This window comes from Syngnathoides biaculeatus, chromosome 2 (genome assembly GCF_019802595.1).
Source record: "Syngnathoides biaculeatus isolate LvHL_M chromosome 2, ASM1980259v1, whole genome shotgun sequence".
In the NCBI taxonomy this organism is placed as follows: Eukaryota; Metazoa; Chordata; class Actinopteri; order Syngnathiformes; family Syngnathidae; genus Syngnathoides; species Syngnathoides biaculeatus.
The window spans coordinates 8,390,031-8,504,844 of NC_084641.1; the positions used below are offsets into that span (position 1 = coordinate 8,390,031).

Genomic DNA, 114,814 nt, shown 5'->3' on the forward strand with positions numbered 1-114,814 from the left:
TGATTTATCTTGACTGAGGGACTGAAATCACTTTCAGGTTCCTAGTCTTCTCTCACGTGCGGGTTTTATCTTTGCTACATGTCCATTTCCAATACATCCATTTTCTACACCGCTTATTCTCACTAGGGTCAGGACAGGGATGGAACCTATCCCACCTAACCGAGGGCTGGAGGCGGGGTGCACCCTGAATTAGGTTGTCAGCTCATCACAGGGCACAGGCAAACCATTTGCACTGCGTACCATTAAAAGGCTTCAACGGACCTGCTGCCCAGGTTTTTGGAATGTGGGAGAAAACCCACACAAACTTAGTGAGAACATTCAAAATCCACACAGGGTCTTCTGAACTCTAAGGCGGAGGTGCTTATCAGTCATTCACTGTATAAACCCACTTCCAGTCCTTTGTTAGCCATTCATTTCCAATGGTATTGTAAAACGAGTTTGAAATGATACTTATCAATATTTTTGGGATAATAGTTTGTGGTATGTGTAAGGTTCAAACTATTAACAGGCAATTGTAAACATTTTAGGGGGAAATCAATGACTTTTTTTTTTTTTTTTTAACAGGGCTCAGCCCCCTATTCCCTGCCAATAGCAGGTGTTTATTGTCACCATGAATAAAACCAATTAAGTGCATTTCTTTGAACTCATTTATACACATATTTTGCAAACATTTTTGCTCTCAGAGAAGAAAAAAAGACAATGGCAAAGTAATAAATTATTACGTAAACACTCACAGCTGCAGGATGTTGGGACTCAAATTACCCATTACAGAGTCGGTTACCACATGCAGTGTGCGTGATGACAGCTTCACATGCGCATAAAGTCACTCTAATGCTGAGAATTCCTCATCTTAATAAGGAATAAAAAAAACTTAATCCACATTTTCTCTTGCTAACATCAACAGTTTGCCATAAGGGTGAGAAAGGCTGCTTCAGTTTACCAGCAACACAACCAGCCTTTTTGCCCCATTTAAAGAGGCACGTATCAAGAAAAAGATGACATTTAGCATAGTTTGTCATATTTCTTTTCAGTCCACAGTTGTGCTTAGCCTGACGCCAAACATGGCCTCCCACTGTGTTCGGACCCATACCAGTAGAGCCTGTAGAAGCTCTGAGCTCTCCGAGCGCAGATTCCACGTCTTCTCCTCTTTCTGCGTCTGGAAGATGAAATCAAGTCGTTGCCCAAAAATATTACAGCTAAACACTAAGAATTGGGTGCAGAGCTGTGTGATATAATATATATATAATCGTACATGCATTATAAAACATTGAAAGTGTACTACACTATATAATCCTTGGCTCTATTGATAGATTCACATTGTCATTACAGAGGGAATCCTGTAATGTATATTCCTTCACTTGGTTATACTGTGCTTTTAATGGATGAATGGTGTTTGAAGCGCAGTTTTGTATTTTTATTCTATTCTTTGGACTTTCCTGCATTTCTAGGAAAGTGGTTGTACTGATATATTGAATAATATTTATTTATCAAACTGATGCAGTGCCTTGTGAAAGTATTTGGCTGCCTTGAACTTTTCAACCTTTCGCCACATTTCAGGCTTCAAACAAAGACATACAGTTATTCTTTTTTTGTCAAGAATCAACAACAAGTGGGACACAATCGTGAAGTGGAAGGAAATTTATTGAATATTTTAAACTTTTTTTAACAAATAAAAAAAATGAAAAATGGGGTGTGCAATATTATTCTGTGTAGCGATCACTTCATTACAGGGATCTCAATCTCAAATTCCCAAGAAGTATTTACTATGCCAAGTTGGCTCAATTGAGAACAATGCATTTTAAAAAAATCGACAACGTACATGGAAGCGTGTTGCGGCCACACGTTAATCTTCGGTAAACCTCTCCCCGATAGATTTTTTTTTTTTTCAATATGCATTTTTCTATAATGAGTTCAATGCGTATTTAAAAAAAGAAAATAAACAGTCTGTAGCAGAGAGGTTTACGTAGGTTAATTGTGGCCGCAACACGCTTCCGTGTAAGGGGGCTGAAGCCTATACAAGCAGTTTATTTTCTTTTTTTAAATATGTATTGAACTCATTTGAGAACAATCCATATTTAAAAAAACCCAAAAACATCTGTCACGGAGAGGTTTACTGAAGTTTAACGTGTGGTCACAACACGCTTTGTGTATGGAGGAAGCGACTCGTTGTCTTTTTTTTCCCCAGTAACAGTTAATGAATGCGAGTTTGTGTAAAACCAGGGGACATTTATTTAAATATTGGTATTTGCATTGAAAAAAATCTGAGTGGCTCCATTACTATGCGGGATTTATTCTTCAATGAGAAAAGATCCAGCAACGAAGTATTTGTATGCGTCCAGATATTTAACGCTTTCAAACTCTTCCGTGTAAATCTCAACGACTTACTCACCAGATACATGTGTAGATCCAGGTGTCCAAGACAAGCGGAAGTGGGTTAACAGTCCCTTTTCTTATCGGCGAACACATCGACTTCAGCATTAAATATGGGTCCTCTATGCCAAGTGTCTCTCATTTTTTCTACGTACCTTCGTTTATTATCACAATCTAAATGTTTAATGGTATCAGACAAACCTCTGGGCGTCGTGCTGTAAAACATTTTCGTTTCGTCTCAACGGACTTAGCATTGAACAATGCTTTGTTTGACCGGTCACGTGACTTCGGTGACGTAGGTGCACGAGTTCTATACGGAGACTTGATTAAGCACAGGAGGATTCTATTTATCATCATCAGTCAACATTGGATCATTCAGAGATCCTCACTGAACTTCTGGAGTGAATTTGCTGCACTGAAAGCAAAGGGACCAAATAATATTGCGCCCCGCACTTTTCGGGTTTGTATTTGTTTAAAAAAGTATAAAATATCCAACAAATTTCATTCCACTTCACAATTGTGTCCCACTTGTTGTTAATTCTTCACAAAAAAAATTAATTTGATATCTTTATGTTTGAAGTCTGAAATGTGGCGAAAGGTTGAAGAGTTCAAGGCAGCCAAATACTTTCACAAGGCACTGCATCAGTTTGATAAATAAATATTATTCAATATATCCGAACAACCACTTTCCTAGAAATGCAGGAGAGTCCAAAGAATAGAATAAAAATACAACACAGCGCTTCAAACACCATTCATCCATTAAAAGCACAGTTTAACCAAGTGAAGGAAAATAAATTACAGGATTCCCTCTGTAATGACAATGTGAATCTATCAATAGAGCCGAGGATTATATTGTGTAGTATTTGTATTAATCAATCATTTAATTCTCTCTCTCTCTCTCTCTCTCTCTCTCACTCTCTCAATATATATATATATATATATATTAGTATAAAGATGACAAACGTGTAATATTACATAAAAATAAAACATAGGATGTACACGTATCATGAAATAAATTTTGTATATCAGGATTTAAAATTTTGTCCAGAATGCACAGCTCTAATTGGGAGAGTGTCTAACCTCGTCATAGAGCTTGACATCCATCTGGCATTGCTCATTGGACCACAAGTGGACCGAGCTCACACAGCTGATTGGAAGCGTCTCGAGAACAGTGAAGGTCCCGCTGCTGGGCTCTGCGGTGCTGTTGACTGTTGTCAGATGGTTTGTGCTCTTCCCCCATTGGTGATCCTCACGCAACAGGTACAGAGTCTCTCGGGTTGCCAGCACAGTCATCGGCGTCCACATGTTGTCTGCAATAATGTACAGACAACCTCTTTACTTTAATATGACATCATTTAATTTATGTGGACACCCAGAAGATGAAGATCAAAGCGCACCAATACTTTCTGCCCAACAAATGCTTCCTTTCGCCTTTTTGGCTGCAAATTACAGAGCTCCATGTGTGAAATTGTGAACATTCTTTCAATGGTGGCCAAATGCGCTGAAAATGCTAACGTGTGGCCACAATATCCCAAATTGTCATGAAAGAGGTATCTGTGGACACATTTTTTTTGGGGGGTATGTAAATTGTTCCCATTAACAACTTGGACCTCTGTGTGAGAGAATGGAGCGTTTAGGCTATACTTGCAATGGGTGATGTCCTTAATATAATAATGTTAATGCAAAGTTTTTGTAGTGTATCCCCAGCCTTCGATCATCTGTTTAATGGCTTCAGCTCAGCCTCTACCTTACCATTTCTAGAGAAAGTGATCTCGATTTCCTTATGAATCTTTTCTGTACAAAGCCACAGGCACACAAATTAGTATTTTGGGCATAGGTTATAGGTATACTATGGCCACAATTTAAGTTTTTCTTCCCCATAGCGTGTCTGGGGCTATCATGTACAGATGTGTGTTGCCATTGAGGGACTGAAAAGTTTAATATGAGCCTAACGAGGCAGATCTAGACACGCTCAAACAGCAGAACCACAAATTCCAGTGATTTAGGTAGCTGTGCGGAGAATTGCCTGAGGAAGATGTTTGACAGGGCGGGGTGCCACATCTCTAGCACACATCAATTTCACTCCACTCACATGTAATCCCCATATCTTGACACAACCCAAAAAAGACCTCCAATCGATGTAGCATACTTTGCATTTGTAATGATGAATGAAGTTAAGTGGCAAACCTTGCAGGAAAAAGGCTAGAATGTAGCAAAACTGCAGATGTCCATCCTCCACATCAGTCTGGATGTCTTCGCACACAAGAGGCCTGGCAAAAGAAAACACAACATGAATGGAACATAAAAGAACATGACGCAAGTGGTATGCCTTCTGCTGCTTAGTTAATAGAACCAGCGATGTCTATTCAAGTCTATCATACCTTACTTTTGAACATGTGACAATTTGGTGCATTTTGCATTCTTTGCGATACAGTACAGAATGGGGGCCATTTGTGGGGAACAGTGACCTTGAATCGTGAAAAACGGAATAAATGCCACACCCCTAACAACAGCGGTTCCCAAACTTATTTTGCAGCCCCCCAGAAACATGACTCCTTGGGGATCAACAAAAACATGAACAACAACTGGGTCTAACTTAATAATGATAAGTGTTCACGGTAGCCCCACGCCACCCCCGTCATGAAGTTGCGCCCCTTAGCCCAGTTTGAAAACTACTCCCCAAGATGTTACAATAATTGTCTATACAGTGAACCCCTGTTTATTGAGGGGGATGTGTTACAGACATAAACACAAGTGGTGAAAAGCCGCAATATAGAGACCATTTAAAAGAGCTTAAAGTTTTCCCCACACCTTTTAAAAATACTTTGAAACTTTTTAAACAGTGCATTTGCACTCTAAAGAACAATCTGCGTGTGTGTGTGTACATGTACAATACAATTTCAATAGTCACTCAGTGTGTTTGTGCACAGTAGTGATGCCGTGTATTTCTTATTGGAACTCAAACTTTCATGTTAGCGGCATTGTTCCACCCCAGAGGAGAGAAAAGAGCTAATGAGTGGAAGAAAATATATATATAAAGGGGGGATAACAACAAACTGCACAACAACATTGCAGGTCTTGCTGTGTAACACATGGTTTAAATTCAGGTGCGGTTCACCAGCTAATTTAACAGGGATCGAGTCCAAATAAAAATCTAATCTTAATGGATTGAAGATGTGCATCCAGATTGAAATGACATTTGTCTTGCTGCATGAGTTAAAGTTAGTACCAGAGATGATGGTGAGGATTGAGTCTGGCGGTTGAGATTGACCTCAGTTTGCTGTCGGACCGGTGTGCCATTTCACGCACAATTCCTACAGAGACGTGAAAAGGGGGTGGGGGGAATTCAACACATTTGGAGCAAGTGTGTAACAACATACATACAAAAACAGCTTCTGGACTAAATGTGAAAATGACCTGAAGAACTTCACTTTATCAGGACGTATTATATTATTCTCCTCACACCATAAATCTCTGTGAAGCTCACATAATTAAAGCAAAAGACTGACTGAAAAAAAAAGAGATAATCAAATAAGTCTGTAAAAATGTCACTACCAAACCTTCATGGAAAAGAGCTTAGAAGTCATTCTGAGACCACTGTTGCAACAGTGTGTCTCTGCTTTTGAGTGTACTATTGCAGCACCATAGAGGCAATGAAAAAATGTCAGGAGCACAATACAGCAGTCACGGCAGCTTTCAAGACAGCCCCATAATGTCGTTTTTGACAGCTATACGGTGCAAGGTAGATTTCAACAGCACAGCTCCACGGTCAAGTTTGAATTGTCTCATCTCACAGAGAGACTTAAACTGATACTATGCTGGAGGAGGAAGAATACAGTATTCCAGTGCTTTTTGGTCAAAATAACTACTGTAGTAGAACACAACTTTCCCTGTGTAGGTGAGGTGCGTCATGGAGATGAGTGTTTCCATGTATACATATTTTCCCCCTCGATGTGGTCAACTGTGTGGGCTGTAATTAACTGCAGAGTTATGTGGCGTTTATATTAGTCAATCAAAATGAGATGTTTTCCATCAAACTCAGAGAGGTTTTGAATAATCCGGTTTCATTATATCCCAGACATTCCTGGGCAGACTAGGAGCTTAATCAAAGGTTTTCCTTTCGGCTGGTCTTCACTTACAAGCAGATGAGTCTGGCTGGGACAGATCTTTGCTTCATATGGTGTAATTTTAATATGATGTTAGTGGGTTTCTGTGGCCAGAAGATCATACTGTTCTGATACCTTCACCAACAACTTTCATATTTGCCTTAGCTGTAAGCAGCCTAACCAACAAAAAGGGTTAGTCAGTTCCTTTCTCACACAATACAAGTTTTCCTTTTATGTGTTTTTCCACATGTTCAACAGGAAGTGTTTTTCTGCCAGTGTTTGGCCTGAGCTCCTCCTTACCTGTCAACAGGCCAAAGAAGTGTTTGCAGCGTTTACTGTCCCGCACCAGGAGGGTGTAGGCCATGCCTGTAACTTCCCCATCGTCAAACGCCATGTGGATGCTCTGAGAGCCAAGCCCCACCTCCAGGTAGCTGAGCTCTAAGATTGGGTGGCGGTCACGCTTTTGAAGCCAATCAGAAAGCTGCCCTTTGCTGAGAGGGAACCCACACCAAATTGAGACTTAGCAGTGGCAGTAACTCCAAAAGAACAGTCGGGGTGCTACACAGCTGCAATGTCAAGAACTTAGAACTCAAGAAATCAAGCATTTCTGACACAATGTTTCAATAGCATATTAAACATACAACACATTCCCTATATGCGACCTAGAAACTCAAACAATGTTCCTCTGTCACTCACCTAGCTCCGGGAGACACTTCAAGGATGTAGACCCGCTTGTCTGACACTACCACCAGAGATGGAAACTCTTCTACCTCTCCAAATTTCACAATTGATGTCTGACAGCAAAATGGATATTCACACACACACACACACACACACACACACACACACACGTTTATACATCAATGGGCAACTGCCAGGCCCACTGGGAGAAAATTAGGGTTATGTGTCTTGCCAAAGGACACTTTGACATGGAGACAAGTGGAGCCACGATTCAAACCAGCTACCCTTTGGTCACTGGAAAAGTCGCTCTACCATGACCGCCCCCGCCACAGTAACTCACCTTGAGGAAACAACTGAGCTCCTCTTCCTCTTCGAAGATATCCACATCTAAGAAAAGCTTCAGCCGATGGTCGACCACCTCAAATGCCTCACTCAGTGCGTCCAAATCATCTGAGGGGAGATGCTCAACTTATATATCAGGAACGTAAAATCCATCACTTCCTGTGTAGTTTAATGACCTTTTTCACAGCAATCAGAAGCGCGGCTACACACATTAGACACAATCCCAACTTTGGCTTGGGCCATGACCTCTGCCCTGCAGGCTTCTCTTCATGTACTTGTCTTGTCTGTCCCTCACAGTATGGAGCACTACTGTCCCATACAACATTCCATTTTGTCTCATTGTACTAGATATGTAATGATTTCCTTTCCTCATCTAGATGGACGTTCATCTGTCCTCCTTGAAATATACTTGTACATTCATCAAGTTAAAGTTCAATTTTAATGATGCTCTAAGAGTCTTGCAGCATATAGTAAGCTAAAATACAATTGATTTCATTCTGAAATGAAACAAGAACACACCAGTCAAGTTGGCTCGTCCTAAAAGTTGAATACCAGGTGGTGTGGCACAAATGGTGGTGTAGCTGTAGCTGCCGGCCAGCTCCTCCTTACTTTGACAGTCAGCATTGCAAGTCAAGGAGAATTTCTCAGTCCCACCCTCCTCAATGTATAATGAGCTCCCCTGTGTGCTGAAAAAGGTGGGCTCCTCTGTGGCGACAGTAGCGGCAGGTTCTTCCAGACTACTGCTCATACTGGAGTTCACCTGTTGGCGAGAGCGACACTGCAATCAATTACTTTTGAAAGTATATTACTTTAAATCTTCCACTAATTAATGACACCTTTTTTTCTACGCTGCTTGGCCTGGACGGACGTTGGATTGGTGTACTGCTGTAAGGAAATGACTGGGCAGCTACCTGGATCAAGTGGTCACTTCCACATTCTGGACAGTTGTCACAGTTTCCTAGAAGAAAAATGCACAGAAATGTGGTAAAAAATACAAATCTGTCAGTCTATTTTATACTACTTACGAGGTCACAGGTAGGCTAGAACCAAACCCAAGTACATTCAAGTGAGAAATGGGAAGACACATATGCCTCGGCAGATCACCATTCAATATCAGGACTGACAAAGAGACAGGGAACCAATCACACATGTACGTACAGCTACACCTTTGGACAATTTCACCTTGACTTTAGCAAGAAGCCAGAACAACTGTAGAAAATCGGCACAAGCACAGGGAGAACACATACCATGGAAAGACTGGATTTTTTTGCTGTAGTTTTCAGCACTAATAATCACTCAACTACTGTCCAACATGTTGTATTGATGTGCTTAAAAATAAAATAAATTGTCAGTACACAAGATAGTATATCCATCCATCCATCCTCTATACCAGTGATTTCTAACCTTTATAAAGCCAAGGCACATATTTTACAATTGAAAAATCCCACGGCACACCAACAAAAGTAAATGGGGGGAAAAAAATGCCAAAATGGATCGATTAATTACAGTATGTACTTCCTGCAATCTAATAGAAGAGGATTATTTTTTTTTTGGCTGTCATTGTGGCTCACTTGCATAAATAGATGAATAAAGATACATTTTTTTTTAGCAATTACATAAAATTGGATAACTTCCCACGGCACACCTGAAGAGCGTTCATGGCACACTAATGTACCCCGGCACACTGTATGGGAATCACTACTCTATCCTGCTTATTCCCATTAAGGTCATAGATGAGCTGGAGACTATCCCAGCTGACATTGGAGAAGACATTTTACACCCTAGATTGGTCGCCAGCTATTTGAAGGACACATAATGTCAAACCACCATTTACATAACTGCAGGGAACTAATCCCACCTGGTGCTGAACAAGCTTCAAAATATCTAAAAAAGAAACTGGCATGTGCATGCCAGTGCAGGTCTTTTACGTCACTTTTGGTCAAATCAAAATCTGGTTCCTCATTGAATTTTATCTGCTCTTGATCATAAAGGTAGGACATCAACAAAGCAAGATCGAGGGGGGGAGATAATTCCCAAAATGTTCACTCGTATTCTTATACAAGGGAAATCATATCCTTCACGATAACACAAGCTTCTCTTTCACAAACATTCCAAGCAGTCTTTCCATTTTCCCCTTCAAGCACATTGCAAGAACCATCCACTCATTTTAAAAGAAAAGTTTTTTTTAAGAACTGACTCACTGCCTCTGCATGACCTAGCTTGTTCACCTTTGTCGCCCACATCGCATTCCATCAACGCCTTGCCGTCCTGCTCATCTACGCCCTCTGGCAGCATCATAGGCCTTAAACTCCTGCCACGACCTCCAGGCTCCATGAACTCTGACCCACAACGAAGGCACTGCAAATGAACACAGTCTGGGAGGAGCCTTGTGTCACGCCCGCGGTTGGCCTCTGCCACAGGTGACAGCACATCAACAAGATCCTGGTGGAGAAGGTTTTGATAAGACATATCAAAGAAGCTTCTGGTCAAGTCAAGGGTCTGGAGCCAATACTTTTGCTCTTCTTTGTTTACAACACAGTCAAGGGGTTACCAACCTTAAGTGCCTGCTGCGGGTTATCATCCAAAAGCACATAAAGTCGTCGCCTCTTTTCCTTCATAATGTAGTCAAATTGGATCTCCACAGCAGGATATATTTCGTTATTCTTCTGAAGCAAATATTTATTTTTCAATCAATTTATACAATTTATGATTATAAGGCCCAAAAAAGTGACTTTACCCTGTGGGTCCAAGCCGCCTCCGTGGCATCCACCTTTGCAAGACAGTCCAGCCCTAGGCGACATCTCTCCTGGCCGGACTGCACATCCACTTCAAGCAAATGGTCCTGTTTGACACGCAGAAACACCTCCTTCCTCCCCTTATCCTGACTCTTTTCATCTTCTTCTTCTTTGTCAGACAACACGCCCACCAGAAGCGGCAAACACTGGTCCACTGCACTCGAAAATACTCCATAAAGTGGTGTTTGATAACAACATAAAACACGTTTTTCAAAAACTATTTTGTTTTTTCACAACTACCTCCAAGGTCCTTCTCGTCTTCTGCCTCCTTGAAATCACCACTCTCCTCTCCTGCTGACTTGTGAGAGTCCAAACTGGGTCGGCGGGAATGGACCAGGCCTTCCACCTGACCATCCACTGCAGTCTCTTCCAAAGTGGATTCTGTATGCTGAGGGCTCTGACTGGGCCACTGCAAAGTGGAGTCCGTCTCATGCTCTGCCTCCACATCAGGTTTTGGCACCCTTGGCTCAGATGAGATAAGTGAAGGAGGAAGAACCTCCGGTGACAGACACAGAGAGGTGACAAGGCTATTGGAGAGGGTTTCTGGGCCATGAACTGAAGTGGTAGTTGGCGGTGCTACGTCTGCGTCTAGATGGTGCTGGTAACGGAGCCAGTCCTCACCCAACTGCTCTCTGAAGCTGGACATGCGCTCAATCTCCTCTTGGTGTGGAAGGACAATGTCTAGAGAGGAAGCATACTGTCACTCATTACAATGCGGCTCTCCACCACAACTTAATTAAAAACAAATCCATATGATTCCTTTGACTGATTGTAGCCAGACAAGTCAGATAAAATAAAACTAGAATTACAACAGTGCACAGTGAAAGAAATAATGAAAAGTGAAGAGGCTCTAAATAACACGAGAAAAAAAAAAAGTTTTGAACCTGGACTTGGGGCCGACGTTGCTTCCGTTAGCAAGGTATTCAATTTCTGCAGCATAAAAGCTAATGCTGCTTCACTATGTTTGTTTTGTAATATTCTATTTGACCAGAGTCTGTAAATCTCAGAGCCCGACTGGGTTTATATTCAATTCACATTTCTGGCATATATTCAGGACCTAAACCATTAGCCGAACTTTAAAATCTATTCTAAAGCTGAATGGGATCCAGTGTAGTGACTGACCGCAGTGTTCTGGTCAGAATCCGAACTGCAGCCTTCTGAATAGGCTGCAGCTGTTAAATGGACTTTTGGGGGATCCAGTGAAAAGACCGTGACAATATTGAAATCTACTTGAGACAGAAGCACGGCTGACGGTCTGTTTGGCACACATAAGCCATCACTCTGGATATGTTCTTCAGATAGTAAAAGGCAGTTTTAGTAATTGATCTTGATTTGACTGTTAAAAATCAGGTCAGAATCTTATCAGTACAGAGTTTCAAACGTGGTATTTGTTTTTAAAGAGTGTGACTCCAGCTATTTCCTAACAGCAACCCTCTGTTCTTTGTTGCCAAATCCAATTATCTCAATTTTGTTGTGGTTTAACTGAAGAACGTTTTGGCTCATCCCGTTATTTATCACTTTATAGACAGTGACACAACATCTCAATTGATCTGTAGTAACTGTTATTTGCAAAGCTATGAACATTAATAATCAGAAGAATTTGATCCAAGGGTACCATAAACAGGCTGAACAGGAGTGGTCCAAGAATTGACCCGTAGGTCATTACCATTTGATAAGGTTGAACACTTCCAGTGGTTACAAAATAAATGCTTCCCTCCAGATAGGACCTGAACCATTCAAAGACTGTTCCATTTAATCCTACCCACATTTACAACTTGTTCAGCAGAATATTATGATCTACCATAACAAGAGCCAAGCTAGTCAATAAGAGCAAATAGAGCCCGAGTATTGTTGAGGTTCTTACGGATAATTTCAGAAAACTGTTGTTGTCTAGCCCCCACTAACTCTTGGTTATAATTACAAAGACTTTGTCTGGACGTCTTAACCATCACTGTGTTCCTCCGCAGTGTTCTAAGTCGCCTCAAGATTGTCTTAGCTTTAATAGTAGCGATAGCGGTTATGACATTTGAGATTTTCCAGGTGAATGCATCCAAAAGATCATTAACTGTTTCAGCATTCACTGTTTGCGGCACAGCTTAGGTCTCTATAAACATAGCGACGGTACTCTCATTTATGTACTTTTTCTTAATAGACATAGAGGTTGTATGAAGTTCTGTGAGAATCTGCAATTCAAAGAACACACAACTCTGGCCAGAAATAGCCATATCCATAATGTCAACTGATTGGATTTCAGCATCCTTCGAGAGGACCAGGTCTAAGATGAATGAGTGTGGGTTGGACTCTTCAATATGGTGACAGAGGTCACATAACATACTGTACAGTAAACTTCAACTGGGAAAGGCAATAAAGTGCTTAAAGTCTTTTTTTGTAGAATTATTCAGGAATTGTATCTGCCAAACAGGAGCATGTTGTGAAGAGAGTTTAGCCCCTGTAACTGTCACACAGGTAATGATAACCTACCTTGTGAGGAGACTGCCTGGTAGTCTGTGTCACTGGGCTCAGAGATACTAGCTCTCCGCACTTTCACTTTGGTCTGCAACATAGAACAATATCAAGTAAATATTTCACAGCTCCAAACTACACCACACTGGATCAGCATCCTCCATCATACCTTGGATTTTTTCTTGCGACCACGTGAGACTCGCATCTCCCCCACTGACAAACTATCGCTGAGGTCCCCAGCTCCGCTTGACACATCTCCATGACTTTGTTCTAACACTGCTGGAGGAGATGACTGTACCTGGATAATTAGTTGTCCAGGTTTTGGCAGGACCTATGGGTACAAGTGGTCTCCTTTTAGACTCAACTGCTGTAGATCTTCACAAACATTTGACAATGGAGGAAACTTACAGATAACTCGGAAGATGAGAGCAGGACACCATCGAGTTTAAACTGTTAGAAACCAGAAAATGTGTATTGAATTTAAATGCCCCAGTCTCAGTTACGTCATGATTATTTTTTCTTTTTTACCCACCCTGAGGCCAACAGCCTTCGGTGATAGATGTCGAACAGTACACGTGCGGTGGGTCTTCTGGAAGTAGAGCGGGTTCCCATCCAGGTTCAACTTCATGACAGGAAGTTGGCTTGTTTAAATAACTCTCTCCAGCATGTATGGACAAACAAATGTGTGTATCCTCACCATTTTAAGAGAGTGAAGCAAGGAGAGAGGAGCCAGTTGGGAATGCTCCAGCATAAGATTATAGGCCAGGTCCAAGTGCTGGAGTGATGCCAACTGCTCTACACCTGTTAATTCACAAAATGTGGTCAACAGAAACAAACCTAAAGGTCACATACAAGTAAATAAGTGTTTTGGTCATTGTGTTGTGTACCATTTATAGTCTCCAGTTCATTGTTTCTGAGTATGAGTGTAAGCAGTTTAACTCTGGCGCTCAAGCTAAGTGTTGGCGCCCTCTGCAGGCAGTTGTAGCCCAGATTCAAATGTTCCAATTCACTCAAAGGCTGAGAGACCAGAATGAGGAGAAATTAAAAATGCAGAACTACTGCTGTTCAAAAGAAAGAGGCAAATACAATTAGTCTGACCTTTAGAAATTCTGCACACTCCTGAATCTTGTTGTGGCTTAAATCCAGAGACTTGAGGACATTTAAGAGACTCTAAGACATGAGAAGTTGCGTTAGTCAAAAGAAAGGTAACAGGTTAAATTATTCCTTGGGTTGTTTGTCTCACTAAAGACTGGTCAAGGCAGATGATAAAGTTGTAGCTGAAGTTGAGGGTGTGCAGCTCCAGCCATGGCAGTGCAGAGCTGAGGTCACCGCCGCACAGGGAGAGTAGCTCCTGCAGGAACAAGTTTCACACATGCTGTCAACAGGTGCTTGCACCGTCAAATACAGTTACAACCACGTTGAGAGGACCTCCAGGGAGCTAAGGCTCTTTGAGCAGATGAAGACCTCCAACTGGGAATAAACTCCTCTGAGACCCTCTAGACAGTGTGGGGGGATATTCTTCAGCTGCCAAGGAAAATACAAAAGAAAGACAGATGTTTTATTCAACTCAAAAAACAACTTAATTTGTTCCGGAAGGGCAATGCATGTTAGCCTCATTGAGTAAGAAAGCAAGGAGTCGGCATGAATAAGAATAAAAAACAAAAACAGAGTAAGACCGATTTTAAACTACCAGGGTAAATAAGAAAGTTCCCAACAAGGTTAAAATCCTATGGGTGGAACATGTTATTGCTATTTTTGCTTATATTTACTCATGTGGGTTCAAACTGGCTTTGGCACAGGTGGATACAATTCCAATACAGCACCAATTAGGAATTGTGTACCAACGTCCATCAAAACAAGTGAGAAATAAAGGGAACTAAAAATAGTAATTACCTCCAAACACTTTAAAGACTTGAAAGGGAAAATTTTCACCCCAAACTGTAGCCTTAAGCTTGACGGGTTGAAGAGCTGCAAAAAATTAAACACGCACACGCAAACTTAAAAACCGTATCCCAACAACATTATTACTTGGCCACTTCATATTACCTTCAGGGAGAATGTCTTCTGGAGGATGTCGAAGAGGAACTGCAGCTGCAGCAAAGATGCAGTGTCGGCTGGGTGGGATGGCAGTGCCAGGAAGCCATGCTGCTGATTTCTGGACAGCAAATGCTGCTCGAACAGTCGGTTGAGCTGCTGCAAGCTTGTAACTGGCAGAGTCAGCGTGCTGCTGCCTCCAAGCACTTGCTCGCCTGGATATGGGGATGGGGGAACGACTGAAGTGCCAATGCTATATACAAGTGCTTTTTAATCAATGTTAATATTGTGGTTAACTTTATTTTTGTTTGATTTCTTCAGCTAAAATCTTTATTTAAAACATCCTTCAACAGGCTTGCTCATTATAATTGGTTTAATTAAAAAATATTTTATTTATGTTATGTTTGATAATTTGGATTTGTTTAGTTTCATACTATTTTGCTTTTAATTCTACATCAACGCATTTCCTAGTTCTATTTTGTTCTTAGAATCCTGTGCGGGTGGAACAGTGGATGAGTGCGTAGCACTTAATGCTCTCAATCAAGAGGTTGGGTGTTGAACTCCATGAGGAAGTTGGGAATACCTGAATATAAACTATGCACGTGATGGCCGCAACCTGTATTCAAGCTGCTATCATTATTATTACACCTACTAGTATTTTTATTATTTACTATAAAGTGAAACGCACACTTTTCATAGACTCAATACACCCGGATTGAGATACAGTATTTCAATTTCTATATTTTGTTTAGTTATACTTTGTTTTATATAATTCGACTAATCATAGCTTCATTTACTTTTTAAAAAAGTTAACATATTCAACGATTAAGACGCATTTGTTTTCCTTCTGAATTTATTTGCAGTAATTTCTGAAATGTATCTCCTGAGTCAGTACGAGCTTTTGATTTAACTACTGAAATAAAGGAATTTATCTAGGATTATCTAATTAATTTAGATACACCTCTACAGCTATATATTTATACTACGGGGGAAAATGAGGACTGAGATAGAAAATAATTTGGGTTAAAGACTCACCATTATTTCGGAGAAGTGTTGCCAACCCAATGACAAGCGAGGACTGGCCACCGTCAGTACGAGACATCGTTACTTGACGTTGAAGAAACGAGGTGCTGTCAAAGATGACAAGCCTCGTTTTTCAAATTCGCTAACCATAACATAACAATATCGATAAACCAAGAGTCGTGTCAACAGGAACTATATGTCAGAAAAGAATACTGACGTTCCAAATTCAGATGCACTTAGCCAGCCAGCCAGCTACCTATTTAGCGAACACGCTTCCTGGTAGCAGGGTAACACGTCGCCCGCATAATTATAGTCAGGCAAGTAGACGTACAACAACAATGCGTTATTTAAAATATTTTCGTAGCACAGAAGAATGTCTGACCATGTCACTTTCGAGACAGAACAGTTAACTGTTGTTGGCGTTATCACTCTATGGCGCTATTGACAACATACGAGCCACGTGACGAGGAAGCGTTTACGGAAGCCATGACGGACCAAAATTATGTGCACGTGTATAGATAGTGTAAACAACTCAAACTCACGTTCACACTCATGGGCAATTTATAGTCTTCAGTTAACAAACCATGCTTGTTTTTAGATTTGGGAGATATTTAGAGTGCCTGCAGAAAACTCCACACAAATGGGGCCAGGATTTGAACCCCAGTTCTCAGAACGTTAAGGCAGATGCTTAAAACATTCATCAATACGGCGACGCCACTTCCTGAGAATGCTCAGGAAGAACAACTTGGAAGCCGAGCTGCTGCAGGCTTTCTACAGAACCACCGTGGAGAGCATCTTCACATACTGTATCACAGTGTGGTATGCTGGATGCACAGCAGCGCACAGGAAAGCTCTCCAAAGAGTGGTCAACAGTGTCCAGAAGATCCCTGGCTGCTCTCTGCCCCCCCCTACAGGACATTGCCAACTCCCGTTGTGACAGCAGAACAACTAATATTGTAAAGGACTCTTCACATACTGGTCACCTGTTGAACCTGCTGCCCTCTGGCAGGCGGTACAGGTCCTACAAAACACGGACAAACAGATTCAAGGACAGCTTTTTCCCAGAGCCATCAACTCCTTGAACTCAAACCACTGAACATAACAACAATGTAATGTAATATTGTGCATCGGCACTTTTGTGCATTTATTTTTACAATAACTGTGCCTTGATGTTTTATCTATTGTTTTTAATCCAAGATGTTCTTCGATTTTTATTGTATTTTATTGCTCCTTGTAGAGAAGCACTCATCATTTCGTCATATGCGGAGCATATAATGACATTAAAGGCTCTTCATTTGATTTTGATTGGTTTGACCATACTGCCATATATAGTCTCAGTGTTGTAAATGGTGTTTGTGTTTAATTCATGGATTCTGTTGCATACCATTAACCATACTTTGAGAATCACTTCTAAAAAGTAGACCAGTATTCTTAAAAATAAAAGCTTTTTTGAAAGGACTTGATTCCAGCACGAATACATTTTCCTCTATACTAACAATAACAATAATAATAATAACAAATGATGAATGGAGGGATGTCAGATTTGTGTTGTGATACATTACTATGGTATCATAGGTTTCAATCAGCCCAAAGTTGAGTTTAGATGTGTACTTGGGTTATGTTTGTTTTGTTTATCCAAGCTACAACTCACTGACCCCCAGGTGTTTCATTTAAGAACCACTGCTTAAAGTGGTGAGTGAAAGGTTAGTGCATATAATGGGCCTGGGATCCTTGAAAATACATTTGTATTCCATTTTGAAATTTTAGAATGGTCCCCTCTATCTTCCCAAAACACATTACTCCACCTGCAAGTGACTTAAACATCCTCCTTCAGCTATTACGTACAATGAAATGACAGCATGCACCTATGCAGGAGATTTTCCTTGAAAAAAAAAAACCTTAACATCCATATGTCCCAAGTCTATAATATACATTTAATACACAGTAGTTACAAACCTGCTTAGGTGCATACAGTATTTTCTGAGCTGTTTATTCCCAGGAGGCCATCGTAGCCATCTTCAGGCAGGAAGCGGTACACCCTGACCTGGTTGCCAGCCAATCACTAGACACATGAAAACAGATAACCAATCACACTCACAATTACATCCATCCATCCATCTATCTATTTTTAAGCCGCTTATTCTCACAAAGGTCGCAGGAGTGCTGGAGTCTATCCCAGCTATCAGGCAATTAATGCATATTTTTGGGATGTTGGAGGAAACTGGAGTGCCTGAAAAAAACATGCAGGCATGCCAATTCTACACAGGCTGGGGCAGGATTTGAACCCCAGTCATCAGAACTGTGAGGCTTACCCTCTAGCCAGTTGACCACCGAGAAGAAATAAAATCAAATTTTCAATAGTGGAGCAGGTGGAAAGCGTTGGCCTCAGTTCTGAGGACCCAGGTTCAATCCTGCCCCTGCCTGTGTGGAGTTTGCGTGTTCTCCCCATGCCTGCATGGATTTTCTCTGGGCATTCCCGTTTCCTCCCACATTTCAAAACATGCAACATTAATTGGACACTCTAACTTGCCCCTAGGTATGATTGTGAGTGCAACCGTTGTCTGTCTTCGTGTGCCCTGCGATTGGCTGGCAACCAGTTCAGGGTGTACCCTGTCTCCTGCGACCCTCGTGAGGATAAGCGGCCAAGAAAATGGATGAATGGATATTTCTGAAAATATAGAAGACAACTAAAGAGGGCAATGATAGGCTGACAGAGGCTCCATTAAGAGCACAAGTTCTCCCATTCCCAAGAATCCATAAATCAATAAACAATGAGTTATGCGGGATATGGAATCCTGAACCCAAGGAGAGAGGCCAAAAATCCATAAAAATAGGTATGAGTTCTAGCCCTCTTAGACCCATGCGCCTGAAGTCAATAAAGGACTTTAATCAGTTCCTGAGATCATTGAATATTTTTTCAACAACCCAAGTACTTATGGATCTGGCCTCCAAACCCTAAATGGTTTGCTCACAGTCGTGCCCCAAGCACCTTTTCCAGCCACGTTGAACTGGTTGAACTGAGGGCTCTGTAATTCAATTTCCTTCAAGAGTATTGAAATACACACATGGCCCGAGGGAGGCTTTAAATCCACCTGACCCAAGTCCAAGGGTCACTGGCACTTCTTTGTTTCTACCCATGCATGAAAAGTACTTCCTTCAATATGTGAAGGAGTTGAAAGGAAATACTACAGTAACAGAACCAGTGATGGAGTGAGGCCATGCGCTGCAGAAGTCATGTCATATGTCGTACGCAGAAGAAGGCTACGTAATCTTCTGGATACATTTGTGTTTGTAGCATTGAATACATTGTTTCAGAAATGTTTGTTTTTAAACATAGGTGCAATTATCGCACCTAATGTACAGTGTTAATTTTAGAATTGTCCATAATATTGCAGTGGCTTTCAAGTTTAAATATACTTTTTAGGAATAAAACTCATGTGTCCTTCTTTGATGAACACTTGCGCCTTTTACACAACTGTAGTTTAATGTTGGTCTTTATCGTGGTATTTGGAGCACTAAGAACCAGTATTTTTTGAGGACCACTGTCTTTAAAAATTAATGCATCTTTTTCCAAATAAAAGGCTTCATATTGAATAAATATGACTTCATTCTCCTAATGTTACAACTTTTTCTCTCTCATAATATGAATTTCTTATTGCAACTTTAGGACGTCCGAAAATAACTTTTTATTTCCCAAGGTATTTAGGGGTACACACAAAAAAAAAAAAAAAATCCCACTCTTGCAAAAACTTGGAGAAATCCGAGAGCAAATTTGAGAATTGTAGGACCCAGCAGTACCCCTTGCTTCACCTGTTCGCGTTCGCTCCGCTCAGCCCCCGAATTCCCCCTCCCACGCTGCATCTCCTCCTCCCCCCCCCCCCGTGCCTTTTTTTTTTTTTTTTAAACTTGGTAATGCCTTCCACCAGCCCGCGATAATGCCACAAAATCCAAGGCAGATAACAATGTTCAAGCTCCACAGCCTTCTGGTCATCACAGCGTCCCTCGCCAGTGCCTCGCTGGCCGACATGGTCTTCCGCTGTCCGGCGTGCACCGAAGAGCGCCAGGATCTCTGTCCGCGGCTCAGCGAGCCTTGCGCCGAGATGGTGCGCGAGCCGGGCTGCGGGTGCTGCCCTGTGTGCGCCCGGCTTGAGGGCGAGACGTGCGGCGTGTACACCCCGAGGTGTGCTGCTGGCTTGCGATGCTACCCGGCGCCCGACTCGGAGCTTCCCCTGGAGCAACTCATGCTTGGCCAGGGCCTGTGCCGGCACACGGTCGACACCGAAACCACGAGCCAGGAGAACCGGGAGCAGACAAGCGGTCAGTCCGTCTTTTGTCAGTCATTGAATCAATTAGTAGGAAAGATAAACAAAATCATGATAGAAAATGTGAGAGCCGAGCGGAGCCCCCAAAATGAGTAATGATCAACATTGACGGGCAATGTATCATAGTCCATGTGAAAATAAGCCACTTCTGCTTATTTAAAATACGCTGTCTTGCAATAGGACAAGGCACACAGGATACAGATGCGTGTTGCTAATTTAAAGCGTTAATCAGTCGTGTCTCTTTCATTTAATGTTTTTTACTTTTTCAAAAAACTGATCACATGCAAGCTCTTGTTGCACAAACCTGGGTGAAGAGCACATGAGCTTGCAGAAGACAAAAGGAAAAGTCGCCTTCAGGGCCTCCACTTTTTCAACATCTTTAGAAATTTGTCTTTAAACCTGCGAGCCAAGGTATTGGTCGGAATTCTCACAAACTACACTCCTTGGTACTAGAAGAAAATCCTAATGTTGATGTTGACAATTCCTTGAGGGAGTGGAGAGAGCCAGGAGACAGCAGGAGGAATGTTGCATTGTTTGGAAAAGCTGGACTTTAGGCTTTGACCTGGAGTAAGCATACACTGCGGTCTACCTTGAAAACGGGCCGACTGTGTGTGCAGGAGGACTCCAGTGAGGCTCATGTGCTTTGTGTTTGTACAAGGACGGGTCACTGTGAAGAGGAAAAGTAAACAGGCTCATTATTCTGCTGATTCTGAGGCCGTCATTGAAGCCTGTCGGGTTGCCGTTTTTTTTTTTTTTTTTTAATGCTTTGCCAGAATGATAAACTGATTTTGGAGCTCGTCTCATAATATTCTTTTAGTAATCATCAGTCATCATGATTTAGTTACTCCTTGATGCAACCTTGCACAACAGCGATTTTAAGTGCTGTCAAAGGCCATGAATCAGAAGGCGCATAAGGCCTTCCAACAGCCTCACTTGGTTGTTCTTCAAGGATGCAGCATCTTCTCCTTGTTGAATGAATGACTCCCGCTAAAAAGGTTATGTCATTATTATGATAACAATAATATTTCAGAATAATTCAGCATTTCCTTCCACATTCCAAAAACATGCATTATCGGACTCTAAATTGCTCGTAGGTATGATAGTGAGTGCAAATGGTTATTTGTTTCTATGTGCCCTACAGTTGCCTGGCAACAAGTTCACGGTGTACCCCGCCTTCTGTCCGAAGATAGCTGTGATAAGTTCCTGGACCCCTGTTACGCTTTTGAGAATACGCAACTCAGAAAATGGATGGATAATGATTGATTAGGGTTTATTAGTTTATTCATTTCGGTTGGTTGAGTCATTTCTGTAAAGTGTTTGAAAGCATCATCTTTTCCGTGTTCACATGCAAATTGGTGACGTGTGGGTTAAATGTTCATTGTCAAAATCCATTTTCCAGACCGCTTATCCTCACAAGGGTCACGGGAGTACTGGAGCCAATGCCACCTACCTTCAAACAAAAGGTAGACTACACCCTGAACTGTTCGGCAGTCAGTCAAAGGGCACATCAGTGTAAAAAAATGCAGCCAATAATTGCACATACTGTCTCTTTGACTGCATTGTATTCTGCTATAATTGACGGCTCAGGCCTTCCCATGTGGGGTTTGCCTCCGTTTTCTCTGGGTACTGTGGTATCTGCTCAAATCATATTAAAAAACAGGCAAGTGGGTTCTCTAATTGTCTTTGGGTATGATTGTGCGTGTCAATAGTTGTTTGTTTATCTGTGCCTTGTGTTTGTGGCTCGTGTTTGTCTGGGCGTACCTTGCCCCTGACCCAAAGTCAACTCGGATTGGCTGCAGCTCACCTGCGACCTGATTGTGAAGAAGCACCATATAAAATGGATAGATGGATGTTAATGAAAGTACAGTGGAACCTTGAGAGAGTGGAGTAATAGGGTCAGGGGGGGGGGGGTATAGCCGGTTGTCCGTTACATTGAAGCACTTTTTTTTCTGTCATATGCAGCCATTTGACTGTACAGTACAAAATATATATTTTTTCATGGCCTAAAGCGCCCAAAGTTATTGTAAATAGATAATGTACTCATCCTAGGTGAGTTGTTTTCATGAGACGCGAGGAATTACTGTCCATCCTTGTTCCAAATCAGTTGCCAAAGCCAACGGCTTGACACAAAAGTATTACTGTACAAAAAATTACATGTTCAGGACTCCAAAGACTTGTTTTAAACTCCTCATAGTTATGCTGCAGCCTCTGTCTCTGCTCTTTATACAAGAAACAATAGATACAGTGGCGTGAAAAAGTGCGCCCCATCTCAAATTGTCATATTTTTGCTTAGTTTCATCATTATAACGTCTAAGATAATCAAACAAGAAATACTAGAGAAATACAACCCAAGTGAACTTATAATGGTGTTTTTAAGTGCTGATTACATTTATTAAGGCGGAAAAAATGTATTTCATTTCCTGGCCCTGTATGAAAAAACAAATTACCCGCCTTCATAAATCATGGATTAATTGTGGCTAATCACAATTTTTGGTAAATTTTCATTGATCACACCCATGACTGATTACCCACCTTGTTCAATCAAGAAATCAGTCAAATCTATTGCAATAAAATGAAGTCGAATAAAAGATCTGAAAAAGCTGCAATTAAAGGACACAATCCAAAGAAATTCCAGAACAGTCGAGACATAAAGTAGTCAGTCTGGAAAGCATTATACAAGCCATTTCTGGAGGTTTAGGATTCCAAGGAACCATAAGGACAGCCATTATCCTCACGTCGAGACAACAAGGAACAGCGGTGAGCCTTCCCAGGAGTGGACGGCCCACAAAGATTACCCCAAGAGAACAGCAGTGCCTCATACAGATGGCCACAAAGGAACTCAGGACAACCTTGAAAGTATTGCCTCAGTAAAGGTCAGTCAGTGTTCATGACACAACAATAAAGAAGAGACTAGGCAAAAATGGCATCCACGGCAAAAGTCACTGCTGACCAAAATGTACATGTCTTCGGTGATCTTCAACATTGATGCCTGAAAACTATGCAAAAATCCAAGAATTTGAGAATGGTTCACTATTGTCTCACCGTTGTCACTTGGCCGACACAGGCGCAAAGTCTTGGAATTCGATCTAATAATATTGTTTACTGGTGACCTGGAAATATGTCAGTCCTATTCTCTTCCTGGATTACACCACAGGGCGAGTGAACAACAGCGGCCAATTCTGGAACTAAGAGACTTTGTTAACAGAATTTTAAGTGACAATAGAAACCATTTATGGACACATTGTTCAATCTCAACGGTTTGTTTTAGTCGATATCGGTTTTATCGGAGTCCGATTTATCAAGATTCCTTCCACCTTATATGAATCTGAACCATACGGAAAAAAAATAGTTAGAATACAATGAGACAAAAACGTTTGTATCCATACAATATACATACAACATAGTAATAAGACACAATGCAACCTCTGTCTGTAGCCGAGATCAATATGCTTCATTCAACAAACATACATCCAACAAACACTAACCCCAAAACTCCACATTTGTCTGTGAGGAGAGGAAACAATGTCAATTACATCAGTGCTCCTGGAAGTGAGAGCCAGAGTGGAAAGAAACAGCAGTGCCATCTGAAATAACATGGTTAGCCAACAAGAGGCATTCCTGTTCAGTCAAAGCCTGCAGGACTGAAATAGCCCAGAGATAATCCTTCCCCAAAAAATTCTCCACCCCACCGCCGCAGACCTCTCCAAAAACAGTACCATAGACCCCTGCTACCTCCTCTACTCCCAATCAAGCAAGGAACTTAACAAGTAGCCGTGCCTCAACTTTTTGTGATTGCACTGTGAAGCAGAATAACTTTTCACCCTCCTCTGTGCTGAAAACTGATTTAAAACTGGACAAACAGTGTTTGCTGTTGCTGCACCATTGCCACAGGGCTCATTTTATTCACCCATCCATACTGCACATCCATTATCTACAGTGCTTGTCCTCAGTAGAGTCACCCAACTGACTTTGAGTGAGAGAGGGAATACACACTGGACTGGTTGCCTGGCAAATCCTGGGCAAATGAAATGAACCTAGTTTGCCTTTTTGGGAATGTGCGAGGAAGGCAGCGCACCCAAACTTGGCAAATTTTAGAACTGTGTGGCAGACACCACCATTCCAGTGCAGGGATCATTCAAGGTTTCTTAAATAGATCCATCCATCCATTTTCAATACCACTTAGACTCACTACGGTCACAGGCATGCTCAAGCCTATCCCAGCTATCTTTGGGCGAGAGGGAGGACACAACCTGAAATGATCGCCATCTACTCTTAGGGTTTCATAAATGTTTAGTGTTTATGTCGTCATCTCCCAACCTTAATGTAATGTAATCCACAAACAGAGCCAACCAAGCATGCATGAGCAATACGCTTCACCTTATTGCTGCACTGTAAATCTTTAAATGAGCATATAACTTTTCTTTCATGGTATCAATAGTAATTGTGTAGATGTGGGAATGAAGTAAACCTAAAAATTTCATTGATTTTTTTTTTTTTTAAGGACAGCCCATACAGTACATGAAATACTTTCCTGATTTGTTGGCAAGCAAGACGCATGTAAATGTACTGTGTGTGTGTGTGTATAAATATGTATATATCATCAAGTTTACAATTATTTAACGTGTGTATACATTTTTTGGGACACTTTGTATATATAATGTTCATGAGTGTATGCGTGACTATGTACACGAAAGCATGCCAGAACGTGTCCAAACTGTGCTTTGAGATGAAAGGTAAGCACATCTGTCTTCTGCAGTTTTTAGAAAACCAGTTCCACAGAATGCTTTGAATGGTTGATTGATGGTTGTGCTTCTATGTACATTATTGGCAGCAGACTTTATGACAAATGCAACTTGAAAATTGTTTGTGTTTCTGCTGAGTTATGACCCAATCTAAATCTCATTTTGGAATCACAGACTCTCATGTTCACATTAATTCGGGTCTCTTTTTTTAATTTTTTTAGAAATTCAGATTTACACTTGGGATTTTTGTGCAGCACGTTAACCAACCAATTGGGCCTGGGCAGACACATTAACAGCTTTCTGAGTGTGGCTGAAGACTATTTCTTTCCATAAACAAAAGTGAATGAGCCACTATTCGCTCTGCTGACCTGAATCTTGACGTGACACCTCTGGCCTTTGTGCATTCTGGGAATCTGTCATGGATCAGATATAGAAAGGAACTCATTGTCTAGGGATTAATTAAAGCAGTAGACTGGACAGTTGGCCTGCACCTCTGTTCATCCTGCTGATCCGAGCCCACTGAGGTCCAACTCCCCAAAAAAGAAGGAGGGGTCTGGTGGGGTGGTCCTCTGTGGTTGGGTGCATGTACATACAGTTCAAGAGATTGTGGCCTTTGCCCTTTACAAATTGTGCATTCATGTGTGGGGCGGCCTAGACTTTAGACTGATGGGCTTCGGTCATGGACAGTTGTAAGAATTAGGCAAGAGGCCAAAGGCTGTGTACACTAGACTGCTATTTTGGAGCCTAAAACACTAACATTTGATCATGGGTCACAAATTGTGTTACACACACTAAACCTGTTATTATTATTCAATTCATAAACAGTCTAAATGTAAAAATGGTGGACACGTATCTGTATGTGATATTACAGCGTATCTAGTACAACATTTTCAGTCATTTAAGCAAATACATAAATTGGACTTCACGTTTTTGTGGAACATAGTTTTGAAGAACAAAAGAGGTCCATATTCATTAGTGCTGCATTTATCGGCGATGCTACCTAACTATGAGTCATCTCCCCTCCTACAGGTGAGACTTTGGAACTGTTGTCCGAATCAGGCCTGACTGACGTCCACATACCCAGCAAGGAAGCCACCTGGATGGGACCCAAGGAGAGCGCTGTGAGACAACATCGTCAAGAGATGATGACCAAGATGAAGACCAATAAGGTGGAAGAGTTTAAACCTACACGACCCAAACAGGTGAGGCTAAGCCAGGAATTCATGTACTGGTGCTGGAGTCTGCTTTGTGTACCATTTATAGAGCTCATGCACCTACGTCATAAAATCACATGAATTTTGTTTACCTCGCCATATTGCCGGTCAAGCTAAGCATTGCTCAATGCTATGTCGGTTGGAGACGACACGCAAATATGTCTTGTAGCATGACGCCCAGAGTCTTGCCTGATACCGTCAGACATTTGGAAGGTGAAAATAAACGACGGCACGTGGAAAAATTAGATAAGCCATGCCGAAATCAATGTTTTCATCGATAAGAAATTGGACTGTTAATTACCTTCTGCTTTTCTTGGATAACTGGATATACACATGGATCTGGTGAGTAAGTCATTGAGATTTATACGGAAAAGATTGAAACCGTATAAAAGTCTGGACGCACATGAATAATTTGTTGCTGGATCACTTCTCATCAGGAATAAATCCCACATAGTCACAGTTTTGACAGCTTGTGAACGCGGAAGTGCGTTCAACAGCACGTTAACCTTTCCATCCATCAGCTAGTATTAAATACAAATACTAATATTTAAATAAATGACCCCTGGTTTTACACAAACATTCATTAACTTTGATTGAAAAAAAGACGACGGGTTGACGGCTCGTGAACGCGGAAGTGTGTTCGGCGACACGTTAACCTTTGCTGGAATCCATCGATCTTTTCAGCTAGTATTCAATTCAAAAACCAATATTTCAAAAAAATGACCCCTGGTTTTACACAAACTTGCATTCATTAACTATGATTGAAAAAAAAGAGGACGGAGTTGTCTCCATGAACGTACATGGAAGCGATTGCGGTCACACTTAACCTCCGTAAACCCTCTGTGACAGACTTTTTTTTTTTTTTTTAAACATTCATTGTTCTCAAATGAGCCAATTTGGCAATATTAATAATTTTTGGTAATTTGAGATTGTGAAGATTAATTCCTACCTGAAATGAAGCAATCACTACACAGGCGTGTGTGTATTTTAGTTGGGCACCATCCATCATGTTTAATTGCCGAAATCCATCAATATTTTCTGGTCTTTTCAGATGGTATTCCATAGAATGATCTCTTTGAATATCTGTCTCATCTGTTGTGACAACCAACAGCACATCAGGTCTCGGGTATTGTAAATATTTTCCTCCGGTTCATTATCTCCCACAATGTCGAGCAGCTCTGTTTGACCGGGTACATGGCGCCGTGAAAACGGTGACGTCACGTGCACGAGCTCTATTAAGGCAGGTCCCTCTTTAGGAATAAGATTCGATTTACGATACAGGTCTAAATGCCCAATTCAGAACTTGTGCCTCTGTCAGATTTTCTGACTTTTTATTCATACATTTCAAGTGAGAGCTCTTCATCATCCGTGTGTTTACATTTCAATGAACAGAAGAAACGACCCACATCCACAGATGCACAAACTGTGACATTACTGTCAACACAACAACAACAATAAAATCACCTTTGCCGAGCACTGTCGGCTATTATTTTCCTTATTTCACCATCTGTATGCCACTAAATATGATATTTACACCATATTTGATGTAAATTAATACATGTAAAAAAATCACAACCAAAACATTTATAGAAGGGCTTACAACAGAAGAAGTTTTAACTACCATTTTTTGTTGGACTACATTATACTACACGCTTGTTTCTACACAGCTTTGAACTCCGATTTCACAACATCAAATAATTAACACTGATTCATATGTGAAATATGCATATCGAGCAAGCAGTGGAATAATTTGCAATTAAGTTATTAGAATTTTTTTAAACAGTTCAGAAATGTTTTAACCAATTGGATGTCTAGTTCAGAATGAGTACCATCAGTACGTTTCTCTGAAGCAGCTGCAAAGCTGCACCCTACCCGTGGTGACTCTGTGCTTTGTTTTTGGTAGAAGACTCCGTGTCAGCAAGAGTTGGACCAAGTGCTTGAGAGGATATCCAAGATGCCTTTCAGAGATAACCGCGGTCCCCTGGAAGACCTTTATGCCCTACACATTCCGAATTGCGACAGGAGGGGGCAGTATAACCTAAAACAGGTGAATAAACCATTTCTTGTTTTTAATAGGTGCTGTGCTACTTCAGGTGCAAGAAAAGTGATCTACAGTACTTTACATTTTTTGTTGTGTTTTGGGGCTGCACTGCACTAACCCAAAGTTTTTTTTAAGAATTGTAAAAAATATACAGATGGATAGATATAGATAGATGTAGATACACCAAAACCTGTATGTCAGTAGGATAAATCAAGTTGATGTCATTACTATTTATGCAGAAAAGGATTGGTAATTGCCAATTTTAGAAGCATAAACTCATAACCAAACCCCCATCACTGGCAGGGGTGCAGAAGATGGCAATTTGGAACTGGGGGGGGGGGGGGGGAGTACGCCCCTACATATTACAACAATGACATAATATTACAGTTTGTGATGAGAGCCCGTGTGCAGTGGGGGCACGATTAAAAATGAGAAAAGACAAGGATGCAGAACTATATTTTTTGGCAATGAAAATGTTAGGAGCAGATTCGTCAATATTGGAATATTGTCGAAGTATACATTTTTTCATCTTACAGCTGTCATCCAAGCCATCCAACATTCCTGTGAGCTCTGAAACTTGGCTTCCCTCTTTCTTTCACTAAGCTGGAAAGTGGTGAGGAAGTGCTGCACCCTGTAACACATCAGTGTTTCACCAGACTTAAATTTGACTGACAAAATATAAAGTTAACAGGCACAGAGCCAAAGGTAAAACCAACAGTTCACTGATCGAGTTGTAAATGATAAAAATGGCTGAAAGATCCACGATGTGACATTGCCCAAGCTTTGAAGCTTTGTTTCTGCCTCTTAGTTACGATTGAATAGTAAACAGACTTTGGGTTGTTGACAATGTGCCACACATGTACTCCTTAATCATGTTGCGCAACCCTAAGGGCCACAGAAAGGAAGAGAAGAATTGATACGCCAGTGCACCCTTGTTCCCATCAAAGGCATTGCATGGAAGTTAAATAAGTCCTAATTTGATCATTTTTCAACCAATTTTCACGAGGTTTGATTTTTTTTGGTTCCAAAATATGGTAGGTCGGGGAGTTGAGCGGCAGTGGAATGCTTGGTTGAGAGGGAGCGAGTTGGTAGGAATGACGAGCATGTGGAGAAAAACTGAAGAATAAACTTTTACACAAAAAATAGTTTTGAGTTCTTGGAACAAAATGAGTTTCGTGCAAAGACGTTGATGAGGGAAATCTCTTCATGCCAAACAGCGTTGTGTGAAGAATTTTTATTGTTAATGTGAAATGTTAATTACACATTAACAATAAAATGTGTGTAATTTTTAATGTGAAATGTTAATTGAGGCCCCGTAGCTCAGTGGTTAGAGCACTGGTTTGGTAAACCAGGGGTTGTGGGTTTATATCCCACTAGGGCCTCCACTCCCTGAGAAGGGTTGCGTCAGGAAGGGCATCCGGCATAAAAATTATGCCAAACATATATATGCGTTCATCTGAGATGATATGCTGTGGCGACCCCGAAAGGGACAAGCCGAAAGGAAAACAACAACAATGTGAAATGTTAATTATTATCTTAATAATAGACAATATGTGTGTTGATCTATCCCTTTTATTTTATTGCTGTTTATTCACTATTGGTATATTTAATCAAGGACTGCGAATGGCATGCTATCGCTCTGTTGCATCAATTAGGTACCACACACTGCCATTGCTACCTTTGAAATAAGACACCTCTTTGGCACACATGCTTTTTTTGTGTTCAAAACTTGCCTTTGAATGCTTGTACTTGCGGAACAAGTTTAACATACTATTTAACTGGAGATTTATGAATCTGGGGTATGTGTCGTCGCATGCCCAGTACTATCGGCGTCCATGCTCATCAAGTTTGTGGGAACCTTTTGTTCACAGGTTTGTATTAAATGTTTGGTTGAGTTATTATTGAGTAATTTGCAGCAAACACAAGCCTGAGAGTTGTTTTTTTTTTTTTAACTAATGCAGTTGAACTTGTGATACAGTTCTACTTATGTAAGAAAAATGCCCCTGACTGCAAAAAACAAATTTGTTTCAGTGCAAGATGTCTTTTTATGGTCAGAGGGGCGAGTGCTGGTGTGTAAGCCCCCACACCGGCCGACCCATCCCAGCAGCCCCGACCGTGCGAGGCAACCCCAACTGCAGCCAGTACCTTCCAGAACTGGAGCTGGAGCTGGCCAACATGGAGCAGATATAATGATAATAATAAAACAAAAAGGAACTATAAAGCGTAGGGGTACAAACAAGAACAAAAATGTGTATGTACCCGTGGTTAGCTTGCAGTTGCTTACCCTCAGAGAGAGCATTATGTTAAACTTAACGTGTAATAAAAATATATGTAGTTACAGTGGGCTGCTTTGGATTTATTTTGTCTTTAAAGCAGGCAGTGATGCATAGCGATAAGAGCTTCATTTGTTCCGTTACTATCCTGGTATCTCCACACTCCTATCGCAAATTGCCTTTCCTCATTGAAATGAATGGAAATGCCATTAATTAATCCGTTCCAGCTCCCCCTTCCCCCTCCCAAAAAAGAATGACACATTTCTTTGTGTGTGGGGTGGAATAAGGCAAAATCCACACTATAATATTATACAGTACTTGATGAAAAAATATGGCAATGACAAAATACAATCAAATGTAAAGAATTTATCTTTTTTTTCCCACATTTCAGTGTAATATAAATTTTGCTGCTCATTTGATCTGCAGACTTTGGCCAACTGATGGCAGTATAATAGACTTACGGATATGTATGGAACAAATCAAAACTCTTCGATAAGCTGCAGTAATCTTAGTTGTTCTTGAGTCAGTACAAGGATAAAGAATACTGTATACACATATAGCTGTTAGCCAGACAACTTTCTGCCAAACTGCTGCTTGATATGAAGTGAGTTGAGTCCACTGTCACCATACAGCACTCGTATCTCAAATTTGATGTCAGTGGTGATAGTTACATGCAGTCTGCGGACATATTAGCGTCGTCGACACTGACCACCAACACATACTTATTATTCGTGTTGCCACAGAGACCGAGAGCAGTTACTATGCTCCAGTCATGCACTGATCACTGCTTCGTCTTTCGCAAATGGAGCCGTCTCTACGAAGACTGTTGTGATATGTTTAAAGGGAATGAAAGTACCTACTTGAACAGGCTTGAAATCGGCTGAAAACACCCCCAGATGAGCACACATGTCCCTCTTTTAATTGCATGAAATTCCCAAAATGGGGTCTAGTGTCTTCCTCGCAGAGTTATGGCAACCGCAACACTGGATTTGTGCTATTCACAAAAATAGAGTACTATATGAAAATACAGTATGACCTTCTTGGTGAAAGTAACAAGGCTTGAAAAGGATCGAAAATGTCTTCCTAGTTTAAAATTTAGAACCAAGAGGACAAACCTACCCCAGCCCCCAAAAAATGCTTTTCCAGAGAACAGGATATTTATTTAAATAGTGATTTCTCTTAGAAAAAAAGGAGTATATCAATGAGATACATGATGAATATTACATGTGTTCACATCATAATCATTTCTCAATCTTTTTACTTGCCATGTGTTGTCCATACGTCCCTGAATCGATGGGATGTATTCTAGAGGAGGAACAGGTAATCAGTCAGTTGACTTTTTTCCACCCCAGTCGTTAACTGAACAGGAGGATGGTCAAAATGGAAGACAGTCTAATTAAATTGTTTGCATTCTGTCATCCCACCACCAGCGTCCCACAACCGCATGCAAATTACAATTCAAACAGGGTATGTGGCCAAAGGCACTCGAATTTTCATACAAACTCAGCGGCTGTACACATGCACCCATTTGCTCTCATCCAGGTGGAATTGTCTGCGTCTGGACTCTGACAGGCAGGCCAGGCCTTTACATATCATTTGCAAGCAAGTCGCAAAATATTTGAGTGAGCTCCTTCGAGATGGACATGGCACATGCACACACACGCACACACATACACTAGTATCATCAGGAACATGAAGATATACTATACAACCATTTATTGAAATTTGTTCTCAAAATGACTGAGAACCTTTCACTTGCGCACTTTAGCAGGGGTGTCAAACTTGTTTTTTTTCACAGGCGACATGTTAGTCATGGTTTTCCTTAGAGGACCTTTATGGCTGTAAAACCATACAAATGGATAATTCTCATACAGAGATGCTGTGCTTTGTTTGACATCTGTGGTCCAGTGCTTCTCCCATTTGTTTTTTCACACAATTGCATTGCCGTGACTGTTGTAGAGAAAGCAAGAGACAGACAGTAAATAGGAAGCCATTTTGCTAGAACACACCTTTTATGTGCACATGCAGAGTAACATATCAAAAGAGGCCAGGATTGGTCAAACCGAATGTCAGTCAATCGACGCGCGCAATCGACATATTAGCTATACCTGAATCAAGCCACGAGATGGATGACAGGCTGACATCTTTTTTTTTTTTTTTGGCACACGGTCACACTATCGACCAAAACTGCCTTGGAGATCGAATGGTAGATCGCGATTGATGCAATGGGCACCCCTGGTCTAATCTATTGCAGAAGTCATGTATAGATGGCTGGATGGATACTTCATTCAACCCTTGAGGGAAATTATATTACTAATTTCATAACCAGGTTTTAATGCTGTTTCACCTCAGCTGGTGTTTTTTATGAAGAGCAAAATGGAAAAAAGATCGAACTTTACAGTTGTGAGCACATGAACACCCACTTAATTTTGAAACGATATGTGTATGCGCTGTCCATTCTCTTGACTTTGCTTTTAAACTGGATGCCAACAAAAGACTTTCGATGAGTTCCATTGAGGTCCATTGTTTGAATTCACCCATTTGTTAAGCTGCTAAACTCCTGAAAAGGTTGCTCAGCCAGCTAGTTTGAAAACGAGTTTATTTTGTTCGCGAGTCAAGTCACTGAATCATGTCAGCTGATTTGACGTTCTTCCCGTCTTTCCTCCTATATGCTGTCCGTGCACACGTTTGAATTTTTTTTTCCAGAGACAGTTTGAATATTCAATAACGTCAAATTGCACATTGTTAAAGCAATGTTCACGATTATATTGAAAGCGATCTATATCACTCAGCACTAGGTGTTGGGCTGCTGTGTTTTCTCAAGTTCAAAGTCAACACAGCTGTTTACCAGCAACTTTTAGAATACTTTATGCTTCCTTCTGGTGAGAAGCTTTTTGGGGATGCGGATTTCACAAACTAGGATAGTGACTTGGCGGTTGGCATTTTTTCTCTCTGCTAAAACTTCCAAAAGCTGGTTAAAAATGTGTGATGTCACTGTGCCTGATTGCCCACCAAACTCACCAGGTGTAAATCCCATAGACGAGTAGCTACAGAATATCGCCAAGAGGAATAACAGAGACACCAAGGCCATTAATGTATTCTAGATTAACTGAAGCCTGTTATCAAAGTATTTACCAGTGTCACAGACTGATCAGACTTCATAACACCCTGCTTTAATGCACCGACTAATGCAACTAAGTGTTGACTACATATGAATGAAGATGCTTTTCAGAAGGCCAACACTTTTCACACAATTTGTACTGACTCAACAGTAACAATAAAAATCATAATAATGGGTTTTATTTTTTAAATGAACTAGTTGAATAAATAAAGACATTTTTTATGAACATATTTTAATATATCATAATATACTATACTGTACTGTGTAAGAGCTCTGGGAAAAAAAAGGGGTACCACTAATAAATCATCAGTTTTTATGGCGTTGCTATTTAGTTTGTTTGTGTAAAATGAACATTTTTATTTCATTCTATAAACTATAGACACTGTAACTCCCAAATTGCAAATACAAATATTGTCATTTTGAGTATTTATTTGCAAAAAATGCAAACTTGTCAAAATATCTAAAAAGGTCCAGTGTTATTTTGGTCTCATATATATATATATATATATATATTATATATATATATATATATATATATTTTTTTTTTTTTTTTCAGAGCTGTATATATATTGTGTATAATCTATGCAGATAGAGAGGATGAACACAGTCCGTTTTGAACCACAGTTACAAAATCTATGCGCAAGCCTTGCAGCTTCCTTTTTAAAACAAGTGAGACAAACAGTCCATCATGACCACACGGTGACAAATCAGACTGCTGGTCGGCACTCAGCACCTGTGGCAGCTGGACTCAACTTCACTCATTCCTATTGCTGCTGCTGTCCAAGTCTTTGCACTGCAAATCTCCACCGGCGTAGTTTATGCCAGGGATCTTGGCACCAAAGCGATCCACACACCAGCAGATCCCCCTCCTCCGGCCGCGGGACGGCTTGCACTGCGGGTGGAGAGGTGAGGGCTTAAGAGTATTATTCCCTACAGGACCTTTACAAGTAAACACAAGGACGAGATGGAAGACAAAGGTGTACCTGTTTGCGCTTGAAAAACCCTTTTTTGTCACAGTTGGGGATGTACAAAGACAGAGCCAAGACCCGGGATGTGTCCTTCATGCTCTGAATGAGGTGATCCAGACGTCTCCTGCAGGGCCCCTACTTGCACACAGAGTGGGAGACATGGTTGTTTGAATTTGCACTGAAGTTTCAATTCACAATCATAAGGCTCTTCTTGCAAGCAGATTAAAATATTTGCACAAGTCATGGTTTCAAACGTTACGCTTTCATCAATCATTTTGCCATTTTTATAAACATTTGAAATCATGACTGTACTCATGGGTGCATTAAGCATTGCTGTAGCCTCTTGTATTTATTTATCTATTTATTTATTTATCTATTTAACAACCCCAAGATTTTTTAATTCAACTCCATTTAGACCCTGTGAGAAAACTCGTGCTTCATAGACAAACCTCAGAATGTGTATCAAATTGTATAGAGAGTCAGAACACAACCCAGTTGGACATAGTACAGAATGAGATAAGGGCGCAGGTGCACATGAATCACCGGCACATGCAGGTGAAAAAGTATGAAAAAACTGACAAATCTGTCACCTGTGATTCCAGTAAATCCAAGTATTCCCGCAATAGCTGGACAAATAGTCTTACTTGTGACACAAATAGAAAATTACTCATTCACGATGGGCCAAGATCAAAAGGGGATGTTTCAAAATAAGATCATATAATGGATATAAACTCATGTTTGCTGCCTGTAATTTAATTGTCCTTCTGTTGGCAGCTCAGGTTTGGACTTTAGGAGCAGAGCTTTTCCTGTCTTTTCTTCTGGACTCAACCAGTTTTTCAACAACAAAAGACTGAAAACATTTTTGACAATGTAAAACTTCAATCTTTTATTTTGGTACTCCAAAACTTAGCCTATTGTTCCTCAAGCTTCAATTTGTCAGCACAGAAAAACCAAAGAGAAATTTTTTATAACAAAAATCATAGACATATTTTTGATAATTTTTCATGCCAAACAACTTAGACTGAAAATTTAATTCAAAGATAAGGGTGAGTCTGAACAGAACTCAGACTCAAGCTGGTCTCTCGCTGGATTTTGGGTTCTAATTTGTATTCACATTAAAGTCACTCAAAAAGACAACAAACTGCAATTAAAATTTGACCATGTTATCGTTTCGTGTGAAACTGGCCCTTTACTTTGTAGAGGCTACTTTCTCCAAACCAAGTGGAGTCAAACACAAACAAAGCCTGGAGCAGAGTGGTGAGTGTGTGCTGATAACATACAAACTCAGGCTCCAGTTTCTCCAGGCTGTGCAGAGGCAAGTCCAAGTTGCTGTTGGGTGCCACCCTGGCCAGCTGCTTTTTGCGGTCCTTAGCCTGCTTCATCGCCTGGGCCTTCCGACTGCTGATGTGGTCCCGTCCGTATATGGGCACCTTGGCTTGTGGCATCATGGACTCTGTGACAGAAAAAATGATCAGAAGTGGGTCCTTCTTTCACCTGCTGACAAACTACTGTACTCTGTAAATTGGAGTGTGGGGCTGAAGTAAGAGCACTCTGAGAAAATTCCGGGACTATTCCACACAGGAAAGCCTGGCCTGAGATTTGGGCCCAAAACCTTTCAACTGTCAGGCAAATGCACTAATCATGTGCTCCATCATGCCACGTTTCTATTGTTGTGAAAGGTAATAAAATATCACCGTTGGGCAGCAGCTCAGTTGGAAGGATTTTAAAGCATGTGTAGCCAATAACCATCCATCCATTTTCTATAGTGCGTTTGCTTCTTGGGAGATGCGAGCTGGAGCGTATTCCAACTTGAGCGAGAGGCGGGGTACACATCTACTGTAATGGGAGTGCTGAAACCTATCCCAGCTATCATTAGGGTACACCCTGAACTAGTTGCCAGCTAATTGGCACATGGAGACAGACAACAGTCGCACTCACAATCACACCTAGCGGCAATTTAGAATCTCCAATCACTGTTGCATGTTTTTGGATATGGGAGGAAAAACGGAGTGCCCGGAGAAAACCCAGTGAGGCACGCGGAGAACACGCAAACTCCACACAGGAGAGGGTGGGATTTGAACCCCCTTCAGAACTGTGAGCCCAAAGCTCTAACCAGTTGTTCCACCATGCCGCCCAACTCCGGTTGCTTAATTGGACACTATAATTGCTCCTGGGTGTGATTGTGAGTGCAGCTGTTTGTCTCTATGTGCCCTACGATTGGCTGGCAACCGGTTCAGGGTGTACCACGCCTCCTGCCTCCTCTGCAGTAAATACAGGTAAGCCTTTTCTTTATCCACTTGAGGTCGCCAACAACACACAACACCAACGTGCTTATTAGACATGCCTCGCTTGAAATGTGAGCAGGAGGCCATTCCCCGTTTGAACCGTTTGCCCTCCTGCACCACATTGCTAATGTAGTCAGTAAAAAGTACTGTATTTGTGGAAAATCAAGTTCAACTTTGCTCTGTACTTGCATTTGTTCCTCGCTATGAGTGTGTACATGAGCTATTCCTCAGGCCAAGGTTGGTGTTGTTGATTTTTTTACCCCCATAAAACTCTGACTGTTTTAAGCAGATAAGGTACTCAGTCACGGTGCTTTATCTGCGATAAACCTTTGCCAAATTGAACTTCTGGGAGTCACTGCCGCCGCATTTACATCAATTGGCCGACATAACTGACTGAAGCAGATATGTTCAGGTGAGTAAATTCTCTCCATTGACCTTAAAAAAAGAAGAAAAGATGCACTCAAACTGCAATAAATGAACTGTGATATAGCTAGGGATAACTGTATACCACATGAACCTATAGACCTAATCACATCTTGTTCTATTAAGCCCCCGCTGGCCCATTTCCATTGCTGGGTCACACATACAGTAGTATCTATTCCTCCATCTCATTGGTACGTAGCTTAGTGTGGGTGCTCGCTAAGCTACAAAGATAACAGGGTAGTGAAACAAGGTCACTGTGAGCATTCCCGCCCCTTTCCCCTCTAAAGCTCCCGCCCTTGCGATGACGACGCCATAGATCACAGTGATGTCATCCCTCCACATAATGACTTCTTGGAAACACAATTCTTTCGCTCACCCTCGGGGAAAAAAAAAAAAATAGAGGCACGATCCACACTTTATACGTCTATCAAGTCTTTGCTTGCTAATCCTCACCCAATCTGACCTTTGGTGGCTAATCACGTTGTTGCAAACTTTTACATGGCGCTACTTGTGTTTGTATCGTCATGGTCGGTTGCACACATCCATATGGAATCTCCTCAATGCATTTATTCAGCAGAGCAAAATCTTCAACTTAAATTCTGTTTGTGTGGTCATTTTACATTATTACAAACCCACGTTGATGGCACCTATTTCCATATTTTACTCCAGAATGTGACACCTCAAGACAACAGGAAAACTCGGGCCATAGTTAAAACATGGAAGATGGAAAAATTCCAGATACATGCTGGCAGTTCATGGCGTACAGATCCACTGAGAGACTGACATAATAATAAAATATTTTATGACATCATTTTGTTTGAACAAGAAATCAGTGTTTAGCGTTTGACAGGCAAGTTACGGAGCAAGTTGCAAGCAGCCCATGCTCAGCAAGAGCAGAGAGTGAGGAACAAATGCTGCCGGCAACCTGGTCTGCTTGGCGGTTGGATGGAATGCCAACAAGTGTAATCTTAGTTATGTGATATTAAACCCCTGGAATCTAATCTTGTTGAATTGAATGTCCGTCTTTATGTTTCTGGGCTTCAGGCAAATGTTACTTCACTCATATGTTGCAAGCTCATTTGTGTCAGACTGTGAAAATGGAGAAGAGACATAGAGATTGGAGAGAATGGAGAAGTATGAGACACAAATATGGCATCTGATAATAGATGTGCCACACCAAGTGTTAAAGAAAGGCAAGACATTGTAGAAGACGGATAAAATATGAGGGCCACACAAAGCTTGACATTGCCAGACAAAATGACTCCATGTCACATCTCTCAGCCAACCTCACAAGGCCCCTCCTGTAATTTTCAACCTTGTTTCATGTGGGTCAGCCCGCCCCCCAAGGGCCATTGGCCACACACGCACACGCACGAAACCTACTGATTTTTACCTGGTGCCTTTCAGGTTGAAGATGACAAGTTGATTGGCACCCATTGTTGAGTTCACTGGGGCTGGGTTGGGTGCAGTGGTAGAGAGAATTTGGTACAGGGGTTTTGGGGGAGGGGTGTGCTTGTGAGTCATATGCGCTATAATGTCAGATGTTAGGCTATCCTTTCAGGCTGGTGGAGACTCAATTAATCAGCCTTACTGGCTCCAAGAGGTCAATACCTCAAGTTATTGTCCTCTACTCCACTGAATAAACTGGCGGCAAGAGTGCTCTGATCATTCATTACTGCTTCTTCTTCTTTTCCTTTCTGCTTGTCCCGTTAGGGGTCGCCACCGCGTGTCATCTTGAATGAACGCATATTTGTTTGGCACAGTTTTATGCCGGATGCCCTTGCTGACACAATGCCATGGAGAGAAGCTGACAGCGCCTGGTATTCCCAGGCGGTCTCCCATCCAAGTACTAACCAGGGCCAAACCCGTTTAGCTTCCGAATTCTGACGAGATCTGGCGTTCTCTGATCATTCATTACTGTAACATATATTATACATAGACTATGGGAGGAAGCTCACATGTAATACTGTTATACTAATAATAAAAAGAACTAATTGAATCCACGAACCTCTTCCTGTTAAGAGGGACCTCAAACCTATTTTTCTGTAGCAGGCGACATTCTAGCTGTATGGAATCCTTCAGAGGGCCATTATGAAAATGAAAAAATACATCTGAAAATCATATAAATGTTTAAATCAAGTCTTCATATTATTACATGCACAATTGGCCCTGTATTTCATTGCTGTTATATATATTTTCCAATGACAAACTGAAGTTGAAATCACAAGTTCTGTTTAGAAGGACTTTGGTGAGAATAATAATTGTAATACTGCACTGTAAACAGTGAAGAGAATTTGTAATTTTATGAAATTGAAAAGAACCAAAGCATTTGACTAAAAACATGAAGTAGACAGTTTGCTTTAGTTGACCACACAAAACCATGTGGGGGGGTTCTCTATCTGAGCCCTGGTCCATGAGTTTGACACATGCTACTAGCCTTTGATTCCTCCCGCTCCCTGGTGGTCCCTGAGAGGTCATCAGGGGTGCGTCGGAAATTATCTAACCTCCTTCAAATTAATTTTTATTACAAATCCACATTTGTTTCATCTATATGGAAATTATGTATCATTACAGTCAGAAAGATGAAAAGTGTTTCTGCTGGACAGCAGAAGATACAATAGACCTGTGTATCAGTCATGGCTTCCTGCAAGTACTGTATTGTATACTGTATTAGCTACTAAACAACACCAGAATTCACATTAAGCATAGCGCTACCAGTATTTGTAAGCACATTGAGCCGAGATCGTCATTATTTCAGTCTTCATACTTTTACCAACGTTGTTCGCTGCTGTGACCTGAGATTTTTGTCATGTAATATGGTCACTGTAATTGGCGCTGAACGATTGGAAACTGTTATGAGACAACAGGGGGAGGAGCACCTCAATACAGATATTTGCTATTTATCCCCTAATTGGATTTATGGTGCTGAAATAATTTTAGGACTTATTGGAAGTGGCGCTTTAAAAAAAAAAAAAAACTCTAGCGCGACGACGCGCACGCGTGGGCCTACCTTTGGAAGGATGCAGTAGTTTGTACAACTTCTCGTTTCTGCACACACCCCGGCCGTGTAGGAGGGCGTGCAGAGGCTTCTCCTCGCCGTTTTTAGGAAGGCATCGAAGCCCGCGCGTGCACGGCCCCGTGTAAACGCCGCACGGCTGACCGTCCTCGAGCGCGCACGTCAGGCAGCAGCCGCAGCCGGGCTCCTTCACAACCTGGCAGCCCACTGGCACCGGCGGGCACATGGAACGGGCCTTTTCATCACAGGATTCGCACGGCACGTACGACGCATCGCAGCGGGTCACGCACAGAATGGGGAGTACCAGGAGGGACACGCTCAGCTGCATGGTCCGCGAGATGGTTATCAACTGAAGAATCCTATGTGTACCAAAGACTGGAGTCCGAGCATCAAGCGGGGGCTTGCCGCATCCACAGGTGTGCAAACTGCAAAGGTGTCAGCGCATCTACGCGTGACGCGATGGACAACCAAGAGAATCGAGCTGTCCTTCAACTTTGCGGTGGGAAAAAATGTGCAAGTATAGATCTACAAGTAGCGTTTGTCTCCCCTCCTACTCCTCCGTTTCTGACTGGCGCCGATTGCGCGCAAAAGCTGTCGTCTCCACGCGAGAAAGACCAGTTCTGTTTACCCCCACGTCGCTCCTTTCTGCCTCCCTGTCTGCGTGTGAGCAGAATGTGTAATCTGTGCCTTGCGTTGAGCTGGCCTTGGAAAAAAAAAAGCCAGAGGCGAAGCCTATAACGATGGGGATGTCAAACAAGGCGCGGAGGGGGAGGCGCACTTGTCAGGCGTGCACGCTGTGATGCTGATTCTGCAGGGCGGGTGCTGGCATGCCTTCAGATGGGAGACGGTGATGTGACTAGGCCTACTCAGCAGGACCACAACCCCCATCCATCTGACTCAAGTTTAAAGCAACGCAAGCGTGCAAGGAAGAATAAAAAGCAGATACAGTGTTATTATCATAATTATATTTATTTTTTTGGGGGGGAGGTAGTGTGATTGGAGTGGTGGGGTGAAAATAGATGGATAGATGTTTCTGGTTTAACGTTGACCTTGTTGATTTATATTCTCTCTCTCTCTCTCTCTCTCTCTCTCTCTCTCTCTCTCTCCCACTCTCTCACTAATCTGCAGATACAGTTATTTTCGGGTTAACTCGTCTGATGAATTCAGGGTTTTGCACCTACGTTGTTCTCATCTTGTGCCCTTGCCCATCATTAGGTTCTGGAATAGAAAATGACCTTTAAAAGCCTTTATCCTCAGCATAGGTTGACGATAGTCATTTTTGTGAACATATCAGTGTATTACATTATATTAATTACATAGCAGTGTAAAAACAAGTTCATTTTAAAGTTAAAGTTAATTTTAAAGCCCACATGCAACTGGCTGGTAACTTTCTATGATTTGACAATTGTATGTGGGGAAATTGTTTCATGCACTGTACATGCCTTTCTTTTATGATTGTCCACTTTGTACAGTGGTATCATGACAGTAAAACACATTCTTACTCACTCAGCAGAAATCACATGATATACGAGGATGCTTTATTGGTCCATCATTCAGCAGCGATATACAAATCTTTTTGTGTGTCTTTAAAGGCATGCTTTCCTGGACGATTTGGTAGAATTCCAAATTGTATGATCTAAGGGTTGTTTGATTTAGTTAACTTTTTCCTTGTTTGTAATATATAACTTGTCGGGGGTTTAAAATCTCCTTGTTTCTGCCAAAATAGTCCATCCATCCACCCATTTTCCATACCGGTAATCCTTACTCGGGCCAGGGCCGTGCTGGAGCCTATCCCAGCTATATCTGGGTGAGAGGAGGGTACACCCTGAACTGGTTGCCAGCCAATCGCAGGAGACATATACTGTAACTACCATTTTCACTCACATTCACACCTTTGGGCAATTTTAGAGTCATGCATGTTTTGGGGATGTGGGAGAAAACGAGAGTACCTGGAGAAAACCTGCGCATGCAGTCATGCAGAGAACACAGACTATAGCTCAGTGCATATCATCACATAATGAGTTTGAACAGTAAATTCTGGTTTGCTTTTGGAATGTACAGTGAAGTGTTGCAATAGCTGTCATTTCAGTGAATTGCATTGCAACTAAGCAATGTAACATTTGTCCACATGGTCACGAGCCTGTCACACTGGCTTTTGCGATCTGTTTTGGTCTTGCAGTCATTCAGAATAAAAAGAGGATTTCTCACAATCTCTTATATCCATGAACACGAGCACTCTTTGCCATGAAATTCCTCACATTGCAGACGTTAGAAGCAGTTTATCCATACCGCTCTGACCAAAGATTCTCTCCCATTGTCGCTTTGTTGATTTTTGCAGCTCTGCGTTCATATCATGACCTACTTAACTGTGGCACGTTGCAGCTGCAGATGGCAAGTGGTTGTGGATGAGCTTCTTAAGTAATCCTCAAAAATGAGTGGGAACTGTAAACATGGACGGTAAATGCTCTGAGCTATGTAATATGACGTGTGTGATTTGTTTCTTGAAAAATTGTTCGTGACAAAGACTCAGAGGACGAAAGACCCTCAATGTTGATGATGACCTTTGCCATTGTCGATCAGCACGCCACATGACCCAGCTTAACGCCAATGACGCAGCAGCCCTGCTGTCTGCTTGATGAGCGCTGAATCAATGTGAAATCCAAGTTTAGTGTGAAGTGCAATTAGAACTCGTGTCTGCTTCCCACCAATCATCTTAGTATGAAATTTACAAGGAAACGAGTGTTGCACCTGCTTAGCAAGACTAATTGTGGTTTAAGGAGATTTTTTTTTGCACAGACAAGTCTTTCTTTGAAAAAGAAATCTTTTAAGGAGACAAGCTTCATGTTTCTAACAATCGCAGACGCTGTGTTTGGTGGAAAAAAAGAATCCGCAGTGGTTTTGACTGGAGAGAACCCACAGTAATGCGTATGTAAAGCCATTGTTGACATCTAATGTTCGGGCTGCATCTGCAACAAAGCAACTAACTGCAGTCAATTACACTCTGGGAGTCACATACTGTATTGGGAATTTGTAACTTGAGAAGTCCAACAGCGTGCTATGACACTTCCCAGAACTACAGCAGGCACTACATACAATTCCTGCACATCTGCGTGGATACATGTGGTTCGTTGGGTCTAGATGTTGGATGTCTCGCGGTGCTATTCAAGGAAACCAAGCAGTCATTCAAAATGGCTGAGGAATCAGTACAGACCCATCGCCAGACGCCCATCTTTAGGGGGGCACATAAAATTTAATGGGGATGGGCGGGTGGGGGGAAGGGGTGCACATTTCCCATTACCATACTGAGAGTACATGTTTTCGACAATCCTATGCCGTCCAATATAAAACTTTATTCAGGAAGTGCTGACACACACGATCCTCATGTAAAATTTAATAGAAAGCAAGTGTGAGCAGCTAAAACACAAGTCCTCATAATTTAAGGTATGAACATCCACAAAACATCTCAAATCAACAACATCATCACAAAGCATCTCCCAAACTGAAAGCACCATGACGGGTTCAGTTTTAGGGCTCAACAGAGGCATGGGTTGCCAACCAGAGGTTGGTAGAATAGCCAAATATTTTACTCAAGTAAGAGTACTGTTACGTTAGAATGAAATGGCTCAAGTAAAAGTTAAAAAGCAGTCCTCCAAATAATTACTTGAGTAAGAGTAAGAAAGTACTAAGTATAGGAAGCTATCCAGGTACCGAGTAACTCTTGAGTAACTTTCATCCGGATGGCCCAAGTGCCTTGTTAGGTGCCCCACCTGTGTTCAAAACTGGGGTAAATGAGTGGAGGTTTCTAACATCTTACCATCAGCTGTCTTGCTGTCAGAAAGTTATGAAGCCACTTGCAAATGGATTTGGAGAGGTCAAGGTCCTTCAACTTAGATGCAAGTCTAGATGGAGGAATTGTGTTGAAGCAATGGTGTAATACACTAAACAACATTCTGACATTCGTGTTCTTACACTCAATACATTCAAGTCTGTCCTAATGTTATTGTTTGACAGATTTAATGGCTCTCATTGACTCAAACCTACAAATTCATATGCAACTGACCTCTTCATTAGCTTAGACTAAACCCACATTGCGTTAATGGTTGTGGTCAAAGGGGGTGTGGGCACAAAATGGCACCCGCCCTTCCATCAGACTGCCCCAGGTTAATTGTGGCTACACAAGTAGTTGACCAGTGTGACTGAATAGTGAATGAATAATGCATGAAATTATGAGCACAATATCATATATAAGATAGTCAAGCACAGAATACATGTTATGCATTATTATTAATATTCTAATAATACATCATTATTTTCCCACTTTCCAATTCCACCTGCAACCTCTTTGGCTTAGTATTTCCCTAACCCCAATGTCTCCCAATTGACCCCTCCGTACAAGGCACTTAACCACGCCTCCTGAAGTGACGTCACGCCACGTGCGCTAACGTCAGACAAACAATTACCAAAAAGGGCGGCGCAGCAAGAAAAGAATAGAGCGAAACTGTCCGATTTACCGGCTGATTTCTCACTCGCATTCTTAGCTAAAAGTGAAATATCGTTGAAAAGCAGACAGCAGGGCTTTAAGTATTTCAGCGAGGGGTATTTCAATGGTATTTACATCCATATCGACGGAGAAACCATTGATATTAGCGCGAGATCTTTCCAGAGTCAGAGGAAGACCGAGAAGCCACATAATATAATATATTATAACCCAAAGACGAATTTGTCATTGACAGTTTCCTATTTTCGTGTGACCTATCACACTTGTGTGCAGAATCTGTATATGTATCTGTATAGCCGTTTGTGAACTGCCGTATTAAGGAAAAGAAGGCGGGGCTTGATTTACGAGTTGTTTCTCTCGTTTTCTTTGTGTAACGTCACACGCTCCCCTCAATAATTATTCTTGAATTAGTGCCGAACCTACGTAAGTCCCGACCGAGTACGACAATCACTACTTTAGTGTCCTCAAACATCCTTCCTTCAGTCTTGGTGTCTCGGTGCACGTCGAAGGCTTTTAGGACTGCTAGTCGGGTTTAGCTTAGCTCATTAGCCACGAACAAAGGGACACGTTTGTGCAGTCAGATCATCGCAAAATATCGCTCAACACAGATCCAGTGTGTCAATCATTCACACTTAGCTATGTTATGCAAGCGAAGAACTGCTAATTCATTTATATGGGACATGTATTGAAAATCAAATATAGGGCTTACCTTCGTGCAAACATATCTGTTCCGGTTGATGGATTCAGTTGATCATGCGGTCTTCCACAAAGTTTGATCCATCGAAGACATTTGGGTCTTTGGTTTTGGAAAGGGTACGAATTGAACTCCACCAACTAGCCTTTCAGGATACCTGTCGTCACTATTATAAAGTCCGTGACTACACTTCTTAACCATATCTATTGTTAAAGAACCCAAATACGCGATAAAACGCTAACAAAAGCTATACTGGATCATGCAACGTTGTCTGAGGGAACTGCGGGTCCAAAAAGGGGTGTGGTTTATGCAGATCTCTGGCCTCTGATTGGTCAGCGACGCGGATGACGCAATTTCTACGGAGGGGTCAATTGAACATCAACAGGCAAAGTGGCATTAAACTTCCTTGTCTACTAGCTTTTGTTTATTTTGGATTTTTGAAGAAGACAACTCACCTGCGACTGGCTGGTAATCAATTCAGGGTATACCCCGCCTCCTGCCTCAAATTAGCTGGGAAAGGCTCCAGCGCTCCCAAAGCCTATGGGAGGATAAGCAGATCAGAAATTGGATGGATAGACGACTCACATTAGGGTGAACCAGAATAGTTTTTTGAAATGTGCTGATGAAGGAGTGTTGGAAGACTGCACTGCTGCAACCTCCAACCATCAGTAAATGTGTCAAATCTGATGCCTATAAAATCACAAGACCTTATTTAATCTTCTGGCACATGCGCCATATTTGACAACACTCAGCAGGAGAAAACGTGCCTGAAATGGAGAGATGCACTTTTTGCTCCGATATAATCTGCATGCACTCTTTCGCCCTTACTTGCTTGTGCTTTGTCATTGGAGATTCTAAGAAAAACACAGTGCAGCGTTTGAAAATTGTACAATCCCCTGTGGGTGTGGCCTCATCTAAATACAGATTCACTGTTCACTCTTTCACATTCAGCCTGAATGTGAGAACGAGAACACATCTTTCAGGTTTCAGAAGCCCGGAGGTCCTCTCCATGATCTGGAGGTTCTTCTGGCCTTTGTGTCCTTCAGGCTCTCACGTATCAACACAAAACAAGCAGCGAAAGAAACGGGGACATGAGTTTTTCGGGCTCAAGTGTTTTCCGTGAGCATTGCAGATCTTTATCAGATGTGCTGAGCTTGTCCGTTCCAGATCAGGCAGCGATGGTGAGATTTCACATGCATGAGAATGGTCATAATACGCATGATGAATAAGGGCTGTTTTCTTTCTCGGCACTGGGCCACGAGCTTCCCTGGTCCCTCAATTGGTCACATTTCAGATCCAATTCAGCTGGATGGAACCACTTGTTCCCATACTTGGTTTTCTGGGAGTGTCTTCCCCACACTGAAACAAGAGCATATTGATGGCCAGAGGCTGCTCCAGACAATCAAAAGAAGACATGAAGAAAAGGGACAAGTGGCACTCTTGGTCTGAATAGACCAACAAAGCAGGGGTCAGGTTGCAATTGGACTGGATTTGAGCTCCAGGCACTTGGAGCAACACATCCCCAGAGCACGAGAAGTTGCCCCAACATGACCCGAATTTCACACAAAGTGCTCAATTTAGTTTTTACATAGCACAGTCTCCCCGTTCCCGCTCCTGTATCTCGCTCACCCCAAAAGAATAACAAAGCAAAACAAAGCGTTCACTGAGCTGTCACTGACACGTCTTAACACCCGCTCTGTCTTGATTTAAGGGCTGCCTGACTCACTAGCATGTCTTCGCTGCAGGCTCGAGAGAGACGACGCACGTCTGTCAGAAGGATTCACCTTTTTGTGCACCATGCACAACAGAGACGCTCTTGTTTTCTGCCGTGAGTGGAGGGGAACGGTGTAACACAATAACAGTACTCAGAGGCAGAGGTGGCAAAAGTACTGACCTATACTTAACTAGGAGGACAGATACTCGTGCAAAAAAGTTGAGAAGGAGAGGTACTTATTCAACTCTTGAAGCTTAAACAGTACAGCTTGAATCAAAATGAAGTATGTATAAAATGGAAAATTGCAAATGCTGTATTTTTGCTGTCATTTATATACAGTACCTGTTTTGATGACTTGGCTCGCACCAAAAAAATAATCCTATGCTCAGTTTTATTAACTTTTGGAATACTCATACTGGAAAGAAAAATGCTAACTAGTGTTGGCTCTGGCTTTTATGACATTACAACGACATGTTCGCACAACTTTGGTAGCATATTTAACTAAAAGTAAGTTTCTTTCGGCGTTGCCACAGCGTGTCATCTCAGATGAACGCACATATGTTTGGCACAATTTTTACGCCGGATGCCCTTCCTGACGCAACCCTTCTCAGGGAGTGGAGGCCCCACTGGGATACGAACCCACAACCCCTGGTTTATCAAACCAGTGCTCTAACCACTGAGCTACAGGGCCTCCTTGGTAGCATATTTAACTGACTAATAAAAAACAAAAAGCATGCTGAATTTCATCTACCAGCTTTTTAAAATTATCATTCCATTTCGTGAACCACTTATCCTCACAAGGGTTGCGGGACTTTTTCAAATTATATTTTTTTTAATTTTTGAATGTAGCGGCTCAGCCGATTACTGGTTAACGCATCATCCGAGAAATTACCACTGATTTCACCCATCCATCCATCCATCTTCGTATCTCCAGTTGTCATCGGGCAGGAGGCAGGGTACACCCTGAACTAGTTGCCAGGCACTCGCAGGGCACATCGAGACAAACAGCCACACTCACAGTCACACGTCGGGGCAATTCAGACTGTCCAATTAAAGTTGCATGTTTTTGAGATGTGGGATGAAACTGGAGTGCCCGGAGAAAACCCACGCAGGCATGGGGAGAACATGCAAACTCCTTGCAGGCAGGGGTGGGATTTGTACCCTGGTCCTCAGAACTGTGAGGCCAACGCTCAACAGCTGCGCCACCGTGCCTGCGTAAGCACATTTGACACAAATAGGGGGAGCAGTCAATGGAGATTACAGGACACTGGCAAGAGCTTGTCATTTAGAATGAATTATGATTCATTAACATACGTACGGTGGTTTGAAGAAAATTGGCCTGTACGTACCTGTCATGAATATTATGTTTAATCTCAATTTGTGCGCAGAGTGAGAACATTTCTATGCATTTAATATGAATGAGTCCTATTGACCCCAGGTTTGGGAAATGATCTTAGGTGCACATGATAGCTTGCAATTATTCAGGATCCTGACAAGATATTTACTTTAAGGCTGCAGAATCCTATATCACACTTTAAATCAACTTCTTGAAGAGAAAACATTTATTTAAAAAAAAAATGGCATTAGTATTAGCATCAAATCTAGAGCTCTGGAAATTTTGTGGACCAACTTGCAATGTGATTTAATCAAGAATTCACAGCAGATGGTTGTGTGGGAGGCCGGGATTTCTGAAACACGCACAAGGACCCTGCTTAAGATTGGAGATTTAGCTAGAGTAGGAACGTGAATGTGATGACGTTGACTGAAGGGATTTAGATGCACTAAAGCAAAAGAAAACTATCAAACTTTTTGCACAACGGGTCCACTGGAAAATATACTCGAAGATCAGCATGAGCCCTTTGAGGCTGCCTGCAAGACAGCCATCATTGTCAGGAGGATGGAAAAGGGCCAAACTTTATTGTTGGGATGGAATGATGCAGCCAGCGCCGCCTGTGGGGAAGAGTGAGGGTGATACTGCTTGATCTGTGCCCCACAGCTGGTTTTATGTCCTTGACTTCATTTATGAGACCCATGGGGTCTATAAATATTTACTAACAAACAGATTTGCATGCAATCGATTACTCCAGCTTCCACAAATCGTGTTCATGTTTTGAGATTAATATATTTTTTGCTTTTGTTTTTTAGGTTTTTGATTTTATTTTGGTCTTGAATATAATTTTGTACACACAAAATAAGACCTCACCAAGAACTGTGGATTGGCATGATGTAGGTCAAAGAAGAACCCATTCAATTTAAACATGGATTCCTTCTACTTTTTGTTAATAGTACCTATTATTGACTTGCAGCTGTATATACACATAGTTTGGTTCTCTCGTCCAAAACAAAGCAGTAATACAGTGAAGAAAAACAAGTATTTGAACACCCTGCTATATTGCAAGTTCTCCCACTTAGAAATCATGGAGGGGTCGGAAATTTTCATTGTAGGTGCATGTCCACTTAGAAAGAGATAATCTAAAAAGAAAAATCCAGAAATCACAATGTATGATTTTTTAATGATTTATTTGTTTGATACAGCTGCAATTAAGTATTTGAACACCTGATAAAACCAATGTTAATATTTGGTACAGTATCCTTTGTTTGCCATTACAGAAGTCAAACGTTTCCTGTAGTTGTTCACCAGGTTTGCACACACTGCAGGAGGGATTTTGGCCCACTCCTCCACACAGATCTCTATATCAGAAAGGTTTCTGGGCTGTCACTGAGAAACACAAAAGTTTCAGCTCCCTCCAAAGATTTTCTACTTGGCTTAGGTCTGGAGACTTGCTAGGCCACGCCAGAATCTTGATATGCTTCTTACGGAGCCACTCCTTGGTTTTCCTGGCTGTGTACTTTGGGTCATTGTCATGTTGAAAGACCCAGCCACGACCCATCTTCAATGCTCTGACTGAGGGGAAGAGGTTGTTCCCCAAAATCTTACAATACATGGCTGCGGTCACCCTCTCCTTAATACAGTGCAGTCGTCCTGTCCCATGTGCAGAAAAACACCCCCAAAGCATGATGCTACCCCCCCCCCATGTTTCACAGTAGGGATGGAGTTCTTGGGATGTAACTCATTCGTTTTCCTCCAAACACAGTTAGTGGAATTATGACTGAATGGAATTAGTTCCATTTTGGTCTCATCTGACCACAAAACTTTCTCCCATGACTCCTCTGTATCGTCCAAATTGTCATTGGCAAACTTAAGACGGGCCTTGACATGTGCTGGTTGAAGCAGGGGAACCTTCCGTGCCATGCATGACTTCAAACCATGTCGTCTTTAGTGTATTACCAACAGTCACCTTGGAAACAGTAGTCCCAGCGCTTTTCATGTCACTGACTGGGTCCTGTCGTGTAGTCCTGGGCTGATTCCTCACCTTTTTGAAGATCATTTAAACGCCACGACATGATATCTTGCATGGGCCTCCACTCCAATTGAGACCGTCATGTTTAGCTTCTTCCATTTTCTAATGATTGCTCCAACAGTGGACCTTTTTTCACCAAGCTGCTTGTGAATTTCTCCGTAGCCCTTTCAAGCCATACGGAGTTGTACAATTTTGCCTCTGGTGTCTTTGGACAGTTCTTTGGTCTTGGCCATGTTACAAGTTTGAGTCTCACTGATTGTATGGGGTGGACAGGTGTCTTTGTACAGATAACGTCCTCACACAGGTGCATCTGATTCAGGATAATACATGGAGTGGAGGTGGACTTTTAAAGGCGGACTAAGAGGTCTTTGTCAGAATTGTAGCTGATAGGCAGGTGTTCCAATACTTATTTGCAGCTGTATCACACAAATAAATCGTTTAAAAAATCATGCATTGTGATTTCTGGATTTTTTTTTTTAGATTATCTCTCTCACAGTGGACATGCACCCACGATAAAAATTTCAGATCCCTCCATGATTTCTAAGTGGGAGAACCTACTTATTTTCTTCACCGTATGTGTGTGATGTAGAATTCATCACACACATTTGGTTCTATCACAAATTTATTAGACCAACATCTTGGATTAATGACATTACTTCTTCTTATTTTTCTATCGGCTTGTCCTGTTATGGGTCCCCGCAGTGTGCCATCTTTTTCCATTTAAGCCTATCTCGTGCATCCTCCTCTCTAACACCCACGGTCCTCATGTCCTCTCTCACAACATCCATCAACCTTTTAATTTGGTCTTCCTCTCGCTCTTTTGCCTGGCAGCTCCATCCTCAGGACCCTTTTCCCAATATACTCACTCTCTTGCCTCTGGACATGTCCAAACCATCGAAGTCTGCTCTTCTCTCTCACCTTGTCTCCAAAACATCCAACTTTGGCTGTCCCACTAATGAGCTCATTTCTAATCCTATCCAACCTATTCACACCAAGCGAGACCCTCAGTATCTTCATTTCTGCTACCTCTTGTTCTGTATCCTGTTGTTTCTTCAGGGACACCATCTCTAATCCATACATCATGGCTGGCCTCACCACTGTTTTATAAATTTTGCTCTTCGTCCTGGTGAATACCTTTCTGTCACATAGAACACCAGACACCTTCCGCCAACTGCCACACTCATACACGCCCTGTACTATCCGAACATGTTTCTCCGCCACACTAGACTTGCGCATACAGTACCATAATTCCTCTCTTGGTACTTTGTCATAGGCTTTCTCTAGGTGTACAAAGACCCAATGTAGCTCCTTCTGACCTTCTCTGTACTTTTCCATGAGCATCCTCAGGCAAATAGTGCATCTGTGGTACTCTTTCTAGGCATGAAACCATACTGTTGCTTGCAGATACTTTTGTCCTGACTCTAGCCTCCACTACTCTTTCCCATAACTTCATTGTGTGGCTCATCATCTTTATTCCTTATTTGTAGTTTCCACAGTTCTGAACATCGCCTTTGTTCTTAAAAATGGGGCATCTTCTCTCCCGCTAGTATTCTATTGAATAAGTTGGTCAAAAACTCCACAGCCACCTCACCAAATTGCTTCCATACCTCTACTGGTATGTCATCGGGACGAAGTGTCTTTCCATTTTTCAGTGTTCAGTACCTTCCTAACTTCTCCCTTATGCCAAAATTATGGCCGTTAAATGTATATTGAATTTGGAAACACCCCAGAAAAATTATTTTTCATGCTAAGTTATGGTTGTAATAAGGGCAGGTGGGCCAATAACATTGTTCAGGACTGTATGTGACATATAGTATATTTCGATAAAAGCCATGGGTGTGGGCCTCTGTGTGTCATCACAAGGCCCATCAACAGTGTCTTTCAGCGAGGGGATCAGGGGAAGACATAACAAGTACATACAACGCACGGACACTTTTTGTGTCGAGGCTTGTGATATTCTGCCTGGCTTCAATCCACGTGATGCTTGGAGGACAATGAGTGCGTTCACAGAATTCTTCTGAAATTTTAAACCAGGACATGCCAAGAATCACCACATCGACACAATGATCACAGTGGCCTTATTGTTCGATTCTCGAGTCGGATTGTAAACCTGCAACGCTACACCCCAAAGATGACAAAACTCTAAGGCTTTTCTATTTATGACAGTTTGTAATTCATTTAAAATAGGTGGCTTCACTACTGGGTGCCACTGCAGCCAGTCTTTACATTCTTGTGCTCCTCAACAATGGTAAGTCGCTACGCTGCAGGCAAAGACCAAGTCTGTGCTCGTACGACTCAAAGCTCATGTACAAATCTCTATGTTGACGCTGAAGCCACTTTATTAACGTGTCATGCAACGGCGTTGTTTGGTCTACATTAGGCCTGCCTCAACCCCTCAAAAATATTCTTCAGCCCAACCTAAATGATTTGGTTATTTAAAATAAAAAAACTCTTTTTACAACCAACAAAATTCTTGAATAAGGAGGAATAAACAATCGAAAATAATAATACAGATTGGAGCCCCCCTAAAAAAGAAAGACAAAGAACAAAAAAGAAAAACTAAAAAAAAAACTGGAAGAAAGGAAAACAGTGAAAATACATCCATGGTTAGATGAATCTCTGGGCGCCAAACTGCAACATGTGTGTGGGGTGGGGGGTAGTGGTCCACTGTAATTCACAAGCTAATCAATTGTTTCTACCAGCACTGACCAAGATCTACTTTCTTGTCCATCCTTGCATTAATTGGAGACTCTAAATTGCCCCTAGGTGTGATTGTGAGTGTGGCTGTTTGTCTCCATGTGTCCTGCGATTGGCTGGCAATCAGTTCAGGGTGCACCCCGCCTCCTGTCCGTTGACAGCTGGGATAGGCTCCAGCATCCCCACAACCCTTGTGAGGATAAGCGGCTCAGAAAATGGATGGATGGATTGATATTAATAATTATAACAACCACACCCCTCCTGGAAGCCATCACCTTATTGTGATGGAGGTTTTTGTGGTGAGGTAAACAAAAGTCACCTGATTTCATGACGTAGGTGCACGAACTCTATACATAAAACCTAGTGATGCCCCTGGTGGCATGTAATACATTTTTGGTCTTGCTAACAGTTGACAGGGCAAAATCCCTGAAAAAATGTACATTGTAGCAGTTCTCAAGTCAAACCTCACAAAAAAGAAGAAGCCAGAAGTACCTTACAAACTAATCTAGGTGAAATAAAGTATGTATCTTTCGAGAGAAGTCTTACTTTTGAAGATGTTTCCTCATCATTACAATTGTCTCATAACTCTTATTTGAATTAGCGGCAGTCTTTACTGTATATTCCAACTGAAGAATATCATTGTCTTGGAGAGAGCTCACAAGGGCAGGAGGAGGCTATTGAAGTGGTTTTAGTGGGAGAACAGCTGGAGTGTTTAAGAGGTTTGTGGAGATCGTCCTCTTCCTCGCCAAACTGTGTATGTGAGGAAAAGCTAAGTGTAGCATTTCCAGCACCTGATTAGCCCAACTTTCACCACAAGGAGCTCAAATGGCAGTTAAGGAGATTTTTTTTTTCCTGGAAAGCTCATCACTAATAAACTGTAAACGCTTTTGCAATGCTGCCTTCTTGCCAGCAGCCTTTTGACAGTATTAGCGTGTCACTTTTGGCTTTGGTTTGTTTCTTTCTTTCAGCTAATACAGCTGCAGTAGATTTAACCTAAGAAAAATGGAGGAAGAAGGTTGCGTGCAAACCAAAACAAACAGGTTGATTTTTCCATTTGATATGAGCCGAGTGGGAACTTACCCTTGTTTGAATATTTACAGTCCAGCAGCATGTTCAAGTGCAGGGGTCAGCTTTTTCCAACATGTGGGAAGGTCAGACGTCTCCACCTTGTGTGTGTCATGTTTGTGTCTTATTTGATTTGTGTTCACAACAACATTGAAAAAAGACATGAAGAGGAAACAGCTTTTTTAAGCTTTCATTTGAACTATTTGATGACATTAGTTCCTTGCTTACAACTCTTGTGTCTTCAGAGCTGTCGTGTCCTCAGGGCCGGTGCAAATGAAACCATAGTGGCTGTGATGTGAAGTGGAATGAGCCGTTCTATGTATTTGCTGTATTTGCTCTTTTACTGCCATCTCACGTGTTTTCCCGTCATGCAAGGTGGAACTCAAGCGTGGAGCCCGAACTGGAAACTGAGTGAGCCAAACAGATGGGCTGCCATTCGAAGATTGCAACTTTTTAGTCTTTCTAAACATCACGTGGCCTGGTGTTGGAAATGTTTGACTCGAATCAACCAAGCAAATGAAAATCCTGTCACAGTATGTTTTGAGTATTAAATATTGTTTGGAAGCATCAGTTGAAACAAATGTCTTATCTAAGATGTAGAAGTGTATGATGGTGGGTCATTAATCCTCGAAGCATGTGCTACTCGCTGTATTGGCAACCCATGCTGTAACAGCCTAATGTTCATCATGGAAACATATTTTAATTTGTTAGAAAAAACGAAGTCTGTATTTACCTATAGTAAGTGGCACTTTCAGGCCGGATGACTTTTGTCAGCTCAAAAAAAAAAAAAAAAAACAAAGACCATGTTATGCTTATACAATATGAATTATCCCAAAACCTACAACAATGTGGAGTCAAAAGGGAAATCTGCATATCTTTTAAAATTTTCTCTGATAATTAAGACTGTTTGAGATTTTGTCACCGTGGATACAAATCTTTTATCTTTGTGAGTGTCACAAAGGCACAGGTCACATAAGTGTGATGTCACATAGCTATTTCTTTGCTGCTGGTTTTTGCCTTATATGACTATTTATTGTATCACTTTGTAGTTTCTTGTGTATTTTCATTTTTAATTAATATATTCCTGAAAAATAATTTTACATGAAAAATATCTTGTTTGATGATCAAATGTCCAAGTGACTGGAAGGTAAGTGTTTTTTTTCCCCCATCTATAACTGCATGCAAATAAAAAGTTTGGTTTCATTTGAGCTTTCTTCGACCTTCAAGTCTGCAGAACCGTGTGAATGCTTGAAGATGAAGATGAAGCATTTCACTTAATCTGGTGTCACTGGTGGATGCTGTAGTCTAGATTATGTGAAACATCTGTGGTCTCATGCCTGTAAAGACATGGACTGCGCATGGTCTGGCCTCTCCGTGTGAGAAACCAGAGGATGGAGCCTTCTAACTTTCCAGTGACCGTGGAGAGTCAGATCTCCTCTCCCACCTGCAGCTACATGATGGAAGAACTTTTAGGGGCCGGGTCATTCGGCGAAGTGGTCCAGTGTAGGAAGATGTCATCGGGCGAGACTGTGGCTTTGAAGGTGATCAAGGACAGCAGTAAAATGGAGGACGCCAAGGATGAGGTGCGTATGTCACAACTTTAGTTGCACTTCACAAAGACACGCTGCATGTGACTTGGATACTGTACATTACAGGAGCGTGTTCTGATTGAGCTGAAAGAACATGGCTCGGACCGCTTCAATATTGTCTGCTGGAATGACTCGTTCACCTTCCAGGGGCAGTTTTGCCTGGAGTTTGAGAAGCTTGACATGAGTCTCCATCAGCTGCTCGAGTGGCGCCTTCCGCTGTCAGTGATGGAGATCCGACCCGTTCTACAGCAGGTTTGACAGTACTCATATCATCATCAATACATCCAAATAAAGCTAAAAAATAATAATAATTCAATATCCACGTTGGAAGAATTTTCTTTTAGAATGTTAGATGTAATGTAGGTTTTTACAAAATAAAGGTGCCGATATCTCTTATCGTATCATGACTCAGGGCATTTAGTGCCATAAGTATTCAGACCCCTTTAAATTTTTTTACTCTTATATTGCAGCCATTTGAAAAAAATCATCGTTATTTCTTTCCCCTCACTGTACACACACCACCCCATAGTGATAGGGGGAAAAAAAACAATTGTTGAATTTTTTGCAGATTAATTAAAAAAAACAATGAAATATTACACATACATAAATATTCAGACCCCTTTCCCGTAGCACTCATCTATTTAACTCAGGTGCTGTCCATTTCTTCTGATCATCCTTGACATGGTTCTACACCTTCATTGGAGTCCAGCTGTGTTTGAGTATACTGACTGGACTTGATTAGGGAAAGCCACACACCTGTTGATATAAGACCTGAGAGCTCACGGTGCATGTCAGACCAAATGAGAATCATGCGGCCAAAGGAACTGCCTGAAGAGCTCAGAGACTGATTTATGGCAACGCACAGATCTGGCCGAGGTTCCAAAAAAAAAAAAAAAAAAAACATCCTGCTGTACCTAAGGTCCCTCAGAGCACATAATCCTCTATAATCCTTAAATGGAAGACATTTGGAATGACGTGAACGCTTCCTTGAGCTAGTCGTCCGGCCAAACTAAGCAACCGGGGGAGAAGAGCAATGGCAAGGGACATAAAGAAGACCCCAAAAAACACAGTGCCTGAGCTCTAGAGTTCTAGAAAGTCAACCATCACTGCAGCCCTCCAGGAGTTGGAGCTTTAAAGTGCAAGACACATGAAAGCCCAAATGGAGCAGCTCCAGGGACAGAATGACTGGTTGCAATAGAAGGAAAGATAAATGCAGCCAAGTACGGGGATAGTTTGGATTATAACCTTCTCCAGAATGCCCAGGACCTCAGAATGACCCTAATCACGTAGCTAAAATAACAAAGGAGTGGCTGCAGAACAACTCAGTGATTGTTCTTAAATAGCCCAGCCAAAGCCTTGACTTAAAGGCAATTGAGCATCTCTGGAGAAACCTGAAAAATGCTGTCCACCAACCTTCACCATCAAACGTGACAAACTGGAGAAGGTCTCCAAGGAGGAATGGCAGAGGATCCCAAAATACAGGTGTGGAAAAACTCGCTGCATCATTCTCCAAATGTCTCATGGTTGTATAAGCTCAAAAAGTTGCTTCTAGTAAATACTGAGCAAAGGGTCTAAATATTTATGACTGTGTGATATTTTAGTAGCTTTTTTCACAATTGTGCAAAGATTATAGTATTTTGTTCATTCTGTCCACATGGGGTGCTGTGTGTACATTAATGAGGAAAATAAGAAAAATGATTTTAGCAAAGGGCGACATGGTGGATCAGCTGGAAAGCGTTGGTCCAGCCCTGCCTGTGTGGAGTTTGCATGTTCTTCCCATGCCTGCGTGGGTTTTCTCCAGGCATTACGGTTTCCTCCCACATCCCAAAAAACATGCAACATTAATTGAACACTGTAAATTGCCCCTAGGTGTGATTGTGAGTGCAGCTGTTTGTTTCGATGTGCCCTGTGATTGGCTGGCAACCAGTTAAGGGTATACACCGCCTTCTGCCCGTTGACAGCTGGGATAGGATCCAGCACTCCCCGTAACCCTCGTGAGGATAAGTGGTGAAGAAAATGGATGGATTTTAGCAAACGGCTGCCATATAAAAAAAGAGTGAAATATTTAAGGGTGTATGAATACTTTTCCACATTTAACAACAGGCCAGTAGGAGCTCATTCAGGCTTTTTATGACGTGACTATTGTAATGGTCTTCTGAGTGATCTCCCCCAAAAGAGCATTAAACAGCTTCAGCTCATTCAGAATGCTGCAGCTCAAATTCTGACCAGAACTCAAAGGTCAGCACATTAAATCTAAAGTCTCTACACTGGATACCAGTCAGGTTCAGAATAGATTTTAAAGTTCTGCTATTTGTCTATAAATCACAAAATGGTTTTGGTTCTGAATACATGAAAAAAAAATTGCTTGGAATATAAACCCAATACGGCTCTGAGATGTACAGGATCAGGGCAAATAATGGAACACAGATTCCAAAGCATACATTCTGGAGCAGCATTTAGCTATTGTTTTTGAAAACATATGGAATAAGTTCCCAATAGAAGTGATATCAGTACCAAGTGTGATTGATGTTAAAAACTCTAGTTTTTCTCTTGCTTTTTGGAGCAATTCCACTTATATTTCTTCCACTGTATGCTGTTCTAAATGCACTTTTATTGTTATTTTTTTATTTCAATTCTTTTAATGATGAAAAGCATATTGAGTTATTTTGTGTATGAAATCTGGTATCTAAACCTGCTTTTTTTCCTTTTTTTTCCTTTTGTTCTCAGACAGTCAAGTGTCAACTTTGCCCAACGTTATGTTGGCCATAAATGGGAGTATGACTGTGAATGGTTAACTATCTCTGTGTCAAATATGTGATTGACTTGATGATTGGTCCAGAGATCCATCATGATGTACACTTCCAGCCCCTATATGGCAGATTCATATAGCTTAGCATCACCTTTGGAAACAAGCATCTAATATTTCATGCCTACATGTACATACTGTATTATCTAATATCTTACACATTATTTTAGTTGACAACTGCTCTGCAGTTCCTAAAGAGTGTGGGGATTGTTCACTGCGATTTGAAGCCAGACAACATCATGGTGGTGGACCACCTGCAATTGCCGCTGAAGGTGAAGGTCATCGACTTTGGCTTGGCCCTGCATGCCTCAGAGCTGTCACGGGGAATGACTGTGCAAAGTATGTGGTACCGGTAAGTCGACTTGCATACACGGCCACCTGCCTCCAGAGTAAGGCTGTGCATCTCCATGCATAGCCATGATTTTTGGCATTTCATCCATACAGATCCTAAATCTTTTGGAAAATAACAGGCAGGGTGAAGTATCCAAAACCCGTCATCCAGTGTTTAGAAAATGGAAGGGGGAGGAATGATTTCAATGATAATTTCAATACGGTGTGCATGCATTTTCCTGCCTTTTTATTATAAAAAGGCACATTGTATTAGCCTGCTTTACAGCTAGCTTTCTTTGGGTACAGGTTGTGGTGGTACAGTTCACTTCTGTAGACTTTGAGTTCAATATATTGCTCTCTGTCGATTAGTTGACTTACAATAGAATTGGGACTGGCACACAAATAAAAGAAAAAGCACATGGAGTGCCTCAAAGAAACCAATTCATGTCATTTCATCTGTCTTTTTACCTTTGTTGAATTCATTGGCAAGTCCAAGTATTTAAAAGGTTAATGCATCTTTTACCAACCTGCCTATGTTGTATAGTCTATGGTCCAATGCTGGGAACACAAGCCTGATCTGTATTTACAAATCTGAACTGTACTGTTCTGAACTGCACTGACGAGTGGAAAAGTGGCTCAGTTTCAGTTCCTCAGTCAAATTACTCCAGCATTTTTCTGATTGCCTAAAGGTGCCCTGTGGTTGGGGGCTATAGGATCACATGTTGCTCGTGAATGCCCTTCATTGATGTGGAGACATTTACTGAAAACACAAATTCATGTTTTGGCCGAGCGTGGTGGGAAAAGTCACCGTGTTCGTGTCGACGTGGTGCAAAGTTTGATGTCTCCCCTCCCAAGATGTCCCGAGGTGCTATTGGGACACGAGTGCACAGAGGCCATCGATGTGTGGTCTCTGGGCTGCGTCGCCGTGGAGCTTCTGCTTGGCCGAGCTCTGTTTGATGGCTCTGACGAGTACAGCATGGTCAGTGTGACACGACCTTGCGAAGAGCTTCACTTCACCAATTGTAACGTCATTGCTACGTCCACAGCTGTCTCAGATTAGCACCACACTTGGAAAGCTGCCGGCGAGCCTCCTTGACGCTGGCATTTTCACATCATGCTTCTTCCGCAAGAAAGCTAAGAAATGGAGGTTGAAGGTAACTGAATATTTTTGCACTCACCTTTTGTGCGTTTGTGACCTGGTATTGACACTAGAATTTCCTCTTCTCAGAACCGAGCAGAAATGGTAACGACTTATGATGGCACTCAACCATTAAACAAGCTTTCAGATCTGCTGGAGGTTTGTTAATGCAACTTGCATATTTATGACTTCCAAGTTAGAATAACAACAGTTCTTTTTGCCTTCACTTAGGTTCATTTTGTGCGACCCATCAACTGTAGTGATGAGGACTGGCGTGCTATGCAGTGTGACCTGGAAAGCTTTGTCAACTTGATTGCTACAATGCTGCAGATGGACCCAAGCAAAAGGTCAAGGCCCTACCAAATTCTGGAGCATCCCTTTGTTACCATGAGCCACTTTGAAGGAAGATTCCCAAACAGTGCTTAGTAAGTGTGTGGACGTGCTCTTTCTTTTCCAGACATTGCCTGACACCCTGGTTGCTTTTCTTACAGCGTCAAACTCTGTCACGACTGCATGGAGGTTGGTCAAACGTGTCAGAACAAGGAGACATCTGTGAGGCCCATTTGGAACATGTCTAGCTTCACATGTGGGGATCACACGGCCGGGCCCAGGATGTTGGACCGGTCAGTCATCACAATCAACAGCGTCAATTCCTTGCCTACAAGCAATAATGGTGTCAGGAAAAGGAAACGAGATGATGATGATGATAATGAAGAGATCGTGAACTGGTAGGTGTCGACATGATGGCATAAAGTCTCATCTGTTTTACTCAAGACATAAAAATGAGGATTTGGGTCTGCACAGTGCTTCAGCTGCTTGTAAAAGGAGCAGCAGGGATGCGGAAGTCATCTACATGTCCTCAATTGACAGCTCCAGGAAGGGCGGGGGCGACATGAAACATCAGCCACCCAAAAGTATGCTTGCTTGAGTGTGACACACAATGAAATGAGGGTAAAGAATCAGATATCAAATCAAACATTCTGTTTTACTCAGAACTCCTCCACTTAGAATGTGGTGATGCCACAATCCATTGGAACAAGAACCAGGCAGCGACACATGTGCACACTGTAAAAGAAGCCGAGGGGGAGATCTGCCAATTGTAAACCAAATTTTCTTAATTATTTTGATTTTTATTGGTTGTGAAGTTTAGCCATCACGATATTTAAAATAGCTTTCCACCATCCATTCATTTTTTTCTCTTGGGGTTTTTCTGATCTTTTTTTTAATCAAATTCAAGAACGTTTATGCTAAGACTGGGGAGCATATTTTCATTGTTGATAGTTTTATTTATTTTTTTTTTTTTTAACCCTGTAATTCAACCACGTTTGTTTGGTCTTGTACAGGAATTTATAAGATTTCTATTTTTATATCAAGCTACAATACAAACGTTTTGGGAATCCTGTAGAAGTATAGCAGGTAAAATAGATGATCCATTGTTTGGATTAGTCAGTATTTTTAAATAAACCTTTTTAATAAAGCATGTTGTCCAGGTGCCTTTAGTATGTGAAGTTAAAGGATCCGGAGATTGGAAATAAATGTCATGTGCTCAAAATCTCTGACATACTGTTCATTTGCAATGCATAATTAATATGTTCGGGTCAGTTCTGACCACGGGCAAAAATATCCAATATCATAAATACTATATTAATGAACCACATATTTTATTCAAAATTCTTAGCCTATCTGACATGAATAAATGGATCATTAATACTTATTGTTCCAGATAAAAGAATAATTTTTTAACAACTCATTTTAGGATTAAAAAAAATTACAATGCAATGTCCTTTTTTTTTTAAATTACGATAGCTTTCTCCACACATACCGCTTATAATTAAGGCCAAAAAATTCCATCTTAGTCTCATCAGACCAGAGAATATTATTTCTCACCATCACCAATAATCCTATATGATGTTTTTCTTTGTGTTCGCTCAACATTGCAGATTTTATATTTGTATTGTGTGCAATATTTTTGCGTTTTCCATTGTGCCTGCTCTCCCTCATTATCTTTCAGCCTGAGTGATAGGAATGGTTGTAGGATGATCTATCTAGCCCAAATCTATCATGATATACAATAGTATTGTTCGTTTAAAGAACACTGAACATTGGCATTTTAATGTACCGTAGATGATGAATGATGAAAAATTAGACTCAGGCTTCGTCCACAAAAAATGCACTTAATATTAAACATTTGGTACATAGGTACACAGTCATTACCCAACTAGAGGCCCCCAAAAATTATGCAAAATTTTCGTGAATTAAAAAAAAAAGCAAAATGTACTTGAAAGCATTTGAGCTTCGTCAGTTTTTAAACATAGATTTTAATATTTGTTTGTTTTTTGTAGTCTTTATTTGTATTTATTGTACATATGTTGTCATTTTATGTACCCTGTAACTTCTGGTGCTTAACTTCTTCTGCCTTCTAGCATACAGTGGCGGTTTCCGCGGTTAGCTAGGATGTTCATCAGGTCCGAACTGTTTGGAAGGACATCAGGGTTGCTTTAAGTCGGCCTACAGAGAGAAATCAGCAGCTGGCGGATCTATCAGTCATCTATTAATCTCCTACTCCGGAATACAAGGTGGGTCAAATGATTTGGCTCTCCTCCCATGACGCCCCAATCCAAACGGAATCCAGTAAGCTTGCTCCTTGCAACATTGGTGAATTTCCTATCACAAAACTCATTAATGCCACTTGTTTAATTAAAACTCCCCAATCCCTCAAGATCCATTCAAGAGTCCACGTGTGTCTGCTTAGTTTTGTCAGACTGTGGGACATCTCAAAAAAAGGTCTTTGTCCTTGTGTACATTTGCAAAATGAAATCTGCCTTTTTTTGTTGTAGTGATAGCTCTTTCCTGGCAGTGTGGCCTTTCAGACAATGTGTGTGTAGTACTTGTACTTTTTTAGCTGCCATCTTCACATGGACTTATGCATTTGTTTTTGGGTTTATATACACATCATGGACCAAACCACGCTCATCTCTGGAACACAGAACTTGTTTCCTTTCTAAGCGATATGACGGCTCCAAAATTAGACAACAATTAGTATATCATTCTATGAACGGATGAACATGGGACTTTCAGGCATTTGGAAATTACCCCCAAGGATGTCTAAGACTGGGGCAGGTCCTGAATTCCCTTGATATCTTGTCTAATTTCTTTTACCTTTCCCATGTTACACAAAACTGAGTGTTCAAGAAAAAAAAAAAAATCCAGTGTTATTTCTAATCATGTTACATGTTGCCAGTTAACCAATAGAAACTTCAAAAGAAATTAGATCATTTGGGTTTTCCCAAATTGTTTGAAGGCATAGTAATCTCTCTATAAACCTGACTTTGAAGAAAGTAATTTTAAATTGCCTTAAAAAATCTCATTATTCTGAAATTTAGCAAAGAGTAAATCTGTAATTTTGTTAAAACTGACTGAGACAACTGTTTTTATCTCTTATCTTGTTTCTATTTCCCAAGTCTTGACTTATTATGCTGAGCTGGGACCTTGGGTATCAAATTCTGTGCCATGTGTAAATGTTTGTTGGTATGACAGTCTTTTGACTCCTTGACCCAAAAACTGGAAAGATTTCATCTGATTTCACGTCAAAAAAGGTGTACGTTAAGACGGGCAATGTGAACTTGAGCAAACAGAAGTAGTAACAGATCAGCTGCAACCCTTTACAGTACAGTAAAATCCTTTGTGGCAGGTAACCTCTCATCAAGTCGACAGACCAGACAGCACCAACGTTTAGAGCCAAGAACAAAATAAGGACACGTGCATACACAGACATACTTGGATGTAACAGACTTGTATTGCTTTAATGTATTTTTTCCCCTCCTTAGGTAAGCCATAATGTTTGAATGTAGATGATAAGCACAAACACAGTGTCTTTTTTTCACATTAATACAGTTCGGACTATGGACACTTTTTTGAGTTTTTATAAAAACACTTTCTTGGACAGAAGCATTCTGCGCTGCTCTGCTTCCATACAACAGAATGGAACAAGATGTATGACAGGAAAAAAAAAAAAAATCATTGGCATTCGGGAGGTCTGATGAAGCTTTGGAAGAGCTTTTTGCACGTGGAATTCCTGTCATTCTCTGCTGCTCTGTTGTTTAAGTGTTTCGTGTACACAGCAGGCTTCCTATTTCTCTGGACACATGTTTAAAAAAAGACACCAGTCATGTTTCAGTGCATAAATGTAGACCTCCCTGTATAACATTTTTGCATGTAAAATGGAAGCAAGACATAAAAAGCAGCTCGTGGCTCTTTGGCAAAAATCATAACTGTTATGGGCACATTGTTTTGTATTGCATTTGAGCTTGGCCTCTTTTCCCTATATATATATATTTTTTTTTTAAATCTCCAAAATTCTATCAACTATAATCTGTTCTAAATGTTTGCAACCAACAAAGTCTTGTTCACAAACCTTTGTGTCCATGCAACTCCGCTACACAGCTTTTGCCAAGATGACAAGACGAGCCAAAACAGATACACGTACAAAGTAATGTACACCAGATATTCACACAGACGGTATTTCAAAATCCTCAGACTTTAAAATCATTAGCCAAAATAATACTTTTTTTTCCCCGAACCCATTTCTTTATCTAGACTGTACAATATATGCATAATGAGTACTCATGAGGGACCAAAGCAACAAAAATAAATACTTTTCGCTAAGTCACCTTTCAAAGTAGTTCATCTATGTACATATATAGCTATACTCTTCTTATAGATGTTTGCATGTGTGCAACTCTCCACAGTGTGAATGCTCATATTGTATTTTCACTGCTAAAAGTATCTAAATGTGTTTTGTGACAACACAGTGGAAACAACAGAGACAAAATAAATACATCATATCACCATCATTTGACTACTTGAAAAATGGGTTGTCTACATCTTGTAGAATACTGTGGAATATTAAAAAAAAAAAAAAAAGTCTACTTCATGCGGGCTTTGACAAGTCAAACGGCCTCAGTGTCTTAAGAGGGCGCACAGCATAGAATGTTTTCAGTGAACGCACAATGAAGGAGTAACAGCATGCAGAAAGAACAGTGCATAAGTCCAGGTTGAGCTTCCTGGAGGTGCTTTCCAGTATCATTCTGTGACAAGCGGCCTGGTGCGAGCCTGACTGGGTGGCTCAATCTGTCAGTCACCAGTTGCTTACGATAAAGCGTCTTGCAAGAAAGGAGGGGGTTGATGAAAATACACGTGTACGGAGCTTAGTGTTTGTGTGTGTGTGTGCTGTTTTTTTTTTTTTGGGTGGGGGGGTCTGGTCTGCACTGTGCAGTTTAGTTCAGTTGCTGTTTTACTGCAGAGCCCTTTCTAACACAGCAGAACCAGAAAATCTCAAGCCAAGAGCTCCAGATGTACAAGTGGAAGGTTCTTAAAGTTCAAGCTAACATGCATAAGGTCTTCAGACAATGTTTTGCCAAAAGCCATTAAGGCCAACTTTTTTTTTTTCTTGAAGACAATGTTGAGAAGATAGTACTTTTCTATTTTTATGTGTGTGTGTTGGTAGGTACATATTTTAAAGGAGGAAATAATAAGAATGGCTTAATCACTACATCATTCTTGCACTTGTATTGCATCTACCTTTGGTAAATCAATCAAGAGAAACAAGAAAACACCCTGAAACATCCGAGCCGCATGTCCTCACACGTAACTTCCTCATGTTCCACTTGCTGTTTAAGTCCTGCGACATTTTCACATTTTCAGCCCCACATTGGCACATCCTCTTGCAAGTCCACAATGCCCTTTGCAAAAAGACGCCTGCAAAACACCAAACCAAAAGGCAGAAAAAATAATAATAATAATATATATATATATATATATATATATAAATAAAAAAATTAGAGGAGATCTGCGAATCCCAGAGAGAAAGACACCAAAAAGATGGATTAGAAAACAAAAAAAGCTGCCATCCAGGCACAGGTTTCACCGCCTCATCATTTTGGAGACAAAGCTGACTATGGTTGAGGCCGGCTGGTCTGGGTCCAGCTCGGCAAACAGGTGACTGACATTGTCTGTTGTGCTTCCTTGTTTCCTTGCCACAAAGCCAAAAAGTCTGAAAGAAAACAGATGTGTGTTTTGTTGTGCATATGCATAAAATGTGTCACAAGAAATGTTGTAACTCCTATGTACTAACCGAAGAGAACCACCACTCTCTTGGCCCCATCTGTGAAAAGAAATCATTTAATTACTGTTCGACACAAAAGCCAAATGAAATTTAATTTTTAACTTTTAAAAAAAACTAAATATTTTGAAATGATTTTTGAACACCTGTATTGAATCAGGCAATAATCAGTGAGAAAAGTAATACTAATTGAGTACAGGTCACACTGTAATGGCTAATCATCCATCCATCCATCCATCCATCCATCCATGCATCCATCCATTTTCTGAGCCGCTTAAGCTGGTCTGAAGCCTCAACCAACTGTCAACGGGAAGGAGGCAGGGTACACCCTGAACTGGTTGCCAGCCAATTGCAGTACACATAGAGACAGTTAACAGCCACACTCACAATCACATGTAGGGGCAATTTAGAGTGTCCAATTAATGTTGCATGCTTTTGGGATGTGGGAGGAAACCGGAGTGCCCGGAGAAAACCCACCCAGGCATGGGGAGAACATGCAAACTACACACAGGCGGGGCCGGGATCGAACCCGGGTCCTCAGAACTGTGAGGCCAATGCTTTACCAGCTGGCCCACCGTGCCACAAGCTAATAATCAAAATTCTCAAAATGTTTAAAAAATTGTAAATGTATCAATGACCGTTTTTAAATTGAAATGTATATTATTGATCATATCGCAATTGTTTAAAAAAATTAGATTTGTACTTGTTTTGAAAATCATGAGTTAATGATTTATTTATGATCATTATCAAGAATCAATTACATAATATTTGACAATTGCTTTTTTTTCATCATAAGCTGTCTTTTCTGTCACTCATACTCTTCTACTGACAGTTTCCTTTTCTTCATCTTATTTTATTTCTCTTTTTAATGTCCCAAAATAAAAAAAAAAGCTGTCTGTTGTTGTGACAGAAGTAGCTTAACTGGGTCATTGTAACAAATGAAATATTAAAAAGAAATATCTGAATGGACAGATTAAACCATCTGGCCATTTTTAAAGCACTTTTCTTGATCATTCAAATGCAAGTATATATATATATATTTTTTTTTTTGATGGCACGAAAGGTTTCTTCATGTTGATGTTGTCATACCTTCTGTCCTGGGGATCAGTGTCACAGTAAGTTATGGTGCTTAGTGGATAATGTCGCCTGAAGAAGATCCTGTAGAAGCCATACCAGTTCAAAAAATTAATTCCTTATTACTATTACTACCATAACAACATAGTATGCGCATGATATTGTCTATAGACCTTTTCACACAGGATGGCAATACCTCTGGTAGCACCACCACTGTTAAAACACACCCTTCTGTCGTTTAACCACAGCTGAGCCATGGAAAAACGTCTGAAATTTTTTGAGTGATGATTTTTCTGACATGTTCCAACATACTTGTGTGAAGTGTCATTCCAAAAGAAAGTCTTATGTGAGATAAATTGAATCCAATGGGGATAGAATGCTGGTTGTCATTGATATTTCAACAGGTAAGTTCAGGCCTTGATATTAACACCCACCAACCATCCAAATGCAGGGAAATTTCATCAGAGACAGGTGAAATCGACACTCCCGCTAGTCACTTACGTGGGTCAAATTGTGTCTGAATGTGGCAGAACCTGGAAGTTATTCAAAGACCCGCAAAGAAACAGAAGAAGAAAGGGACAAGAGATGGAAAAGAAAATACATTTTAATGAAGTGTGAAAGGCAGGTTGAAAAAGACTCGTACATGATCCAGAAGAGAATTTCATGTTGTGTACTGACTGTACAGTATACTGCACAGTATGTTTGTCCATCCATAAATTTTCCATACTGCTTATCTTCACTTGGATCGCGGGCATGCTGCACCCTATGCCAGCTGACTCCAGGCGATAGGAAGAGTAAACCCTAAACTGGATGCCAGCCATTCGTAGGGCAAATCCAACAACCATTCGCACAAACATTTACACCTACGGGCAATTTAGAGGCTTCAGTCAGTCTGCCATGCATGTTTTTCGAAGAAAACCGGAGTACCCAGTGAAAACCCATGCAGGCACAAGGAGAACATGCAAACAACACAGGCGAGGCCAGATTTGAACCAGAGTCCTCAGAACTGTGAGGCAGATCTGCTAATCAGTCATACACCATGCATCTGACTGCAAATGTGTGTGGGAAAATAGTGTTAGAAAGAAGTGACCAGCAGAGTCTCATAAATCACCAATATCTGCCATCAAGCCATGGCAAAGTTGATGAAAAACAGATGTGGTGGAAATGTAGTCATTAACATGATCATTGAGGGACTGGCTGTTGCGCGGCAGTTTTGAGATGTTCTCTCTACAATTATTCAAAACATCCAATGGATTTGCATCTGTTCATAAGTTTCTTTTAGGTTCAACTAAACCAAAATATCAAACCCAACCACATTCTTGTCATCCTCTCCAGTTCAAGTTGGCGGTATTCACTCGCATTGTGACACCCGAAAGTACATTGGTCTGTATTGGTTACAGATATTATGAATAAGTCTTATTACCTTGTAAATAATAATTATATGCACTTACTTCCTGTGACTGTCTGTAAGCATGATACCCTGTGGGGACACTTTACAGTGGACCACGGTAGCAGTAGGCAGGGGATTGGTCGCCAGTGTTTGAGTGATGGCCTTGCCAATGGCTTGAGGGCCAGTCAAGGACTCCATGTCCACAGAGTTGATGTAGAGCACGTTGGATGCTGGAGGACACAAGGGAGAACATGTTGTAAGTCATCTGACACGGGAAAATGGCACATGCGCTTTAGCAAAAATCGAATCTTTGATTTATGTGAGAAAAAGCGCCAGTCCAGTATTTACCATGAGACTCCTCCGGAACCTTCTGAACTGTAAAGTAGAAGTGACACTGTGAGGCAAATTGGACAACCATATATAGGACTCACTTCCTTCCCTAATTTTGCAAACACCAGTGATGTTACCTGTTCCTTGCTTCAGAAGCTCCACAACTGGGTCAGTGGGTGTGGCCAGCTCCAGTGCCTCTTCGTTCGGGTCTGTATGATACAAGCGTATTTGAAACACGATACGAAAAAATGGGAATGTTTAGTGGCTCCTGGCTGCCTGGCCTTTTACCTTTGGTGGGGATCATGAGCTTGCAGGGTAGTGCCAAAGGAGTCATGGAGTGTTGATAAACCAATGCAGAGAGACAACCTGCCGTGAAACAATTTGTGAGTCCAGTGGATGGCGAAATATTAAGCAGCGTCTAATGCACTCACCAAAGTAAGGTTCATTGGGACAACCCTTCAGGCGGACACCTTTGGGGCTAGTTTCAATCAGGAAGTGTCTCACCAACTCGCTGGTCATATCAGCAACTAGTAACATTGTAACACCATGTTAAAACAATGCTACACACACAAACACAAATACATATAAATATATAAATCACCTTTTTTGCTTTGCTGCACTGTTGGTGGTGGACAGGCCACCTTCAAGGCAAGACCGTAAGCCCCACGGAAGGAGTGGCTGTCCCTGATGATAAAGGCGCCGGGCTCCCTGTCCTTCAGAACGTTAATGGCTGAAAAGAAAAATGAGAGTCCAGATTGCGATACAGCACTTGTTGAAAAGAATGCAGAGCTCGTGGCATCACCTTGTTCTCGGGAGATGTCGGGCTTGTACCAGAACTTTGACGTGTCTTGGACAAACTTAACATTCATCTTGATGTCTGGATAACCATCTGCTGATGAGACAATAAAATTATGACTGTGGGGGGGACAAAAAAGAATAAAACCCTCAACACTCACAGCTTGTCTTTTAGTCCCTCACCATAGATGGACTTGCAGGTGTCCGGGTAAGTCCCAGTCAAGTTTGACCCTCCAGCCTCAGCTGTTGGGTTCTTGCTGTCCATCCTCTCTGTGTCCCCACTGCTCGCGTGCCTCTTCACTGGCAGCTGGGGGGAAACGGGGAAGGCGGGTGTGGTAGGCGGCTGTGCCTGACGAGACGTGGCACCCATCTCATCAGGGGTACTGTGGCCGCCCGCTATAGCTCGCCGCCCCATCAGAGGGCTGGCGGGGGGCAAACTTGCACCACTTGTTTTGGGGTTTCGGGCAGTTAAGGGGCTGGAGGGGATGCTATCCCTCCTGCCGCCCACTGGAGGGGTGTGTCTGACCGGTGAGGGACTGGCTTGGCCCAAGCGCCTTTGGAGGGCAGGGCTTGGGGGGGTGTTGGTGGCCACTGTGCGGTGGAGGGTGTTGGGGCTACCAGGGACAGTGTGGACGCCCATGATGTTCACCTGGGAGCCATCTGGAGAGGCGTGGGCTTGTGGGTAAAACGGTGCTGGGCTGTGGTCAGACGAACCATGTCTCCTTTGGAGAAACAAAACAAAAAAAATGAAAAACCATAACATTATTTCTCCATCTACATTAAAGGTACAAGGTTGAGGGTTTATCATCACTTGTCTCCCTGTGGAAAAATCTGTCTTAGAGGAAGGGACAGTTACATACATGAATGTAAACAAACATATACGACCATCAATCGACATAAGTCTTAGTCATCCCCTTCCATCCACACCTGATGCGGTCTGAAATTCATGCCAATGACCTTAACTGGCTGAGGTATTTCTTTGGGATTACAAGACTTTTTTTCTCTTGTTCAAATCAGCGCTGTATTGCAAAGTATGTACATACTGACGATCTTTGCCAATATTTTCTCAACATGCGAGCTTAAAAGTGTCAGTCCTGCACAGATACGCACCCTTCCGGGCTGTGTACAGGACTGCTGGAGGAGAGAGGTCCGCTGAACTGTTGTGCTCTAAATTCCACGAAACCTCGATTATCTGCAAAAAACAAAAAAAAAAAAAAAAAAGAAATCAACTCAGGTAAGAAACTATATGATCATAAAGTCTTGCATATGTAGGCACTTTAAGTAATAAAGCTGGGATAAAAAAAAAAAAGCAACAACATAAAACGTATGCGTTGTGTTAGGCTATGTTACCTTCTTCTCCATGATTAGAAACAGAGTCTGATCGTGGGAAAGTAACAGAAAGGGGCAGTTTGAAGAGGGGAGGAGACGCACAAATGCAAGGAATAATACAAAATAAAACTCATTAGGTCGGGTGAAGCAGTAACTGTTTGAAGTAACAGAGGGTAGCAGAGATTCAGAATGCCTGGAAAATACAGTTTTCCAACTTCACTGACCGGATGCAAACTTTTGGTTAGGCTTCATTCCTGCTGTTGACATGCAGCCCAGCGGGAAGAAAACTGCAGACAGAAAATAAGAGTGTGAAGCTCACTACAAATCAATAACAACTTTGCAATGTGATACTTAGTTACTGTCCGTAAGTAAGATGTTCACCTAAATACTTTACCATTATTTCTGACAATTTCAACTTTTACTCCACAGTATCTCTTAAATAAAATGCATTTTCCACCGATACATTTCCCCTAACCAAATTTGTTGAAAATAAGATTTCAGATCACATTTCCAAGACAAAGCGAGGGATACCATAAGGTTGCTGCTGACCTTGCTGCTCTCACAACATCTCCAGAAGTAGATAATGACCAAAACAACTACAAAGATGACCAATCATAATATTACAAAAACGCGGAACATGTTTATAAATATTGTTTTTCATACACTGGAGTGAAAGATGTTTCCTTGAGGACGAAATGACTCTTATGACTACCTAACAGAATTATTGGTATTCCAAAAATGAATTCATATTGTATAAAATATAAATGTAATTTATTTTAGCTATAATCTACATTTTTAGACATTTACTGAGCTCAATGTGATGACATCCTTTAAGACTTTTACTCAAGATAACCAACATTATTTTCTGTTTGAATTTAACTCGAGTAATGCTTTCAGGACTTTTTACATATATTTGCACACAGCTGCGGTGTGTTTTTTTCTGTGAGGTCACGCTTTTTTCCTTTTAAATAATCACAAGCCCAACCTATGCAAAACCACCCAGCATTTTTCAAGCCCATCTAAAGCGTAATGGAGGACTGGCAAGATGACTACGGCAGTGCAAGCATGTGCCTTCCTCCTGGTCCTCCAAGGCTTGCTCACCACTTTGGGAAAGTACGTCTACGTGAGGGAGAAAATGCCATGGGACGACGCTCAGAGTTACTGCCGTGAGTTTCACACAGATCTGGCACCGGTTGTTAATGAGGAGGAAATGAGGAAACTACGTAAAATCAGCGGCTATGTGGTTAGCTTTTGGACCGGACTGGTTAGAAATGACACAGACACTGAAAGATGGATTTGGTCAGGTGGTGGCACAGCATCCACAACTCTCTGGGGAAGAGGGCAGCCAGTTGATGTGCCAAACAAAGACGTCGGCATGATGATCGACTATATGATTTACAATACAGACAGAGGGTATCACAATCCCTTTTTTTGCTTCAATTCAGTTGTTGTGCGGGACCTTGCGAACTGGGAAGAAGCTTTGGAACACTGCAGAAAGAGACATAGCAACTTGGCCAGCGTGACATCACAGACAGAGATGCTCTTAATCCACAACCAGCTGGACAAGAACCTCTTTACTGAGCATGTCTGGCTGGGTCTGCGTTTCTTCCCAGTGGGCTGGCGCTGGATAGACAAAGAGCACCTGACCTACGAGGCGTGGGTTGGTGACGAGAGGCCTTCATGTCCGGCACTAAGGCAGAAGTGTGGTGCCTTAAAGGTGATAGGATGGTTGCCGAATGAAGACGCAGACAAAAGTGTCATTTGGGGAACCAATAACACGCTAGTTGGGGTTAGTTTGGGGAAAATTGACTTTTGGGAAGATTCGGTGTGGGAGGCCTACAACTGTGAGCAGAGGCTTTATTTCGTATGTTATTGAAGAATTGCTCAATCAGTAGCTGAAGCCACTTTAGTCCATTTTTTATTTTATTTAATTGTATTTAACTTATTTGGTCCAGTATTTACAATTGGGATATTTGTTTATTTAATTTTGGGGCGTTTTACTGTTATTTTCCATCATTGAGTCCATCGTAATTTCATCCCATATACTTTGAATAAAAGTGTTGAAATAAAAATAATTACATGGTCTTGGCTTCTCGTCTTGTTTTTCAACAAACAAGAAAGACAAAAAAATTGAGAAAAAGATGAAAGAGATGCAGAAATTCTCAGACGAAAGTAGAAATTTCAATGTCTGAGGCTAATTCTCACCAGAGTCTCCCGTGGCAGGACTGTTGTTTGCAAACCTATCATTGTTCTCAAATGCCTCCCTGTGGCTGCTCACTGTACCCTGCCCAAAAAGAGTCAAGCAAACAGAATAAGCAGAAAAAGATACAGTGCTACATACAGGGAAGAAAATCAGTAATTGTATTATACTACAAGTTCACCAAGCTGCTTGTCAATTTCTCCATAGCCCTTACAAGCCATGCGGAGTTGTACAATTTTGCCTCTGGTGTCTTTGGACAGCTCTTTGGTCTTGGCCATGTTACGAGTTTGAGTCTTACTGATTGTATGGGGTGGACAGGTGTCTTTGTACAGATAACGTCCTCACACAGGTGCATCTGATTCAGGATAATACATGGAGTGGAGGTGGACTTTTAAAGGCAGACTAACAGGTCTTTGTCAGAATTCTAGCTGATAGGCAGGTGTTCAAATACTTATTTGCAGCTGTATCACACAAATAAATCGTTTAAAAAATCATGCATTGTGATTTCAGGATTTTTCTTTTTAGATTATGTCTCTCACAGTTGACATGCACCCACAATGAAAATTTCAGACCCCTCCAGGATTTCTAAGTGTCAGAACTTGCAATACAGCAGAGTGTTCAAATACTTATTTTCTTCACTGTATAGTATAATACTTTTATTTCTTTTTTTTCTGCCGAATTCTGGGGGGTGCTATAGAGGAGGAGGAAATTGATGAATGTACCTCTCTGGCTCTTTCTCCAGGTTTGTGGGGCAGACATTTGCTGAAATCTGGTGAATGGCCATCTGGCCTGTTGTCATGACCACTCTGGTACTGACCCTCACTGGTGGTCCGCCGCCGACCCATCTCCTGGCTCACCTCCGGGGTCATTCCCCTGGAGCGTACCCCTGAACCCCCACAAACACATTAAGTCATGTGGCTAAGAACAACTACTTATGATCAATACAATATGTAAGCAATGTCAGAAATGTTCTACAAATAATGTGTAAGAAATGAAAAAGGAAGCAACTGAAAGTGAGTGGCGATGGACAAACCCGAGAAAGAATAGGAGCGATGGCGGTCAGATTGTTGCGGTGTTATGCTTTCACTGATGCCCCGGATACGAGCGTTGTACTCTGATGCCGGGGCAGGAGGTCAGGGTGGCGGATAGTGGACAGGAGGAAGGTAGAGGAGGTGAAAGGTGGGAAGACGTACAGAGGAAGATGCAATGGCGGAAAGGGGTTGTCCGACCAGTGATGGATTGAAAGAAAAAGAGAACAAAACAAACAACAACTGACTTAAAAGAAAACAATATTCAAACATATTTAACACAACTAATGAAGTGGAGTGTTAAAGACACACACAAAAAAAGAAGGGACTGTATATGCAACCTAAATCCACTGGGAGGCAGCCTTCGCTTCCACTAGGTTTAGCTAAATGTGAACTCAATGAAGCTGGGATCTCAAAACACTTCTTGCTATTATTACCCTGCACTCTCAGGTTTGACTTTTAGTTTCATTTTAACTGCAGGGCTAATTATATGCGCACATCTCATTCCTCTGGTGAATGTGTAACAGGAACTGCCATAATCTGCTCAACCATGTGCACCTCAGTGGCCCAGATGGGGAGTTGAGTTGAAACTTTACAGATTAAACTCTTGACTCCAGCGAGGCGTTTAATGCACTGAGCATTGTCATACATATCAATTATTCAATTTCTATACAGTTAGGAACAGACCAGCCTTACCAGCAATGCGGTGAGCCACCAGGCCCTCTAAGTTCAACGCCTCATCCTCAGCATCCTGCTCTCGGGCCAAAGAGGAAGAGGAAGTGTCCTTAGGTTGAGGGGTGAGAGCAGGAAGTGGAGAGGAGGACTCGCTGCAGCCTGGATAGGGAGATGAGCCCTGTAGGTCCGGAGAGTTGGACACCGTGCCTACCATGTACGAGTTCACAGCCTTCAACGTGGGATGGACATTTGTGGATGGATCCGAAGGGAGCTGGTGCAGTGCTTGACATGGGTGAACATAGGGCTCGGGTGTGTGCGTTGGGGTGGTGCTTTGGTGTTGGAAAGTGGGGCTGGGCCTTTGAGGAGAATGTACTGGAGACTCCAAAAGTGGGCTCTGGTTGGGAAAAGTTCTTCCAGTCCTGCATGCTGGTTGATGGAAAGTATTGTTGAATGAACCAGCGCTGTTGTGGATGGCTGAGTCTGCCTGGTACGATGGCCTTGTAAGTGTCTGGGAGAACGGCACCGGTGATGAATTAAAGGTATTTTTCCCAGAGGGAGCACTGTGAGACTTGGACATGTGGGGGTTGCTCGGGTCCAGATCGAGCATGAGCATGTTGAGGGCTTCAATAGATTGTTCAATGTCCCTTTGAGAAGCTGAAGATGGAAAATGTGGCAAGCTATGGGTGGACTGTAACGGTGGGCCAAAAGGATCATCTGGGAGGCTGTGCTGGTGCCATGCACTGAGACCTCTTTGAACAGCTTCCCGGCTACTGGTGCTCCTCTCAGGGGCCCTCGGCATTAGTTTAGGATTGGATTCAGGAGTGCTTGTTGGTGGGTTACCAAAGGACTGTGAGCGATATATTCCGCTTCCATTTTGGAAGTTATTATGTCCTCCTGATGGCGACACAGAGGCACTGCACTCCTGCATTGCAGTGGGTTTCTGTATTCCTTGCACAGGAATCTCACTCAACTTATCGCTGAGAGCACCTCTTTCAAGGTAGGGGCTGTCGTTCTGATTGTTGATAGGAGCTTGTGATTGGTAGTAGAGGTCAGCTGGTGTGGCTTGCCCCTCTAAGGATGAGAGTGTGCCCAAACTGTCCACACTGTTGCCCTCTTGGCTATTGGGGAGCTCATCATCAAGAATATCTGTCTCACGCTCTTCTGCAGAAGGGGCAACAATTAGCCTGGTGTGGCCCCCGTTGACATGCACCTGTGCGGGAACGAGGTGCCGGACACCCGCTCCCGGACTGGTTGAAGTAGATAGATAAACTTGTCGCTGATGTACAGGCACCTCAAGTCCACACAGAAGCTGATCTATTTCTCTCTTCTCCTGGGGGCTAAGGGTCGGGTGGCTTGCTGCTGGGTTGTCGTGGCTTGTGCCCCCATGCAGAGACTGACTGTGTTCCTCTGTACGGTCGGTCTTGATGGAGGCTGTGGAGTTTCCGGAGTCGCTGCTTACAGACAGAGTGTGGTCGACAGCAGGGAGAGAGGCGTGCCCTGTTACAGGAAGGGTATGCTCTGTTGGTTGTAGAGGGTGGTTTGGGTGCTGCAATAGGTTCTCTGTGGCACTCAAGGGGTCTCCATGCACTGGAAGGCCATTGATGGTGACCACTCCTTCCAGGGAGTCTTTCTTTCGGACCTGTGCATACAGGCTTCCGTCAAGTGGACCTTGACTGTGAACAACATCTGAAAAACAGATGAAAAGTGATGATACTTCAACATATTCGTTTTTTCTGTACACTGGGAACATTAATCCAAAAGGCAAGTTGGAAAAGACCTAATAGCCAACCCTACAAGCACAAGGAAGCTATGGAAGGCTTTTTTTAAACCCAGAGTTGTTAGCCCAGCAACGAGCCATGCTGGCCCCATGCACTATTAATAGACAGTTTACAAGGCTAAAGGCGCAGCTATCATTGCGTCACTGTGGACTGAACCAATCTGATGTGAATCAGTCTGGGTCCTGAACAGCACACAGACCAATTAAATAGTATTTCATCTGAAACAAATTATCTTATGGATAAGCTGTGAAAACTAATTTCCCAGGAAAACAAATCTTGGGAAAAGACCCCTTGCAAAGTCAAAATGGTGGCATATGAAAAGGATGAACAGCTGACAGTAAACATACATTAATGCACGACTTGCAGCTGCAATAGTAATAGTAAGAGCAACTCTCACACTTACAAGAAAAAAAAATCATCCAGATCATCTAAGTACCCAGCAAAAAGCAATGCAAAAACACAGCAAGTACACTAACAACAACTGAATCGTATGTGGGGTACAACCCCATGTGGCAGATGGTGGATCACCCCAACTGCAGTTATTTCAAACGCCATCACAACAGGAAGTCAGAAAACCAGCTATAAGAACAGCTTGTCCCTATGCTTGCTCCTTATGGCAAGGAAGGTGTCAAAAGCCTGGATCGTAAGTTCCAGAAAAAGGTCATGGGAAAATCTTCCTCACCTGGAGATGTGACTTTCCTTCATTCACCCTCAGACAAAACAAAGTGAAATATATGGAAGAGTGAGCCTTCTCCTGTTGCTTCCCTCTCTGTGTCCTCTCATCACCAGAAATATGTTTGAAGCGAGTGAGGTGGGGCTGCACCACCACTTGACTCTTCCCAGCAGCAGGGGAGTGGCTACACTTTGGACAGAACTCCCATCTGTTCGCCTTCTGATGTCATTGGTCAGGGCGGGGGAATCCCTTCATTGAAAGCCACATTGAACATCTTTGGGCTTAACACAGACTCGTTTATTGTATAAAGTACTGTCTGTTCATTGTATTTTCAAAAGTGAAAAACAAAGTTACGAAGTGGATGAAATCCCAGGAGACTGTGGGCTGTATCTTCACACAAGCTGACTCATGGTTTAAAATGTCACTTGCCATTGTCCTCACTTGCCATTTAAAGAAAGCCGACCTCAGTGTTGATCGAAAGAAGTGCCAAACATGACATGATTATGATGGACGGGAGGGGGCTACCATAAACGACCATAAACACTTTTCATTATTACGTTACACCTAGCTGTTGCTCATATTTCTGTTAATTCCCAAGGAATAATGTATGCAAGAAGGGGGAAGGGGGGATAGGATGAAAATTTCATCTCCAAAGAGGGGGGCAATGGAAAAAAAAGTTTGGGAACCACTGTCTTACACCACTGTGAAACTGGTTGGTTTTATTTTACCTAACTATATCCCACCCCCAGCCAAAAAAGAAAAAAATGATTAAACTTAATTAAACTTTGTAGTGAGGTGGTTAATGGGGCAAGAAGGACTTGTTGTACATTGGTCATAATGCAGAAAAGGCTGCAGCTGTGTGGTTTTCATTTTCAGCCATTTCAGTACCTATGGCATCAAGAAATAGCTCCACCCCATTCCTAAATAATAATGACACCACCCATCTGTTTGTCATCCTCCATGAGCCAGAAAGTAGGATGGCTAACTAACAAACAGATGGCCCAATCCAAGTACTTGATCCAAGATTTTTTTTTTTATCAGTTCTTGATGAAGATACACTATTGAAGGAGATCTGCATTCAACCGAGTAACATTTTGGTTATATCATAAACATAAGTGAGGGGAAAAAAATGAAAACTATAAACAAATTCAATGATGGTCTGATAGTATAGCATATTATGGGCTAATTGAAAACTACTTCCCCAAAATCGTGAATGTGAGTATGGATTGTTTTCTGCTGCACCTTATTAGTCTTATTATGTACTGGTGGCCAGTCCAGAATGGATGCCACCTCTCAAGTTCAGTGGGATCAGCTACAGCTTGCCTGTGACCATGAACAGAATAAGCAGTATAGAAAATGGATGAATGACAGCACAATGTCAGCCATGTGGCTTAAAGTAAAAGGTTCACTGCAAAGTTTATGGCTCTGAGAAATCCTTTTGAAATATGAACACATGCTTTACATCCAACTGCAACCACAAAAATATCAAATGGCACTGCAAGGCACCTAACATGCACTTATCGCTCACGTTAATGGCAGAGCGCTTCATATTGTGGCGGCACTCCAGCTGGGTATTACCTTCAGTGACCATGATTATGAACAAACCGTATGTCACTCAAATGGAATACACAGGCTTCCCTGGGCGCCGTTAAATCATTGTAACAGATCTCAAATTAGAGCAGGTAAGCCACCCGGGCTGTGCGCCATGCTCACTAAATGGTGGTGCATGTGCTTATTCACCTTGTATAGTGACACTTGTTTTTGAAAGAAACGTGCCAGTTGCAGACCTACACATTCAAACCTAAACAAAAGCGAGAATCTCACTGGCACATCATGGACTTTGCACACATTAAAAAGCCAAATCCGAGAATGTAGCTAATGATTTGTTATACATAGAAGTAGTAATAACATCACAGTCCTCAAGGAGTACACAGAATTTGTCACTGCTTACATGTGGAATTGAATGGATGACATCACGGTATCCAAAACCATCTCCATTGGGCCTAATCAAAAGTCATGGTTGACATGGGAAGTCCACAGGCTAGTGAAAGCCCGGAATCCTGCCTTCCGATCTGGGGATGAAGTGAACGTCAGGACAGCTAGGGTCAACCTGTGACGTGGCATCAGAGAAGCTAGGAGGCAGTACTCCAGGAGGATTGCTGACCACTTTAGCAACAGCAGACACACGAGGAACATGTGGCGTAGTATCCAGGTCATCACAGACTACATGTGCCCCCCAACAGACCTGCGACAACTCCTCTTTACAACCAGATCAGCTCAATGACTTCTTGCTCGCTTTACTCAGGACTAATGCAAGAAAGGCCTCCGGACTGGACAGTATTCCTGGCCACGTCCTGAGAGACTGTCCAGATGAGCTTACAGATGTCCTCATAGACATCTTCAACAACTCACTGAGCAAAGCTATTGTTCTGACGTGCCTCAAAGCCACCACCATCATCCCGGTCCCAAAGAAGCTATCTCCTTCCTGCTACAATGACTATTGCTCGGTGAAACTCACTCACATCATTATGGTGCATTGTGTGCCTAGTCGCATCAACTCCACAGTCCCTCCCATGCTTGACCCCTACCAGTTTGCATATCGGTCCAACCACTCATCAGAGGATGCTATCTCCGTTGCCCCTCACTCAGCCTTCACCAACCTTGAGATCAAAAACTCACATGTCAGAATATTTTTCATCGATTACAGTTCAGCATTCAACACAATCATCCCGAGCAGGTCATTTTCAAACTACACTGGCTGGGACTCCACACCTCTCTGTAAAGTAAGTTTCTTTCGGCTTGTCCCATTAGGGGTCACCACAGCATGACATCTCAGATGGACGCTCATATTTGTTTGGCAGTTTTTACGCTGGATGCCCTTCGTGACGCAACCCCTCTAGGGGAGTGCAACTGGCTATTGGACGTCCTGACAGGGGGACCCCAGGCAGTTCACCTCCAACCCCATCATGGTGTATTGGGAGGCCCCCAATGATGTGTGCTGAGCCCCCTCCTCTTCATTCTGCTGACCCACAACCAACTCCAACCTCAACAAGTTTGCAAATGACAGGGTTTTGGTGGGCCTTGTCAACAGCAATGAGACAAGCTACAGTAGTGTTTTTTTTATTATTTTTTTGGGCATGCCATCATATTTAAAGGATTTTATGTCATGTACAATCTGATAATAAAGTTACTTGAACTTGAACTATTTCAGCACCGTATGCCCCTCCTGTGTTAACAACCCACCGGGAAAGTGAAGTACGGAGTAAGTACATCCAGAAGTATAACCACTGTGAGTTTACCTTTCTACACAATTATAACTAAAACAAATTGGGATTGAAGGGTAAACGTTCAGTTTACCCTATAGAACAGTTTTGGATGAATTAGAGCGGTTGTACATTCCCATAAAAACACTCCTTATGCATTTCGAATGGGATGTCACCGTATCACTCTTTTGTGAATAAGAGCTAGACAAATAAGCTTGACTTAAATTCATATCTAAGTCAAGGCAGGTGAGCGAATACTTTTGTCAATGTAGTCTAAGTCAAAATACATTCACAGCATGCTGCAAACTACTGTTAACATTCAAGGAAAGAAGACATCTAAAAAAACAATGTTCGGAAAAAGCTAATAGCTTACCAGTTTTCAATGATGTGTAGTGGAAAAACCTCAGTCTAGAGTTTTACCCTAAAGCAACTCAACACTCAATGGCCAAGAAAGAGAGCAGCAAAACTGCATTTTGCCTTGGAGGAAAACAAAAACAAAAGAACATCTGTAATCAACACAAAGATGGATACTGTGCATGTTAGTCACCCAAAATGCAAAGCACAGGGGTGGATCTATTCCTACAGCGTGACGACATCTTAAACCGGTGACAATTATACACACTGACAAACCAAAGCAGGAATGTGAGCACACGATGATGTCATCTTGCAACAGGATGTGACATTTAGCTTTGATATTGCTGTGATGACAGCCAGTCTGGATGCCTGTGGAAGGTGACAGTGTGTGGCCGATTCACAGAATCCTACAGACTTGTTTGTGTCACATTAACCTGTTAATAGCCCATCTGACAAAATCCTCAAGGGAATAAGTACACAGTATGTCCCGAGAGCCAACTTCTGTCCCCAACGATTGGCTCACCAAAGTCCTTGCCTTAGGCCACTGCCCCGCTCACACTGCCCTATGGCTCTTTCCACAGGTGGTGCCTGGCCGGGCCCCATAGGTACGGGCCCGGCCATCAGGTCCTCGCCTTTGAGCCCCACCTCTCGGATTCGATCCCGAGGAGGCCCTGGTGACCCGTGTCCATGCAAGGGAAAAAGTTTTTCAATGTTTTTATACATCATGGGAGTCTTCTGAGCTGTCCTATGTCTGATCCCTCACCAAGGACTTGATTGCCATGGGTGACCCTGCAAAGGTCATAAAGCCCCAGACAACCCAGCTTCTGGGATCATTGGGACACAGAAAGCCCTCCACCACAATAAAGTGACAGCTCACGGAGGGCAGTATGTCAAGTTTCTCTTTTAAATAGTGGATATTTGTAGAGTGCGATATGACATGACAGCACATCACAAAGCATGTGTCACCCTTTGAGAATCAAAAACTGACAATGTCTGGTTTTAAATGAGCGATGTCTGCCCCCCACTCCATGCATCAGACACTCTTTAGAGGTAACGTTATGTGAGCATATTGGTGTCACCCACCAAGACGACTGTCAGGGTGATGTCATGTGTAAGACATGTCTGATTCACATTTATCTCTGTGCTCCAAGGACATCCGATCAGCAGCAGGTTGACTCCAAAATAACCATTCAGAGGAGAAACGAGACATTAAGAGATGAGGACAGTCACAGCAGGGTTTCGACGGCTGGTGAGATCTGAACCTGCTGCTGCAACTCACCGTGCTGTCAGCGACACGTCCAGCTCTAAGCATTTTGTTCTCGTGTGACACGCACAAGCATACATTTAAAATACTCCACTGCTCTCAGTTTCGACAGACTTAGTTGGCCCCAGTGTATTCAGTTTGTTTAGTTCGTAATGTACAGGTACAACCTACGCTAGGTTTGACTCTGAACTGCCAAGGAATAAGGGTTGTGTGTTTCAGAGTTATTTCACGCTGTGTTGACCGCGTGAAATAAACTCTTTGTATCATATTGTAACATAGATTCAAATATGTAAGTCATGCAAAGTCAAGCCATAGTTTCTTTTTTATTTAAGTGATTATTCATTGCCAATGATCATCAACAGTGATATGGCTGCCCAGGTTGCAAGATAAATGTAATGAAACACAGGCATTAATATTAACAAAAAAAAAAAAAAAAAATCACAGTTTCACTAACCAGCCAAAGAAAAGTCAACTTGTCTTACTTGACATTTTGTTTCCTTTAATTAGTCTTTGGAGATGTACAACAAAATGACTTGAGTGGCTCCACTCGTAAAATTGGCGGCGTCTGCCTCAACCTGCGCCCGCCAGTCTCCCTTTCAGTCACTGTGCAGCTATTCCAGACATGTTTGGCCTGGTCAAATAGGGGAAGGGTAGTAAACAAAGAAAACAACCTTGCTGCCTTCTGAACAACACACAAATTCCAAGGCTACATAGAAAATCCATCAGAGCAGTATTTAATAATCACTCACTCTAATAACACTTTATTCCTGCTTGTTTGCGTTCTGGATCTTGAAGAATCAGGTGCATGCATTTAAACTAGACAGGTTCCTGTGGTTAAAACAACAACTGGTGAAAGTAAAGTAACCTCCAATTGGGCTGCATACCACACCAACCACGGCTTTCTGAATGGAGTGAAAGCAAGCTAGCCATCCGCCTTAGACCAGGGGTACAGTGGTACCTCTACTTACGAACATCTCTAGTAATGAAAAATTCTGGTTACGAAAGGCAAAAATGGGTGCTGGATTCACAGCCCCAAAATTCCACCGAACGTAAACATCCTGTCTTGTTTTGAAAGCGTGTGAAAGAGCTGCTCTCCCATTGGATATTGCCCACCATCTTCAAGGCATGCCATTGGCTCGGGGGGACCTCAATCATTACCCGTGATGCTCTTCCTTTCCCTTCTACACTCGAGCATCTCCGAATCACACGCTAGCGCACATTGGAAAAGTACAACTTTTTCGTGAATTTTTCATTTGTGTTTAATACAAGTTTATTGATCTTTCTTCACCTTGGAACCAAAGAAACTTATGTGGAATGCACAAACACACAGGTGAATGCTGACAAGGCACATGAACACGAACTGTAGGTTTCAGAGGCTTGTGAGTTAGAATGAGAGCAACAAGCATCCTAATCCTCGGGATACACCATTCTTTTGCAGAGTTCTTTTAACTCCATGTCCAAGGTCAGTGTTAACAATGGCACCAGAAGGAGTAAAAAGCCATGCATTCAGAAATCAACACCCACCTGAACGTCAGCACAAGTGAATCAGTCTGGCTTCTGCAAATGAACACTGATGACTGATGGGTGTCGGATGTGCCGCGAGAAGTTAAATTCTATTCTCTGCCACGAATAATTCTTATTCTTCCACCGCATGGTGAGGTTCTAGGCTCTATTCCTCACCTAATTTACACTATTATTCCATTCCAAATGTTCCTGAGAAAACAGATAAACTTGTGAAAAGTTGTTTTTTAGTACTGGTTAAAAAAAAAATGCCACATCACTCTTATGGTGTCTTAAAGGCCGGTATCAAAAAAAGGCAACAGTGAGCCAGTAACTTCCTGTGTCTCAGAAAGTTAGAAAATGCATTTAAGTGTGGCTGGCATGAGGGACTAGGGCTCTGAGTGGGTGCGCAATTGTGTGGGAGCCGGGAGAATGAAATGGAATGAGACATTATCATTGTTAAAAATTACACTTCTGTTCATTTGAACATCCAAAGTAAAAATACCTGCCCATATAAATATCTGTACATCTTAGCTTGTAAGCTCATCAGAAAACTGTCTAGGAAGTTAACGAGGCAGCGAGCTCACAATTATGCTGTTAGCTCATCAACCTGACCGTCTTTTTTTTTTTGTCTTGTGCGTGTCCATTTAACAGTGACACATAAATAAAACTCCAGACAGGTACTTGACTGACAGGTGAAGGGGACCAATCCCCACCCAACCAATCAAGAGGCGGGATTGGTCCCGGCAGTTCACCAGAGAGTAGTCCGGAGGTCGGGATACGTCCTAGACCAAGGGACCCTGGGCAGTCCGCCAGGCCCACTGAGGCGCCCTGACAACCAGGCACCAAAAAGAGGCCGCATGGACTGGCTTCTGGAGCACCGCGGTGAAGGTTAATAAGAAAAACTTCACAACATTTCTCTGTGGTCTATCAAATCTAAAAGGCAGTCATTTTGGGAGACGATGCATAAAATATGTCTAGTATGCTCGTCGTCGTATTACTCCATGTTTTGTATTTAAACATCTATTGCTTGAACGGGTTTGGAGTCACTGATGGTGTAATGACACACACGCCTGACTTTGGTGTGAGCAGTCTGACTTCAATTCCTGCTCAGTGGTGTCGGTGATCTGATTGGTGACCAGTCCAGGGTGTATTCCGCCTTTCGCCTGAAATAACCGGGATAGGCTCCCATGACCCTTGTGAAGATAAGTGGCTTGGAAAATGTACAGTTGGATGAAGCAGTATAATACTAATACTGTTTGTTTGCCTGTATATTGCATCTTCCTTTCTTTACTACAATGCTGCTTTGAAGCAAAGCTATGTTGTTCAAAATAAAAAAAAATGAAATTCAATTTTTTAAACTTAATCTGAAAATAAACTAAGTAGGAGTGCCATTAAACATCTTAAAACCTCTTTTTGAAGACTTGTTCACTATCTGCAAAAACTGCTGCTTTTTGTCAGTTCACTGCCTACCACTCATTTCTCAAAATGTGGTCAGAAGAAAAAGTACAAACAAAATTAGTTAAACGACAGCTCGCATCTGAACAACTTGAAAGAAGGGTCAGCTGTTTCTCAAGAGACCATTAGGAGCATTCCATGAAGATGGAGTAAAAGGGAATTCGTAAAAGGGAATTCCTCCATTTTTTTTTTTTTCGGGGGACAGACGGAAGGCTTAAATTGGAGGAATTAGTGACCAGGAGGCTTCCGGTAGAGATCCTCATTAAATAGGAACCAATATGCAATTGGAGCTATTCTTGCTGACCTTCTTGAAACACAACCATTTCCACAGCTTCACTCTGAGGAAGTCCATAAAACCAAAACGTGGATTTTTATAGTAGTGAAGTAGTAGTAAAGTGGATTTGGCACCACATTGGGTGCCAGTGAGGTGACAACAGAACTGATATGTATCATACCATGTTGGTTATCTGCGGCCCCCTCACAGCGTTGACTGAAGTTCTCATACGAGTCCCAACGGATCAGAGGATCCTGAGTGTTGTAGTCCACACAAACGCTAGGCCCATTCTCTAGATGGCCTAGACCTGAGGATCACATTTCGTGATGGGATGTGGCACCTATATTTATCAACAATACGGTACAATAAGCAGTCAGATAAAAAGATGTTACCTTTGATTTTCTGTGGACCATATGAGAAGACGAACTCCACCTTCCCATACTCAGGGAACCTGTCGTCTGTACAAAAACACAATTTACTTTAAAACAGTGGACATTTCCCACTCTACCCCACAAAATAATATAAAATGACAATTTTTCTCTAAATGCATTACAATCTTGACAAATAAATGAGGCTTCACTATTGGAGGGGATAGGTAGGGAAACCAGCCACAAATGAAATGAGTACATACATTATTATATCGGTGTGTAATTGACACTAAACCAAAAGGTTAATTGCCTATAGATGCCACAAGACGGCAGCAAAACACTTGTTTCTATTAGACGAGGCCCTAGATCTGAGAAAAAGAAGCTTCTTCCATCAGTTTGACGGGAGGGGATAAAAATCTGGACCACCTTTATACCAAATGCCTGTATGAAAGGAGCTCTTCATTAATATTTTAATTATTGAAGAATTGTATTTATACACTAATTTGGGATCAATGTTGTTGTTATTATCATTTTATTTGTTGTTTTTTATGTTTGGACTTATGCATAGAACTTAGTTCTGCCATTGTTGAGACGACTCCAATGTAGCTGCATGGCATTGATGTTCCATCAAATGGCACCAATTTATTCATCCATCCATTTTCTGAGCTGCTTATCTTCACAAGGGTTGCGGGAGTGCCGGAGCCAATCACACCTATTTTCGGGCACCAGGCGAGGTACACCCTGAACTGGTTGCCGGCCAATCACATGGCACATAAACGCAAACATTCACAATCACACCTAGGGGGAATTTAGAGTCCTCCATGATCTCCTCCTGTTCCTCCTCACATGTGGAAGGAAAAAACGGAGTGCCTGAAGAAAACCAACGCAGGCACCGCGAGAACATGAAACTCCACACAGGTTTGGGCAGGATTTGAACCCCAGTCATCAGAACTGAGGCAGACACTCAAACCAGTTGTCGCCAAGGCAATATTTTAGATACAGCTTTGCGCCCGCCACCAACCCCCCCCCCCCCCCAAAAAAAAAAAAAAACCTTGTGAGTTTTTGTGAATAATGGAGGATAGATCCTCTCAAAATAGTCAGCATATATGCAAATTCTGACCTGCGAATATGGGGCTATTCACTGAAGCATGTAGCTTTAGTCCTTGAATTTACAATCACTCATCTGTACCAACCAACTAACCCTAACTAAAACAGTCATTCATTAATCTTGCTTTCCGATTACCCTCACTAGTGTCATGCCGTGCTGATTCTTTTTTGTATTTCTTGAGTCAAGGTACCCATTTTATCAGTGAAACATCTCATGGCACAACATCAAATACAAATCTTATTAAATGTGGAAACACAAATCATTATGTACATTATGCCATAAAATTGTAGCGTGTCACTGACAAATATAGACGAACAAAGATATAATGTTTGTAAATGTTTCAGACTAGTCATTGGATTATTTCCGGCAACAAACCTGACGATCTCTCACGGCGCATTACGTACGGTGCCATGGCACAATGTTGGGAAATAATCCTCTAAAACCTGTGGACTGGAACAACCATCAACTTCTCTTTGAATGTATTACATACAACTATTTTGTAAATATTGTCAATCACAATATTGGACGAGTTCAATTCCAATTCAACATTCACACATTTGAAGTACCATTAACTTTGCCGTATTACCTTTGAATGTCTCGTCCAACTCGTTCTTCCCAAACACCACTCCGAGATCATGGATGGCGCATGTGTGGAACTGTACTCTGAACACAACATCCCTAGTGGGGTTTCTGTAGCGCTTGTGGTAACACTTGAGCTGTGGGAGGTGAACGTAGAAAGATGGTATGGGGTGTGATAATAGCATAGAAAGCATGATCTGGAGAAACGTGGAGGAATGACTCACCAGGATGTCGCCCTTCAGCAGGAGGCCTGGCTCGATGGTGATGCAAATGCTAGTGTTGCCATCTCCCTGCACATTGCTGTGTGACAACAACAACAGGATCTAATAAAAAAAGCTATTTAAATATCCAGCAAACTGAGAGAGACATACTAGTGATTTCATACTATATTCCTGACGTATAGACTGGCTGCATCGCCTGGTAAATCTTCAGGAATGGACGGCAGCCTGGGCAGGACCAAGAGGGAGTGAACATTGAAAAACTTCTCCCTCACTGCCCAAAACTGGGCACTTGAAATAGTTGCAGTGCAGATACTCACCTCCTTTGGATTCAAAGTTGGGAATTCCATGCATGATGACGTGATGCAGGAACAGAGGCTTGTTGTTGATTTTTATGTGGCCAGACAAAAGGCCGTTAAAGTATCGCACGTACCTAATAGAGCAAAGAAAGTTGTGATAGAAGGAGACATTGAAGGCAAGTGAGTGAGATGAGCCCACATCCATTATCTTTACCCCTTTTTTTCATTAGTGTCATAAGGGATCTGGAGCCTATCGTGGATGATTTTAGACAAGCATTGTGGTACAATCTGGACTGGTCACCAGCAAATATAGCACATGACAAAAAAAAAAAAAAAAAATATATATATATATATAATATATATATATATATATATATATATATATATATATGCACACGTATGGACTACATACAAGCAACAATTAACTCAAATAACAATATGCATATTTTTGTAATGTGGGAGAAACCCAGAGCCTCTCAACAGTGGGCTAGATGTAGTCAAGATGCCAGCTCTGTTGTTGCCTGAAACTATGTCCCACTAACCCTACAAGAAAATAATTGTATGGAATGAAAAAAAGAAAAAAAATCAAAAATAAGCATCTTTCCCCTCTACAGTCAATTCATTCTCCTGTTCCTGTTTCCTGTAATTATTCCAACTATAATCCCAATCCGGTTCCACTGTGGAAAGTGCCTGATGGAACTTGTGTGTAAAGAGACCAGCTGAAGGTCTGGTGAGTTAACCCGCCCAATCGCTAAACATTATTGTCAGGAGGGTAAAAACGTGAGGAGGCCAAACACCTTTGCTCCGTTGATTGAAGCCAGATGGTTTAGGGAGGCGGGATTCCACACAAGGAAGGATGGTAAAAAAAAGTAGAGATGCAAGGAAGGAAGGAACAAAGGAATGAATGGACTGACGAGAATGAAGGAACGAATGAAAGGAACCAGTGCAAGATGCGCACATACACGTCTGCCACCTTTTGGAATTCTATTGCATTATTTCTATGTGTTGACGGATATGTACAGTATAACCTGCTTCCCATCCTGGAATGTAATGTCATGTTTGATCATTTAATGACAGAATACACTTGTTTTAAACTTCTACAGGCACACAGTAACTAAATTCATTCCAGTTTTGATGCTGCACATTCCGAACTATAGTACCAGGCAAGTGAGGGCAGTTATAATTATATCTGAAACGGGAAATAGCAGCTTGGCCGAGGATGAGCCGTCAGACTTGGAAGCTTTTTGTTTGTTTATTCTCTGTCACCTTCTTCTTATCTCCCTCCTGAAAGTTTCTTTGATTCTGCAACATGCTTGATGACATCATCTCACTGGTGGGAAAACAAGCTTAACTACTCTCTCTTGAGAGCGCTCTTGGCATGAGTGGAATCACTCAAACAAACGCTTTGGATGCTGTGACATTTTAACACAATTATCTCGATTCAAACTAAATTGCAGGAGACAAAAACTTTTCCTGTGTAAAGAAATGAACCCCATTTTTACCAGTCATTGGAAAATTGTGGTTTTGAAAGAAAGTGCATACTTTCTACTGTGTGATGAGCATACATTTTCAAACAGGAAGTGAGGTAACAACTAACCTCCTCTGTGACGGCTGACCCATTGGAAGCGCTTTGTCCTCATAGAAACGCCTCATTGCAAACCTGTCCAAGGCCTGGTCAGCGCTGCACAAGTACATGATGAAATGGAGTTAAACAACGGCATGATCGGAAATGTTTGAAGAATAAATCTGCAAAGTTATCAAGTGTCTCTAAAGTTCTAACATCTGGCTGCATTAAAGAATAATGACTCATCTGAGATGCTTGCTCTCAGAGAACCAGAACAATAAACCAGCCGGGATGACTTGTGTTGCCACATTAATCACAAAGCAGACTCACATACACCTCAAGGCTTTCAGAAGTGGGGGAATTGAAGTTAAAGTAAAGCAGTATTGAACAACGGCAACCATCATAAAGTAGCGAATTCCAAAAAGGGGTACCTTGCCGATATGTTGCTGTAGTGCATGTAGGCAGCCACTACCACCCCCGTCCGACCTCGGTTTCCCTAGAACACCAAAGAGGACACACTGTACAGGATTGTAATGTATAATACAAGTCACAAATCGTTTGACTACTAATAGTACTTTGTTGTGAAGCACTACAACGTTGTGTGGATCGCCATTGAGCCAGGTGTCGATGGCCTTGCACATGCTGCAGATCTTGTCCAGCGCCGGTGCATGATTGTCTGGCCAGCCGAACTCCAGCACCTGCAGAGGAAAAGTGAGTGGGAACTTTCTCAAGTGTCACCTTTTACATCCTTTATGTACCTTGGGGTTCAATGTTGCTAGATCGTTCCTCAGATCACTCAGGTTGAGCATCTAAAAATAGGAAGTAACAGGATTAAGGCATAAAACCCCACAGGACGACCATTAGATCCATTCAGAGGGTATTCCTCACCAGGTAGTGTTCACCGTGTTTTGAGCGCAGCATGGCCGCCACTTCCTTCAGGTGGACGGTGTAGCTGCGCTCCTCGGCAGTGGCAGGGAAAGAGAAGGAGATGATCCTCTCAGTGATATAGACCAAGTCAACTTCGTAGCTCTCCTCCATGTCCTGGACCATACTCTGACTCCTGGGGAGAGCAAGCACCCATCAGGTGACCACTTTATGACGTCATTGTGCAAACGCAGGAATGATTGAAGTTTTTGCGAAGATGCACTTAGAAGCTTTTTTGCTTCACAGTTTCCCATCCAAGAGGTGTTTGACATGACCTCTCAGAGATGAGAGCAAAAACTGATGAAAAAAGTGGGAAAAGGGAAAACACACGCTAGGGAAAAAGGGGTTAACACATCCCACACATTTGAACATTGATAAACAAAATAAAAGTGCTGTGTTGATTTTCTTTTGTATGACTTAAAGTGTATTTGGACAAGTGTTTGTGCACGTGTGTTCATGCATGCTTCTCTATGTGGTATGACAAGCAGGATATATCTTACCGTGACTGCTTTCGCTTTATTTCCACACTCTTGCAAGACCTGGCTGACCCCTGAAGGGAGGAAGAGGATAAAACAGCAAATGCACGTCAGAATCAGAATCAGAATCAGCTTTATTGGCCAAGTGTGTAACAACACACAAGGAATTTGTCTTCGGCAGTCAATACTGCCCTGGTACGACATTCAAAACAAAGAGCAAACAAACAAGAACAAAGAACAAGAGACATTCAGTTAATAGGAACTATTCCTTATAAGAGTCATAGATGTGCAAGATGCAGTCTTCTTCATTTAGAAGAGCTGAGAGTGCATTAGCATGCTAAGCCTGTACAAAATGCCCTTACCCGTTCACAGTACCCGTTATAGACCAGTGCAATGACAAGAATTGTTATACAGTACAGATTACAGAATCAGATGTAACTTATTTGACAAACACTGTTTAAGGTGTGCAATCCTGTATAAAGTGATCGTGACTCCTTTTTTGGAAGGGAGTAAGACGGGGCTGCGAGAAAGATGACATTATCCTGTGTCAAGAGCAAAAATGGGAAGCATCCTCTTTAGTGCTTTGACAGGCACCAGATGTGAGAAGTTCCTTGGACACTGCTTAATGAGTGGTGCTGCATTCCACATCACAACAGTCTGCTGCCTTGTAGCAACATGTGTGCCAGCTGTTATAACTGCAGACGAGTGCAAAGTAGATGTTCTTACAAAAACCATTGGGATTCTAAAGTGCTCAATTACATGTAGATTGAAAAAAATACAGGGGCCAGGTTACTTCTGGGTAAAAGAAAAATTGAGAGAACTGAAAACAATCACAAAAACTTCTTGTGTTTGGGGTTGCACTGTCAAATACAGTATATCCTAATAGTTTGGGTGTTTTTAGATTTACCCTGAAAGAAATCAAAATTAATCTAGTAGAACCTGTGGGTGAGGAATCTAAACTCAGTGGATGTCAAAAATAGTTGTAAAGAGAAGATCAAAAGACACCCAAGTAGCCACTTCAAAAGGGACAGACAGGGAACTATGGTAAACCCTCATCATCGGGTTTGTGGAAGACAGGGTTGGGATGTCTTTGGGGAAATGTTGTCAAATACAGTGTCTAGCCAGCTAGCTAACATCAGGTCTATAGTGTGCTATCCATTTCCACAACAGAAGCGCCATGAATTGAAGCAACAGAGAAGTCCATTAACAAGACAGCCCCTCTATAATCATGTTAACTACGAATGACTTTCCACTACATCTATTTTCAATTCAACTTAACCGTTCTGATGTAAATTGAGGCTGGCATTCAATCTCCCTTACAAGAAATTTACCTTGAAACATTCTTTCCAACTAACACTTCGCACATTTACATTACAGTTGTAGAGAAGAAGGTTAAAATCATTGTTCAACTAATTCCTATAGCTCTGCCCCAGTCAAATAACATTCGGTTTGTTTACGAGTGGTGCAATCGGAGATTGCTTGAGCTTTTCCCGCCAGAACGTACTGTATATGTAACAAAATTGTGGAAAATAAGCCCAGTATAAGCCTGGTCTCCATGTGGGCGTGGCCTACCTTGTTGACCAGGTGACCTGTACTCCACCTCCAAGGGAAGCGCAGAAAGGTAAAATGCCTCCAAAAACAGTCACTAAGAGGCATGGCTCAGCAGGTTGGGTGCTGCATTTTGTTTTAAATATTAATAAAATTGAGAAAATTAACTCTGGCAGGCCACATCCATGTCCAAAGAGGTTTCACTCCTCCGTCAGCGGGTTTTCATGATGAAAAAAGATCCTCCACGATGCTGCTTTCGCCAACTGTGGATGTTTCCCTCAACAGCAACATGTTTCCCTCCTTTGCAGCTACTCCTCCCTCTATCTCATTATCTCTCATTATTCCCAACTACCCCACTGCAGTTTCTCTCTTTTTCCCCCTCAAGCTAAGTGTGGATGTGCACTTCCTTTGCACTGTAAACATGCGCTGGTGACTATAATTACTCTTCACAATGGAAGTTCTGAGTTTAGAATAGTTACAACCAACTTGTGTTGTCCTGGTGTTGCCCGAACTGTGGTGGTTGAACTGCGGCTGAAACTGCATTGATGTGGATGAGCCCACTGTCTCTACTGTCTCGAGAGAACGAAACAAAAAGCTACAAATATCCCCACAGAGGACTTCCATGACCCAGACATTTCCCACACAATATCAGCTATGGGCTGAGTGCAATGATAAATTTTATATGATGTTTTCTATAGAAAATAGAGAAAAAAATCTTTTTTTTTTTTTTTTACATTACTTCATCTGACAGTGAATACAGTACTGTGGAACAATATGTATGGATTCTAATGTAAATTATAGTACATCCAAATATTAAGTTGTTGTTTTCAACTTGTTAGCGGCAACTTTCTGTGAAACATATAATGAAGACAATTAGAAGAGTAATTTCTGGCTTTTTTTTTTTTTTTTTGCTTCGTTTTAGCATGCCAACTTGGTGCCATACTTCGTCCCTGTTCAGTTGCCAAAGGATAATCAGGGTGTGGAGACATCTGCCACAGAGTTTAACCCGTGAAAAATTTGAGTGGGGCATGTAACAACAAATACAGAAATTGAGCAAAATATAAAGTCTCTGGAGACCAAAAACACCAAACAACAAAGAAGCTTGGGTGAGAGAAACAGGCACTGCCTTTATCTGGTTTGTCTGTCCAATTGTGTCAGGCAGGAATAACAGTTCACACACTTGACATTGCCACTTCACAAATGTGAAGCACTTTTGAGAAACAATGGATATACACTTAAAACTATATGCAGATGGATTTATAGGAAAGCTATCAGATAAAACAGACTGTGAGGACTTAACAATGTGTCCAAAAATAGTTTCCATCTGTCACTTAAGTTGACATTGACAAAGTCTGTTAGTGCCAGAATTGGCCGTTGTCATTTACTGGGGCCGTGGTGCAATGCAGGCACGGAATGGGACTGACGTATCTCTGCGTCCAATTCCAAAAGACATGCCTCCTGTACCTATGTGGTGCCCATCTTAATGTAGTGGTGATTTCATGATGGTTATATCTATTGTCTATTGTGTGTGTGTGGAGAGAGAGAGAAAGACGGAGAGATAGAGAGAAAGACAGAGAGAGAGAGAGAGAGAAGAGAGAGAGAGAGAGAGAGAGAGAGGAGAGAGAGAGAGAGAGAGAGAGGAGAGAGAGAGAGAGAGGGAGAGAGAGAGAGAAACTGCAGCAGTATTAACTCAGAAATACAAAACACATGTCTCTGGCGTCTAGAACATGCCTATTTTGGTACAGTAACTTTTTTTCCCAAGCTGTTTGTCTTTGCCAACGAATTTGGAACAAAGAAGCACATTAATTTCTTGTGACTTGTGGAAGCCATTTGCCCATGATGAGAACTGTACATTAACACGCCTATTAACCTGTTCTACCACTATACATAAAAAGTTTGAGAATGTAAAGGAATACAGACACGTCTTTGTCTTTCAGCACCATTATTTTCATTTTTCTTCACTGTTTCATTTTATACATGTTTCATCATCCCTTGGTGCGGAATACACATTATTCAGTTTTTGGAAATCAATCATATGAATTGAGTTTTACTAACATTTTAGTAGTACAGGCCTCACTTTTTTTTCCAGCAAAAATTCTGAGCACAGCTTTGAATACAGTAAATGTTCATTGTACTTGCACATAACTATGTGGAGTGACCTCGAATCAGTTTATATTAACAAGACACATGGGAACAATGTGGCCTTTGAAATATCTGTGGAACCAGAAAGAGATGCTACTTACCGGAGTATCTACATGCTTTAACGGCAGCTGAGGAGTGGTGGGCTGTGGAAAGAAACCAGTCAACTGGTTAGTCTCAAAGTACCAAATGGGGACACATCATCAGATATTCATTTTGTTGAGGATTATTTACCTACACATGGTTTTATAAAATCATGGGAATTGTGTGACAACCCTCTCCCCACAAAAAAAGTTAGATGTCCACACCCATGTTGTACAGACAAAACATGCATAATGTATGTATGTATCCAGGAAAAATTCATAGCTGAGCTAAGTACAGCATACTTAGTTGAGCTCTATAAACATTACTTGAGACTGTTTAACAAGCTACATCAGCCATTGTAAAGGGCCCACATCCAAAGTAAACAAGTGCGAAGGAGGATACTGTAAGCATTTTTGCTAGGAACCCCCCCTTTAAAATGCATTAAAATTACTTAAATAGTTGAACACATTTTCTTCACTTCAGATTTAATATGTGGATTTGCATCAATTTGTTGTCTACATGGAATTGTTTGATGAAGCTCATACAGTTTCACAGTCACAACAGCCATCTGAGAGAAACCACAGCTACAATGTGTCCTACAAAACACGAGTTTGAAATCCCTGCTTTACAGCACGACCCTTTGACCCTTAGGAGCAGCTCATTGCATTTGTGAGTGGCTTTGCCCAAAATTCAAAGAAGCATGAATAAATTGGAAAGGGTATTAGAGCAGGTCAAAGGGGTCAGCATTGAAGGTTCACATCTACGACTTGTTGTACTCACAAGCTCATAGTTGGTGCTCGTTTGACACGCTGTGGTGACCTGGGAAAGAGAGACATAGGTTGAAGGACTGCAATACTCTTTTCTGCTTTGAAACAGTTTGACACTGCAGATAATAGCAAGCACCGAGATTCCCGTCCTCTGATAATAACATTGCTTCAGCATTAGATCGGATTTCATTACAACTTCCAATGGTTCATCTTTAAATAGTAGGGAGGCCACCACTATGTGCTGCAAATATCCACGAGAAGAGCGGCTCCTGATAGTCTGTATGACCATCTCATGGTCTCACATCACTGATTAGGATCCACCAAATGACGGAACTTTAGGTATTAACATGAGCCGCTCTATCTTTGTACGTAGTAAGCTGGGCGCATATTTTCAGCAGCAAGCAGGCTGCAGTGGGAAGGAAGCCAACGTAATTAGTTTGCACAGTGAGAACAAAAGCCTGGTTGGCATTTACAAGGTTATCGCCGGGCATATCAGAATGCAGAAGCTGAAACAGTATTGTTAAAATGCCTGCAAATATCATTGCCGAAAGTTGGCATTTTGCTTTCATGCCAACATGCATTTTGCCCCATATCCCGCAGTTCCAGATGACATTAACACGAGTTTTTTGGCACACAGTAGCTGCATCATTAGAGGATGCCACTTAATTTACGGCGGCAATGTATTAACACTGTACAGCAGGGGTTCTTAACCTGGGTTACCCAAGAACTCACATTTTCCCACAGTCATTATGTCATATGCCACTTTCACAGAAGTAAATGCATTCATTTTCCAAACCACTTATCCTCACTAGGGTCGTGGGAGTGCCGAAGACTAGCTGCTCTGGGCGAGAGGCGGGGTACACACTGAAGTGGTTGCCAGCCAATTGGAGGGCGCATATGAACAAAACAAAAAAAACAAAAAACATTTGCACTCACATTCGCACCTACGAGCAATTAAGAGTCCTCAATTAATTCTACTGCGCATGTATTTGGAATGTTGGAGGAAACCGGGAGACCTGGGGGAAAACGCAAGCCGCGACGGGGAGAACAATTAGAACATTCACTTGGTATAAAAAATATTCTTTGCAAAATAAAACTTGTATTGCATCTTTATTTTTGAATTGCTGACAATGCTGAGAATGACTGGCGTGTGGCATGTTTGTTGATTCAAAGGTCAAAAGGCGTCTGAGGGGAGGGTGATGAGACTCGAGAGAGGCTTGATGACAGACCTTCACTGTGAACATTCCTAACAGCGCTAACACTGATTACATCCTTATAAGGCGGCCGATGTGGCTGTGTGGTTTTTGCTTGCTGAGACACAGAAAAGACAAAGGACTATCTGAGAACCTCTGCCGTGCGCCACATTTGGGTTGTTTATGTAACTTCTCCCAAAACTTCAGATTGCTCCATCAGAATAAAAACCTTCAGCCACTTTGATTATTTTATTGCAGAAATTATGCATGTAGCAGAGCTGCTATGGTGAGCTTTCTATCCAGCCGCTCTTCGCTCCTTGAGAGAAAACCCACAGGTACTGAACAATTCAAATGATCCACAACGGTGACAAATTAACTCTGAATGGGTTCAGCCATGAAACAGAGAGCTTAAAATCGCATCACATCACAAGGGAATTCCATGAAGTCATGAGCTGTAGCACAACTCAGAAGAGAGGACTGCTTTCCTCAGCCCTGCCAATCTTTTCTCCATTCCTTCTTCTCCCGAGCTGAGAGGGAAGATGTACAGACATTAGTAAACGCTCACTATTCAAAACCAATTCCAATATAAGCCCAGGAACTTGGTAACAAGGGTCACTTCATTTAATTGTCTGCTTGAATCCCTTATTTTTAATTGTGATTACTGTCTGGTAGCATGAATATTGCAATACAATATGTTGTCTTTGCATAGCCATGCACAGTGACACCATTGACAAGAAAGGCCCAAAAAGTTTGCCAGCGTGGAGTTATTTTGGTTTAATGAAGTCTTGCAAGAAACTGAGTCGTTTCCTACCGTAGCAGTACGCTTCAAACATTAGCACTAGTTGATGCCACATGATTGGTTCAGTACAGACCTACTCACATTATTATTGGCTCTTGATATTTATCAAAACATGGACGAATGTTGTCGAAGACGCCGCCTGATATGTTTATCAAGGAAAAGTCATTTTGAGATGTGCATCTTTATCATTTTATTGTCGCCTGTATATTTATTGATTATTTCATCATCACTCATCCAAGAGAGCGCAGACTTTTGAACTTTAAGTTGAGATGACTATCTTAGCTGATGATTATTGTGTTACCTTTCGGACATAAGACGGCTGTGTTTTCTGTTAATAGACACAGTGGATGTTCACGGGAGTTCGGGATCCCGTAGTACTAACTAGCATTAGTTTGCTGGCCATGCAAATTGCATATAGAGCTTATGCGTCTACATCGAAATCCAAAATCACATGACTGGCCATATTACTGGTCAAACAAAGCATTGTTCAATGCTAAGTTCATTGAGACGAAACAAAAATATGTCTTATACCACGACACCCTGAGTTTTGTCTGATACCGTTAAACATTTAGAAGGTAATAATAAATGAACGAATGTGGAAGAGTATTCGTACACATTACCCTTTGCCAAAATCCATCCATCATTTTTATAAATATTTCGAGATTAAGACTAATTCCTACCTGAAATGAAGTGACCGCTACACAGTCGTGTGTATTCGGTTGGGCACCAGCCATCACGTTTAATTGCCGAAATCCATCGATCTGTTCTGGTCTTTTCAGCAGATATGCTATAGAATGATCTCTTTGAATATCTGTCTCGCCTGTTGTGACAACCAACAGCACAACAGGTCTCGGGTATTGTAAACATTCTTCTTCGGTTCAATGTCTCCCACAATGTCGAGCAGCTCGGTTTGACCGGCAATATGGCACAGTGAAAATGGTGACGTCACGTGCATGAGCTCTATACTGTAGATAGATAGATAGATAGATAGATAGATAGATAGATAGATAGATAGATAGATAGATAGATAGATAGATAGATAGATAGATAGATAGATAGATAGATAGAGATAGATAGATAGATAGATAGATAGATAGATAGATAGATAGATAGATAGATAGATAGATAGATAGATAGATAGATAGATAGATAGATAGATAGATAGATAGATAGATAGATAGATAGATATAGATAGATAGATAGATGTAAAAATGTGCATGGTCCACCACAGTGACCACATGAACATGCAGTATTTATCCCAAATACTTTTTGTACTCCCTACAGTGCACATCATTTAATTGGATGTAGACATGTAGTGCCTCCAGTGGGGCAACTACACTCACAATTCCCTCAGCAATCTTCCTGAGCCAGCGCCATATCAATGGCAACTTGCCTGAGAAATTGAATTCTCCGCTCACCAAGCGCCTGCCATATAAGGACCAAAGCTCAAAAAGCTTTTTTTGGGTGTATTTAAACATTCTGGCTTTGTTTTCCTTGGAGAGGGAAGAAATGCACAGAGCACCATAACAGTTGAGTGGTCATTCATCTTTCCTCTTTGGTTTTGACATTTTGAAGTGAAAATAGGATGAAATGCTGCACATTCTACTGCACATAGAGGGGTAAAAAAAATAAGGGTTAAGTAGAGGGGTGACCGGGATTAATAACCCACATGGGTACAACTAATATTTTCAAGGATGGGAAGTTAAAGGTCTTGTTTTAGCATAAGCACAGGACAGCTGAACAGGAAGACACCAGGAGGCAACAGATGACCACGAGTGGTCATTTTACAAGAGAGTCGACAAATTGTGCACAACATAAGCCGGTTGAAAAGTCCTCTAAAGTAATAGTTTTCAGTTTCCAACTGTGTGGGACTAATAACTTCCTGGCACTGGAATCAACCCGCTTGGTAGATGTCATCACATTATTTCCTTCTCTTCTCAGAAAGGTTGATATGCAATTGACTTTTGACTCTAGTTGGTTTCAACTAAATGCTGTCTGTTAGACCATAGTCAAGCAGACAAGCGTTCTCCGCACCACCACAGTTGTGAAATAGCATTATGATCCAGAGGGAACATCATAAAGAGACACGCAAGAGGCTGAGAACCATGGATGAGTGAGAAAGTAGATTTTGGATCACTATAGAGCCACAGCGAGGAGCGAGTGAGCCAATAACAACTACTGTTAAAAAAAATGGGCCTTTAAAAAAGGAACTGACCAAGATCAGATGCAAAACTAAAGCCCATTTTTGACAGAAATCCTGATTGTAAAGGCCGCATTAGAATTAAATACATGGATTCTTATCCTAAAAGTTGTTGGGACTCTCACTCTTGGGGGGGGAATTTATGCCATCAATTTACTGATAATCAGAAGACTATGATGTTGATGTTGGAGACTGTTTGTGTTCGTTCCTGTTTATTCAGGCAAATGCACATAATGGCATAGGAAAAGCACAGTTAGGTCATGCAGTGTGATGAAATGCAAGCCCATAAGGATTCTTTGCAGTTCAACTCCAAAAACTAATTTATTGCAAGAGTGGAGCTGTCTAGTACGTGCACACCCTCATGTGTGCTTTTACAGTAAAACACCATAATCAGTACTAATTCATGAGTCACCCTTGTTTAACATTTCAAGTAAGGAACTGTTTGGTAACATGATTTGAAATGCTTCTCCACATTTCCCTTGGGGGTGTTCTCTAATGGGTAAACATGTAACCTTCCCTGAGGGGAACCCGGTTCTATAAGAGGAGACACACATCTGTTCTATTAACATCAGTCTTCACCTGATGATGCTCACGAGAGACAACACTGGGAATCTTGTTATGGGCAAGGTGAGAAAAAGGTGGAATGTTTTCTCAAGAGATTCAGAAGGAAATTAAGAACACTGGCAGGCTGTGTCGTACCCACCAGCGCAGCAATAAAACTTCATTCCTGTGTTTTTTTTCACCAGTTAAATGGGAAATAAGACAAACAAGGTGGTGAGATTTTGCCCACTCATGTTTAGCTGCTGCCCCTGCATCCCCGTGAAGGTCAGATAACAGTGATTACCAACATCAGTTTTTTTTTATAACTGAAGATGTACATAGTTGGAAAAAGTGATGCAAACTATGTAGCTTCATTTTATGTTATGCAGGTTTAAAGTTGCTGTGCATAAAGTAATACTTTTAAGGAAATTGCTAAGCCTCTAATACCATTTCAGTGATCATGGGAGCCACTTAGTCATGAATTAGTTCAACAACATAAAAATCGCACATCTACCATTAAAAAAGGTCTTCAGGTTTGTCTTTTAACACGAGCTAAAAGCAAGCAAAATTGGTCATGCAGCAGTTATTTGAGCAATGCAATGCTCTTACCTGTGTACACTGGAGCTTTCTCCGCTCTCCTGCGCTGCCTGGCTTCTAAGTCTGCATTTCACTGGGTGCACAACACCCACCACCCTCACCCCTCCTGAGAGGACAGACGCAAAAGAAGGAGCACCAAATACAGACACTTTCGACCACCTCCTCAAGCCCTAGCCACAGCCCCCCCGATTCAAAACACCAGCCATAATCCCGGACGCGTGCCAGAGAGCTAGTGAAAGTCAACTGTGTTCAGCCGCTGGACTGAACTAGGATGTACTCTTTGTGCTGCTGGCTCAGGCTCCTCTATCCACTGCCAAGTAGTATCCAAACGCACTATATAAGGCCAAGAAATCAGCTTTGGGCTTCTTGGTGCCCAAAGTGAGACAGTAACTGTATCCCTCCCTCTCAAAGGATTGACTGTCTAATTCCCCTGTCCGCACTCCTTCTGTCCTCACTTTCCTCAAAGCAGCTGTTGGAAGCGCATGAGAGGTATTATTGCATCAACAATGTCCTGAAACTGGGAAAATCGGAGTCAACATACCGAAACAGTGCTAGTTGTTTCTTCCTCTCACTTCTGAGGCTGAGGGTTCAAATCTGGGCTCTGGCCTTCATGTGTGGAGCTTGTACGCTCTTCCCCGTGGTTGTGTGGGTTTCCTCTGGCTAGTCCAGTTTTCGCCCACATTTCAAAAGCATGCTTCTTAGGTTAACTGATGACTAAATTGTCCTCACGTTAGACTCCGAAAAGTTGTTTGTCGTATGGCCGGCGACTGGGTCAGGCGGAATAGGCTCCAAGTCACCCGTGACCCTCATAGTGGGGATCACCTACGTATATAGAAAGAGGATGGTGAGAGGGACTTAACATACACACACTGTCCACAATATAACTAAGGCAAAAATCCAACCTTCATGAAAGACAATCTGCTTTCAATGGTGGTTGTCCTCTTTAAGATTGTAGGCGAGATGAAGTCTCTCCCAGAACACTTTGGATATCGAGAAATATTAAATCACATTCACATCGAAGGACAAGTTCTTCAAGGTCTTTAGTGTACCTAACATGTATGTTTTTGGAATCTGGGAGGAAAGTGGCATACCCATGGGGAAACCCACTCATGATGACATTGATGGATTCTCCCACTGTACCAACTACATTTGATTCTCTGAGGGCTGCTCACTGCCTCCTGTTAAAAACAAAACTGCCACAACAGAGCAAATGTCAAAACAATATTAAAAAGCCTTTATGGCGAGTTGTGCACCTTGCAGCTACTTTATGACTAACACATCAACGATGAGACAGATTTGCTGCCTTTCCAACAGCTTCTTCCCTCTTGCAAGTAAATTCTTGAACATTTAACTTACAATTCATCAGTAACATTCTGCCAATTTTCCACCTGAAGTTTGTTGTCACACTCTGCTCAAAATTAGAAAAGACAATGCATCCTTGGCACAACTGTGTGTTTCAAAAAAAAAAATCTCTGTCAATTGACTGTCTGTTTGCTGTCGTACTCAACATGTCTGCCGTACTCGGGTGGTTCTGACTACTAGAGACAAATTCCTTGTGTGTGGTTTACACACTTGACCAGTAAAAGTTATTCTGATTCAGAAACTCGTATAAAGTGGACTGGTGTATCATCACATGTGTATATGCCAAAATGCTAGCTCATACAGTATGAGGGGGTTGTGGATTACACTGTATGCAGCATTTTGTTGACCTAATTAAAAGCCCCAGTCAGTGTCTCACATTTACATGTTCAGATATGGATTCAAGCCTCAAAGTACTCCCAAAAGGAGTCATTCGCGCTGATGTGCTTGTGTCACTTTCAGGCCACGGGAGATGACATAGGAATTACCTGCCAATAGACTTACTTTGACAAAGGAGGAGTTAGAATTTTTTATAAATTGGGTGACGCCCATCCAGCTATAAATAGCCCAACACCAGCATTGCCTCTCTCAATGTATGAAATGTAAAACAATATGACAGTATGATCTAATTCAACTTGAAGGTAAAGCAAAACTTGACAAGTTATACACAAAATGTCATTCAAGTCATGTCAATATGATATCATATGTACAGTAGAGCTGAAGCCATTCCCATTTTAACTTTTGTAAATGCCAGAAATGTTTTTTGCTCTGTCTGTACTGTGAATCCAATACTTTCCCAGCAAAGTTGTCTTCAGGGTGAAGTAGAATTGAAGCAGCAAAACATATGGTGTGTTTTCAGAAAAACATGCACCTAGTGTTTTAGGAAACAAAACCTCAGTAGTACGGGAATATTCAAACATTCCCTCCCCTGTCATTCCTCTTTGAAACTCACATGGCCAAAGTACTCCGCTGAATCATGCAAGCTGCCGAAAACCACTGCGACAACAGCCCAGGACAGAAATAAAAACAAACAAAAAAAAAAAAAAAAGGGAGCGATACAGACCGCATTGCATCAACGGTAATACAGAGTTGACACAAGACTGAATCTGCTTGCAGATTGGGATATATTAATATTATGCATGCCACACGGTGGAAGCATCAAGCCTTCTTGACACACCCATTCAAATCATTATAGGCCCCATTAAAGTGTCATTGACAGCATAAAATGTAAGAACACCAGCATTGAAAAATGTAAACAATTGCTTGTACTCTATGTTTATGAGCGAAAACACCAGGATGTTAACACCTCTAATAAATGTAAAGAGTTATAACCTCAGCGGCTGGAAATAAAAACCGTAGTTTCCAAATATTTGAGGGATTAAATTATGTCCTCTTCACATGTATACCCTTCAACATTGACTTTTCCTGGCATCAGGCTTTATAATTTGTTATTTTTTACACTCATGCTGACACATTTGAGTCAAGGGGCAAGTAATGAGAAAGTCTCAATTAAGAATCCTGGCAGGCTGAGGAGAGATGAGGGGGATGGCAATTTGTAGCACGGGCCCCAAACCCACAAAATCCACTCAGAGTAGCCTTGTGTGGTTCTACTCATCTAACTGTCATTCTAGCCTCACTTTTTGATTTGTTCTGTTTTCCACCGCACATTGGGATCATGTGGTGCCATTAAAGGGTTGCGGAGGGAACCAGACTGAGAGACACTCGTGGGCCTCCTGGAGGAAATGTATGCATATGCCATTTATTATGGGCAGCAAATTTTACACACATCACTTCACATCACTTTATCTTGCTCACATACAGCAAAGTCTAAAGTGAAATTTTCTCTGGGGGATAAATTCACAGGTTAGAAAGATAATCTATAGGTCATCCCTTTTTGCATTACTCACCATATACTTTATTTGCGCCTTTAGACACCAACTAATGGAGACAAATGGCTTATTTGATTTATTATGCTACATAATGAGTGAGTGTGCCCTTCAGATGAGGGGACGCCAGGGATACAGTATAATTCAAGATTACTTCTTACACATAAGTGAAATCCTCTTCTAAACACTACCAAAATACTTTTACACATCATACTGATGCATCGTGCCGTACACATATTGTACTTCAGTGTATTGTATGAGTGCATTTCATTTTACACTGAATACACAGAAATAAGTGTTTCAGTAGTGTATGTGCATATATATAATTCATGGCCCTCATTGTCTGGTGGATTGATGCTTGACCCAAACGCCAAACGTGAAAAGTTGCTCATACAACATACAAACAACAGGGAGTAAATTTCTTCTTACCTTGACTTCACATTTTTTATGGCAGGACAGCTGACAAGCTGCAAGAACAAATACAAGTATTATTTGTTACATATACTGTAATGTACAGTGACACAAAACATGCAGACAATGTCACGCTTTCTTTCTGTCAAGCTTACTGCTCAGACATTGAGCTGGAAAGAAAAAAAACGGCAACATGGTCAGTCGGCTTCCCAGTATAGTTAATACTGAAGTGTGGTGGTGCCCCCAAGTGGATAAACTCCAACCGCCCACTATTCTGAGCACATGACAAAAGAAAGATTCTTTGTTTGTTTCAGGGGTGTCTGAATTTTGCCTTCCAAGGTCCGCAAATAATCAAAGGATTCAAGGCCAGTTACAAATTATTGACCTATGATGCGTCTAACTACCTAACATCAGTTGATTTCATATGAATATAAATAAACATTTAAAAACACATCGGCAATAAAGTAAACAGGGAATTTTCAGTATTTTGGGGTTGACATTGACAACCAAAACCGAGCGCAATCTGTACTAATGTGAACTGAACATATCGCAGTGAGCAAACAATCACAAGTCTCGCTGCGTTTGCTGCTGAATCCCGAATGTCTTTATTCAGCGAGGCGTTATGAATCAGTATTTTATTCCCACTATATTTTAGTCGTAAATATATATATTCCATGGGTTCAAATCTCAGCCTCCCCTTGAGTGGAGTTTGCATGTTCCCTCTTTGCCTGCGTGGGTTTTCTCCAGGCGCTCCGGTTTCCTTCCACATCCCAAAAACATGCAACATTAATTGGGCACTCTAAATTGCCCCTAGGTGTGATTGTGAGTGTGGCTGTTGTCTGTCTCTTTGTCCCCTGCGATTGGCTGGCAACCAGTTCAGGGCGTACCCTGCCTCCTGCCCATTGACAGCTGGGATTGGCTCCAGCACTCCCGCGACCCTAATGAGGATAGTCGACTCAGAAAATGGATGGATGGATGGACGGATGGTGGCATAATCAAGTGGCGTTTGTAAACTTTTGAGGGGGTTACAGGTGTAATATAACAAAATGTTGATAAAGGTGATGTGAATAGTTTTCAAATACACTGGAAATATAGAGTGCAATCAATCATATCCTGTGTACTGGTACCACCAGATCGTGCTTGTTGTGTCACATCTGAAAACAGTCCATTTTTCATATTAACATGAAACGCAGGGGACCAATTGGAGGGGCGTGGTGACCATCTTTGTGCAGGAACAACTTGCTGCATTCAAAACACAGTGTGCAGAACTCGGAACAAAAGAGGGATGAAGGCAATTCTCATGCGGTCTCCTTCGCATTTGCCGATTTTCTCTCCACCACCCCACTTTCCCTCTTATCTAGGCTAATTCAGCAGCAGCTGCAGTAGCCGTGCTAATTTTAACAGCAAATCCTTAGCCAAATCCTCAAACCAGCCTCATCTCCTACTGCTGGGGCTTTGCGTTTGTTGGCTTTGACTGCAGTTAGCACATTTGCAGTATAACCACAAAAGAATGGTGAAATATGCTTGCACCCCACCCCACCCCATACAAAAAAAAAAAAGACACGTAAAGGGAACTGGATCACACCTCAACAGACACGGGAACAGACTAAGATTTCCTGAACATCATCAGCCTACATTCAGTGAGGCATGGTAATGTTTCTGGCAGGCATGATGGCAATTTGCTGAACTAAACGGGCAAAGTAGGTCGTCAGCAGCAGCAGCAGCAGCAGCCATTCCCTGTGTGGCGGAAGAGGTTGCTACTACGTAGATACCTCATCAATTGATTTATCTGAGAGGCAGGGAGATTACAATACAACATTTTTGCAATCAAGAGTAACAAAATAGAAGCAGGATTGGTAACGCACACTAATGAGCCGTCATGCTGCTGGGAAGTACACGCACTCACCTTTGCAGATGAGACCCTCCTTTGTGATGGCCTGCTTGCATATATCACAGCTCTTGGCCTTCTTGAATGGCTTCAACTTGAAGGAGTGTGTGTGGACCCCCTCCAGCTCGTCGGGCTGAGTTGGAGCAAAGGAGAAGTCATCATCACACAGTAATCGCCTCAACAAATGTAAATCTCAACACAATGACTAAACAAGTACACGACACCCTTAAAACACACACAAGGCAACTACCGACAGGTTTTCCCTGTGAAGATATCTAATGAAACAGTATTTCATTTCAAGCAAAGAAACTTTGTATACTGTAGAATGTTTTGTCCATTTATAGGAGTGTGCATGTTCTTGGTGTTTTCCTCGAACCATGCCTGCATCTTTCCAATCAGAGTCGTGCTGAACAAAATCTCTCCTGTCCAAAATGTTTTTCCACTCCTGAGCTGTCACTTACCCATCATCCTCTCTCCCTTGGCGGACTCTTTATGAGTCATAGCAATTATGTCATTTCTTTTTTGTGTTTGTGCTGTCTGAATAAGGTGAAATCTGTTGAACTGCAACTCTTGATTCAAATCGACTCTTTACACCGGTATACCGGCTGGCTGCCACGGCAACTTGAGCCAGCCTGTACTGTTACTCTCTCTATTGATGGAGGCAAATAGAGCATTTTCCAAACTTCCAAGACATGTCAATAACCCTGTACAGTATTTTCCAAAATGACAGGCCACTAAATTCCCAATCCTCTATGCAGCGTTGGCTTCCCTGGAGAGCCCCAAGAGAGAAAACATGGGAAGAGAATAGCGGACACAAAGAGAGTGGATGCCCTAAGAGCCGAGGACGGACAACAAGGAGAGCAGGTGTTTCTCTGTGGCTTATAGACAGCTAGCACAGAAAATCGAGCTTGGGTGGCCCTCTCCCTGGGGTGCACTTAGCTAATGAAAAACAGTGCTACACTACCTCAACCTCACTTAGAGGCGAGATTCGGTATCGCGGGGAAGGCGAGGCTTAGGCGGCAAGGCGGGGCGACACACCCAAAGGCACCACTGTGTCCTCTGACACCCCATGAATACAGATGAGTGTTGGCGTGTATGAATGGCGACACAACGTAGGAATTTAATCAAATGCGAATGGCACTTCGCTGGCTGAACAAGTTGGATCAGCACCAAAAGATTCAAATTCACAGACCCTCACCCCCTGCGTGATTTTTGTCTTTAACAAACAAGCAGTATTCATTGAGTAATTAAGGACACCCCTCCCCACTCCTCATTTTAAGGGGACACCCCCCTCACATCTTCACAAAGTTTTCTAAAAGACAAAAATGATGCAAATGGATATCGTGATGGATAGAAATCAATCTGTACAGAGATTTTTGAAAAAGCATGGTATAACTTTTATATTCGACTGAATAGTTTCTGGTTGTTGTCATTTTATCACTATTCATCCACAAACTGTATTTAACAGTCTGAAGCACCTTCAAGTCATACACTCCAATAGAAACTTTTAAATATCTCCCCACATGATTCTGATTTTGGTTTTCGTTGGAATAAAATGCTTCCCTAATTTTCCTGCATTCCAATAATATGATGTAAAGTTTACCAGGCATGAAGACAAACTAGGTAGCCTATGTAGAGATTACATTTGGAAAGAGTCTGATTTTCTGAAAAATCTCAGTGCTGTTTATTAACCAAAGTTTCACTGTTTTGTCCCTGTGGTGTAAATTTCAGTCTCCGTAAGTGTAGAAACTATTGATAATTGAGGCAGGCCGGGGGCTGTGAGGGCAAGGAGCATTCTGGTCTATTACTACTTGGATGATGGAGGAGGGGGACAGAGGGACAATTGAGTCATCCATGAAAAAAAAGGGGGGTGGGTGAGGCCTATACTCTGCCGAAAGCACACCAAATCCCACCTTGAGTCATAACACTGGGCAATATTGATTCCATGCAGCCAAGCAAGCATGAAGCTAGAGCAGCAGGCCCCACGGAAACAAACAAGGCCTGGAGCAGGAGAAGTTTTGAACGCCCCTCCCAATTAAGAAAGAAAGCAGTCACACCTGCTTCCAATTTCCACCAGATTGAAGTTCTGCTTGAAAGGGAGGGCGCCTTTGAGAAACGGGGATTGGGCCAAAGAGAAGGGCAACCCTGACAGTTGGCTACACATGCAATTTTGCAAGCTGTGGTGGTAACAATCACATGAAATTCCTTCCAATTTCAGCTCAACCTAATTCATGGGCTTCCTTCAAATGAAGAGGCTATATGAAAACATATTCATAGGCCATCTACCCACGCAAATCGTTAACCAAACCAAGCCTGCTACTGGTTGGCTCTCGCAAAAGTGCAATGCCAGATGTTACGCGTTTGTCGGGCTTTGATGCGCACCACATGCTTGATTCTTGACCAATCACACAATGGTGCTGTTTCTTCACCCAGATGAATCCAAAGGGTATGTCAAAAAACAAGTTGTGTCCGTTTGACTCGTAAAAGAATTAAATTATTTTATTTTCATATTATTATTTTAAGTATCAGGTGAAGCTCATCACCACTACAGACCACAAAACATCCATTCTCCGAGCCGCTTATCCTCACAAGGGTCGCCGGAGTGCTGGAGGCTATCGCAGAGCAAAGCCAAATTAAGAAAAGTCTGGCCACTCTTTAAAATGACAAAACTGCTGTCAATATGAGTTTATAATGTTTTATTAATGACAGCGAATACAGTCAATCCCAATGGACTGACTGTCTGAGTCCGTGGCCAGATTGTAGCTGATCGTACAGAGACCTGCTGTGTGGTGACAGCTTTGCGCTGCTTGAGTTCGCATGATACCATCAAATTATACAAACTGGAAACAGGCTGTCTGTCACATGATCAATACCAGGTGGAGAAGACACACCGATCAATAAGGTGTGATCATGAAGTCACGGCAACTTATAATTGTTAGGGCGGTCACTAATGCACTTAGAACACAATGGTTGCTAATGAAACCGCTGGTAAACACACACACACACACAAACACGTGCACACGCATCAGCACCCAAAGATGAAAGAAAAAAACGGTGCATTGCTTTGAAAGGCAGATTGTTCAGAGCTTCTTTCTACAGAAAGTTAAACATAACTTTGGTCGTGTGACACATCTGCACAGCCTATAGCAGGAGCATCAACGCTAGCTGGCTTACAGATCCATCCATCCATCAGTTTTCTTTTCTTAGCCGCTCATCCTCACAAGGGTCACGGGAATGCCGCAGCCAAACCCAGCCGTCATCAGGCAGGAAGCAGGTTAGATGGAGACAGACAACAATCACACTCACAATCACATCTAGGGGCAATTTAGAGTGTCCAATTAATGTTGCATGTTTTTGGGATGTGGGAGGAAACTGGATTTCCCGGAGAAAACCGACGCAGACACGAGGAGAACGTGCAAACTCCAAGCAGGCGGGGCTGGGATTGAACCCTGGACCTCACAACTGTGAGGCCAACGCTTTACAGCTGCTCACCGTGCCACCTGGCTAGCAGATATGCGGCGCAAATACAGACAAATGTGCAGCCTCTTAGCAGGCCTCCTCTGACCGCTGTGGGCAAAGATCCAACAAAGGCAATGGGAAGAGGCGCAGAGTACTGCGTAGCACGCATAGATATATTTGATAGCAGTGACATCTTCAGAAGAGTGAAGATAGCCACAGCTTTCATTGGTTTGAAAATTGGAGGCAGCCCAACAGACTGAGGTGATCTACGATTTCAGGTCATGTGTGCTGGAGGCAGACGTCGCCATTATTACTGGGAACTGCAAATGATTAGAGTTCTTTATTTCATATCCATAAAATGATTGAATATTAGACAGCATTTACTGGAGCAGGTCACAACCTTGACCTTGACAGTGTCTGATGTGGCTACAGAAGAATATTGAATTTTTTTTTCATGCACATATACACTGTGCACATGTACTAAAATATTTGGCATATCACTAACGTCAGACCAAAACTTCCCACAGATGTCGCAGCCTTGTTGGGACATGGCGCCAATTCACCAACCCTTCAGAACTTTATTCATCTGGACCACACAAAGTATCGCAGCATCAGCAAAGAATTAAGAGCGCAGCAAGCAGCTCTTTGAAGTCGCTGTTGTCTCTAAAGTCACAATGCAGGATCCTCCAAAGGCTTTCATTCATGAAGAAAGCTCTTTTTCGGCCACCCTGCTTAAACAATCTCACATTCAGAAACTTTTGCAATTTGCTCAGAAGTACATAAATATATTGTTTCCTTCACTGATGCTGTGCTGCTTTGGATGGTCCCAATCCGAACACGCTCTTAATACGATTTATTTGCTCTGCTGAGAGTCACACACAAATTATTTACCACAACCATGATTTTATTGAAATATCCAGTATTTTTATTCCTTTGCAAATACTGAAGTGTTTCCTACTCTTCACTCGCAGAAAGATCCGTATTTTTTCCCTCCCAATATACTCACTCAATAATATCCTTTCAATGGCATTTTTGTTCAAGAAGGCTCAACTGTGAAATTAATCATCTGATCTTTCTGAGATGGAGATCAGCAATCCACAACCAACTTCTGCAGAAGAAACAGCACTCAAATGTTTATTCAGCGTATATTCTACATGCATAAAAACTTGGAACACGGAATTATGTTGTGACTGTTTCTACAAAGCTCGTGCACCTACCTCATTAAATCACGTCACTGGCCGGAAGTGTCGCTCAAGCAAAGCATTCTTCAATGCTAAGTCAATTGGAGACGGCACAAAAATATGTCTTATAGCATGACGCCCAGAGTTTTGTCCGATACCATTAAACATTTAGAAGGTGACAGTAAACTAAGGTACATGGAAAAATGACAGACACTTGCCATAGAGGACCCATAATTAATGCCGAATTCGATGTTTTCGCCGATAAGAAATTAGACTAATACCCCGCTTGCACTTGTTTTGGACAACTGGATCTACACATATACTGTATGTGGTGAGTAAGTCGTCGAGATTCACGCGGAAGTGTTTAAAAGTGTATAAAAGTCTGGACAGATACTAATACTTCGTTGCTGGATCTGTTCTCAATGGGGACACGCGTAATTGTGTTCTGCTACATGTTAACCTTTGCCAAAATCCAACGATCTTTTCAGGTAGTATTCAATACAAATACCAATATTTAAATAAATGACCCCTAGTTGTTCACAAACTGGCATTCATTAACTATGATTGGAAAAAAAAAGATGACATGTGAATCGGCTCCTCCATACCATTTCCCAAGAGTTAAGACTTATAATGCCGAGTTGGTTCATTTGAGAACAATGCGTTTAAAAAAAACAAGACAGAGTCGGCTCGCCCGTACACGAAGCGTGTTGCGGCCACACATTAACCTACGTAAACGTGAATACCCATTAGACTCATTTGAGAACAATCCATATTTAAAAAAAAAAAAACATCTGTCGGGGAGAGGTTGGCCGCAACACGCTTCCATGTATGTTGGAGACGACTCCCTGTCGTTTTTTTTTTTTTTTTAACGCTTTGTTCTCAAATGAGCCAACTTGCTATTACAAATACTTCTTGGAATTTGAGATTGAGAAGAATAATTCCTACCTGAAATGATGTGATCGCTACACAGTCATGTGTATTTGGTTGGGCACCATTCATCATGTTTAATTGCCGAAATCCATCGATATTTTCTGTTCTTTTCAGCTGGTATTCCATAGAATGATCTCTTTGAATATCTGTCTCGTCTGTTGTAACAACCAACAACACAACAAGTCTCGCGCATTGTAATATTCAGCTCCGGTTCAATGTCCCGCACACTGTCGAGTAGCTCTTTTTGACCGGCAATATGGCGCCATGAAAATGGTGACGTCACGTGCACGAGCTCTATTACTGGTACTAACTCAAGATCCAAATACAGTGAAGCCTCTAAAGATTTGGTGTCATGCTGAGTTCTACCAAATATTTGTGAAAACATGCCTCTGAAGTTACAGAAAATTGTAAGAACGCCATTTGATACGATACACGGTGTCACAATATATGACAGTATTGATCACAGACACTCAGCATACCTCACAGGAGTTTAGTTAAAGAAAGAATTAAGAAGAATTGACTTGAGTACCCCAGTACTATTTAATTTAAGGAAAGCGTTTTGCCATTAACAATGGTTAACTTGGTCACTTCCACACATCAAGTTAAGAGAGAGCCTATAATTATTTTAGCCACCCTCATGTTGACTGTAGTTAAATTAAAATGTAATAGTCAAAATAAGTAATCTAGTATAAGTTTTATTATGTCACTGGCAACAATTTTATTATAGAATGCATTTTTACTATTTCCTGTGGAAAGTACTGTTAAATAAATCAGAGGTGGACCAGTTTCCTGGGTCCACAGTTAAAGCATAACTCTTGAGCTTTTGTTGTCACCAGGATAGACAAATCTTGAAGGGATTGATGAACGGGGCGTAGGTCATTCGAAAATGTCACAGACGATATAGCCATGTACTTCAATTACACACACACACACAGACAAAACTCCATCTCCATCCAATCAAAGGCCGATTGATTTTCACAGCTCTCCAGGGATTTGGTTAAGTCAATAAGGGACTCGGTTAGACAACGGAAGACATAATAGATCTAGCATACATGTGAGCCTCCAGCATTTCCAAAGCTGTGCATTAGCATGGAGCAAAGATGGTAAGAGGTATTTCAGGGGATATGTAAAATATGAAGAAAAAAAACTGTTGCTAGCTAGCAATAAGCACACACATGCTACAGTAGGAGAGCTCCTTCTGTCAGCGTGTCGCATCTAATATTTACTCCCTGTTCATGGGCCTGATAAATCATTGATAGCATGTATTTGGGGAGCACGTCACTCCTGCAGGTTACTCCTCGCAACCCTTGAAGTCTATCCTTCACTACGTTCATCTTACATTCTTCTGGATCCAGTGGCCACTAATATTAGAAGTGGTGCTGAGCATTCACATTGGATGGAAGATTCTCCACTCCTGAATCTAAACGGCTCTCTCATCTACTGCAAGATGCAAAAGTAGGGCAGAAGCATCGCTGGACACATCGTCACAAACTGTGCATACATACTGAATGATGGAAAGCAAAGAATTAATCTTAATGCATACTAAGTATGTTGCAAAGTCATATTTAAGACGTTTAAAAGGCTAAGAAATCTGAGAAAAAACAGTACCGGTACTAGTAAAGTACCATCGCTGAGAATATAATATGGGTAAAGAAATGTGGGTAGATCTTAACCCTGGTTCCCGAAACGCAGTCAGTCCCGCATAGGACGAAAAGCGAAGCAGATTAAATTATACAAGAGAGAACAGAAATAGCTCCTGTGCCGCGACCGCCTGGACACACCGGTGAGAGTCACCACCAGGCAGCAACTAGATTAGCAAGAAGATGGAGTTTTAGAACTCAAGGCATAAAAACATGGATTACTCGGATAACTATTTAGTATCCAGTTTTCCTTCTAAACCAAATGCAATTCTTGTTACTCACCCACTTTGACAAGATCACAAGATTACCTATTCCATCAAAAATCCATCAAGCAAAAAGAAAGTCTTACCCAAAACATGCAGGATAGGCAGACCCATGTCTTTGCCCGTCCAACAAAAGCAGAGGGCAGAGACACAGAGGGCATCCTGACCAAAGAAAAAGAAGGATTTATAGCTCACAGCACAAATCCAGAATATTCCCAGATATTCCCAACACTGGCGTTCAAGATCCGATGGCAATTCAGATCCATGCTAGAAGCGAGGGGCAAAATTGCTGTAGAATGGAACGATCAGTCGGAACTTCATCTTCCCTTGCATTGCTCCCTCGCTCTCTGTGGATCGGCCACTTCTGCCAGTCGCGCTTGTCAAGTAGTGCGACTTTATTCCACAAAGGAAAAAAAAGGGGGGGGAGGTTGGCCAGGAGATGTTATGTTCCTCTCACCCTGATCTTGTTAGACTGTCCACTCCCACCTTCCTCAAATACCCCAATCACCACAAATTACTGTGGCCAACAGATGTTTCATTTACAAGCTCATATGAATCCCACCCCCCACCCTTGTAGAACTGGAAGCCAGAAAACAGAGGTGATGGAGGGGGCATCTTTTCTGAATTTAAACTTGACACAAACGTGCAAGATTTTTGCAAACCAAATCTTCTCCAGACACACTTGGCTAAGTCAGCAAATATTTCGAGGTTATGTCGTGAGATGATGTACAACAGCAGTCTGTGTAAACAATTCATGAGTGTGTGTGAGCATCTGC

The 114,814-nt window shown here is 41.8% G+C and overlaps 5 protein-coding genes and 1 long non-coding RNA gene across 26 annotated transcripts; 2 read left to right on the top strand and 4 right to left on the bottom strand.

Annotated features, from left to right (window-relative positions):
• Positions 1-629: 629 nt before the first annotated feature.
• On the bottom strand, positions 630-17,062 carry stk11ip (serine/threonine kinase 11 interacting protein). Of its 11 annotated transcripts, none has more exons than XM_061830526.1 (26): positions 16,620-17,062; positions 15,827-15,921; positions 14,804-15,006; positions 14,651-14,725; positions 14,186-14,281; positions 14,001-14,108; positions 13,856-13,927; positions 13,645-13,774; positions 13,455-13,558; positions 13,290-13,379; positions 13,166-13,207; positions 12,927-13,088; positions 12,776-12,848; positions 10,535-10,975; positions 10,237-10,463; positions 10,055-10,165; positions 9,701-9,941; positions 8,336-8,457; positions 8,019-8,259; positions 7,498-7,607; positions 7,173-7,270; positions 6,777-6,967; positions 5,600-5,684; positions 4,558-4,640; positions 3,451-3,680; positions 630-1,156 (listed from the first exon to the last, which is right to left on the bottom strand). In XM_061830526.1, the coding sequence occupies exons 2-26, from the start codon at positions 15,891-15,893 to the stop codon at positions 1,028-1,030; spliced, it is 3,531 nt and encodes a 1,176-aa protein (XP_061686510.1). In that variant the 5' UTR covers positions 15,894-15,921; positions 16,620-17,062; the 3' UTR covers positions 630-1,027. The 11 variants fall into 11 exon arrangements, with proteins under 11 accessions (XP_061686510.1, XP_061686517.1, XP_061686502.1 ...); XM_061830533.1 differs by lacking the exon at positions 16,620-17,062 and adding an exon at positions 16,357-16,610; XM_061830518.1 differs by lacking the exon at positions 16,620-17,062 and adding an exon at positions 16,197-16,329.
• A 2,683-nt stretch (positions 17,063-19,745) lies between these two features.
• igfbp2a (insulin-like growth factor binding protein 2a) lies at positions 19,746-30,423 on the top strand. Of its 2 annotated transcripts, none has more exons than XM_061808110.1 (4): positions 19,746-20,131; positions 25,908-26,080; positions 27,996-28,139; positions 30,165-30,423. In XM_061808110.1, exons 1-4 carry the CDS (start codon positions 19,750-19,752, stop codon positions 30,321-30,323), a joined length of 858 nt encoding a protein of 285 aa, XP_061664094.1. In that variant the 5' UTR covers positions 19,746-19,749; the 3' UTR covers positions 30,324-30,423. The 2 variants fall into 2 exon arrangements, with proteins under 2 accessions (XP_061664094.1, XP_061664105.1); XM_061808121.1 differs by having other exon boundaries at positions 27,999-28,139.
• A 3,636-nt stretch (positions 30,424-34,059) lies between these two features.
• Positions 34,060-40,836, bottom strand: LOC133494365 (insulin-like growth factor-binding protein 5). Its single transcript, XM_061808134.1, has 4 exons — positions 40,214-40,836; positions 35,776-35,948; positions 34,511-34,630; positions 34,060-34,419 (listed from the first exon to the last, which is right to left on the bottom strand). Exons 1-4 carry the CDS (start codon positions 40,545-40,547, stop codon positions 34,282-34,284), a joined length of 765 nt encoding a protein of 254 aa, XP_061664118.1. The 5' UTR covers positions 40,548-40,836; the 3' UTR covers positions 34,060-34,281.
• A 3,040-nt stretch (positions 40,837-43,876) lies between these two features.
• Positions 43,877-54,729, bottom strand: LOC133506489 (uncharacterized). Of its 2 annotated transcripts, XR_009796506.1 has the most exons (4): positions 54,478-54,575; positions 54,265-54,372; positions 45,867-45,949; positions 43,877-44,118 (listed from the first exon to the last, which is right to left on the bottom strand). It is a non-coding gene; the product is annotated as an uncharacterized LOC133506489 (long non-coding RNA). The 2 variants fall into 2 exon arrangements; XR_009796505.1 differs by having other exon boundaries at positions 54,265-54,729.
• Positions 54,730-55,256: 527 nt separating this feature from the next.
• On the top strand, positions 55,257-63,941 carry LOC133506464 (homeodomain-interacting protein kinase 2-like). 5 transcript variants are annotated; one of them, XR_009796504.1, is made up of 13 exons: positions 55,258-55,396; positions 55,477-55,832; positions 55,905-56,090; positions 58,815-58,996; positions 59,830-59,953; positions 60,021-60,128; positions 60,203-60,271; positions 60,344-60,537; positions 60,604-60,840; positions 60,917-61,026; positions 61,106-61,211; positions 62,536-62,688; positions 63,804-63,941. XR_009796504.1 is itself a non-coding variant. In XM_061830677.1 (12 exons), exons 2-12 carry the CDS (start codon positions 55,608-55,610, stop codon positions 62,612-62,614), a joined length of 1,539 nt encoding a protein of 512 aa, XP_061686661.1. In that variant the 5' UTR covers positions 55,257-55,396; positions 55,477-55,607; the 3' UTR covers positions 62,615-63,766. The 5 variants fall into 5 exon arrangements, 4 of the variants coding, with proteins under 4 accessions (XP_061686661.1, XP_061686632.1, XP_061686652.1 ...); XM_061830677.1 differs by lacking the exon at positions 63,804-63,941 and having other exon boundaries at positions 55,257-55,396; positions 55,986-56,090; positions 62,536-63,766; XM_061830648.1 differs by lacking the exon at positions 63,804-63,941 and having other exon boundaries at positions 62,536-63,766.
• Positions 63,887-106,957, bottom strand: tns1a (tensin 1a). Of its 5 annotated transcripts, none has more exons than XM_061830612.1 (34): positions 106,885-106,957; positions 106,584-106,698; positions 104,696-104,733; positions 95,706-95,744; positions 94,946-94,987; positions 91,179-91,228; positions 90,643-90,814; positions 90,513-90,563; positions 90,330-90,452; positions 90,186-90,250; positions 89,788-89,871; positions 88,212-88,324; positions 88,059-88,119; positions 87,898-87,973; positions 87,681-87,810; positions 86,011-86,076; positions 85,800-85,925; positions 75,076-76,740; positions 74,385-74,465; positions 74,074-74,237; positions 73,357-73,435; positions 71,376-71,438; positions 70,933-71,014; positions 70,006-70,544; positions 69,830-69,916; positions 69,629-69,757; positions 69,459-69,554; positions 69,316-69,393; positions 69,165-69,236; positions 69,046-69,072; positions 68,759-68,927; positions 67,323-67,391; positions 66,246-66,275; positions 63,887-66,164 (listed from the first exon to the last, which is right to left on the bottom strand). In XM_061830612.1, the coding sequence occupies exons 1-34, from the start codon at positions 106,942-106,944 to the stop codon at positions 66,035-66,037; spliced, it is 4,971 nt and encodes a 1,656-aa protein (XP_061686596.1). In that variant the 5' UTR covers positions 106,945-106,957; the 3' UTR covers positions 63,887-66,034. The 5 variants fall into 5 exon arrangements, 4 of the variants coding, with proteins under 4 accessions (XP_061686596.1, XP_061686587.1, XP_061686605.1 ...); XM_061830603.1 differs by having other exon boundaries at positions 69,830-69,919; XM_061830621.1 differs by lacking the exon at positions 74,385-74,465 and having other exon boundaries at positions 69,830-69,919.
• Positions 106,958-114,814: the final 7,857 nt, after the last annotated feature.

Coding starts and splice junctions, on each gene's coding strand:
- stk11ip (XM_061830526.1), bottom strand. CDS start 15,893: ATGTCTCGTACTGACGGTGGCCAGTCCTCGCTTGTCATTGGGTTGGCA. Junction 13,775..13,855: donor AGTGTGCAGAATTTCTAAAG/GTCAGACTAATT, acceptor CTGGTCTCTCAG/CCTTTGAGTGAATTGGAACA. Junction 10,976..12,775: donor CCAGGCAGTCTCCTCACAAG/GTAGGTTATCAT, acceptor CTTCCTCTCTAG/ACATTGTCCTTCCACACCAA.
- igfbp2a (XM_061808110.1), top strand. CDS start 19,750: ATGCCACAAAATCCAAGGCAGATAACAATGTTCAAGCTCCACAGCCTT. Junction 26,081..27,995: donor AACCTACACGACCCAAACAG/GTGAGGCTAAGC, acceptor TGTTTTTGGTAG/AAGACTCCGTGTCAGCAAGA. Junction 28,140..30,164: donor GGCAGTATAACCTAAAACAG/GTGAATAAACCA, acceptor AATTTGTTTCAG/TGCAAGATGTCTTTTTATGG.
- LOC133494365 (XM_061808134.1), bottom strand. CDS start 40,547: ATGCAGCTGAGCGTGTCCCTCCTGGTACTCCCCATTCTGTGCGTGACC. Junction 35,949..40,213: donor ACTACTGCATCCTTCCAAAG/GTAGGCCCACGC, acceptor TTTCTGTCACAG/AGTCCATGATGCCACAAGCC. Junction 34,420..34,510: donor GGTTTTTCAAGCGCAAACAG/GTACACCTTTGT, acceptor CTCCACCCGCAG/TGCAAGCCGTCCCGCGGCCG.
- LOC133506464 (XM_061830648.1), top strand. CDS start 55,608: ATGGTCTGGCCTCTCCGTGTGAGAAACCAGAGGATGGAGCCTTCTAAC. Junction 59,954..60,020: donor GCTCTGACGAGTACAGCATG/GTCAGTGTGACA, acceptor CTACGTCCACAG/CTGTCTCAGATTAGCACCAC. Junction 60,538..60,603: donor AGATTCCCAAACAGTGCTTA/GTAAGTGTGTGG, acceptor CTTTTCTTACAG/CGTCAAACTCTGTCACGACT.
- tns1a (XM_061830603.1), bottom strand. CDS start 106,944: ATGGTTCGAGGAAAACACCAAGAACATGCACACTCCTATAAATGGACA. Junction 76,741..85,799: donor GGCCGCAGATAACCAACATG/GTATGATACATA, acceptor TCTGTTTTTCAG/ATGTTGTTCACAGTCAAGGT. Junction 69,394..69,458: donor TCCCAATGAACCTTACTTTG/GTGAGTGCATTA, acceptor GTTTCACGGCAG/GTTGTCTCTCTGCATTGGTT.